The 144,179-nt window shown below is 46.8% G+C and overlaps 1 protein-coding gene and 26 non-coding genes across 30 annotated transcripts; all 27 read left to right on the top strand.

Moving 5' to 3' along the window:
- Positions 1-36,290: 36,290 nt before the first annotated feature.
- Positions 36,291-36,362, top strand: TRNAT-CGU. Its single transcript has one exon. It is a non-coding gene; the product is annotated as a tRNA-Thr (tRNA).
- Positions 36,363-37,945: 1,583 nt separating this feature from the next.
- Positions 37,946-38,017, top strand: TRNAT-CGU. Its single transcript has one exon. It is a non-coding gene; the product is annotated as a tRNA-Thr (tRNA).
- Positions 38,018-39,236: 1,219 nt separating this feature from the next.
- On the top strand, positions 39,237-39,308 carry TRNAT-CGU. The gene has a single exon. It is a non-coding gene; the product is annotated as a tRNA-Thr (tRNA).
- Positions 39,309-40,843: 1,535 nt separating this feature from the next.
- TRNAT-CGU lies at positions 40,844-40,915 on the top strand. The gene has a single exon. It is a non-coding gene; the product is annotated as a tRNA-Thr (tRNA).
- Positions 40,916-54,943: 14,028 nt separating this feature from the next.
- Positions 54,944-55,015, top strand: TRNAT-CGU. The gene has a single exon. It is a non-coding gene; the product is annotated as a tRNA-Thr (tRNA).
- Positions 55,016-55,291: 276 nt separating this feature from the next.
- Positions 55,292-55,371, top strand: TRNAT-CGU. Its single transcript has one exon. It is a non-coding gene; the product is annotated as a tRNA-Thr (tRNA).
- Positions 55,372-58,222: 2,851 nt separating this feature from the next.
- Positions 58,223-58,294, top strand: TRNAT-CGU. The gene has a single exon. It is a non-coding gene; the product is annotated as a tRNA-Thr (tRNA).
- A 987-nt stretch (positions 58,295-59,281) lies between these two features.
- On the top strand, positions 59,282-59,353 carry TRNAT-CGU. The gene has a single exon. It is a non-coding gene; the product is annotated as a tRNA-Thr (tRNA).
- Positions 59,354-59,697: 344 nt separating this feature from the next.
- Positions 59,698-59,769, top strand: TRNAT-UGU. Its single transcript has one exon. It is a non-coding gene; the product is annotated as a tRNA-Thr (tRNA).
- A 317-nt stretch (positions 59,770-60,086) lies between these two features.
- Positions 60,087-60,158, top strand: TRNAT-UGU. Its single transcript has one exon. It is a non-coding gene; the product is annotated as a tRNA-Thr (tRNA).
- A 2,223-nt stretch (positions 60,159-62,381) lies between these two features.
- On the top strand, positions 62,382-62,453 carry TRNAT-CGU. Its single transcript has one exon. It is a non-coding gene; the product is annotated as a tRNA-Thr (tRNA).
- Positions 62,454-62,740: 287 nt separating this feature from the next.
- TRNAT-UGU lies at positions 62,741-62,812 on the top strand. Its single transcript has one exon. It is a non-coding gene; the product is annotated as a tRNA-Thr (tRNA).
- Positions 62,813-64,708: 1,896 nt separating this feature from the next.
- On the top strand, positions 64,709-64,780 carry TRNAT-CGU. Its single transcript has one exon. It is a non-coding gene; the product is annotated as a tRNA-Thr (tRNA).
- A 287-nt stretch (positions 64,781-65,067) lies between these two features.
- On the top strand, positions 65,068-65,139 carry TRNAT-UGU. The gene has a single exon. It is a non-coding gene; the product is annotated as a tRNA-Thr (tRNA).
- A 1,276-nt stretch (positions 65,140-66,415) lies between these two features.
- TRNAT-CGU lies at positions 66,416-66,487 on the top strand. The gene has a single exon. It is a non-coding gene; the product is annotated as a tRNA-Thr (tRNA).
- An 865-nt stretch (positions 66,488-67,352) lies between these two features.
- Positions 67,353-67,424, top strand: TRNAT-CGU. Its single transcript has one exon. It is a non-coding gene; the product is annotated as a tRNA-Thr (tRNA).
- A 287-nt stretch (positions 67,425-67,711) lies between these two features.
- TRNAT-UGU lies at positions 67,712-67,783 on the top strand. The gene has a single exon. It is a non-coding gene; the product is annotated as a tRNA-Thr (tRNA).
- Positions 67,784-70,323: 2,540 nt separating this feature from the next.
- TRNAT-CGU lies at positions 70,324-70,395 on the top strand. The gene has a single exon. It is a non-coding gene; the product is annotated as a tRNA-Thr (tRNA).
- A 4,759-nt stretch (positions 70,396-75,154) lies between these two features.
- On the top strand, positions 75,155-75,226 carry TRNAT-CGU. Its single transcript has one exon. It is a non-coding gene; the product is annotated as a tRNA-Thr (tRNA).
- Positions 75,227-76,955: 1,729 nt separating this feature from the next.
- Positions 76,956-77,027, top strand: TRNAT-CGU. The gene has a single exon. It is a non-coding gene; the product is annotated as a tRNA-Thr (tRNA).
- Positions 77,028-77,302: 275 nt separating this feature from the next.
- On the top strand, positions 77,303-77,374 carry TRNAT-CGU. The gene has a single exon. It is a non-coding gene; the product is annotated as a tRNA-Thr (tRNA).
- A 510-nt stretch (positions 77,375-77,884) lies between these two features.
- On the top strand, positions 77,885-77,956 carry TRNAT-CGU. The gene has a single exon. It is a non-coding gene; the product is annotated as a tRNA-Thr (tRNA).
- A 5,037-nt stretch (positions 77,957-82,993) lies between these two features.
- TRNAT-CGU lies at positions 82,994-83,065 on the top strand. Its single transcript has one exon. It is a non-coding gene; the product is annotated as a tRNA-Thr (tRNA).
- A 197-nt stretch (positions 83,066-83,262) lies between these two features.
- TRNAT-UGU lies at positions 83,263-83,334 on the top strand. The gene has a single exon. It is a non-coding gene; the product is annotated as a tRNA-Thr (tRNA).
- Positions 83,335-83,608: 274 nt separating this feature from the next.
- On the top strand, positions 83,609-83,680 carry TRNAK-CUU. The gene has a single exon. It is a non-coding gene; the product is annotated as a tRNA-Lys (tRNA).
- A 687-nt stretch (positions 83,681-84,367) lies between these two features.
- On the top strand, positions 84,368-84,439 carry TRNAT-CGU. The gene has a single exon. It is a non-coding gene; the product is annotated as a tRNA-Thr (tRNA).
- Positions 84,440-99,657: 15,218 nt separating this feature from the next.
- LOC120924336 (probable N-acetyltransferase camello) lies at positions 99,658-127,263 on the top strand. 4 transcript variants are annotated; one of them, XM_040335229.1, is made up of 2 exons: positions 99,658-99,756; positions 125,718-127,263. In XM_040335229.1, exon 2 carries the CDS (start codon positions 125,748-125,750, stop codon positions 126,405-126,407), a length of 660 nt encoding a protein of 219 aa, XP_040191163.1. In that variant the 5' UTR covers positions 99,658-99,756; positions 125,718-125,747; the 3' UTR covers positions 126,408-127,263. The 4 variants fall into 4 exon arrangements, with proteins under 4 accessions (XP_040191163.1, XP_040191172.1, XP_040191188.1 ...); XM_040335238.1 differs by lacking the exon at positions 99,658-99,756 and adding an exon at positions 103,333-103,408; XM_040335254.1 differs by lacking the exon at positions 99,658-99,756 and adding an exon at positions 111,105-111,128.
- Positions 127,264-144,179: the final 16,916 nt, after the last annotated feature.

Genomic DNA, 144,179 nt, shown 5'->3' with positions numbered 1-144,179 from the left:
CACTGTGCCATCAATTCGCACCACTGTGCCATGCCATTAAAAGCAGTCACTGTGCCATGCCATCAAATGCAGTCACTGTGCCATCAATTTGCACCACTGTGCCATGCCATTAACCGCAGTCACTGTGCCATCCATTGTCACCACTGTGCCATGCCATTAAACGCAGCCACTGTGCCATACATTGTCACCACTGTGCCATTAAACGCAGTCACTGTGCCATCCATTGTCACCACTGTGCCATGCCATTAAACGCAGCCACTGTGCCATACATTGTCACAACTGTGCCATGCCATTAAACGCAGCCACTGTGCCATACATTGTCACCACTGTGCCATGCCATTAAACGCAGCCACTGTGCCATCCTTTGTCACCACTGTGCCATACATTGTCACCACTGTGCCATGCCATTAAACGCAGCCACTGTGCCATCCATTGTCACCACTGTGCCATACATTGTCACCACTGTGCCATGCCATTAAACGCAGCCACTGTGCCATCCATTGTCACCACTGTGCCATGCCATTAAACGCAGCCACTGTGCCATACATTGTCACCACTGTGCCATACATTGTCACCACTGTGCCCTTTAATGGTCGCCGCTGTGCCAATTGTCCCCACTGTGCCCTGTAAATTGCTTTTTTCCCCCTCCGCCCGGCACTTACCTTTACTGGTTTTAGGCATCCACGTCCCACGATGTCTTCTCCCGCCCTCGATGACTGACAAGCGTCTCAGCCAATCAGGTTACTGGTAGCCAGAACCGGCCAACCTGATTGGCTGAGGCGCCTGTCATCTTATTCAAGGGGCGTACAGTCTGTGCGCTCCGAGAATAAGCTTCCGGGACCCGAGGGCTGTATTGGGAAAGCCTATCAGAGCCGCTGGCTTTGATAGACATTTCCCTACAGCCAACCAGCTGACGTTATTCAGATGGCCGGATATTGAGCGCCGACCATCTGAATAACAGCGGCAGCGGCGAAAATAACATAGATTCGTGCAATGCATGAATCTATGTTATTTGACTCAGTGGCGGTGAGAGCCAGAGGGGGCGGCGCTCCAGCGCCCTCTATGGACGAACCGCCACTGCCGTTACTTTTTACCTTCACTTTTTAAAATTTAGCACATTTTTTTTCACGTTATTCAGTATATTTATAGTCACTCAATTCATTACAATCCATTCATATTTACACCTATCTGTGTAATTATTTTGTTTTTAAACAACTTGATTACTTTTAAATTATAATTATATATATATATACATACACTCTTACTCATTTGGGATTTTACTGCAGGTGCCTGTCCTTTTCCTCTTTGCCTCCGGGGGCGTATAATGTATGGCTCCTTGTAAGCCCACTCCATTGTCGGGTCCCCTGTCCCTTTGGGGAGCTGGGAATCATCTCAGAATTCTTCCTGGCTATGAGATCATTTATCACTTTCTTCAGTGGTAATTATCAGTGTTTCTATTTTACAAACTTACCTGATGTATGCTTTGAAATGTTTCAAGTTACATAAATCTTTTCATATATATTTACATTTAACCTTCCCCCTGAAGATGACCACATATGGTCGAAATGCGTCAGGGATTTTTCATGGTTACAACAATTTCTGTAATACTGTTTACGTTGGTGTCTTCACCTCACACCATTGAACATTATGTTTCATATAATAGCCAGCATTTTCTGTTTTAATCTGAATATGTCATTATCATTATATTAATACAAATTATTTATTTTATCTTTATATTGATCATCTATCGCTGTTCAAAGTCCCATGGGGGAAATTTCCCATGTTTCTAGGATTAATATTGGTACATTTTTTCAGAAACTACCAAAATTTTCAGTCAGTTACTTCATAAACATCTGATATATTTATCCTTTAGTATTCAGGATTAAGATCAGGGATCGGCTTCTACCACACCTGTCATTATACACATTCTCTTGTCGTCATAGATTGACATCACTGAGATTTTTTCTTTTTCTTTTTCCTCTCTACTTGTGATGTGTGAGGTGTGTTAAATGACACGGGTTGTTGTCAGTTACTACAACCACTTTGTATATATTAACTAGCTGAATACCCGGCGTTGCCCGGTCTTCCTATCTTAACCTTTTGGGGAGGAAAATCATAGTAATATAAATATACCCATCTTTTATATAAGGGTGTAGGTAAGGGTTAATTTAACTGTCATATATTTTTATTTGGCATATAAGTAATATGTGTACCAGGTATTATTGAAATATCTCCAGGCGTACAGAAGTTATGTGGGAACATACATTTCCCATTGATTTGCATGGGACTTTAAACAAAAACCCCGACCCTCACAAATGGGGGTAGTTAAGGGATAAATTAACTATCCTATAGTTTAAGTGGACATATAAGTAACATGTGACCAAGTGTTATGGAAATATGTACAGCCGTTTGGAAGTTATGAAGTAACATGTATTTCCCATAGAGTTGAATGGGACTTTAAAGGAAAACCCCGACCATGGCAAATGGGGGTGGGTAAGGGTTAAACCACCTATCCTATGTTTGTTGCTGACATATAAGTAACATGTGTGCCAAGTTTCATGTTAATATCTTTAGCCGTTTGGACGTGATGCTGGAACATACATACATACATACATACACACACAGACACGTTGAGTTTTATATATATATAGTGTACAGGACGCCATGGCTGGGTCCTGGAAGGACGTTATATTTCCCCTCTGTTTGGACTGTGGTGCCTTTAAGGGAACGGAAAGGGTTAATGCACCTGTCCAAGGAAGGAGTTTAAAGCAGACAGGAAGTGCAGGTGAGAGTGAAGGAGTGTAGGAGAGTCTGTGCATGGTGAATGGTGGACAAGGAAAGCTGTGGAAGCTATGAAAAGCTGTGAAAGGACTTGGCAGTGTGTTGCCTGAAAGCCTGCTACTGAAGGACTTACCTGCAAGGACTATTTAACTGCGATAGCAGTTCTGAGCTGTACAAGTCGGTGAGACTGTTATTTCCTTTGTTTTTGCTGCTGCTAAGCCATTTAAGTTTAATAAACCTTAGTTTTGATTTAAAAAGCCTGTGTCCTGCGATCAAGCTGGTCCCCCAAACATTACACTGGTGCTCGAATGCGGGCAGGACAGAATAACAGGCATAAGAAGAAAAAAAAAAAACAAAAAAAATTTTTTTTCTTTTTGCATTGGACTTTATATTGAACTGACATTTAAAGAGACAGTACATTGAATTTATGTCCTGGGTTAAAGCTGCACAAACATTGAAAGTTGAAGCAATGGAGGAGCTAATTAAACAGCTGACCTTGGCTAACATGCAAGCGCAGACTCGCAATGAGGAAGCTAATCAGCGCTTAGCAGCCCAGCTGGAGGCACAACAAACTTACCACAAAGAGGCGCTGGCTCTGCAGCAAGAAAATACTCGCCTGTTGGCGGCCCAGCAAGCGACGCAGCAAGGGGTTATGCAGGCTCAGGTGACGGCTTTAAAGGAAGCAGTGCAGCAGCTGTCTCAGGTTCGGGAACAAGCGGCTGTTGCCCCTGGCAACCAGGTGACTGTGAGGGCAAGCCATTTTCTACAGAAATTATCCCTGAGCGATGATGTAGAGGCATTTCTTGCTACATTTGAGAGGACAGCGGAGAGAGAAGGATGGTCTCAGGACCAGTGGGCCGGCCTCATTGCTCCTTTTCTCACTGGAGATCCTCAAAAAGCCTACTTTGACCTGCCACCAGATGATGCTAAAGACTATCAAAAGTTAAAGGCAGAAATTCTGGCTCGTCTGGGGGTGACTACGGCCGTTCGGGCCCAACGTGTACACCAATGGAAATATCGTCCAGATCGGCCACCCCGGTCTCAAATGCATGACCTGGTGCAACTAGTAAAAAAATGGCTGCAGCCTGAGGTGTTGTCTGGCCCCCAAATTGTGGAGCGGGTCGTGCTGGACCGATACCTGAGGTCCCTGCCAGATGACCTCCAACGGTGGGTCAGCCATGGAGACCCCAAAACAGCAAACCTCCTTGTTGAGATGGTGGAACGATATACAGTGGTGGAGGACCTGCTCGGACCTACCAAGCGCATAGGGCCTAGTCTGCCACGGCCTGTTCGACCAACTGCTGCCCTTCGAAAGGATGTTCCAAGGAGCCCTGGGACAAACACCCCGGAAGGCCAAGAGACACTCCCGGTACCTTCGCAGCGTTCTGTTCCTGTTCGGAGAGGAGGGGATGTACAATGTTGGCGATGTCATTCCTGGGGTCATACCCGGGCACACTGCCCACTGCAAGAGGAGCCCATGGAATGCGGGGTTCTTCGGAGGGGGTCCTTTTGTGCCCACAAAGTGTGCACCACACACCTCGACCTGGATGAGGAAAAGTTTGAGTGTGAAGTCCAAGTGAACCACCTCCCTGCCCGGGCTTTGTTGGACTCTGGAAGCATGGTAACCCTGGTTCATCCTAGAGTGATTGGGAAGATCGGTCCGGTAAGAAAAACTTTACGGGTGGTATGCATTCACGGGGACACTAGAGAGTACCCGCTCATCACGTTGTCTATCTCCTCAGCATGTGGCACTGTTACTCAAGAGGTGGGGGTGATAAAGAACTTGGTGCATGATGTTATAATAGGACGAGACTGTCCATTGTTTACAAAACTGTGGGAACAAGGAGAACAGTTCAGAGACTGGGGAGAAACTAGCCCCCCTGTTCCTGCTGCTGAGAGGGATAACCCTGAACTGCCAAACGTTAATGTGGACCCAGATGGGGAAAATGCTAATGATTGGGTTAATGGTGATGAAAGTAGTGTTGATACTATTGAGGATGTCAAGATATGTGGTCCACAGACCTACCAAAACACTAAGGGGGAGGAGCCTTTCCCACTTCAGGTAATGCTGGGGGAAGAGGATGAGGAAGTGGCCTCCACCCCTGCGCTGCCGGATTTGGGTGTTCCCCATGGGGCATTTGGGACTGCTCAGATGCAGGACCCCACTTTTGCCCATGCACGGGAACAAGTGGTAGTAGTAAATGGGGTTCCCCAAGAGCCAGGTGCGAATGAGAGGTGGCCACACTTTGCAATATATAATGAATTGCTGTATCGGGTTACCAAGGAGAGAGAAAATGTGGTAGAGCAATTGTTGGTACCCCAACAATATAGACGAAAGGTTCTGGACCTGGCCCATAACGATGTGTTAGGGGGACACCTGGGAGTTGAAAAAACGGAGGCACGGATCACCGACCGGTTTTACTGGCCAGGTCTGAAAGCAGAGGTAAAGAGATACTGTACCTCTTGTCCGACCTGTCAGTTGACCGCTCCGGTGACTCATTTTCGGAGCCCTTTGGTCCCTCTGCCCATAATTGAGGTCCCATTCGAGAGGATAGCCATGGATATAGTGGGTCCCTTGGTAAAGTCAGCTCGAGGTCACTCTTACATATTGGTGATTCTTGACTATGCCACCCGATATCCTGAGGCGCTACCCCTGCGGAATACCTCCTCAAAGGCCATTGCCCGGGAATTATTCCAGATGTTTACACGGACTGGTTTCCCCAAGGAAATACTCACAGACCAGGGTACCCCGTTTATGTCAAGGGTTATGGCCGATGTGTGTAAGCTGTTCCGGATTAAACAGCTACGCACATCGGTCTACCATCCCCAAACGGACGGGTTGGTGGAACGCTTTAATAAGACCCTTAAATCTATGCTCAAGAAAGTGGTACAAAGGGATGGGAAAGATTGGGACTGCCTGTTACCAGCTCTCCTGTTTGCTATCCGGGAAGTGCCCCAGGCCTCCACGGGTTTTTCGCCCTTTGAGTTGGTATATGGGCGGAGACCTCGCGGACTTCTTGACGTGGTTAAAGAGGAGTGGGAAAGTGAACCTGTTCAGCATAAGAGTGTCCTGGAATATGTCTCCCAAATGCAGGAAAGGATCCAAACCGTGATGCCGCTAGTCAAAGAGCATTTGCAAAAAGCCCAGGAGGCTCAACGACGGGTCTATAACAGGGCTGCTAAAATAAGGCACTTCCAAGTGGGGGATCGAGTAGCGGTGCTAATTCCCACTGTGGAAAGTAAGTTCTTAGCCAGGTGGCAAGGACCCTTTGAAGTTGTGGAAAAAGTGGGAGAGGTCAATTATAGAGTCCACCAGCCAGGCAAGAGGAAACCGTATCAGATATATCATGTCAACTTGTTAAAGCCCTGGACAGACAGGGAACCGGTGACCTCCCTGGCTAGTGCAAGGCTTGAGCCACAGGTTGGGGTGGAGAGTGTCCAAGTAGCAAATACCCTATCTAAATACCAAAGTCAGCAGGCAAAGGAGTTCTTGCAGAGAAATAAAGAGAAGTTTTCAGACTTGCCGGGGCTAACTAGTATCATAGAGCATGATATTATCACGGAACCTGGAGTCAAAGTTTTTGTCAGGCCCTACCGCATCCCAGAGGCTCAAAGGAAGGCCGTTTCAGAGGAAGTAAAGAAGATGCTGGACCTGGGGATCATTGAGGAATCGCAGAGTGAGTGGTCGAGCCCGATTGTGTTGGTACCAAAGCCCAACGGGACTCTGCGATTCTGCAATGATTTCCGGAAGCTTAATGAAGTTTCACGGTTTGATGCCTACCCCATGCCCCGGGTAGATGAACTTATTGAGAGACTAGGTCCAGCTAGGTATATCACAACATTAGACCTTACCAAGGGGTATTGGCAAATCCCATTAACTAAGGCTGCTAAAAAGAAAACTGCTTTTTCTACTCCAGAGGGGAGTTTTCAGTACAAAAGAATGCCTTTTGGACTGCAAACTGCTCCAGCCACGTTCCAGCGAGCAATGGATAGGATTTTACGACCTCATCGGGAGTATGCCTCAGTGTACTTGGACGACATAGTCATTTTTAGCAGAGACTGGGAGTCACACTTGCCCAAAGTCCAGGCAGTACTGGACTCTCTCTGGAAAGAGGGGTTTACAATAAACCCTGAAAAATGTGCTTTGGGAATGGAGGAGGTGAAATACCTGGGCTATATTGTGGGTAGAGGGGTGGTGAAACCTCAGGTCAGCAAGGTAGAGGCTATAAAGAGTTGGCCCCGCCCCCTCACAAAAAAGCAGGTACGTGCATTCCTGGGCATGGTGGGATACTACAGGAGGTTCGTACCTAACTTTGCCACATTGGCGGCTCCATTGACCGATCTGACTAAGGGTCGGAAATCGGTCATGGTGGAGTGGAATGCAGACGCTGAGAAGGCTTTTTTGGTGCTCAAGTCAGCACTGTGCCAACACCCTGTCTTGATAGCGCCCAATTTTTCAGAAGAGTTTGTTGTCCAAACTGATGCTTCCGATGTAGGATTGGGAGCTGTATTATCACAGGTTGTTCATGGTGAGGAGCACCCAGTAGTCTTCCTCAGTAGGAAGTTGACACCAGCGGAGAAAAACTACGCTATTATTGAAAGAGAGTGTCTGGCCATTAAGTGGGCTCTGGAGTCCCTCAGATATTACCTCTTGGGGAGGAAATTTAGGTTAGTTTCTGATCATGCCCCTTTAACGTGGCTGAGGCAAGGTAAAGGGACTAATGCCAGGATTACCAGGTGGTTCCTGGCGCTCCAAGAGTTTAAGTTTATAGTGGAGCATAGGCCCGGGAGACTGCATCAAAATGCAGATGCCCTCTCCCGAGTCCATTGTTTTAGCTCCACTGTTGCCTCCACCTCCTTGGCGTTGGGGCACAGGGGGGGGATATGTACAGGACGCCATGGCTGGGTCCTGGAAGGACGTTATATTTCCCCTCTGTTTGGACTGTGGTGCCTTTAAGGGAACGGAAAGGGTTAATGCACCTGTCCAAGGAAGGAGTTTAAAGCAGACAGGAAGTGCAGGTGAGAGTGAAGGAGTGTAGGAGAGTCTGTGCATGGTGAATGGTGGACAAGGAAAGCTGTGGAAGCTATGAAAAGCTGTGAAAGGACTTGGCAGTGTGTTGCCTGAAAGCCTGCTACTGAAGGACTTACCTGCAAGGACTATTTAACTGCGATAGCAGTTCTGAGCTGTACAAGTCGGTGAGACTGTTATTTCCTTTGTTTTTGCTGCTGCTAAGCCATTTAAGTTTAATAAACCTTAGTTTTGATTTAAAAAGCCTGTGTCCTGCGATCAAGCTGGTCCCCCAAACATTACAATAGATATACACAGGTTTTATTATTATATTATGTTTTTATGTTATGAATAATTCTTCTATATATTTTTCATATATATTTTTTTCTTTTTTCATACACATATTTATTATTCACATATACACTCCTTGAATGAATGAATGAATGAATGAAAGACTTATATAGCGCGACACATGCGAACTAAATCGCCTCTGGGCGCTTCTTGTTCCTGTCTCTCTTGACATCAGAAGAGCAGAGTTTTAATCTGTCTTCTGAAGGTCAGGTGGTTTTCCTCCAACCGAATGCTGGTTGGTAAAGCGTTCTATAGTCTAGGACCCTGGAATGCAAACCTTCTTTCTCCTTTGGACTTGTATCTTGATTTGGGTACCTTGATCAGATTTTGGTCGGTGGATCGCAGAACGCGATTGGAATTGTGGGGTTCTATCTTGTCGCAAAGATATTGCGGAGCCTTCCCATGGATGCACTTATGCGTCAGACAGAGTGCTTTAAAAGCAATCCTGTCCTTTACTGGTAACCAGTGAAGGGATCTCAACGAAGGTGAGATGATTCCCATGTTTTTTTCCCAGTCACAAGTCTGGCGGCCGTATTCTGAACGACTTGCAGACGGGAGATTTGGTACTTTGGGAGTCCGAGGTACAGGGCGTTAGCATAGTCCAGTCTGGAATTCACGATTGTTCCCACCACGACTGCTACGTCTTCTTTGGGGATAAATGGAATAAGTCTGCGTAGTAGGCACAACAGATAGTGCGCTCCGCTGACTACTGACCCTATTTGTGCGTCCATTGTCATGTAGGTGTCGAAGATGACCCCGAGACTTTTGACTTTGGAGCTAGGGGTGATGATTTGGCCCAGAATGGGCGGCGGTGTCCAGGTTGTTGCCAGTTGACACTTGCGGCTGGCATGAAACATGAGAAGTTCTGTTTTAGAACTGTTGAGTTTAAGATAACTCTTAGTCATCCAGTTTTCTATCAAAGAGAGACATTTCTCTAAACTGAGATGATGATCCTTTTTGTTGCAGATGCGAAAATACAATTGCGTATCGTCTGCATATGAGTGATAGAGTAGTTCTTGGCTACTGATAATATCAAAGAGAGGGCGAAGATAGATGTTGAAAAGCACCGGCGACAGGGGGGACCCTTGGGGGACTCCACATGGCACCGTGCGCTTTTCAGACGTGAAAGATCCCAGTTTCACTGTTTGTGATCTGTTTTCTAGAAAGGAGGAAAACCATGGTAGATCACCTTCTGCGACTCTGGCTACTTCAGCCAGTCGCGTCAGTAACAGTTTATGGTCTACCGTGTCAAAGGCTGCGCTTAGGTCCAGCAAAACCAGGAGACAAGATTCTCCTTCGTCTGCGGCCTCAAGAGCGTCGTCCCATATTTTAAGTAATGCTGTTTCCATCCCGTGTCCGAGACGGAAACCTGATTGAAATGGATCAAGTAGATTGTGGGTATTTATATACATATAGGCCCCCGGATTCACGTAGCACTTATGCCGGCGTATCCCGATATACGGCGCGTAAGTGTAAATGTGCGCCGTCGTATCTGTGCACCGTACCCACAGAACTAGATACGCCTGAAAATAGGCTTCTTCCGACCGACGTAGGTTTCCTACGCCGTCGTATGGTTGGCGCATATTTACGCTGGCCGCAAGGGGCGCTCCCATTGATTTACGATTCGAATATGCAAATGAGTGGGATACGCCGATTCACGAATGTACTTGCGCCCGGCGCATTAATATACGCGGTTTACGTAAGCTTACGTCCGGCGTATAGTTATTTCCCATCTATGAGGCGCAACTCATGCAAAGGTATGGACCAGGGAACGGCCGTCGTATTTTACGTCGTTTACGTAGTAGTACGTGAATAGGGCTGGGCGTAGGTTACGTTCACGTCGTAGGCAGTGAATCGAAGTATCTTAGGGAGTATTTCCGACGTGATTCTGAGCATGCGCACTGGTTTGCGTCCACGGGACGGCGCATGCGCCGTTCGTTCGGCCCATCATTTGCATGGGGTCACGCTTCATTTAAATGGATCACGCCCACTTCCACCTACTTTGAATTAGGCCGGCTCACGCCTACGAATTTATGTTACGCCGGCGCAACGTTGGGAGCATTTGCTTTGTGAATACTGTGCTCATCGCTCTGCGCTACGTCGGCGTAGCGTATATTCGATACGCTACTCCGGCATAACTATGCGCCGTTGTACGTGAATCCGGGCCATAGAATTTATTTGTTTATTTATAAATATACTAAATAGATTTCACTATATGTGGTTAGTTTTCTTTAAAGCGGGAGTTCACCCATTTATAAAAAAAAAAAATTTCTCCCCTTAGCTTCCTGCTCGTTCGGTCTAGGGGAATCGGCTATTTGTATTAAAATATGAGCAGTACTTACCCGTTTTCGAGCTGCATCTTCTTCCGTCGCTTCCGGGTATGGGTCTTCGGGAGCGGGCGTTCCTTCTTGATTGACAGCCTTCCGAGAGGCTTCCGACGGTCGCATCCATCGCGTCACTCGTAGCCGAAAGAAGCCGAACGTCGGTGCGGCTCTATACTGCGCCTGCGCACCGACGTTCGGCTTCTTTCGGAAAATCGTGACGCGATGGATGCGACCGTCGGAAGCCTCTCGGAAGACTGTCAATCAAGAAGGAACGCCCATTCCCGAAGCCCATACCCGGAAGCGACGGAGAGGATGCATCTCGTAAACGGGTAAGTACTGCACATATTTTAAAATAAATAGCCGATTCCCCTAGTAAAAACGAGCAGGAATCTAAGGGGAAAAAGTGCCCTCTAAGGGTGAACCCCCGCTTTAATATTGGGTAATCTTCCTGAATAATTCCGAGGTGTGCTGGATTCAATCAAGTGTCAAATTTTCTAATGCTGTGCGGAGAGGTCTCGATTGGTTCAGAGGCTTCTCATGCACGGAATTTATACACACTTTGATTCCTACACACCTCGGCTATGAGTAAGCATCGAATTATGATGTGAAACGCGTCAGCCATTTGTCCCTGTATGTCCACTTTTAACTTTTGACTGTCTTTGGATGATTTTTGGATTATTTCATATTTTTGGGATTTCGTCCTTTGCTATTTTTGAATAAAACTCGCCTAATCAGAGTGCGGCAGTCCAGGATGTTTCCATGGATTAACACTAGATGCCAGCAAATATCAATGAGTATAGCCTAATTTTTTCAGAAACTACCAACATTTTCATAGTTAGTTACTACATAAACATCTGATATATTTGACCTTTAGTATTCAGTATTAAGATCAGGGATCGGCTTCTACTACACCTGTCATTATACACATTCTCTTGTCGTCATAGATTGACATCAATAAGATTTTTTCTTTTTCCTCTTTACTTGTGATGTGTGAGATGTGTTAAATGACTCAGTAGTCTTCAAAGAACCTCCTCACTGGAACCAAACCATGGGTGCCGGCAATGCAATAATGATGCAAAAATACGAAGCTATGACTAAGCACTGAAGCTACATTGCAAAACGTTAGCTTTTGTTCCAATCTTTTTGCTGTGGCATGTTCATTTTGTGATCGATTTTAATACAGAACATTTTTGGAGTGCGGCTGTCCAAGTTTCCTTCGTGTTTTTGCATCACTCTTGTCATTTTAGATTGACATCAATTAGATTTTTTCCTTTTCCTCTCTACTTGATATGCAGTTTTGCCAACCTACCAGATTAAAATTTACTGGCATATCACCCAAAATTTACTGGCGCAGCCATGTTTTTACTGGCATTTCACAAAAGTTACTAAATGACATTTTTAGGTGCAAATTTCAGTATTTAGGCCACAAACAAGTACTCTAGGCAAATAGCAAGATATTAAAGTGGAGGTTCACTCTCAAAAAAAATTCTGACATCACATGGAGTCGAGCCATCCTACCGACAGAATGCCGGTGTTTTTTTTTTTTCTCAGCACATACCTCGTTATCACGATTTTCACCTCACGGCAATCCCGCTGGACTGGGCGTTCCCAAGCACTGCCTGTGATTGACAGGCTTCCGAACGGCGCATACTGCGCGTCACAGGTTGCCGACAGAACCCGAACGTTGGTGCGCAGGCGCCGTATAGAGCCGCACCGACGTTCGGGTTTTTCCGGCAACCTGTGACGCGCAGTATGCGCCGTTCGGAAGCCTGTCAATCACAGGCAGTGCTTGGGAACGCCCAGTCCCGCGGGATTGCCGTGAGGTGAAAATCGTGATAACAAGGTATGTGCTGAGAAAAAAAAAAAAACACTGGCATTCTGTCGGTAGGATGGCTCGACTCCATGTGATGTCCGAAATTTTTTTGAGGGTGAACCTCCACTTAAAGGTAAAAAAACGTATTTTTGTTATTTTCGATATAATAAGGGCAAATTATTTAGTCACATCACCCCCTGCCTCCATCCCTCTCTGCAGTGCCACAATCTCGCCCTGCCTCCAATCTCCCTCAGGCCCCCTTCCTCCAATCTCCAATCACCCCTTGCCTCCATCGTCCCCTGCCTCCATCCCCCTCTGCGGTGCCACCAACAACCCCTGTCTCCATCCCCCACCCTCTGCGGTGCCACCATCCCCCTCTGCGGTGCCACCAACACCCCCTGCCTCCAATCTCCCCCTGCGTCCATCCCCCTCTGAGGTGCCACTGCAGCCACCATCACCCCCTGCCTCCAATCACCCCCTGCCTCCAATCTTCATGCGCAGTTCCAAGCCGAATCGATCTCGGCTATTTTTACTGGCACATTCCCGCAACCACGGATATTTACGAACGAGGGGAAAAAGTGCCCGTTTTTACGAACTGTCCGTAAAAATACGGACAGTTGGCAACACTGTTGATATGTGATGTGTGAGATGCGTTAAACACATCTCACACACGTGTCGTGTTGTTGTAAGTTACTACAACAACTTTGGGGTAGATTCACAAAGCACTTACGCCGGCGTATCTCGAGATGCGCGGCGTAAGTGTAAATATGGCCGTCGTATCTATGCGCCGTATCCCCAAAACCAGATAAGTCTGAAAACCAGCTTTTTCCGACCGACGTAAAAAGATTACACCGGCACATCGTGGGGCGCAAAAATACGCTAGACGCACCATTGTTTTGCTAGGCAAATATGCAAATGAGGGAGATACGGCGATCCACAAAAGTATGTTTGACCGTGCAGGCTACGCGCTGTGCGCATCAGCTGTACGTCCGGTCTAAAGTTACCCCTCATAAAAGCAGCTTTAACTTTGCACCAGACGTGTGCAGGTCAGCTAAAGCAACACAGTTAGGGACAAGCTGAGCACACACACTTGCAGGACAACAATCTGTATGCCAACATGCCAGGGGCATCCATGGTCATAGCTATACTACTGGCTTTAGATGCTCGCAGAAGGAGGAGGGAACGGAGGAGGAGAAGGAGGGCACGGGAGAGGATATACCGACAGCGCATAGACATCTTTGGCATGGGGGATTCGGAGGTGTATCGCATCTTCAGATTCAGCCCTGCTGCCATCGTGGAATTAACCACAACCCTGAAAGATGACATCACCAGCAAGAAAAAACGCTCACATGCAGTGGAGCCACTGGTCAAGGTACTGGCAACACTCCATTTCCTTGCCAGTGGCTCTTTTCAGCGTACAAGTGGAGTCGTGGCTGGGATGTCCCAATCCTCCATGAGCAGATGTGTGCACCAGGTTGTCCCCGCAATCCTCAGACGCATGTCCCACCACTTCATCAAACCCACCCAAGAGGACCTGCGGATGAAGGCAATGCAGGATTTCTACAGAATTGCAGAATTCCCACACACCGTGGGGGCCATTGATTGCACACATGTGGCACTACGGCCGCCCCATGAGACAGAGCACATATACTGTAATCGGAAGCACTAGCATTCCATCAACGTACAGGTGATAGCCGATGCCCAATACCTCATATGGCACGTCCTTGCCAAACACCCAGGATCAAGCCATGGCAGCTACATATACCGTCAAAGCCCCATCCCAATGGAATTCAAGCAGAACATGTATGGGGACAGCTGGCTGGTTGGTGAGTGACATGGGTGTCAGGCATGACTATGCGCCCCCATGTTGCAGACATCACGAGGGGCACATGCACGACTAACATCCTCCTGTCTTTTCCCTTCCAGGTGATGCGGCATATGCACTTGGACCCCATCTCATGACTCCATTCCGGAATCCCCAAACCCCAGGAGAGGAAAACTACAATGCTGCACACATACGTACCCGTGGAGTGGTGGAACGCACCTTTGGCCTCCTGAAGTCCCGTTTCCGATGCCTGGATAAGTCTGGGGGTACCCTGTTGTATTCCCCAAACTTTGTGTGCCAGATCATCGGGGCATGTTTCATGCTGCACAACATCGCTGTGAGAAAGGGCCTGGAGATTGACATATGTGATGACCTGACCCCCAAACCACGCAATCTCCCCCTAACCGAGGGTACCCCGTCTTCTGAGGGAGCAGCAGTCAGGAGACGCCTCGCAGAAGGCATCTTTGCACGTTAAACACATACATTAATGATGGCACAATGAGAATGCATGCATTCACACCACTGTGGTCCCTAGCACACACACCCCACATCCTCATCAAATTGGATTAGACCAAAGTACACCGCATGGTACTAGGGAGCAGCAACGCTCCAATTATGTCACTGTACATTCATACACCATTCACACGGACCTTGGGATCACTTCCCCCTGGTCCTGGGGAACCCTACTCCACCACAAATGAGGGTGACACCCCTTTTCCGTCAGGAATGTCACCCCCACAATCATACATCATTCACAAACATAAAACAAATCATAATCACATTAAAAACGAAATAATAAACATAAAACACTGACTAAACAAAAAGACAAACACCTAACGCCGCTGGCGTGACCCCTGCCTGGGGCGGCCACGGCCACGGCCCCTCAGTGGAGATTCATGGGGGGGGAATCAGGGGAAGGAGGAGCATCCCCTGATCTCTGCCCACCTGACGGTCTGCCCTCCAAGGCCATGGCAATGCGCATGAGCGCCACATTGAGTGTTGCCGTGTTGGCCTGGACAGCCTGGGTCAGGGCACGCACATCCTCACCCACGCCTGCTGTGGCGGTATGCATATCATTTAAACAGTTAATGACTGCCAGGGTGTTACAACTCATGTCCTGCACGTTTTCTTTCATGGAGGCCAGGCTCTCCTCCATCCGGTCCAAAGTCAGGGTGACCTGACCCAGATGGCGGGTCTGAAGGGCCTGGTCCCTCCGCAGATTTGCCGGCAGAACATCGGCCACCCCTCTGGTCTTACATGTCGCCTTCCTGCCTCCAGATGAGGCTTGTGGCCTGAAAGTAGGGGAGACCCTTGGGGGGAGCCCTGTTGGGGGAGGAGTGGGAGGGGCTACCCCTGATGGAGGCCTGACTGCTGCCAGCCACAGAGGGAACGTCCTCCAAATGGAGAAGCACCTCATTGGCACTTAGCACCTCCTCCTCCTCAACCTCCTCCGCCACTCCCCTGCACAGAGGACTCCCGGCTTGCCTGGGTGTCTTCCTCAGACTGATGTCCGGTGGAGGCTGCGGACTGGCCAGATGGCCCAGCACCCTCCTGCACATCTGTGGATGACACAAAACATACACAGGTTGGAGGATCCACACACTTGTCACATATTCCCTTCCTCCCACCACACATGCTACTCACCAGATAGAAAAAAAAACACTTACCTGTCCTCACGGCCTCCTCAATGGAGTCAAAGCCAGGCAGCCCCTCCACTTGCTGCCTGTGGAAGCACTGGGCCACTGCACGCTCCTCAGCAGTCAGCCTAATAGTGCAAGGTGGTCCCCCTCCAGTGCCCCTGGCATGTGCTGTTAGCTTGGCCAGCTTCCCACGGACCACACGCCTCAGATCATTGATCTTTTTTTGGATCCTAGTGAGGCTCCGGGTCTCATCCCCCAAGGCATTTACATCATCAACGATGTCCTGCAGGATCTGCCTCCTCCTGGCCGGGGTGGTGTCCCGACTCTCAGGGCCATGCAAAAACCGCCCATGTAGGGTAATGGCCCTGGTAAGAATCTCCTTCTCCCGCAAATAGAAGAACAACTTCCTCTTCTTTGTTGTCATCTCTGCAACAAACACTCAGCACAAACAAACAAGAAATACAAAAAACAAAAACAAACAAGAAATACAAAAAACAAAAACAAACAAGAAATACAAAAACCAAAAACAAACAAGAAATACAAAAAACAAAAACAAACAAGAAATACAAAAAACACCAAGACCACTCTCCAATAAGACTCTCCAACAACACACCGACACAAACCAACACACAGCAACAGACAACAGAACAAAAGCACCTTGCTTCAGGAAGGGAAACAATTGGATGTACTTTTGCAATGGAAGGGCGTATGTCTGGGCCTATTTATGCACTGGGCGTATCTCACTAAGTACGCCGGGCCTAGTTCCTATCTCACTGATTACGGCGGGCCGAGTTCTGAGCATGCGCAGAGAGGCGCTGATCATTGTCAGCGTCATGCGCGCATGCGCAGTCCAGCCGGCCCTTCATTTGCATGGGGTCACAGCTTATTTCAATGGAACACGCCCACTTCCTTCCTTCCTACTTTCAATTACCCCGCCTTACGCCTTGTAATTTACGTTACGCCGGCGCATATTTGGACGCAAATACTATGTGGATACGGTACTTGCGTCTCTAAGTTGAGCCGGCGTAACAGAAATGAGATGCGCTACGGCGGTCTATATATGCGCCGATGTACGTGAATCTGCCCCTTTGTATATATTAATATACACAGGTTTTAATATTATATTATGTTTTTATGTTATGAATAATTCTTCTATATATTTTTCATATATATTTTTTTCTTTTTTCATACACATATTTATTATTCACATATACACTCCTTGGGGGGTCATATAAATTATGAGCAATATTAACCACTTGCTTACTGGGCACTTATACCCCCTTCCTGCCCAGGCGAAATTTCAGCTTTCGGCACTGTCACGCTTTGAATGACTATTGCGCGGTCGTGCGTCGTGGCTCCCAAACAAAATTGACGTCCTTTTTTTCCCCACAAATTGAGCTTTCTTTTGGTGGTGTTTGATCACCTGTGCGTTTTTATTTTTTGCGCTATGAACAAAAGCGACAATTTTGAAAAAAACACAATGGGCTAGATTCAGAAAGAGATACGACGGTGTATCTCCTGAGTCCGGCCGTCGTATCTATGCGCCTGATTCATAGAATCAGGTTCCGCATAGATATCCCTAAGATCCGACAGGTGTAAGTGACTTACACCGTCGGATCTTAGGCTGCAATTCCAGGCCGGCCGCTAGGTGGCGTTTCGTTTTTTTACGCAACGAATATGCAAATGAGGATTTCGGCAGGTAGGGGGCATGTAAAATTTTAATCAGGCGCGTCCCCGCGCCGAACAAACTGCGCATGCGCCGTCCGTAAACTTTCCCAGCGTGCATTGCTCCAAATGACGTCGCAAGGACGTCATTGGTTTCGACGTGAGTGTAACTTACGTCCAGCTCTTTTCTGAATCGACTTACGCAAACAACGTAAAATTTCAAAACTCGGTGCTGGAACGACGGCCATACTTAACATAGGATACCCCTCACATAGCAGGGGTAACTATACGCCGGAAAAAGCCGAACGCAAACGATGGAAAAAAATGCGCCGGGCGGTCGTTCGTTTCTGAATCGGCGTACAGTTACCCCTGCTATGTGAGGGGTATCCTATGTTAAGTATGGCCGTCGTTCCCGCGCCGAGTTTTGAAATTTTACGTCGTTTGCGTAAGTCGATTCAGAAAAGAGCTGGACGTAAGTTACACTCACGTCGAAACCAATGACGTCCTTGCGACGTCATTTGGAGCAATGCACGCTGGGAAAGTTTACGGACGGCGCATGCGCAGTTTGTTCGGCGCGGGGACGCGCCTGATTAAAATTTTACACGCCCCCTACCTGCCGAATTTGAATTTGGCCGGGAGATTCACGCTACGCCGCCGCAAATTTACAGGCAAGTGCTTTCTGAATAAAGCACTTGCCTCAAAAACATGTGGCGGCGTAACGTAAATCAGATCTAAAGATCCGCTGACCTATCTGATTCTAGCCCGACATTTTTTAGCTTTTGCTATAATAAATATCCCATTTAAAAATATATATATATATTTTTTCAGTTTAGTCCGATACGTATTCTTCTTCTACATATTTTTGGTTAAAAAAAAATCACAATAAGCGTATAGTGATTGGTTTGCGCAAACGTTATAACGCCTACAAAATAGGGGATAGAATTATTACTTTTTTTTTTACTAGTAATGGTGGCGATCTGCGATTTTTTATCATGACTACGATATTACGGCGGACACATCGGACACTTTTGACACATTTTTTGGACCATTCACATGTAGCGCCCCCTTGCTTTCAGCATGGGCACTACGCCTTAAGTTAGTGGGGAATGGGAGAGTTACCTTGCTCCCATTCGGTGTTTGCTTAAATTTGGGGCTTCTGTCGTTCCAGAAAGTCCCCTGGGTCAGTCTGTGGTCAGGAGGTGCAATGCCACCTCTGGCCTGCAGTTGGCGCCAGAGGGGTTCTGGCGGAGTGATTCTTCCCCAGCAGCCAATTGGAGGAGTTTTTCCCTCGCGGGGCATGCTGGGGGGGGGTATATCTGGGACAGGAGTCATGTGTTGGGCAGTCTTCGCGGGGTCCCCGTTCCAGGTGCCCACCTTCAGGGTACGCGCATCCATGGACCCCGCCAGCTCGGCCCACCTGGCCAAAGCTGAACTCTGTGTCGAACCTCATCCTGATGAGAGAAGGGACCCCAGTGCTCCACTGGGTTCCAAGACCTATTGACAGAATCCCAGTCTGGGATCGGGTGTCCGGACCACTGACAGGTATGCTTGCTGTCATCCGGGGACTCTTTATAGAAAAGTCTACTGGGAGGATTCTCTTTTCCTTATTCACCCAAGTCCTCTATTGAAATTGGCCCGTGGCAGGGGCCCTAGAGTCAGGTCCGTGAGAGAGGCCTGTTTTCCTCCCAGTGTTATCCAGAGTGGCGCTCCGGCTGCCAGGCCTGTCATAGGGGTCTGTCCGGGGGCACTTTACCCACTCCAAGCAGAGTGGCAATGTGTAGAGAAGTTGGTTCTATAACGAGCAGTGTTAATTGCTCCGTCCTATATCCAGGCCTGATACCGCATGGTTCTTTTTCTTCCTTCATCAACCTTGACCTTCCTGATTTGTGTTGATGTTGGCCGTGTTTGGCCTGGACAATAAAGCATTGAAAAACTCTTTATTGGATGTCTGGACCTCCACCCATTGCAGCTATTCTCACAGTTACACCCCTAGACACTGCCAGGCGAATTTGGTAGGCCGGTCCCAAATCAACCAGCGGCTCCTTCGGGGGTAGTGCTATACACATTTATACAGCGAACAGTGCTATAAATATGCACTGGTTACTGTATAAATGTGACTGGCAGGGGAGGGGTTAACACTCGGGCATCAAGGGGTTAAATGTGTACCCTGGGAGTGATTCTTACTGTGGGGGGAGGGGGACTGACTGGGGGAGGTGACCGATGCTGTGTCCCTATGTACAAGGGACACACCATTGGTCTCCTCTCCCTGACAGGACGTGGAGCTCTGTGTTTACACACAGAGCTCCATGTCCCTGGCTCTGTGACTGCCGATCGCGGGTGCCCGGCGGACATCGCGGCCGCCAGGCACGCGCATCGGCCCCCTCGTGACGCGGCGGTCCCCCATTGGCGCGCGGCCTGGAGGCCGTATATAGATGGCCTCCCGGCAGATGAGAGCCACATTGTGGCCGTATATAGTCGGCCGCAAGATGGGAAGTGGTTAAAAACATATTTATATACATATATAATTTATTTGTTTATTTATATATATACTAAATAGTAGAGTTCACTATATGTGGTTAGTTTTGTTTAACCACTAAAGGACCGCCGCACGATGATATACGTCAACAGAATGGCACGGCTGGGCACATGGACGTATATATACGTCCTCTTTGAGAGCCCAGCCGCGGGTCGCGAGCGTGCCGGTCCGAAGCTCCGTGACCGCGGCGCCGAAACACGCAGACCCGATCGCTGCAGGTATCCTGCGATTGGATCACAGGAGCTGAAGAACGGGGAGAGGTGAGTGTAAACAAACCTTCCCCGTTCTTCTCTGTGGCAGTGGCAGTGATCGTCTGTTCCCTGATATAGGGAACGACGATCACTGACATCACACGTACAGCCCCGCCCCCCTACAGTTAGAAACTCACATTAGGTCACACTTAACCCCTACAGCGCCCCCTAGTGGTTAACCCCTTCACTGCCACTGTCATTTTCACAGTAAACAATGCATTTTTATAGCACTTTTCGCTGTGAAAATTACAATGGTCCCAAAAATGTGTCAAAAGTGTCCGAAGTGTCCGCCATTATGTCGCAGTCACGAAAAATATTGCTGATCGCCGCCATTAGTAGTAAAATTATTAATAAAAATGCCATAAAACTATCCCCTATTTTGTAAACGCTATAAATTTTGCGCAAACCAATCAATAAACGCTCATTGCGATTTTTTTTTACCAAAAATAGGTAGAAGAATACGTATCGGCCTAAACTGAGAAAAAAAAAAGTTTTTTTATATATTTTTTGGGGATATTTATTATAGCAAAAAGGAAAAAATATTGCATTGTCGCTCTGTTTTTGTTTATAGCGCAAAAAATAAAAACCGCAGAGGTGATCAAATAACACCAAAAGAAAGCTCTATTTGTGTGAAAAAAAGGACGCCAATTTTGTTTGGGAGCCACGTTGCACGACCGCGCAATTGTCAGTTAAAACGACGCAGTGCCAAATCGCAAAAAGGGGCCTGGTCCTTCACCTGCATAATGGTCCGGGTCTTAAGTGGTTTATTTTGGGTAATCCTCCCAATTATGCACACCATCACCATGTGCACCATACATAGACACACAGTTGTGGTTTTATCTGTCACAGATTAGCACCGAGTTTATTATAACTCTACAATCTACATTAGTTTGGTTTATCAACAGGGCCGCCATCAGGGGGGTACAGGTAGTACACCTGTAAGGGGCCTGGAGGTCCCCAGGGGCCCGGATGGCAACCCCCTTTAGGGGTCCGGGGGTTCCCAGGGGTTCCCACAGGGCCCCAGATGGCAACCCCCCTTTTTTTATTTTTTTATAAAAAAATATATATTTTTTAAAATATATTTTTATTTTATTTTCTATTAAAGGGCCCAGAGGTCCCCAGGGCCCTGGATGGCAACCCCCCCCCCTTTTTTTTATAAATGTTTATTTAAATTTTTTTTATTTATTTATTTTTTATTAAAGGGCCCATAGGTTTCTTTTTTTTATTAAAGGGCCCAGAGGTCCCGGATGGCAACCCCCCTTTTTTTGTAATTTCTTTTTCTAAAAAAAAAAAAAAATTGTGTGTGTACATATATATATATGTATGTATTTTATTAAAGGGCCCAGAGGTCCCCAGGGCCCCAGATGGCAACCCTCCTTTTTAAAAATAAATACATTTAACCACTTCCATACCGGGCATTTTCACCCCCTTCCTGCCCAGACCAATTTTTAGTTTTCAGCGCTGTCGCACTTTGAATGACAATTGCGCGGTCGTGCGACGTGGCTCCCAAACAAAATTGGCATCCTTTTTTCCCAAAAATAGAGCTTTCTTTTGGTGGTATTTGATCACCTCTGCGGTTTTTATTGTTTGCGCTATAAACAAAAGAAGAGCGACAATTTAAAAAAAAAAAAAAAACACAATATCTTTTATTTTTTGATTTAATAAATATCATAATTTAAAAAAAAAAATAATAATTTTCCTCAGTTTAGACCGATCCGTATTCTACATGTTTTTGGTTAAAAAACACGCAATAAGCGTATTTGATCGGTTTGCGCAAAAGTTATAGCGTCTACAAAATAGGAAATAGAATTATGGCATTTTTCTTTTTCTTTTTTTTTTACTAGTAATGGCAGCGATCTGCGTTTTTTTTTTCTTTTATTGTGACCGTGACATTGCGGCGGACATATCGGACACTTTTGACACATTTTTGTGGCCATTCACATTTACACAGCGATTAGTGCTATAAAATGCACTGATTACTGTGTAAATGTGACTGGCAGGGAAGGAGTTAACACTAGGGGGCGCTAAAGGGGTTAAATATGTTCCCTAAAGTGTGTTCTAACTGTTAGGGGGAGGGGGACTCACAAGGGGAGGAGATCGATGTGTGTTCCTCTGTACTGGGAACACACATCAGTCTCCTCACCGCTGACAGGACGTGGATCTGTGTGTTTACACCCCATCATTACACACACACAGATCCACACTTCTGCCGTGATTGCGGGTAATCGCGGGTGCCCGGCGGACATCGCGGCCGTCGGGCACGCGCAGCGGGTCCCGAGGAATGCGGCACGCGCGGGCGCGCGCCCCCTAGCGGCCGGAAAAGTCAGGACGTCATATGACGAAGGACGAGAGGTCCCCACTGACGTCATTTTACTATGGCTCGGTGGGGAAGAGGTTAAATATATATTTTTTATATATATTTTTTATTCTTTTTATTAAAGTGCCCCGCCAGCGGTCCCCAGGGCCCCCGGATGGCTACCCCCCTTGTTTATATATATTTTATATATATATATATATATATTTTTTTTTCTTTATTTCTTATTTTCTTGTAAAGGCCCCCCCCCCCCCCGCTTCTCAATTCGTGGCAGCCTCACCGCTTCTCAATTTTAGGCGGCAGCAAACCCCCCCCCCCGGTTCTCTTCTCCAGGGGGCCCATGCCTGAAGCTGTGTAAGGGGCCCCATAGATCCTGATGGCGGCCCTGTTTATCAACATGATAATAACATTATAAAGCCCTTTATTTATTCACATATATTTGCTTTGCACATCTATCTTTATGCTTTATATATTCTTATACATATGCTCCAGGTTAAATCTTATTTTATTTTTTTCTTTCGTACACATGTGTTCCTTTGATTGTGCAGGTGCCCTTCTAATTCCGAGGTGTGCTGGATTCAATCAAGTGTCAAATTTTCTAATGCTGTGCGGAGAGGTCTCGATTGGTTCAGAGGCTTCTCATGCACGGAATTTATACACACTTTGATTCCTACACACCTCGGCTATGAGTAAGCATCGAATTATGATGTGAAATGCGTCAGCCATTTGTCCCTGTATGTCCACTTTTTACTTTTGACTGTCTTTGGATGATTTTTGGATTATTTCATATTTTTGGGATTTCGTCCTTTGCTATTTTTGAATAAAACTCACCTAATCGGAGTGCGGCAGTCCAGGATGTTTCCTTCTTTCCATGGATTAACACTAGATGGCAGCAAATGTCAAAATGTGAGAATAGCCTCAGTTAAATCTCATTAATAAAAGTATCAAAGTACCATCATCCATAGAAATACGAAAAATTACAATAATGCCGCGTACACACGATCGGTTCGTCTGATGAAAATGGTCCGATCGTTTTCATCAGACGAACCGATCGTGTGTGGGCCCCATCGTTTTTTTTATCCATCGGTGAAAAAAATAGGAACTTGTTTTAAAATTATCTGATGGTTAAAAAACCGATAGAAAAAAACGATCTTCTGTAGGCACGTCCATCGGTTAAAAATCCACGCATGCTCAGAATCAAGTTGACGCATGCTCGGGAAGCATTGAACTTAATTTTTCTCAGCACGTCGTCGTGTTTCACGTCACCGCGTTCTGACACGATCGTTTTTTTAACTGATGGTGTGTAGGCACGACTGATGAAAGTCAGCTTCATCGGATATCTGATGAAAAAATCCATCAGACCGTTTTCATCGGACGAATCGATCGTGTGTACAGGGCATTAGTGAGCAGAGGTTGGTAGTTGCTAGTACCACCTGTACCCTAAAATGGTCACTCAGAAAGAACAGGTTGATTGGACTTTCAAGGTACTGATAACAGAACACGTAAATAATATAAAAAATAATTTATTATACATCGAAAAATACAAACTAAAATCATTTGAGCCAAACCCCACAGTCAGAACAATGATTGTAAATCACGGATCCCCATCAGAGGTCTGTTGTAGTGGAGCAAGGCCAAAAACCTCAACCGGTTTCGCGGGAAGAACGCTCCTTCGGGAGGAATATCTATACAGATAATACAATACAATGAGCTAGCAAGAACATAACAAAGGTGGGAGGGACCTATGGAAATGGAGCTGGTAAAAAACAGAGATATCATAGCTATAATTTAAAATGGGAAAACATTGGAGAAAAAATATCGTCTTTTTTTTTGCCACATTCGTAACTTTGATAAATATGCTGAAAACAAAATCAATGCAATAGGTTTACACATTCAAATTTACCCCAATATAGATCATATAAGTGTAGCACCTTCTACTTAGGTAGGTGCTAGAGGTGAGATTTTTGGTGAGTACAGGTAAATTTAGACAGGCCTAGCTGGGAGCTAGGCCTGTTTGTTTTTCGATCTGTGTGGGCTGGGAGTGGCTCAGAGTAGGCTGGTGACTCTACTGGTTAGTGCCCAGTAGGTGGCTGAGGAGCAGATAAAAAGTTTGAGGCCTGGAGCAGCGGGGTTTTTGTCCTGGAGGAGGAGATCCCAGTCTGAGGGGTTGCTGCTCTTCTGTGCAGGTTAGCGGAAGCCTGTAGCAGAGAGTTCACTGTGGTCCCAGCCCAGTGGGGGCCGGGGGGCCTAGTGCAGAAAATTCATCAAGGTCCCAGCTCAGTGGGAGCTGGGAGGTCTGTTTTTCCTGGAAACAGTTTTGAGCCAAGCCAAGGGGTGCACTAAAGATCTGGTCTGGAGATTCACGGTACAATGTCTAACCTCTATTGCACAGGAGGTATCCAAGTATCTGGAGAGTGAGTAGAAGCCTAGAAGTAGGATCTTAGTCGCTGTCTGCTGTTTAACTCCTTGTGCGACTGTGTCAGTGCTGCTAAAGTGGAATTTCCCCTATTGGGAGTCCCAGAAGAGCTTGTGTTCTATTCTCTAACAAAAGGTGGACATCTCTGAAGAGAGTAGGCAAAATAGAGAGTATCCTCCAATTACTTTGTGCACAAAAATGTTGAAGTATCCAAAGAGCTTCTCTGCAGCCCAACCAGCAATAAAGCATATTTGGCTCTAGGTCAGTGGTTCTCAACCTGGGGGTCGGGACCCCCTCAGGGGTCAAATGATGATTTGCCAGGGGTCACCAAATCCTGGGCTGTTCCTGAAGCCCGCACTATTCTCCCAGGAAGGGAGATAAGAGGGGGGAGGAACAAAGAAAAAGGGAGAGAAAGTAAAAAAAGAGAGCAAGAAAGACAGTTAGAGGGAGGGATGGGGGAGAAAAAAAAACAAGGAATTTGGATAGAGAGAGATGAAAGGGAAAGAAAGGAGAACAAATAGAAAGAGTGTTACATCCTAAAATGTACCATAAGGTGTTTTAATACTGTAGGAGTGGAAGGGACTCAGGGAGAACTAAATGTCCGCGGGTTAGGGGCGCAAATTACTTGTCTTGCCTTGGGTGCTTTCAACCCACGCTATGAAAATAATTTTACTGTTAGGGGTCCCCACAACTTGGGAAATTTTATCAAGGGGTCACAGCACTGGAAGGTTGAGAACCACTGCTCTAGGTAAAGGGTAACCGAAAGCATCTCTGTGGACAACCATGGTTGTCTAAGAGTGGAGTGGGATGGAAGAGGCGATGTACCATTTCTTGTTTCAATGGCCCTTAAATATAGAAGTCTATAAGCAGGTGGGTGGGGCTCTGGTATCCCTTTACTTTTCTGCATGTGTTATGCCGAGTCGTCATATGGGGCTTTTCAGACTCTTTGGGATTTTCATTTCAAGACACTTTTTCTAGTCAGCTTTTAGTGGTCCATTACTGCACAGTGTCACTTTTCTATACTGAAAAAAATCCTTCCTGTCGAGGTGGTGGTGCACAACATTCTGGGTGGGGTTGAGAAGATTTGGGATCTTGAGAAGGAAAGGTGGTGGCGGGAGGCCTGGACAAAGGTATGGAGGAAGGTCAGGTCCCCGTAGGTGCTGTCTGTCAGTCTCTGGGTGTGCGGTTTTTCTTTCTGTGCTTTCACACCCCCTAGATTTTGATAAGATTGGATTTTTGATAAAAGGCTGCATGCATGTGATAAATGTCTAATCGTTTCTTAGCCTAGGTTTTGTGATGGTGCACTATAATTATAATAATATTATTATTATTATTATTATTATTATTATTATTATTATTATTATTTTTATTAATAATAATAATAATAATAATAATAATAACAACAATAATGATCATGATGATAATAATAATAATAATAATAATAATAATAATAATAATAATATGAATAATAATATGAATAGTAAAATTAGTTTTGTCTTTCATATTTAGTTTGATTTATGTTTTTCTGGCAAAAATTACATTTTCTGTTTAAAGCTGAAGAATTTTTGTTTATGCGTTTTTTTTTTATTTAATTTGAATATTTGAAAATATGTTTTTATTAATCACTTGGTGACCGCTGCACACCAATATACATGGGCACAATGGCAGCGGTGGGAAAATTGGTGTACACGTGCGTCCCCTTTAAGAAGCCAGGCCGTGGGCCCCCGAAAACTGGATGCTCACCGGCGGCCCGCAAACGTGTCACGGGAGAAGCCTATGTAAACAAGTAATTTCCCTGTTCTGCCTAGTGATAGGACAGAGATCTACTGCTCCCTGTGATCGGGAGCAGTGATCGCTGTTATGTCACTTGGAGCCCAGCCCCCCACATTTAGAATCACTCCCTAGGACACACTTAACCCCTAGATCGCCCCCTAGTGGTTAACCCCTTCACTGCCAGTGTCATTTACACAGTAATCAGTGCATTTTTATAGCACTGTCAGAACCATTGACGTATCTCGGCATACAGTAGTGCCTACATATACTGTCAGAGGGCCAGCTCTAGAGAGAATTACATCCGCGCAGCGTATCAGAGATACGCTACGCCGCCATACCTTACCTGGCGGAATTTCGAATCCTCAACGTTTTTGCACCGTAAGTTACGGCTGCGTATTTCTGGCCGCGGAATTCAAATCGGCGATTAGGGGGCGTGATTCATTTAAATGAATCGGGTCCCCACGCCGCATGAACTGAGCATGCGTCGTCCCGAAATTTCCCGCCGTGCATTGCGCTAAATGACGTCGCTAGGACGTCATTTTTTTAACTTAGGCCTCGTACACACGACAGAGATTCTCGGCAGAATTCGCCGAGAAACTCGGTCAAAACCCGGATTCTGCCGAGAATCTCTGTCGTCTGTACAGTTTTGGCTCGATGGAGCCGCCGAGGAACTCGACGAGAAAATAGAGAACATGTTCTCTATTTTCTCGTTGTCCTCGTTCTTCTATGGGAGAAGCCGGCCCGCCGAGCTCCTCGGCGGCTTCATCCCAAAACTCGACGAGGAACTCGACGTGCCAAGCACGTCGAGTTCCTCTGTCGTGTGTACGGGGCCTCAGACGTGAGTTACGTCCATCCCTATTCACGGACGACTTACGCAAAAAAAAATTCAAATTTCGACGTGGGAACGACGGCCATACTTAACATGGCAAGTCTATCTATATGCCGCAAAATACCAGCTTTAACTATACGCCGGAAAAAGCCGACTACAGACAACGTTAGAAAATGCGACGGCTGCGCATACGTTCGTGGATCGTCGTAAATCGCTAATTTGCATACCCGACGCAGAAAACGACGCAAACTTCACCCAGGGGGTGCTGAAGTATTGCACCTACGCTCCGAAGGCGTACGCCTGTCGGATCGAACCCAGAAGCCGTCGTATCTTGGTTTGAGGATTCAAACTAAAGATACGACGCGGGAAATTTGAAAGTACGCCGGCGTATCAGTAGATACGCCGGCGTACTTGCTCTCTGGATCTGGCCCAGAATGTTTATACTGAAATATAAAATATTATTGTATTTATGGAAATATATAAATCTGTGCTTTGTGAGAATTATAATTTCCTACACTATTAAAACAAGAAATCCAAAATTATTTTATCCATGCTATTTTGAAGACAAGTAACACAAATGAATATTTAAAATATATATATTTATTAACTAAAGATATAGTGCAAAATTTAAATTAGGCACAATTTGTGATAAAACAAATAATTGATATACTTCTACAATCAGAGATTCATGATGGTTAAATGTTCAGATAATAATGACATTATATGACAAGGTAAATTCACAGCTCTTATTTAAATCATCCTGGTATATTTAAACGTAGTAACTTGTAAAATAACCTTCCTGTGATTTCCACATACTCAGGGGCCCAGATCCAGGAAGAAGTTACAGGGGCGTATCTATTGATACGCCGCGTAACTTCTAGGATGCTCCGGCGTATCTTTGTTTTGTATCCACAAAACAAGATACGCCTGAAGCTGGGCTAGATCCGACTGACGTACGTCTTAGTACGCCGTCGGATCTAAGGTGCATATTTATGCTGGCCGCTAGGTGGCGCTTCCGTTGATTTCTGCGTCGAGTATGCAAATGAGCTAGATACGCCAATCCACAAACGTACATCCGCCCGGTGCATTTTTTTACGTCGTTTACGTAAGGCTTTTTTCGACGTAACGTTACCCCTGCTCTATGAGGCATACGCAAACTTAAGTATGGACGTCGGGCCAGCGTAGAATTTTCCGTCGTGTACATCGTTTGCGTAAAACGTTCGCAAATAGGGCTTTGCGTAAATTACGTTCACGTCGTCTAGGCATTGAGCGGGCGTAATTTTATTTGAAAAATCGACGTGATACTGAGCATGCTTGCGCATGCGCCGTACAAAAAAAGCGTCATTTACGTGGGGTCAAGCTTATTTTACATAAAACACGCCCCCTCTGTTCATCATTTGAATTCCGCGCCCTTACGCCGGGAGATTTACGCTACGCCGCCGTAACTTTAGAGGCAAGTGCTTTGTGGATACAGCACTTGCCTCTCAAAGTAGCGGCGGCGTAGCGTAACTACGATACGCTACGCCTGCCTAAAATTACGCCGCTGACTGTGGATCTGGCCCTAGGTGTTTGTTTACTTTGACACTATGTTATCTCTTCTCAAATCAAACAGTTCTCCTCTTCTACTTCTTATATGGTACGGATCAAAGAACACTGTACACAAGCTCTGCAATGCAGGCAAGCTTAATTTAAATTTAGAGATAATTTATTTTCACAGACATCACCCTAAAACCAATTGTGCAACTGTTGGCATTTAGCTTTTTAAAGACAAACATAATTTGTGTATGTCTCCTAATATTTGGAATATAATTATTTCATACTGTTCATGCAGTTAAAAATAGCCAAATCCCAAATTATCTTTGCCAAGTACAATTAAAGGGTTTTAGTTATGTGTATGTAAAAACATTCACTACCAAAAGGTAAATAAACAAAATTATTCATTACCAGTATTTAAAGCGGATCTCCACTCTAAAGTGGAGTCCCGCTGATCGGAACCCTCCCCCCCTCCGGTGTCACATTTGACACCTTTCAGGGGGGAGGGGGGTGCAGATACCTGTCTACAGACAGGTATCTGCACCCACTTCCGGCCCTACGATACGGGCAAAGGACGGGTTTTTTCCTTACCTTCCGTCCGTCCCCCGTTGTATGCTGGGAACACTCGGCTCCCAGCACACAGCGGGAGCCAATCGGCGGGCGCAGCGCGACTCGCGCATGCGCCGTAGGGAACCGAGCAGTGAAGCCGGAGCGCTTCACTTCCTGGTTCCCTCACCGTGGATGGAGGGGGGAGCAGCAGGGTGACGAGCGATCGGCTCGTCATCTGCTGCGATCACCGCTGGACTCCAGGACAGGTAAGTGTCCTTATATTAAAAGTCAGCAGCTGCAGTATTTGTAGCTGCTGGCTTTTAATATATTTTTTTAGTGGCACATCCGCTTTAAGAGTTCTTTCTGTTTGAGAAGTAAGGTCCCCCATGAGGGACCTCTTTCGCCCCCTACATCTTTGCGTTCCATCCTTCCTTCCAAAGATAAAGAGGATGGGCCAGATTCACGTAGCTCAGCGGATCTATAGATCTGCTCGATCTACGTGAATTAAGATCCGCTCCCGCAAGTTTAGGAGGCAAGTGGCTAATTCACAAACCACTTACCTCCAAACTTGCGACGGCGGATCCTAAATCCTCCAGCGGAATTCAAATTCCACGGCTAGGGGAGTGTCATATTTAAATCAGGCGCGTTCCCGCGCATATTTAAATGCGCAGGCGCCGTCCGCGAAATTTCCCGGCGTGCATTGCTCCCACTGACGTCGCTAGGACGTCAGTGGTTGAGACGCTTACGTAAACGACGTCCGTCCGTATTCGAGAACGACTTACGCAAACGACGTTAAAAAATTCAAATTCGACGCGGGAACGCCGGCTATACTTAACATTGGCTGCGCCTGATAAAAGAAAGGGTAAGTATACGACGGGTACGCCGCTACGGAAACGTCGTAAGAAGACTGCGTCGGGTCCGCGTACGTTCGTGAATTTGCGTATCTCGCTGATTTACATATTATTTCTTGTAAATCAGCGGGAACGCCCCCGGCGCCATTTTTACATTTTAAAATAGATCCGACAGTGTAACACAGTGTAACACTGTCGGATCTAGCCCTATCTATGCGTATGTGATTCTATGAATCAGGCGCATAGATAGGACCAGTGTAAGTCAGAGATACGATGGGGGATCTGTAGATAAAACACCGTCGTATCTCTTTGTGAATCTGGCCCATAGCCTACAGAGATAGAGTGAGAGCTCTCCTGTCAGCGACCCTCAAAGATCCATCCAAGCTCTCTCAAAGAAGGAGAGTGATAGGTGGAAGAGTGGAGGAGACTTCCTCTCTCACTAAGCGGCTACTCTCACTGAAGCAGCAGGTGGGGGATCACTGGGGGTGCCATGGCTGCCTGAGTCTTTTTTCCTGTTACAGGGCAGCATTGAGGTACACAAAAAAAAAATCAACTGTCAGGTGGCCGTGCCACCCCCAGTGAGCCCTCACCTCCATTAGGATGCCACATCACATGACAAAGGATTCCTAGAGCACTCCAGGTTCGCTATAATGACATCACAGCTGAAGCTGCTCCCTTTCAGACATAGGGGGCTCTCAACTATGCTTTGTATTGAGGTGTCTGATACAGGAGGGTTTGGTGTGCTAGGAGGAAAGCAGCAAAAAACTATAATTGTTACTTAAAGACAAAACTATAGTTATTAAAATAAAGAGAGAAAATAAATTAAAACAATTTGACGTGTTCCACCAGGAGGTTGCGGGCGGGGGGGGGGGGGGGGAGGATCGAGTCAAACTTCCACAATTCTTGCATAGGAGAGGAATGTGGAAGTGGGAATGGGAACCTGTCATAAAAAGGTACCCACTCCCAGGAAAAGAAAAACAATAATGATGGAGGAGGGGGGAGGAGGAGGATAAGCAGAACTTTTAAGTTTCACTTTAACTGCAGTAAATAATCAGGACTTCTGCTCTGCTAGACAGGGCTGTGCTGTGTTGCAAAGCTGTGTTAATCTCAGAACTGCATGGATAAAAATACAAATATTTTAGCTAGAAAAACAGCTAACACAATATACACTATGGGCCGGATTCATATACAACTTACGGCGGCGTATCTCTAGATACGCCGCCGTAATTTCAAATCTGCGCCGTCGTATCTTTACGCCGATTCTCAAAGGCAGATACGTTGAAAAAATAGGCTTCCTCCACCGATGTAACTAGCATACGCCTGCGTATAATTGTGTGCAATTTTACGCTGGCCGCTAGGTGGCGCTTCCGTTGATTTCCGCCTCAAATATGCAAATTAGCAAGATACGCCGATTCCGAAACGTACGTCCGCCCGGCGCATTTTTTTACGTAAAGGCTTTTTCCGGCGTAAAGTTACCCCTGCTCTATGAGGCGTAGCCAATGTTAAGTATGGACGTCGGGCCAGCGTCGAATTTTGCGTCGTTTGCGTAAGTCGTACGCGAATAGGGCTGTGCGTAAGTTACATTCACGTCTAAAGCATTGACTATTTGCGGCGTAATTTGGAGCATGCGCACTGGGATATCTTCACGGACAGCGCGTGCGCCGTTCGTTAAGAACGTCAATTACGTGGGGTCACGGCTAATTAGCATACAACACGCCCCCTACCAGCCTATTTTGAATTACGCGGGCTTACGCCAGCCAATATACGCTATGCCGCCGTAACTTTAGGCGCAAGTTCTTTCTGAATACAGGACTTGCCTCTCAAAGTTACGGCGGCGTAGCGTATATGAGATAGGCTACGCCCGCCTAAAGATAGGCAGATGTTTCTGAATCCGGGCCTATATGACTAAAAGTATTGGGACGCCTGCCTTTACACGCACATGAACCTTAACCACTTCCCGACCGGCCTATAGCAGAATGACTGCTGGGAGGTGGTTCAGTTTTACACACCGCTACACCGATCTCGGTAAAGAGCCTCTTAGGAAAGCTCTTTACCATGATCACGATGTAAACAGTTGATCGTATTTTCCTCACTCGCGTCTGAGAGACGCAAGTAGAGGAGAGCAGATCGGTGGCTCTCCTGACAGGGGGGGGTCTGCGCTGATTGTTTATCAGCGCAGCCACCGTGGATGCCCACACTGGACCATCAGGGAGTGTCCCCAACATGTGGATGGCCAGGTACGTCCCTCATGGCCACCAGGGATGCCACGCACATGCCCAATATATGTCAATCAGTGCCCACAAATGGGCACTGACTGGCACCATTCATACATAATTCCAGATCAGTGATGCCCAGCAATGCCACCCTTCAGTGTCATCAGTGCCATCCATCAGTGTCCATCAGTGCCCACCTATCAGTGTCCCTCAGTGCCCATCTGTGCCACCCATAAGTACCGACCAGTACCACCTGTGAGTTCCAATCAGTGCCAACTATCAGTGCCCAGTAGTGCCACCTATCAGTGCCCATCATCAGTGCCCATCAGTGCTATCTCATCAGTGCCACCTCATTGGTGCCACCTCATCAGTGCCACCTTATCAGTGCCCATCAGTGCAGCCATATCAGTGCCCGTCATTGAAGGAGATAATGTTCTTATTTACAAAATGTTATAACAGAAACAAAGAAAACATTTTGGGTTTTTTTATTTGTTGTGCAAAAAATAAAAACCTGAGCAGTGATCAAATCCCACCAAAAGAAAGCTCTATTTGCGGGAACAAAATGATAAAAAATCTGTTTGGGTACAGTGTAGCACGACCGCGCAATTGTCATTCAAAGTGTGAGAGCGCTGAAAGCTGAACATTGGCCTGGGCAGGAAGGGGGTGTAAGTGCCCGGTATTGAAGTGGTTAATGGCATCCCAGTCTTGGTCCGTAGGGTTCAATATTGAGTTGGCTCCGCCCTTTGCAGCTATAACAGCTTCACCTCTTCTGGGAAGGCCGTCCACAAGGTTTAGGAGGGTGTCTATGGGAATGTTTGACCGTTCTTCCAGAAGAGCATTTGTGAGGTCAGGCATTGATGTTGGGTGAGAAGGCCTGGCTCGCAGTCTCCACTCATCCCAAAGGTGTTCTATCGGGGGTTGAGGTCAGGACTCTGTGCGGGCCAGTCAAGTTCTTCCACCCCAAACACGCTCATCCATGTCTTTATGGACCTTACTTTGTGCTCTGGTGGGCAGTCATGTTGGAACAGGAAGGGGCCGTCCCCAAACTCCTCCCACAAAGTTGGGAGCATGAAATTGTCCAAAATGTCTTGGTATGAAGACGTCTTAACCAGTTAACGCCCGCCGCATGTACATATACGTCCACAGAATGGCACGTACAGGCATATGGGCGTACATGTACGTCCCCGCCTTTCCACGGGTTGGGGGTCCGATCGGGACCCCCCCCCCCCGGTACATGCGGCGGTGGGGTTCCCGCGGGGAGCGATCCGGGATGAGGGCGTGGCTATTCGTTTCTAGCCGCCACCTCGCGATCGCTCCCCCGGAGCTGAAGAACGGGGAGAGCTGTATGTAAACACGGCTTCCTCGTGCTTCACTGTGGCGGCTGCATCGATCGAGTGATCCCTTTTATAGGGAGACACGATCGATGACGTCAGTCCTACAGCCACACCCCCCTACAGTTGTAAACACACACTAGGTGAACCCTAACTCCTACAGCGCCCCCTGTGGTTAACTCCCAAACACAATAAACAATGCAATTTAAATGCATTTTTTGCTGTGAAAATGACAATGGTCCCAAAAATGTGTCAAAATTGTCCGAAGTGTCCGCCATAATGTCGCAGTCACGAAAAAAATCGCTGATCGCCGCCATTAGTAGTAAAAAAATTTTTTTTTATAAAAATGCAATAAAACTATCCCCTATTTTGTAAACGCTATACATTTTGCGCAAACCAACCGATAAACGCTTATTGCGTTTTTTTTTCCCAAAAATAGGTAGAAGAGTACGTATCGGCCTAAACTGAGGGAAAAAAAAATTTATATATGTTTTTGAGGGATATTTATTATAGCAAAAAGTAAAAAATATTGAATTTTTTTCAAAATTGTCGCTCTATTTTTGTTTATAGCGCAAAAAATAAAAACCGCAGAGGTGATCAAATACCACCGAAAGAAAGCTCTATTTGTGGGGAAAAAAGGACGCCAATTTTGTTTGGGAGTCATGTCGCACGACCGCGCAATTGTCTGTAAAAGCGACGCAGTGCCGAATCGCAAAACCTGGCCTGGGCATTTAGCAACAAAATGGTCCGGGGCTTAAGTGGTTAAAGGGTCACTAAAGGAATTTTTTTTTAGCTAAATAGCTTCCTTTACCTTACTGCAGTCCTGGTTTCATGTCCTCATTGTTCGTTTTTGCTTTGAAGTTGCTGTAAATCCTCTCTGTTCTGGACACTTCCTGGTTGTCTGTTTCCTGATCACCACAGTACTGGGAGATTTCTCACTGTGGTGACTAATCAAGGAGGTGTGATTACTGTGTGTAAAACGAAACTGGATTGGTGCTGAGGGGTTTTAGACAAAGTATCACTGCCCTCTATTGGCTCACTGCCCTCTATTGGCTCTCTAGCTCTGTACATCAGAGAACCAGCAAACAACAGCAAAAAGGAAACTAAACTGCAGGCACATTATATGATTGATTTTTATCTATTTTTAATCATTTTTAAAAGGAATCAGTTAACTATTATGTCTCTATACCCTGTAAACAGTCATTTCAGCTAAAAAAAATGTTTTCCTGTAGTGACCCCTTCACTGGAACTAAGGGGCCAAGCCCAACCCCTGAAAAACAACCCCATAACCCCCCTCCCCCCCACACCATGACCCTCCCTCCCCCCCCACACCATAATCCCCCCTCCACCAAATGATTTGGACCAGTTGCACAAAGCAAGGTCCATAAAGACATGGGTGAGCGAGTTTGGGGTGGAGGAACTTGACTGGCTTGCACAGAGTCCTGACCTCTGTAACAGGACAATAATACTGAGCAAGACTAGTCCCCAATGTACTGGAGAGAAAGAGCAAAGGCTGGGGCTTTACTACAAGAATTAGGCTACAGCAGTGTTAAGCCTCGTACACATGATCGGATTTTCAACGGACAAATCTGTGGAATTTTGTGCGAAGGGCGTTGGTCGTGAACTTGTTTTGCATACAGACGATAAAACTTTGTTGGCCAACATACAAGAAACTATGTGGTTTTTCAGCTCTTTAGCGCCACTGTTTGGGCAACTTCTGCTAATGTTGTCTTATGGTTAGCATTGGTTCGGAGCATGTGTGTTTGTACCTTGGACTTTTGTCCGATGGAGTTGTGTACACACGCTTGTAGCCATTAAGGTGGCAACAAAAGTGAGTACACCCCTAAGTGAAACTGTCCAGATTGGGCCCAATTAGCCATTTTCCCTCCCCGGTGTCATGTGACTCGTTAGCGTTACAAGGTCTCAGGTGTGAATGGGGAGCAGGTGTGTTACATTTGGTGTTATCGCTCTCACTCTCTCATACTGGTCACTGGAAGGACAACATGGCACCTCATGGCAAAGAACTCTCTGAGGATCTGGAAAAAAGACTTGTTGCTCAACATGAAGATGACCTAGGCCAGTGATGGTGAACCTTGGCACTCCAGATGTTTTAGAACTACATTTCCCGTGATGCTCATGCAATCTGCAGTGTAGTGGAGCATTATGGGAAATGTAGTTCCAAAACATCTGGGGTGCCGAGGTTCACCATCAATGACCGGCTATAAAGATCAAATATAACTTGTGTGCGTTCTTAGAGATTAAAAATAAACACTTTTGGCCTGTAGAGGGCGCAGTGGCCAAGTGGTAAGGCGTTGGTCTCGTAAACCAAAGATCATGGGTTCAATCCCCATCTGTGCCTCTTTCTTTAAACCGAATCTACTGAGTGCTATAAACAGTGGCGGTGCGTCCATAGAGGGTGCCTGAGCGCGGCCCCCCCCCCCCCTTGCTCTCGCACCGCCACTGACTTAGCCAGTGGCCAAGTGGTAAGGCGTTGGTCTCATAAACCAAAGATCATGGGTTCCATCTGTGCCTCATTCTGCAATTCCCAACTGAGTTGATTAGGTGAAGCTATGTTTATTGGCACCCCCATCAATTATATGAGTCCTGTCCTAATAGTCTATCTATAGACGGCTCTGTACTTCTAAATTGAAAAAATCTAGTGGTGATATTTGATGCTAATTTAACCCATGTACAAAATGTTGTCAGGAGAATCTTTTTTCCACGTAAAGCCAACTAACAAATAGGTGGCACAGTGGCCAAGTGGTAAGGTGTTGGTCTCGTAAAACCGAAGATCATGGGTTCAATCCCCATCTGTGCCTGTTTCTGCATTCTCCAACTCAATTAAGTAAACATTTGTGATCATTTAGCGTACAGCATAAACATCAGTTATGGTGAAGACGACCTGTATGGAAATAACTTCACAGATACAGGGTGTAACGGAATGGCCCGTGACACCCAGAGATCTTTGAAGGATGTGGGGTACTCCTGTGCCAGCTTCACTAATGGTTCTAGGGTCATCCTGTGCCCCTTTTGGGCATAGGGTGACTGAGAAATAATAATTATAAATTACATGAGATGGGACATTACTGATAATTCATATATTGCAGGAGATCTGGACATATTACAGGTGATTTCATGCTGACCCACACCAGGTCAATAGACTGTTGAGATGCTAACTAAGTCTGCTACTGTGGTGATCTGGATTGAAACTGAGAGTCAGCCTGGCTGGCTACTAGGGGATATTAAAGTATCTTGCTGTGATTACATTCTGTGTCCATTGTACTAATTAAGTCTGAAAGGTCAGGTGTCTCCTTTCAGGGGTAGGGAATTAGCATGTCAATTATGTTTAGTAAAGGAATGTGTTTTGTGCAACAGGTGAGGGAAACTTGACGCAGAGCCAGACCGTCTGGGTAATGAGTAGTAATTAACTCACCTGAATGTCATTATCTAAAAGAATGTGATTGAAGCCCCATTGTGTGATGTGTGGGTGGAGTGTAAAAATGGATGAAGAAGACTAGGACAGCCGCACTCCAAAAAAGCGTTCCTTTTTAATAAAATAGGTCACAAAACTAACATGTCACAGCAGAAATCAGAAAAACACAGCCGACGCGTTTCACACTGTCATACAGTGCTTAGTCATAGCTATCACTATTCATGCATTGAATCTTAGCCAGTGGCTAAGTGGCAAGGCGTTGGTCTCATAAACCAAAGATCATGGGTTCCATCTGTGCCTCATTCTGCAATTCCCGAGTTGATTAGGTGAAGCCATGTTTATTGGCACCCCCATCAATTATATGAGTCCAGTCCTAATAGTCTATCTATAGATGGCACTGTACTTCTAAATTGAAAAAATCTAGTGGTGATATTTGATGCTAATTTAACCCATGTACAAAATGTTGTCAGAACATCTTTTTTCCACGTAAAGCCAACTAACCAATAGGTGGTGCAGTGGCCAAGTGGTAAGGCGTTGGTCTCGTAAACCAAAGATCATGGGTTCAATCCCCATCTGTGCCTCGTTCTGTAATGTAATAAACATTTGTGATGATTTAGTGAACCGCATAAACATCACTTATGGTGAAGACGACCTGTATGGAAATAACTTCACAGATACAGGGACATCCTCTGTGTGATACTTGTGTGTCTATAACCCCTCCCCCCCACACAGATTTTCAGCCGAGCTGTCCTCGGGCCTTTCCGTGCATTTCCGAATGGCGCCGTTTGGCTCCCCACCTCAGGCCAAACGTGGTACTGCACACCGCTTTGGCCTGAATACTGCTCGTTTTGTGAGACCACACTCGCAAACTGAGTTAGGATTGTAGGAAGTACAGCACTCGTATTGTGAAAGGATCGTTAACCGCGTTACTCGCAATCCGAGGTTCCACTGTACTTCTAAGTTGAAAAAATCTAGGGGTGATATTTGATGCTAATTTAACCTTTGATCCACATGTACAAAATGTTGTCAGAACCTCTTTTTTCCCACTTAAGAAACATTACATTTTCACAGGGTGACATATTACCCCCCTTCTCCCCTACTCCTCTACTCCTCTTCTCCCCTACTCCTCTACTCCTCTTCTCCCCTACTCCTCTTCTCCCCTACTCCTCTACTTCTCTTCTCCCCTATTCCTCTTCTCCCCTACTCCCCTACTCCTCTTCTCCCCTACTCCTCTTCTCCCCTACTCCTCTTCTCCTCTACTCCTCTTCTCCTCTTCTCCCCTACTCCCCTACTCCTCTTCTGCTCTTCTCCCCTACTCCCCTACTCCCCTACTCCTCTTCTCCCCTACTCCTCTTCTCCCCTACTCACCTACTCCTCTTCTCCCCTACTCCTCTTCTCCATTACTCCCCTTCTCCCCTACTCCTCTTCTCCCCTACTCCTCTTCTCCCCTACTCCCCTTCTCCCCTACTCCCCTTCTCCTCTACTCCTCTTCTCCCCTACTCCCCTACTCCTCTTCTCCTCTACTCCCCTACTCCTCTTCTCCTCTACTCCTCTTCTCCTCTTCTCCCTTACTCCCCTACTCCTCTTCTTCCCTACTCCTCTTCTCCCCTACTCCTCTACTCCTCTTCTCCTCTACTCCTCTTCTCCCCTACTCCTCTACTCCTCTTCTCCCCTACTCCTCTACTCCTCTTCTCCCCTACTCCCCTACTCCTCTTCTCCCCTACTCCTCTACTCCTCTTCTCCCCTACTCCTCTTCTCCCCTACTCCCCTACACTTGATGGAAGGCAGACTCATGTAGGTGGTACAGTGGCCAAGTGGTAAGGCGTTGGTCTCGTAAACCAAATATCATGGGTTCAATCCCCATCTGTGCCTGGTTCTGTAATGTAATAAACATTTGTGATAATTTAATGAACCACATAAACATCACTTATGGTGAAGACGACCTGTAAGGAAATAACTTCACAGATACAGGAACATCCTCTGTGTGATACTTGTGTGTCTATAACCCCTCCCCCTACATTTCTTATCTCTTCCAGTAATAGAATATTACTAAATATCATGTGTGGAATCACACAATAGATGGAAAATTCCCATTGTATTGTCATATATACAAATACAACTTGTGACATACAACCACCTCACCTGTAGAGGGCGCAGTGGCCAAGTAGTAAGGCGTTGGTCTCGTAAACCAAAGGTCATGGGTTTGATCCCCATCTGTGCCTGTTTCTCTAATTCCAATGTACTGAGTATTATAAACATTTGTGATGAGTGAGTGGACCACATTACCAGGCCTTGTGTCTCTGATGACATGAATTTCCTCCAATTATGAGGAAATAAGTTCACACTGAACCACACAGATTTTGCGTCCTGAACAGAGAGAGAGGGGGTGTGTCTTAGAGACTTGTGTCTGTTAATCATGAAAATAACCTGTAATGTAACTTATCGTTTTTGCTAGGGTTGTCCAGATACCGATACCAGTATCGGTATCGGGACCGATACCGAGTATTTGCGGGAGTACTCGTACTCGCGCAAATACCCCCGATACCTAAATAGAATACTTTCCCCCCCTTTCCCCCCCGCCGCTGCCGCCGCATCGCACCGCCACATCAAGGGACATGGCTAGAGGGACATTGCTGCATATGTGAGGGACATGGCTGCATATGTGAGGGACATGGCTAGAGGGACATTGCTGCATATGTGAGGGACATGGCTGCATATGTGAGGGACATGGCTAGAGGGACATGGCTGCATATGTGAGGGACATGGCTAGAGGGACATTGCTGCATATGTGAGGGACATGGCTAGAGGGACATGGCTAGAGGGACATGGCTGCATATGTGAGGGACATGGCTAGAGGGACATGGCTGCATATGTGAGGGACATGGCTGCATATGTGAGGGACATGGCTAGAGGGACATGGCTGCATATGTGAGGGACATGGCTAGAGGGACATGGCTGCATATGTGAGGGACATGGCTGCATATGAGGGGGACATGGCTGCATTTGGGGACACATTTAAAAAAAGTATCGGTATTCGGTATCGGCGACTACTTGAAAAAAAGTATCGGTACTTGTACTCGGTCCTAAAAAAGTGGTATCGGGACAACCCTAGTTTTTGCTATTTCTTTTTATACGGCGGCGGCTGGTGGTAAACTTTTTTGGGGGGGGGGGGGCGGCAAACACACCCCCCCCAGATCGCGGCACCGCGGATTCCTCGGCTTCTTCTCCCAGCCATCACAATCCACCTCCTGTCCTGATTGACTGGTAGAAGAGGCCGGAAGAAAATAGCAAATATTCATTTGCTAGTGTCACAAGTGGGTGGGTTCTGCACCGCAAGCCTAACCTTTTTAAAGCCAATTAGAGCCTCGGAATCTAATCTTGTGTCTTGGAAAAAAAATCTATATGGTGGCGCAGTGGCTAAGTGGTAAGGTGTTGGTCTCGTAAACCAAAGATCATGGGTTCAATCCCCATCTGTGCCTCTTTCTTTAATCCCCAAATCAATTTAGTAAACATTTGTGATAATTTAGTGAACCCACTGCCCCCCGAAAAGCACTGCAAAAAAGTTAGTAAAGGGGGGGGGGTTACTGATATGAGGGGGTAACCTTTATATCAATGTCCCTTTACATTATTGTATTAACTCCCCCTTACATCAGTGACCCCCCCCCCCAGGCTGGCCTTGCAGCGCTGTCACTGACCTCCTTTTAGGTGCACCGTGCAGGGATCAGTCAGTTGGATCCAGCTTGGTGGCTTTGGTTTTCCAATAGTCTTCTTTCCACAGTCCACACACCTCTGACTTCTCCCATGATCCCCATCCCAGCGACACTTCCACTCTTGACTCCTCTCCAAACTCCCTCAGTCAGAGACTGCAAACTTCACATGATACAAGAGATGGTCAGAGACTGCGGACATGATACAAGAGATGGTCAGAGACTGCGGACATGATGCAAGAGATGGTCAGAGACTGCGGACATGATGCAAGAGATGGTCAGAGACTGCGGACATGATGCAAGAGATGGTCAGAGACTGCGGACATGATACAAGAGATCAATGCAGAGAGAACAGGCAAAAAGATATATATAAATGCACATTTTTTTACCTGAAAAATGTTTTTATTAATTATTATAATAAATACATTCACATGTTATTAATATTTACAGTATATTATTTTATTATAATACATAAGTTCACTTTTTTTTTTAAAAAGAAAGAAATCCATGAGAGAGGGGCTGCAATGGTGAGAAAGAGGGACTACAATGGCGAGAGAGAGAGAGAAAGGGGCTGCAATGGTGAGAGAGAGAGAAAGGGGCTGCAATGGTGGGAGAGAGAGAAAGCGGCTGCAATGGTGAGATATATTGGGGCTGCAGTGGTGAGAGAGTGGGGCTGCAGTGGTGAGACAGAGAGAAAGGGGCTGCAATAGTGAGAGAGAGAGAGAGAGAGAGAGAGAGAGAGAGGCTGCAATAGTGAGAGAGAGAGGTGCTGCAATAGTGAGAGCGAGAGAGGTGCTGCAATAGTGAGAGAGAGGAGCTGTAATAGAAAGAGAGAGGGACTGCAATGGTTGGAGGGAGAGAGGAGCTGCAATAGAGAGAGAGAGAGAGAGAGAGAGAGAGAGAGAGAGAGAGAGAGAGAGAGAGAGGGGGGGGGGCTGCAATGGTGGAAGAGAGAGGGGATGCAATAGTGAGAGAGAGGAGCTGCAATAGAGAGAGAGAGGGGCTACAATTGTGTGTGTGTGTGAGAGAGAGAGAGAGAGAGAGAGAGAGAGAGAGAGAGAGAGAGAGAGAGAAAGGGGCTGCAATGATGAGAGATAGAGGGGCTGCAGTGGTGAGAGAGAGAGGGGCTGCAGTGATGAGACATAGAGAAAGGGGTTGCAATAGTGAGAGAGAGAGAGAAAGAGAAGGGGGGGGCTGCAATGGTGAGAGAGAGAAGTGCTGCTATAGTGTGTGAGAGAGGGGGGGCTGCAATGGTGGGAGAGAGAGAGGGGCTGCAATAGTGGTTGAGAGGGGAGCTGAAATAGTAAGAGAGAGGGAGAGAGAGAGAGAGAGAGAGGGCTGCAATGGTGAGAGAAAGGGGCTGCAATAGTAAGAGAGAGAGAGAGGGGGGCTGCAGTGATGGGAGAGAGAGGGGGGCTGCAATGGTGGGAGGGAGAGAGGAGCTGCAATAGAGAGAGAGAGAGAGAGAGAGGGGGGGCTGCAATGGTGGAAGAGAGAGGGGATGCAATAGTGAGAGAGAGGAGCTGCAATAGAGAGAGAGAGGGACTGCAATTGTGTGTGTGTGAGAGAGAGAGAGAGAGAGAGAGAGAGAGAGAGAGAAAGGGGCTGCAATGATGAGAGATAGAGGGGCTGCAGTGGTGAGAGAGAGAGGGGCTGCAGTGATGAGACATAGAGAAAGGGGCTGCAATAGTGTGAGAGAGAGAGAGAGAGAGAGGGGGGGGCTGCAATGGTGAGAGAGAGAAGTGCTGCTATAGTGTGTGAGAGAGGGGGGGCTGCAATGGTGGGAGAGAGAGAGGGGCTGCAATAGTGGTTGAGAGGGGAGCTGAAACAGTAAGAGAGAGGGAGAGAGAGAGAGAGAGAGGGCTGCAATGGTGAGAGAAAGGGGCTGCAATAGTGAGAGAGAGAGAGAGAAGGGGGCTGCAGTGATGGGAGAGAGAGGGGGGCTGCAGTGATGGGAGAGAGAGGGGGGCTGCAATGGTGGGAGGGAGAGAGAGATGGGCTGCAATGGTGGGAGAGATGGGGGCTGCAATGGTGGGAGAGAGAGGGGGCTGAAATGGTGAGAGAGAGAGAGAGAGAGAGAGAGGGGGGGGGCTGCAATGGTAGGAGAGAGAGGGGGCTGCAATGGTGGGAGAGAGAGAAAGCGGCTGCAATGGTGAGATATATTGGGGCTGCAGTGGTGAGAGAGTGGGGCTGCAGTGGTGAGACAGAGAGAAAGGGGCTGCAATAGTGAGAGAGAGAGAGAGAGAGAGAGAGAGAGAGGGGCTGCAATAGTGAGAGAGAGAGGTGCTGCAATAGTGAGAGCGAGAGAGGTGCTGCAATAGTGAGAGAGAGGAGCTGCAATAGAAAGAGAGAGGGACTGCAATGGTTGGAGGGAGAGAGGAGCTGCAATAGAGAGAGAGAGAGAGAGGGGGGGGCTGCAATGGTGGAAGAGAGAGGGGATGCAATAGTGAGAGAGAGGAGCTGCAATAGAGAGAGAGAGGGGCTACAATTGTGTGTGTGTGTGTGAGAGAGAGAGAGAGAGAGAGAGAGAGAGAGAAAGGGGCTGCAATGATGAGAGATAGAGGGGCTGCAGTGGTGAGAGAGAGAGGGGCTGCAGTGATGAGACATAGAGAAAGGGGCTGCAATAGTGAGAGAGAGAGAGAGAGAGAGAGAGGGGGGGGGGCTGCAATGGTGAGAGAGAGAAGTGCTGCTATAGTGTGTGAGAGAGAGGGGGGGCTGCAATGGTGGGAGAGAGAGAGGGGCTGCAATAGTGGTTGAGAGGGGAGCTGAAATAGTAAGAGAGAGGGAGAGAGAGAGAGAGGGCTGCAATGGTGAGAGAAAGGGGCTGCAATAGTAAGAGAGAGAGAGAGGGGGGCTGCAGTGATGGGAGAGAGAGGGGGGCTGCAATGGTGGGAGGGAGAGAGGAGCTGCAATAGAGAGAGAGAGAGAGAGAGAGAGAGAGAGAGAGAGAGAGAGAGAGAGGGGGGTTGCAATGGTGGAAGAGAGAGGGGATGCAATAGTGAGAGAGAGGAGCTGCAATAGAGAGAGAGAGGGACTGCAATTGTGTGTGTGTGAGAGAGAGAGAGAGAGAGAGAGGAAGGGGCTGCAATGATGAGAGATAGAGGGGCTGCAGTGGTGAGAGAGAGAGGGGCTGCAGTGGTGAGAGAGAGAGGGGCTGCAGTGATGAGACATAGAGAAGGGGGCTGCAATAGTGTGAGAGAGAGAGAGAGAGGGGGGGGGGCTGCAATGGTGAGAGAGAGAAGTGCTGCTATAGTGTGTGAGAGAGAGGGGGGGCTGCAATGGTGGGAGAGAGAGAGGGGCTGCAATAGTGGTTGAGAGGGGAGCTGAAACAGTAAGAGAGAGGGAGAGAGAGAGAGAGAGAGGGCTGCAATGGTGAGAGAAAGGGGCTGCAATAGTGAGAGAGAGAGAGAGAAGGGGGCTGCAGTGATGGGAGAGAGAGGGGGGCTGCAATGGTGGGAGAGAGAGGGGGCTGAAATGGTGAGAGAGAGAGAGAGAGAGAGAGAGGGGGGGGCTGCAATGGTGGGAGAGAGAGGGGGCTGAAATGGTGAGAGAGAGAGAGAGAGAGAGGGGGGGGGGGCTGCAATGGTAGGAGAGAGAGAGGGCTGCAATGGTGGGAGAGAGAGAAAGCGGCTGCAATGGTGAGATATATTGGGGCTGCAGTGGTGAGAGAGTGGGGCTGCAGTGGTGAGACAGAGAGAAAGGGGCTGCAATAGTGAGAGAGAGAGAGAGAGAGAGAGAGGGGCTGCAATAGTGAGAGAGAGAGGTGCTGCAATAGTGAGAGAGAGAGAGGTGCTGCAATAGTGAGAGAGAGGAGCTGCAATAGAAAGAGAGAGGGACTGCAATGGTTGGAGGGAGAGAGGAGCTGCAATAGAGAGAGAGAGAGAGAGAGAGAGAGAGAGAGGGGGGGCTGCAATGGTGGAAGAGAGAGGGGATGCAATAGTGAGAGAGAGGAGCTGCAATAGAGAGAGAGAGGGGCTACAATTGTGTGAGAGAGAGAGAGAGAGAGAGAGAGAGAGAAAGGGGCTGCAATGATGAGAGATAGAGGGGCTGCAGTGGTGAGAGAGAGAGGGGCTGCAGTGATGAGACATAGAGAAAGGGGCTGCAATAGTGTGAGAGAGAGAGAGAGAGAGAGAGAGAGAGGGGGGGGCTGCAATGGTGAGAGAGAGAAGTGCTGCTATAGTGTGTGAGAGAGAGGGGGGGCTGCAATGGTGGGAGAGAGAGAGGGGCTGCAATAGTGGTTGAGAGGGGAGCTGAAATAGTAAGAGAGAGGGAGAGAGAGAGAGAGAGAGGGCTGCAATGGTGAGAGAAAGGGGCTGCAATAGTGAGAGAGAGAGAGAGAGGGGGGCTGCAGTGATGGGAGAGAGAGGGGGGCTGCAATGGTGGGAGGGAGAGAGAGATGGGCTGCAATGGTGGGAGAGATGGGGGCTGCAATGGTGGGAGAGAGAGGGGGCTGAAATGGTGAGAGAGAGAGAGAGGGGGGGCTGCAATGGTAGGAGAGAGAGGGGGCTGCAATGGTGAGAGAGAGAGAAAGCGGCTGCAATGGTGAGATATATTGGGGCTGCAGTGGTGAGAGAGTGGGGCTGCAATGGTGAGACAGAGAGAAAGGGGCTGCAATAGTGAGAGAGAGAGAGAGAGAGAGAGAGAGAGAGGGGCTGCAATAGTGAGAGAGAGAGAGGTGCTGCAATAGTGAGAGAGAGGAGCTGCAATAGAAAGAGAGAGGGACTGCAATGGTTGGAGGGAGAGAGGAGCTGCAATAGAGAGAGAGAGAGAGAGAGAGAGAGAGGGGGGGGGGGCTGCAATGGTGGAAGAGAGAGGGGATGCAATAGTGAGAGAGAGGAGCTGCAATAGAGAGAGAGAGGGGCTACAATTGTGTGTGTGAGAGAGAGAGAGAGAGAGAGAAAGGGGCTGCAATGATGAGAGATAGAGGGGCTGCAGTGGTGAGAGAGAGAAGGGCTGCAGTGATGAGACATAGAGAAGGGGGCTGCAATAGTGAGAGAGAGAGAGAGAGAGAGAGGGGGGGGCTGCAATGGTGGAAGAGAGAGGGGATGCAATAGTGAGAGAGAGGAGCTGCAATAGAGAGAGAGAGGGGCTACAATTGTGTGTGTGAGAGAGAGAGAGAGAGAGAGAGAAAGGGGCTGCAATGATGAGAGATAGAGGGGCTGCAGTGGTGAGAGAGAGAAGGGCTGCAGTGATGAGACATAGAGAAAGGGGCTGCAATAGTGAGAGAGAGAGAGAAAGAGAAGGGGGGGGGCTGCAATGGTGAGAGAGAGAAGTGCTGCTATAGTGTGTGAGAGAGAGGGGGGGCTGCAATGGTGGGAGAGAGAGAGGGGCTGCAATAGTGGTTGAGAGGGGAGCTGAAATAGTAAGAGAGAGGGAGAGAGAGAGAGAGAGAGAGAGAGGGCTGCAATGGTGAGAGAAAGGGGCTGCAATAGTAAGAGAGAGAGAGGGGGGCTGCAGTGATGGGAGAGAGAGGGGGGCTGCAATGGTGGGAGGGAGAGAGGAGCTGCAATAGAGAGAGAGAGAGAGAGAGAGAGAGAGAGAGAGAGAGAGAGAGAGAGAGAGAGAGAGAGAGAGAGAGGGGGGGGCTGCAATGGTGGAAGAGAGAGGGGATGCAATAGTGAGAGAGAGGAGCTGCAATAGAGAGAGAGAGGGACTGCAATTGTGTGTGTGTGAGAGAGAGAGAGAGAGAGAGAGAGAGAGAGAGAGAGAGAGAGAGAGAAAGGGGCTGCAATGATGAGAGATAGAGGGGCTGCAGTGGTGAGAGAGAGAGGGGCTGCAGTGATGAGACATAGAGAAAGGGGCTGCAATAGTGTGAGAGAGAGATAGAGAGAGGGGGGGGGTTGCAATGGTGAGAGAGAGAAGTGCTGCTATAGTGTGTGAGAGAGGGGGGGGCTGCAATGGTGAGAGAGAGAGAGGGGCTGCAATAGTGGTTGAGAGGGGAGCTGAAACAGTAAGAGAGAGGGAGAGAGAGAGAGAGAGAGAGAGAGGGCTGCAATGGTGAGAGAAAGGGGCTGCAATAGTGAGAGAGAGAGAGGGGGGCTGCAGTGATGGGAGAGAGAGGGGGGCTGCAATGGTGGGAGGGAGAGAGAGATGGGCTGCAATGGTGGGAGAGATGGGGGCTGCAATGGTGGGAGAGAGAGGGGGCTGAAATGGTGAGAGAGAGAGAGAGAGAGAGAGAGGGGGGGGGCTGCAATGGTAGGAGAGAGAAAGGGGCTGCAATAGTGAGAGAGAGAGAAAGCGGCTGCAATGGTGAGATATATTGGGGCTGCAGTGGTGAGAGAGTGGGGCTGCAGTGGTGAGACAGAGAGAAAGGGGCTGCAATAGTGAGAGAGAGAGAGAGAGAGAGAGAGAGAGAGAGAGAGAGGGGCTGCAATAGTGAGAGAGAGAGGTGCTGCAATAGTGAGAGAGAGAGAGGTGCTGCAATAGTGAGAGAGAGGAGCTGCAATAGAAAGAGAGAGGGACTGCAATGGTTGGAGGGAGAGAGGAGCTGCAATAGAGAGAGAGAGAGAGAGAGAGAGAGAGAGAGGGGGGGGCTGCAATGGTGGAAGAGAGAGGGGATGCAATAGTGAGAGAGAGGAGCTGCAATAGAGAGAGAGAGGGGCTACAATTGTGTGTGTGTGTGTGTGTGTGTGTGAGAGAGAGAGAGAGAGAGAGAGAGAGAGAGAGAGAGAGAAAGGGGCTGCAATGATGAGAGATAGAGGGGCTGCAGTGGTGAGAGAGAGAGGGGCTGCAGTGATGAGACATAGAGAAAGGGGCTGCAATAGTGAGAGAGAGAGAGAGAGAGAGAGGGGGGGGCTGCAATGGTGAGAGAGAGAAGTGCTGCTATAGTGTGTGAGAGAGGGGGGGCTGCAATGGTGGGAGAGAGAGAGGGGCTGCAATAGTGGTTGAGAGGGGAGCTGAAATAGTAAGAGAGAGAGAGAGAGAGAGGGCTGCAATGGTGAGAGAAAGGGGCTGCAATAGTGAGAGAGAGAGAGAGAGAGGGGGGCTGCAGTGATGGGAGAGAGAGGGGGCTGCAATGGTGGGAGGGAGAGAGAGATGGGCTGCAATGGTGGGAGAAATGGGGGCTGCAATGGTGGGAGAGAGAGGGGGCTGAAATGGTGAGAGAGAGAGAGAGAGAGAGAGAGAGGGGGGGGGCTGCAATGGTAGGAGAGAGAGAGGGCTGCAATGGTGGGAGGAAGAGAGGGGGCTGCAATGGTGGGAGGGAGAGAGAGATGGGCTGCAATGGTGGGAGAGATGGGGGCTGCAATGGTGGGAGAGAGAAGGGGCTGAAATGGTGAGAGAGAGAGAGAGAGAGAGAGAGAGAGAGAGAGAGAGAGAGTGAGAGGGGGCTGCAATGGTGGGAGGAAGAGAGGGGGCTGCAATGGTGGGAGGAAGAGAGGGGGCTGCAATGGTGGGAGGAAGAGAGGGGCTGCAATGGTGGGAGAGAGAGGGGGGCTGCAATGGTGGGAGAGAGAGAGGGGGCTGCAATGATGGGAGAGAGAGAGGGAGCTGCAATGGTGTGGGAGAGGGGGCATGCAATGGTGGGAGAGAGAGGGGGCTGCAATGATGGGGTGGGGGGAGAGAGACGGGGGCTGCAATGGTGGGGGGAGAGAGAGAGGGGGGCTGAAATGATGGGGGAGAGAGAGAGAGAGGGAGGGCTGCAATGGTGGGGGAGAGAGGTGGGCTGCAATGGTGGGGGAGAGAGAGGGGGCTGCAATGGTGGGGGAAAGAGACAGGGAGCTGCAATGGTGGGGAAGAGAGAGAGAGGGGGGACTGCAATGGTGGAAGGGAGAGAGGGGGGCTGGAATGGTGGGGGGGAGAGAGAGAGGGGGCTGCAATGGTGGGAGTGAGAAAAAGGGTGGCTGCAATGGTGGGGGAGAGAGGGGTGGCTGCAATGGTGGGGGGAGATAGAGAAGGGGAGCTGCAATGGTGGGGGAGAGAGGGGGGCTGCAATGGTGAAGGGGAGAGAGAGGGGGCTGCAATGGTGGGAGGGGGAGAGAGGGGGGGCTGCAATGGTGGGAGGGAGAGAGAGAGGGGGGGCTGCAATGGTGGGGGAGAGAGAGAGGGGGCTGCAATGGTGGGGGATAAGAGAGAGAGGGGGGCTGCAATGGTGGGGGAGAGAGAGGGGGAGCTGCAATGGTGGGGGAGAGAGGGGGGCTGCAATGGTGGAGGGGAGAGAGAGGGGGCTGCAATGGTGGAGGGGAGAGAGAGGGGGCTGCAATGGTGGGAGGGAGAGAGAGGGGGGCTGCAATGGTGGGTGAGAGAGAGAGAGGGGGGGCTGCAATGGTGGGAGGAGAGAGAGGGGGAGCTGCAATGGTGGGGGAGAGAGGGGGGCTGCAATGGTGGAAGGGAGAGAGAGGGGGCTGCAATGGTGGGAGGGAGAGAGAGAGAGAGGGGGGCTGCAATGGTGGGAGGGAGAGAGAGAGAGAGGGGGGCTGCAATGGTGGGGGGGATAGAGAGAGAGGGGGGCTGCAATGGTGGGAGGAAGAGAGAGAGAAAGGGGGGCTGCAATGGTGGGGGGGGAGAGAGAGGGGGGGCTTTATCCAGACTGGCCCACTTTGACAGGTCTCTCCCATGGCGGCCGGACAACTCCCGCACCCCCCCGGCCACCCAAGCCCCCTCTCCCCCTTCACTAGCCACTAGCCGTTCTACTTTATTAGAGTAGAACGGCTGGTACTGGTTCTCTTATAGGAAGTACCAGTGGGGAAGCTAGACATTATTTCACCCGGGGCAAAGAATCAGTTTGGTGCCCCCCCCCCCCCTTATGGGACAAGATTAGGCAGAAGTGAGAAACTCCCAGGCCATAGCTTTTGAGTCAGCTGTCTGCCCCCTCCCCCATGCTCCTCTGGTCCTACCCCTGCTTTTTTGTCCCCCCAGGTGAGCTCTGTGGGGAGGGAGCGGAGGTGAGCGCTGCGGAAAGGAAGAGACAGTGGAGCGGAGGGGGGCGGCGGTCCGCTGTCACTGAAGCCGGCCCACTGAGCCATCGGCCCACCGGGAAACTCCCTGTAGTCCCAATAGCCAGTCCATCCCTGGCTGCAATGGTGGGGGGAGAGAGAGAGGGGGGCTGCAATGGTGGGGGGGAGAGAGAGAGGGGGCTGCAATGGTGGGGGGAGAGAGAGAAAGAGAGAGGGGGGCTGCAATGGTGGGGGGAGAGGGAAGGGGGGCTGCAATGGTGGGGGGGGAGAGAGAGGGGGGCTGCAATGGTGGGAGGGAGAGAGAGAGGGGGGCTGCAATGGTGGGAGAGAGAGAGAAAGAGAGAGAGGGGGTGTCAATGGTGGGGGATAAGAGAGAGAGAGAGGGGGATGCAATGGTGGGGGAGAGAGAGGGGGCTGCAATGGTGGGGGAGAGAGAGAGGGGGGGCTGCAATGGTGGGGGGAGAGAGAGAGGGGGGCTGCAATGCTGGGGGGGAGAGAGAGGGGGGGCTGCAATGGTGGGGGAGAGAGAGGGGGGCTGCAATGGTGGGGGGAGAGAGGGGGGCTGCAATGGTAGGGGGAGAGAGAGAGAGGGGGGGCTGCAATGGTGGGGGAGAGAGAGGGGGCTGCAATGGTGGGGGGAGAGAGAGGGGCTGCAATGGTGGGAGGGAGAGAGAGAGAGAGAGAGGGGGGGCTGCAATGGTGGGGGGAGAGAGAGAGGGGGCTGCAATGGTGGGGGGAGAGAGAGGGGGGCTGCAATGGTGGGGGGAGAGAGAGAGGGGGGGCTGCAATGGTAGGGGGAAAGAGAGAGGGGGGCTGCAATGGTGGGGGAGAGAGAGGGGGGCTGCAATGGTGGGGTGGGGGAGAGAGAGGAGGCTGCAATGGTGGGGGGAGAGAGAGGGGGCTGCAATGGTGGGGGGAGAGAGAGACGGGGGGCTGCAATGGTGGGAGAGAGAGAGAAAGAGAGAGAGGGGGTGGCAATGGTGGGGGGAGAGAGAGAGAAAGAGAGAGAGAGAGGGGGGGGCTGCAATGGTGGGGGGAGAGAGAGGGGGCTGCAATGGTGGGGGAGAGAGAGGGGGGCTGCAATGGTGGGGGAGCGAGAGAGAAAGAGAGAGGGGGGGCTGCAATGGTGGGGGGAGAGAGAGGGGGCTGCAATGGTGGGGGAGAGAGAGGGGGGCTGCAATGGTGGGGGAGCGAGAGGGGGCTGCAATGGTGGGGAAAGAGAGGGGTCTGCAATGGTGGGGGGAGAGAGAGAGAGAGAGGGGGGCTGCAATGGTGGGAAAGAGAAAGAGATTAAAATGCTCTGCAGACCATTTACCGGCAAACAAAATAATTAGTTTGCTTTGAGAGAGAGAGAGATGCACCTTGCAATGATGAGAGTCTGAGAGAGATTATCCACTTCCCGCCCGGTCAATAGGAAATAGACGTCCGGGAAGTGGTTACCAAATCCTGACAGGACGTTCACGAACGTCCTGCAGGATAATGCCTAGCGCGCGCCCGCGGGGGGGGCGCAGCGCGGTGATCGGGGACGGCGTGTGTCCCTCGGACACAGCGCTTCCCTGATCACGGTAAACAGCCAATTTCATTGGCTGTTTACCACGTGATCGGCTGTGTCAAAGACACAGCCAATCACATGTCAAAACAAACTCGGCGGCGCGCTCCGTGCGCGCCGCCAGAGGCTTGCAGAGCGGGGATCGGGGAAGGCGCGTGTCCCATGGACACAGCGCTTCCCCGATCAGGGTAAACAGCCAATGAAATTGGCTGTTTACCACGTGACCGGCTGTGTCCAATCACAGACGGTCAGAAATGTAAACAAACAGGGCAGTTAGTACCTGATCTCTGATCTCTCCTCACACACTGATTTGTGAGGAGCGAGCAGGGATCAGTAAGTGAGATCAGTGTAGTTTGTTACTGTAATTTGTGCACAACACAGCCCCCCCTCCCCCCCACCAATAAAGAGGACCTGACACAGCCCACCTGTCAATCAGCCCACCTGTCAATCAGCCCACCTGTCAATCAGCCAATCTGTCAATCAGCCAATCTGTCAATCAGCGGTACCACCGCCATCAGTACCACCACCACCCGTACCACCATCGGTACCGCCGCCACCCATACTGCCACCACCCGTACCGCTGCCACCCTTACCACCATCTGTACCGCTGCCACCCGTACCGCCATCGGTACCGCCGCCACCTGTACCGCCGCCACCCGTACCACCACCACCTGTACCGCCACCACCACCCCTACCACCGCCATCGGTACCACCATCCGTACCACCGCCATCAGTACCACCACCACCCGTACCACCGCCATCGGTACCACCACACATTCCTGCCACTAATACCTCCATCGATACCGCCACACAGGCTACCAGTACCGCCATCTGTACCACCACCACCCGTACCAACACCACCACCCATACCACCGACATCGGTACCACCACCCATACCGCCATCGGTACCACCACCCGTGCCACCACCCATACCGCCAACGGTATCACCACCACCACCCAAACCGCCATCGGTACCACCAGTACCGCCATCGGTACCACCACCACCCGTACCGCCATCGGTACCACCAACACCCGTACCGCCATCGGTACCACCACCACCCGTACCACCATCGGTACCACCACCACCACCCATACCTGCCACTAATACCTTTATCGGTACCACCACACAGGCCACCAGCAGTACTATTACGCAGGCCCAACAATAAGTACTGCCATACTGCCATAATGTCCAAATGGCATTACACAACCGAGGAGGCATTTGCCATTATTTCAACCATGTCGGATAACAGCGAGGAGCTCCCATTATCCGATTCTGATTCGAAATACGAGCCAGTGGAGGATAGTGGCTTAGAGTCAGAGTATGAGTCCCCGGAAGAAACCGTCCCTCCCAAAAGAATGCGATCGGGACCAAGTTCAGGACCAAGTTCAGGACCAAGTTCAGGACCAAGATCAGGACCAAGATCAGGACCAAGATCAGGACCAAGATCCGCAGATCTGCCCAGCACCAGCAGCGCCATACCCCAGGAAGAGGAGCCCAGTACAAATAATGGAAAAACACGCCCAACTTGAAGAATCCTGCCCCAGTCCTACCTTCCCGATGCCCTGGCAAACCCCTTATGGTTGCCTGCCAACTCAGGATCCGCTATCATCCCCCCTTTCACCGCACAGCCAGGTGTGCAGCCCGACACTACGGATTTTTCTCAATTTGATTATTTTTGTTTATTTTTCCCAGAAGATTTTATGCAGAATATAGTGGATCAAACCAATATATATGCATCCCAATTTATTGCCGCCAACCCCAATTCTTCCTACGCCCGCATGTTCCAGTGGCGGCGTCTAACAATGGAAGAATTTAAAATGTTTTTGGGCCTTATGTTCAATATGGGGCTTACAAAGAAGAATGAAGGCCATTCATATTGGTCTACACGCCCCATCGAACACATGCCTATATTTTCCGCTGTCATGTCCAGGACAAGATACGACATGATAATGCGTTTTCTCCACTTTAATGACAATTCACAGTGCCCTCCCCGAGATCATCCCCACTACGATAAATTATACAAAATACGCCCCCTAATCAATGCCTTTTCCCAGAGATTTGCAGAAGTTTTCATCCCAGACCAAAACATTTGTGTGGACGAGTCCCTCATCCATTTCACTGGCCGACTGCACTTCAAGCAGTACATCCCAAACAAGAGAGCCAGGTATGGGTTAAAATTAAATAAATTATGCGATCGAGCCACTGGATATGTGTTCACATTCAGGATCTACGAAGGCAAAGACTCCCAGCTCCAGCCCCGTGATTGCCCCACATATATTGGAACCAGTGGGAAAATTGTCTGGGAGTTGGCATACCCCCTGTTCGGAAAAGGCTACCATTTATATGTTGATAATTATTAAACCAGCCTGCCCCTTTTTCGTCACCTTTACAGCAAGCAAACCCCGGCCTGCGGTTCCTTAAAAAAAAAACGGAAGGGATTCCCACATAATTTGTTGACCAAAAATTTGAAAACTGGAGAATCGTCATTCATGAGGAACGAGGAGGTGTTGGCCATGAAGTGGAGGGACAAGAAAGATGTCCACATCCTCTCTACCATCCACAATGACACCATGGTGGAGATCCAAAGACGACACGGCCCTATTACAAAGCCCGAATGTGTTCACGACTACAATTTGTACATGGGTGGGGTGGATTTAAATGACCAGATGCTACAGCCCTACTTATCAACAAGAAAGTCCTATTTTTGGCACAAAAAAGTTGCGTTTCACTTGTTTCACATGGCCCTTTATAATTCGTTTGTCTGCTACCAAAAAGCCAATCAGCCAACTCAAAACCCACAAATCTCCTACCTCAGATATATCAAGGATATCATTGAAGCTCTCATTTATCAACAAGATCCCGTCCCAGGAAGCATTCGCTCTGATTGTGTGAGTCGTCTTCACGAGCGACACTTTCCCTTTAGCATCCCCCCCACAGAATCTGGAAGAAAACCCCCAAAAAAATGCTGTGTATGCAGCAGAGCAGGAGTAAGAAGAGACACCACCTGTTACTGTCCTGATTGTCCCTCCCAACCTGGCCTGTGCCTGGGACAGTGCTTCAAAAAGTATCATACATCCATCCAATATTAGTTCCCCTTATTATTAACAGACTGCCATTTCCCCATTTGCCTGCCACATTGTAACTACCTTCCATGTTAATTAACTGACCCTGGCCTGTTTACCGACGATGTCTTTGCTGATTTAAACCACGTTTCTGACCTCCACGTGTACCAACCTCAGCCTGTTTACCGACGATGTCTTTGCTTGCCGATTTAAACCACGTTTCTGACTTCCACGTGTACCGACCTTGGCCTGTTAATCTACCACGTTTTTGATGGAATGCAGGTCCATATAGGTGGCACAGTGGCCAAGTGGTAAGGCGTTGGTCTCGTAACCCAAAGATCATGGGTTCAATCCCCATCTGTGCCTGGTTCTGTAATGTAATAAACATTTGTGATAATTTAGTGAACCACATAAACATCACTTATGGTGTAGACGACCTGTATGGAAATAACTTCACAGATACAGGGACATTCTCTGTGTGATACTTGTGTGTCTATAACCCCTCCCCCCTACATTTCTTATCTATTCCAGTAATAGAATATTATGTGTGGAATCACACAATAGATGGAAAATTCACATTCTATTGTCATATATACAAATACCAAATACAACTTGTGACATACAACCACCTCACCTATAGAGGGCGCAGTGGCCAAGTGGCCAAGTGGTAAGGCGTTGGTCTCGTAAACCAAAGATCATGGGTTCAATCCCCATCTGTGCCTCTTTCTTTAAACCCAACCTAATCTACTGAGTGCTATAAACAGTGGCGGTGCATCCATAAAGGGCGCCGGAGCACCGGCCCCTCTCGCTCTTGCACTGCCACTCATTACAATACATAGATTCATGCATTGCATGAATCTATGTATTGTTGCCGCTGCCACCTATTCAGATGGCCGGCCGGGTGGAATGAGCGCCGGCCAGCGGCTCTGATAGGCTTTCCGAATACAGCCAGGGCCATCTTTAATATGGTTTGGGCCCTGGCAAACATTTTTTTTGGGCCCCCCTCCAGCTTATTTTGGGCCTGGCTGGTTCACATGTATGTGTTTTGGGGCCCTCATTTGTGCAGGCACAGCAGCCCATTGATTTGAATGGGCTGCCGTGCCTTCGTTTCCTGCAGAAAAAAGGTGCATTCAACATTTTAAAAATACAGTTGCCTTGAAATCCATTCTGCTTTTGCACCATGCTACTTACCTGCAGTTCTTGCACACACAAACGCACTGTGTTTTTAAAAGCGTGACCTAAACGTCTAAAAATGCAGCAAGTTTGACAGTGCGGGAACTGCAGATAAGTCACAGCAGACAGCAGAATGGATAGACAGTGCTGTATTTCAGTGCTTGATGGGCATAGGCGTGCCGTGTGCGCAGCCTATTACATGAGACATGCGCTTTTCTTTGCAGGAAACGCAGGCGCATTCAAATGAATAGGCTGCTGTGCCTGCGCAAATGTGGGCCGCCAAAACACATACATGTGAACCAGCCAGGCCTAAAATAAGCCCATCAAGCAGTTAAATACAGACAGTAATGCCATGTGCTCTGAGGCCTTACTCAGCCTGGACTGCAGGTGTGGTCTGTGATTTAAAGAGTTCCTCTATTTTACACATGGCATGGCATGGGGTCCCATGGTGCTAAAGCAGAATGGACAGACAGTGCTGTGACCCCATGCCATGCCATGTGTAAAATAGAGGAACTTTTTAAAACACTGACCAGACCTGCAGTGAATCATCAAATATTATAAAGACTTTTGTGCACACTCTACAGAAAACTTCTATTTACAATATAGATTAGCAAACAGTGACAGACCTTGAGGAGCAGAACATGAAGAAGTCAGCCTCGGGAAGAGCAAACTGGGGATGTTATAAAATCACATTCTAATTCACTTTTATATACAAGCAGCACCCAGTGGCAGGAAGGGAGAAGTGCGCGTCTAAAGGGAAGCCAGGGGTGCTGTACATTTTAAAACACTGGGAAGGGAAGCAGTACTGTCACTGGCTGCGTGCCGCTGATGATTTTCAGCCTGATTTGTGGGCAGCACAGGGGCTTAACGGGTGGCAGGGCCGCCATCAGGAATTATAGTGCCCCTTACACAGCTTCAGTCATGGGCCCCTTGGAGCAGAGAACTGGGGGCGGGGTGCTGCCGCCGGCTGCCGCGAATTTAGAAGCGGGGGGCCCTTTACAAAAAAAAAAAGAAATAAAGAAAAATATATATAAAAAAAGGGGTGTAGCCATCTGGGGCCCTGGGGACCTCTGGGCCCTTTAATAAAAAAGAAAAAAAGAAATAAAAAAAATATATAAAATATATATATATTTTTTTTTAAAAAAGGGGATTGCCATCTGGGGCCCTGGGGACCTCTGGGCCCTTTAATATTTTTTTTTTATAAAAATAAATTACAAAAAAAGGGGGGGGGGTTGCCATCCGGGACTTCTGGGCCCTTTAATAAAAAATAAAAGAAAAAAATATATATATAAAAAAGAAACATTTATAAAAAAAAAAGGGGGGGGTTGCCACCCAGGACCCTGGGGACGACCTCTGGGCCCTTTAATAAAAAAATAAAATAAAAAGAAATAAACATTTATAAAAAAATTTAAAAGGGTGTTTGCCACATGGGGCCCTGGGGACTCTGAGCCCTTTAATAAAAAAAAATATATATATATATATATATATATAAAAAAAAAAAGAAAAAAAAATACTATAATTTTTTATTTTATTTTTTTTTATAAAAAAAGGGGGCCCTGGGGACCTCTGGGTTCTTTAATAATAATAATAATAACATATATATATATATATATATATATATATATATATATAAAATAAAAGAAATAAAGAAATTTATAAAAAAAAAAGGGGGGTTGTCATCCAGGGCCCTGGGGAACTACGGGCCCCTGGGGACCTCCAGACCTCTAAAAAAAAAATTGGCCCTTTAATAAAAAATTAAATAAAAATATATTAAAAAATATATTTTTTTCATTTAAAAAGAAATAAAAAAAGGGGGTTGCCACCTGGGGCCCCTGGGGAACTCCAAAAACAGTGACAGGGCCCTGGGCAGCTGACCCTGTTTGCCCTATGGTAAAGACGGCCCTGAGTACAGCCCTCAGGCTGTATTCGGCTTCCAGATACTTATCTAAGGGACGTACAGGGGGTGCGTTCTTTGGATAAGACTGACAGGCATCTCAGCCAATCAGGTTCACCAGATCTGGTAACCGGTAACCTGATTGGCTGAAGCATCATCGAGGGCAGCAGAGGACATCGAGGGATGTGGAAGGAGGGTGGCCGACCCCAGAAAGGTAAGTGCCGGGGGGGGCATTTTACAGGGCATGGCGGCGACAATGGGCACAGTGGCATCAATTGGCACAGTGGCACAGTAGCGACAATGGGGAGCAGGTGTGTTAAATTTGGTGTTATCGCTCTCACTCTCTCATACTGGTCACAGAAGTTCAACATGGCTCCTCATGGCTCTCTCTGAGGATCTGGAAAAAAGACTTGTTACTGAATATGAAGAAGACCTAGGCTATAATGACCAAATATAACTTGTGTGCTTTCTTAGAGCTTAAACATAAAACCACTTGTCCTGTAGAGGGCGCAGTGGCCAAGTGGTAAGGCGTTGGTCTCGTAAACCAAAGATCATGGGTTCGATCCCCATCTGTGCCTCATTATTTAAACCCAACCTATTCTACTGAGTGCTATAAACATTTGTGGTGAAAATGACCTGTGGAAGCTCAGCTTCTTTCTACATGAATTATGACACAACAGTGTAAAATTGGTCAGCAATAGGACAATTATACCGAGCAAGACTAGTCCCCAATGTTCTGGAGAGAAAGAGCATAGGCTGGGGCTTTACTACAAGAATTAGGCTACAGCAGTGTGAAGCCTCGTACACACGATCAGATTACCAACGGACAAATCTGTGGAATTTTGTGCGAAGGGCGTTGGTCGTGAACTTGTTTTGCATACAGACGGAAAAACTTTGTTGGCCAACATACAAGAAACTATGTGGTTTTTCAGCTCTTTAGCGTCACCCTTTGGGCAACTTATGCTAATGTTGTCTTATGGTTAGCATTGGTTTGGAGCATGTGTGTTTGTACTTTGGAGTTTTGTCCGATGGAGTTGTGTACACACGCTCGGACTTGTGTACACACGCTTGTTGTCATTAATGTGGCAACAAAAGTGAGTACACCCCTAAGTGAAATTGTCCAAATTGGGCCCAATTAGCCATTTTCTCTCACCGGTGTCATGTGGCTCTTTAGTGTTACAAGGTCTCAGGTGTGAATGGGGAGCAGGTGTGTTAAATTTGGTGTTATCGCTCTCACTCTCTCATACTGGTCACTGGAAGTTCAACATGGAACCTCATGGCAAAGATCTCTCTGAGGATCTGGAAAAAAAGACTTGTTGCTCAACATGAAGATGATCTAGGCCATGGGTCTTCAAACTATGGCCCTCCAGTTGTTCAGGAACTACAATTCCCATCATGCCTAGTCATTTCTGTGAATAGCAGTGTGTTACAATGCCTCATGGGATGTGTAGTTTTACAACAGCTGGATTGCCGTAGTTTGAGGATCCCTGATCTAGGCTATAATGACCAAATATAACTTGTGTGCTTTCTTAGAGCTTAAACATAAAACCACTTGTCCTGTAGAGGGCGCTGTGGCCAAGTGGTAAGGCGTTGGTCTCGTAAACCAAAGATCATGGGTTCAATCCCCATCTGTGCCTCATTCTTTAAACCCAACCTAATCTACTGAGTGCTATAAACAGTGGCGGTGCATCCATAGAGGGCGCCGGAGTGCTCCCCCCCTCTTGCTCTCGCACCGCCACTGATTACAATACATAGATTCATGCATTGCATCTTAGCCAGTGGCAAGGCTTTGGTCTCATAAATTAATAGATCATGGGTTCAATTCCCATCTGTGCATTATTCTCCTAATAGTCTATCTATAGATGGCACTGTACTTCTAAATAAAAAAAAAAATAGTGGTGATATTTGATGCAAATTTAACCCATGTACAAAATGTTGTCAGGACATCTTTTTTCCATGTAAAGCCATCTAACCAATAGGTGGCGCAGTGGCCAAGTGGTAAGGCGCTGGTCTTGTAAACCAAAGATCATGGGTTCGATCCCCATCTGTGCCTCTTTATTTAAACCCAACCTATTCTGCTGAGTGCTATAAACATTTGTGGTGAAGATGACCTGTGGAAGCTCAGCTTCTTTCTGCATGAATTATGAGACAACAGATGACACAACAGTGTAAAATTGGTCAGCAATAGGACAATTATACTGAGCAAGACTGGTCCCCAATGTACTGGAGAGAAAGAGGCTTTACTACAAGAATTAGGCGATCTGGAAAAATGTATTTTTGCTCCACATGAAGAAGACCTAGGCTATAAAGACCAAATATAACTTGTGTGCTTTCTTAGAGCTCAAACATAAAGATACTTGACTTGTAGAGGGCGCAGTGGCCAAGTGGTAAGGCGTTGGTCTTGTAAACCAAAGATCATGGGTTCGATCCCCATCTGTGCCTGGTTCTGTAATGTAATAAACATTTGTGATAATTTAGTGAACCACATAAACATCATTTATGGTGAAGACGACCTGTTAGGGCTCTTTCACACGTCCGTTCCGTTCGTCCGTTAACGGACCGCAATGCTTCCCTATGGGTTAACGTCCGTTAGCATCCGTCTGCGTTAAGTTTAATTTTTTTGGATGGAAGAAAACCCTATTTTTCTTCCGTCAAAAAAACGTAACGGACGAAAAACGGATGATCCGTTTACCATCCGATCCGCTAACGCCGTGTGCGGCATTTGGTATGAATCCTGAGGGGGAAGTCCCCGCCGGATTTTAAATAAAAATCCGGCATGGGTTCCCCCCTCGGGAGCATACCGGGCCCTTAGGTCTGGTATGGGTTGTAAGGAGACCCCCCCTACGCCGAAAAAACGGCGTAGGGGGTCCCCCTACAATCCATACCAGACCCGTATCCAAAGCACGCTACCCGGCCGGCCAGGAAAGGAGTGGGGACAAGCGAGCGCTCCCCCCGTCTGAGCCGTACCGGGCTGCATGCCCTCAACATGGGGGGGTTGGGTGCTCTGGGGCAGGGGGGCACACTGAGGTCAACCCACCCCAGAGCACCCTGTCCCCATGTTGATGAGGACAGGGCCCCTTCCCGACAACCCTGGCCGTTGGTTGTCGGGGTATGCGGGCAGGAGGCTTATCGGAATCTGGGAGCCCCCTTTAATAAGGGGGCCCCCAGATACCAGCCCCCCACCCTAAGTGAATGGATATGGGGTACATCGTACCCCTACCCATTCACCTGGAGGCAAAAAGTTAAAGTTAATAAACACGACACAAGGGTTTTTAAAATAATTTATTAGTCTGCTCCGGAGGCCCCCCCTGTCTTCTTTATTAGCTCTTTCACCAGGGGGGGGGCTTCTTCTTTGACGTCTTCGGGTGGGGGCCGCTCTTCTTCGTCGCCGTCTGGTTCTCTTCCACCGCCGGGGGGGTCGCTTTTATAAAAGCGCCCCCCCGGCGGGTTTCCTCCGACGTCTTCGGCGGGGGGTGGTGTGCTTCTTCTTCCGCTATCCGGGGGTCTTCTCCGCTCTCCGGGGGTCTTCTTCTATGTTTGCCGCTCTCCGCTGTTGACTCGGCGCACCCCGGTTCTTCCTCCCGCTGTCCGGTGCCTTCTGCTTCAGCGCTGAACGTCTTCTTCTTCCGTGCTGTGACGTCTTCTTCTTCTTCCGGGCTGTGACGTCTTCTTCTTCTCTTCTCCCGATGTTGACACATCGCCTCTTCTCGCTGCAATGACGGGTGCGCGGCTTGCATCTTACTTATATAGGCCTCACAGTCCCATCATGCTCCGGTACCTACCCACGTAGGTATCACATGGGTAGGTACGGAGCATGATGGGACTGTGAGGCCTATATAAGTAAGATGCAAGCCGCACCCGTCATTGCAGCGAGAAGAGGCGATGTGTCAACATCGGGAGAAGAAGAAGACGACGTCACAGCCCGGAAGAAGAAGACGTCACAGCACGGAAGAAGAAGAAGATGAAGACGTTCAGCGCTGAAGGAGAAGGCACCGGACAGCGGGAGGAAGAACCGGGGTGCGCCGAGTCAACAGCGGAGAGCGGCGAACATAGCAGAAGACCCCCGGAGAGTGGAGAAGACCCCCCGGATAGCGGAGAAGACCCCCCCGGATAGCGGAAGAAGAAGCCCCCCCTGAGAAGCACACCACCCCCCGCCGAAGACGTCGGAGGAAACCCGCCGGGGGGTGGGCGCTTTTATAAAAGCAACCGCCCCCCCTGGCGGTGGAAGAGAACCAGATGGCGGCGAAGAAGAGCGGCCCCCACCCGAAGACGTCAAAGAAGAAGCCCCCCCTGGTGAAAAGAGCTAAAGAAGACAGGGGGCGGCCTCCGGAGAGGCCGCCCCCTGTCAACAATAAAAAATTGTTTATAGAAAAAACAAGGGGGGGGGGGCCTGGGGAACAAAAATATATATAAAAAACAAAAAATATTTTTATAAAAAAAGGGGGGTTGTCCCTGGGCCCTTTAATAATAAAAAAAAATATATATAAAAAAATAAATGCAATTTTATAAAAAAAGGGGGGGGGGGTTGCCATCCGGGGGCCCTGGGGACCCCTGGGACCTTTAAAAAAATATATATATAAATATATATATCTGATCTTCTGTGTGTCCCCCCCTCCCCTTCTCCCTTACTCCCCTACACTTGATGGAAGGCAGACTCATATAGGTGGCACAGTGGCCAAGTGGTAAGGCGTTGGTCTCGTAAACCAAAGATCATGGGTTCAATCCCCATCTGTGCCTGTTTCTGTAATGTAATAAACATTTGTGATGATTTAATGAACCACATAAACATCATTTATGGTGAAGACGACCTGTATGGAAATAATTTCACAGATACAGGGGCATCCTCTGTGTGATACTTGTGTGTCTATAACCCCTCCCCCCCTACATTTCTTATCTATTCCAGTAATAGAATATTACTAAATATCACACATGGAATCACACAATAGATGGAATAATCACATAGAATTGTCATATATACAAATACCAAATACAACTTGTGACATACAACCCCCTCACCTGTAGAGGGCGCAGTGGCCAAGTGGTAAGGCGTTGGTCTTGTAAACCAAAGATCATGGGTTCGATCCCCATCTATGCCTGGCTCTCTAATCCCAATGTACTGAGTATTATAAACATTTGTGATTAGTGAGTGGACCACATTACCATGCCTTGTGTCTCTGATGACATGAATTTCCTCCAATTGTGAGGAAATAAGTTCACACTGAACTACAAAGATTTTGCGTCCTGAACACCTCTGGGTGTGTCTTAGAGACTTGTGACTGTTAATCATGAAAATAACCTGTAATGTAACTTATCGTTTTTGCGATTTCTTTTTATACGGCGGTGGCTGGTGCTAAACTTTGGGGGGGGAGGGCGGCAAACACACCCCCCCAGATCGCGGCACCGCGGATTCCTCGGCTTTTCCTCCCAGCCATCCCGATCCACCTCCTGTCCTGATTGGCTGGGAGAAGAAGCCGGAAGAAAATAGCAAATAATCATTCGCTAGTGTCACAAGTGGGTGGGTTCTGCGCCGCGAGCCTAACCTACCTAACCTACCCATTCACCTGGAGGCAAAAAGTTAAAGTTAATAAACACGACACAAGGGTTTTTAAAATAATTTATTAGTCTGCTCCGGAGGCCCCCCCTGTCTTCTTTATTAGCTCTTTCACCAGGGGGGGGGCTTCTTCTTTGACGTCTTCGGGTGGGGGCCGCTCTTCTTCGTCGCCGTCTGGTTCTCTTCCACCGCCGGGGGGGTCGCTTTTATAAAAGCGCCCCCCCGGCGGGTTTCCTCCGACGTCTTCGGCGGGGGGTGGTGTGCTTCTTCTTCCGCTATCCGGGGGTCTTCTCCGCTCTCCGGGGGTCTTCTTCTATGTTTGCCGCTCTCCGCTGTTGACTCGGCGCACCCCGGTTCTTCCTCCCGCTGTCCGGTGCCTTCTGCTTCAGCGCTGAACGTCTTCTTCTTCCGTGCTGTGACGTCTTCTTCTTCTTCCGGGCTGTGACGTCTTCTTCTTCTCTTCTCCCGATGTTGACACATCGCCTCTTCTCGCTGCAATGACGGGTGCGCGGCTTGCATCTTACTTATATAGGCCTCACAGTCCCATCATGCTCCGGTACCTACCCACGTAGGTATCACATGGGTAGGTACGGAGCATGATGGGACTGTGAGGCCTATATAAGTAAGATGCAAGCCGCACCCGTCATTGCAGCGAGAAGAGGCGATGTGTCAACATCGGGAGAAGAAGAAGACGACGTCACAGCCCGGAAGAAGAAGACGTCACAGCACGGAAGAAGAAGAAGATGAAGACGTTCAGCGCTGAAGGAGAAGGCACCGGACAGCGGGAGGAAGAACCGGGGTGCGCCGAGTCAACAGCGGAGAGCGGCGAACATAGCAGAAGACCCCCGGAGAGTGGAGAAGACCCCCCGGATAGTGGAGAAGACCCCCCCGGATAGCGGAAGAAGAAGCCCCCCCTGAGAAGCACACCACCCCCCGCCGAAGACGTCGGAGGAAACCCGCCGGGGGGGCGCTTTTATAAAAGCGACCCCCCCGGCGGTGGAAGAGAACCAGACGGCGACGAAGAAGAGCGGCCCCCACCCGAAGACGTCAAAGAAGAAGCCCCCCCCTGGTGAAAAGAGCTAAAGAAGACAGGGGGCGGCCTCCGGAGAGGCCGCCCCCTGTCAACAATAAAAAATTGTTTATAGAAAAAACAAGGGGGGGGGGGGCCTGGGGAACAAAAATATATATAAAAAACAAAAAATATTTTTATAAAAAAAGGGGGGTTGTCCCTGGGCCCTTTAATAATAAAAAAAAATATATATAAAAAAATAAATGCAATTTTATAAAAAAAGGGGGGGGGGTTGCCATCCGGGGGCCCTGGGGACCCCTGGGACCTTTAAAAAAAAATATATATAAATATATATATCTGATCTTCTGTGTGTCCCCCCCTCCCCTTCTCCCTTACTCCCCTACACTTGATGGAAGGCAGACTCATATAGGTGGCACAGTGGCCAAGTGGTAAGGCGTTGGTCTCGTAAACCAAAGATCATGGGTTCAATCCCCATCTGTGCCTGTTTCTGTAATGTAATAAACATTTGTGATGATTTAATGAACCACATAAACATCATTTATGGTGAAGACGACCTGTATGGAAATAATTTCACAGATACAGGGGCATCCTCTGTGTGATACTTGTGTGTCTATAACCCCTCCCCCCCTACATTTCTTATCTATTCCAGTAATAGAATATTACTAAATATCACACATGGAATCACACAATAGATGGAATAATCACATAGAATTGTCATATATACAAATACCAAATACAACTTGTGACATACAACCCCCTCACCTGTAGAGGGCGCAGTGGCCAAGTGGTAAGGCGTTGGTCTTGTAAACCAAAGATCATGGGTTCGATCCCCATCTATGCCTGGCTCTCTAATCCCAATGTACTGAGTATTATAAACATTTGTGATTAGTGAGTGGACCACGTTACCATGCCTTGTGTCTCTGATGACATGAATTTCCTCCAATTGTGAGGAAATAAGTTCACACTGAACTACAAAGATTTTGCGTCCTGAACACCTCTGGGTGTGTCTTAGAGACTTGTGACTGTTAATCATGAAAATAACCTGTAATGTAACTTATCGTTTTTGCGATTTCTTTTTATACGGCGGTGGCTGGTGCTAAACTTTGGGGGGGGAGGGCGGCAAACACACCCCCCCAGATCGCGGCACCGCGGATTCCTCGGCTTTTCCTCCCAGCCATCCCGATCCACCTCCTGTCCTGATTGGCTCGTTATTCTGGGAAATGGAATGGGTCGTGCTTGTTGGATTGTGGAGTGTCGGATAAGCTGTCATGGGGCGATGGAATGGAATATCGTAAACAGTGGTGACCGTTACACAGGGACATCCTCTGTGTGATACTTGTGTGTCTATAACCCCCCCCCCTACATTTCTTATCTCTTATCTGGAAAAAAAGACTTGTTACTCAACATGAAGATGACTTAGGCCAGTGATGGCGAACCTTGGCACCCCAGATGTTTTAGAACTACATTTCCCATGATGCTCATGCAATCTGCAGTGTAGTGGAGCATTATGGGAAATGTAGTTCCAAAACATCTGGGGTGCCAAGGTTCGCCATCAATGACCTAGGCTATAATGATCAAATATAACTTGTGTGCTTTCTTAGAGATTAAACATAAACATTTTTGGCCAGTAGAGGGCGCAGTGGCCAAGTGGTAAGGCATTGGTCTCGTAAACCAAAGATCATGGTTTCAATCCCCATCTGTGCCTTTTTCTTTAAACCCAACCGAATCTACTGAGTGCTATAAACAGTGGCGGTGCGTCCATAGAGGGCGCCTCAGCGCCGCCCCCCCCCTTGCTCTCGCACCGCCACTGACTACAATACATAGATTCATGCATTGAATCTTAGCCAGTGGCTAAGTGGCAAGGCGTTGGTCTCATAAACCAAAGATCATGGGTTCCATCTGTGCCTCATTCTGCAATTCCCAACTGAGTTGATTAAGTGAAGCCATGTTTATTGGCACCCCCATCAATTATGAGTCCTGTCCTAATAGTCTATCTATAGATGGCAATGTACTTCTAGATTGAAAAAATCTAGTGGTGATATTTGATGCTAATTTAACCCATGTACAAAATGTTGTCAGGACATCTTTTTTCCACATAAAGCCAACTAACCAATACGTGGCGCAGTGGCCAAGTGGTAAGGCGTTGGTCTCGTAAACCAAAGATCATGGGTTCAATCCCCATCTGTGCCTGGTTCTCTAATCCCAATGTACTGAGTATTATAAACATTTGTGATAAGTGAGTGAATGAATGAATGAATGAAAAAACTTATATAGCGCGGCACATGCGAACTGAATCGCTTCTGGGCGCTTGATGTTTCGTGTCTCATGACATCAAAAGAGCAGAGTTTTGATCTGTCTTCTGAAAGTCAGGTGGTTTTCCTCCAACCGAATGCTGGTTGGTAAAGCGTTCCATAGTCTCGGACCTTGAAAAGCAAACCTTCTTTCTCCTTTGGACTTGTATTTGGTTTTTGGCACCTTGACCAGATTTTGGTCAGTGGATCGCAGAACGCGATTAGAATTGTGAGGTTCTATCTTGTCGCAAAGATATTGCGGCGCCTTCCCATGGATGCACTTATGTGTCAGGCAGAGTGTGAGTGGACCACATTACTGTGCCTTGTGTCTCTGATGACATGAATTTCTTCCAATTGTGAGGAAATAAGTTCACACTGAGCCACAAAGCTTTTGCATCCTGAACACCTCTGGGTGTGTCTTAGAGACTTGTGACTGTTAATCATGAAAATAACTTGTAATGTAACTTATCGTTTTTGCTATTTCTTTTTATACGGCGGCGGCTGGTGCTAAACTTTGGGGGGGGGTGGGGTGGCAAACACACCCCCCCCAGATCGCGGCACCGCAGATTCCTCGGCTTCTCCTCCCAGCCATCCCGATCCACCTCCTGTCCTGATTGGCTGGGAGAAGAGGCCGGAAGAAAATAGCAAATATTAATTCGCTAGTGTCACAAGTGGGTGGGTTCTGCGCCGCGAGCCTAACCATTTTATAGCCAATTAGAGCCTCGGAATCTAATCATGTGGCTTGGGAAAAAATTCTATGTGGTGGTGCAGTGGCCAAGTGGTAAGGCGTTGGTTTCGTAAACCAAAGATCATGGGTTCAATCCCCATCTGTGCCTCGTTCTGTAATCCCCAACTCAATTTAGTAAACATTTGTGATCATTTAGTGAACAGCGTAAACATCACTTATGGTGAAGACGACCTGTAAGGAAATAACTTCACAGATACAGGGACATCCTCTGTGTGATACTTGTGTGTCTATAACCCCTCCCCCCCTACATTTCTTATCTCTTCCAGTCACAGAATATTACTAAATATCACACATGGAATCAAGCAATAGATGGAATAATCACATTGTCAGATGTGCAAATACAACTTGTGACATACAACCAACTCACCTGTAGAGGGCGCAGTGGCCAAGTGGTAAGGCGTTGGTCTTGTAACCCAAAGATCATGGGTTCAATCCCCATCTGTGCCTTGTTTTCTAATTCCTAAGTGAGTTGATTAAGTGAAGCCATGTTTATTGGAACCTTCATCAATTATATGAGGGCAGTCCTAAGGCTGGGTTCACACTACTACACTACTTTCTTCCGACTTTGCTCTGCTACATCGGTCCTACATCCATCCTACTTTCATGAACAGGATACTACTTTGGTCCGACTTCAATGATATTCAATGGGCTGAAGTAGGACCAAAAGTAGTACAGGGAGCATTTTCAAAGTCGGACCGACTTGTGTAGGACCAGTTAAGACAGCTCTCATAGGGAACCATTGATTTTCACACGTCATGCTACATGAGGCTCCCAATGTAGGACCGTTTGTTGGACAAGTGTGAACCCAGCCTAAAGGTCTAACTATAGATGGCAATGTACAGTGGAACCTCGGATTACGAGCATAATCTATTCCAGGAGAATTCTCGTAATCCAAAGCACTCACATATCAAAGTGAGTTTCCCCATTGAAGTCAATGGAAACAAAAAATAACTTGTAACGCATTGACTTCAATGGTATGCAATACTGCATGCGGAGGGGGCATCGGAAATGGCTGTAAAGGCCCGAGGATAGTTCGGCTGACCGCAGGCCTTTCCTTACATTTCCGAATGGCGCCGTTCAGCTCCCCACCTCAGGCCAAACGTGGTACTGCACACCGCTTTGGCCTGAATACTGCTCGTTTTGTGAGACCACACTCGCAGACTGAGTTAGGATTTTAGGAAGTACAGCGCTCGTATTGCGAAAGGATCGTTAACCGTGTTACTCGCAATCCGAGGTCATGGAGACCTCTGGGCCTCTAACAATAAAAAAAAGGGGGGGTAGCCATCCTGGGCTCTTTAATAAAAAAAATGTTTATAGAAAAAAAGGGGGGTTGCCATCCGGGACATAAGAAACAAAATATATTTTTATAAAAAAAGGGGGAGTTGTCCCTGGGGACCTCTGGGCCCTTTAATAAAAAAAAATAAAATTTTATAAAAAAAGGGGGGGTTGCCATCTGGGGGCCCTTGGGACCTCTGGGACCTTTAAAAAAATAAACATATATCTATATATATATATATAAAATAAAAATTTATAAAAAAAAAAATCATCCCTTTACGCCACAAAATTGCCTTGTAGAGGGTGCAGTGGCCAAGTGGTAAGGCATTGGTCTCGTAATCCAAAGATCATGGGTTAAATCCCCACCTGTGCCTCATTCTATAATCCCCAACTAAGTGGAGGAAACATTTGTGATAAATTAGTGAAACACATAGACGACATGTATCTCCTCCAATTATAAAGAAATTATTTCACAGATCAGTGTAGTATCCATCTGTGTGTCTATAATCCCCCCTACATTTCTTATCTCTCCCAGTCACAGAATATTACTAAATATCACCAATAGATGAAGTGTTCACATTGTATTGTCAGATGTACAAATACGACTTGTGACATACAACCAACTCACCAGTAGAGGGCGCAGTGGCCAAGTGGTAAGGTGTTGTTCTCGTAAACCAAAGATCATGGATTTAATCCCCATCTGTGCCTCGTTCTCTAATTCCCAAATGAGTTAATTAAGTGAAGTCATGTTTATTGGAATCTTCATCAATTATATGAGGCCAGTCCTAAAGGTCTATCTATAGATGGCAATGTACAGGGGAACCTCGGATTACGAGTATAATCTATTCCAGGAGAATTCTCCTAATCCAAAGCACTCACATATCGAAGCGAGTTTCCCCATTGAAGTCAATAGAAACGAAAATAACTTGTTCCCCATTGACTTCAATGGTATGCAATACTGCATGCGGAGGGGGCGCCGGAAAGCATCGGAAATGGCCGGAAAGGCCAGAGAATAGTTCGGCTGACCTTGGAAAGACTCGCTTTCGGAGATTTGCTGAGGTCAGCCGAGCCGTCCTTGGGAATTTCCGAATGGCGCCGTTCGGCTCCCCGCCTCAGGCCAAACGTGGTACTGCACACCGCTTTGGCCTGAATACTGCTCGTTTTGTGAGACCACACTTGTAAACTGAGTTAGGATTTTAGGAAGTACAGCGCTCGTATTGCGAAAGGATCGTTAACCGCGTTACTCGCAATCCGAGGTTCCACTATACTTCTAAGGGGTGATATTTGATGCTAATTTAACCTTTCTTTGATCCACATGTACAAAATGTTGTCAGCACATCTTTTTTCCACTTAAGAAACATTACATTATGACAGGGTGACATATTACTCCCCTACTCCTCTTCTCCCCTACTCCTCTTCTCCCCTACTCCTCTTCTCCTCTTCTCCCCTACTCCTCTTCTCCCCTACTCCTCTTCTCCCCTACTCCTCTTCTCCCCTACTCCTCTACTCCTCTTCTCCCCTACTCCTCTACTCCTCTTCTCCCCTACTCCTCTACTCCCTTACTTCTCTTCTCCCTTACTCCTCTTCTCCCCTACTCACTTACCTCTATATTCCATGGCAGGCACAGCCTTCTCCTGCTATGCTCCTCAAATTCTGATCTTCTGTGTGTCTCCCCCTCCCCTACTCTTGATAGAAGGCTGACTCATACGGGTGGCACAGTGGCCAAGTGGTAAGGCGTTGGTCTCGTAAACCAAAGATCATGGGTTCAATCCCCATCTGTGCCTGGTTCCGTAAAGTAGTAAACATTTGTAGACATGTGTGTTCCTGTTTGTAAAACTAATGGATTTTCATATGAATTTGTTAGTATTTGGATCAATTCAAATATCCAAAAAGCTGAAAGAACGAAGATACAAAAATTACGGAAGTACGAATAAGCAAAATAACTAACAAGAGAAAATGCGAACGTATGATTGGACAATCTTCCTAAAATACAAAACACCAAAAAAGCGAAAGAACGAAAATGACATCTATAACGAACGATTTGCAATCCTTGGTCAGTTCGTATTTTCATTTGTGTGTTTTGTAAATCCGTTTCTTTGTCTGTTGGTAAAGTTGTGAATACTTGTATCGTTATTTCGAATGGGCACTGGGCAGTGTAGTTAGTGAGTGATGTATCTTACTTAATATCTTAGCCAATCAGCTTACCTCTTTTGTGCTGAGTCACATTGTACAGTGTAATGGCTCGTACACACGATCGGACTTCAAACAAACTTTTCCATGGATTTTTGTCTGAAGGGAGTTGGCCAGACTTTTGAAACCGAAAAAGTTTGTCCGATGGAGCGTACACACGGTCGGATTTTTTGGAAAACGATCATTTTGACGTCTGTTGGCAAAAAGTCCGACTGTGTGTACGGGGTTTAAGAGAAAGTCTATCTTAATATGGGTTAGCCGCGTGTTGCGATGTATTTACGAAAGTACAAAATTGCGAATCCATTAAACGAAAATTATTATATAACAAAATTACGATTTTGGAATCAACGGAAATAAATTAGACAGAATTACGAACCATTCCGTATAAACGAAAATAAAACTGTTACGAAAATACGAACGGGTCCGAATAGGAAAACTTGAGACTTACGAAATTACGAATCTTTACGAATCTATGTAACAAAACAAAACGAAACAAAGAAATACAAATTTTTTTGTTGTACACATGTCTAAACATTTGTGATAATTTAGTGAACCACATAAACATCACCATGGGCGTCCGCTGAACTTTTTTCAGGGGGGGGGGCATCATTTTAAACTAGGATATATTTATATGGGCTGCTGGGCATAATGGACTGGTATGCCTGAGAGTGAGAGACCTAGTAACTTCCAGTTCCATACAAAGTGAAGTCGGAAGATTATATAACATAAACTGTTACACACACACATATATTTTTCCAGCAATAGCTCAGCTCAGCTGTCCAAGTTTACAAGCAGCAAATTGCAATATATAATATTCTCCTCCTAACTGGCACAGTGGTGGGGCATAGCCTGTGCCACACCACTGTGCCAGGTAGGAGGAGATTATATATTGCAATTTGCTGCTTGTAAACTTGGACAGCTGAGCTGAGCTATTGCTGGAAAAATATATGTGTGTATGTGTATGGCATCAGTTGTAAGATTTTTTTAATATACAGCATGGCGGCGGGGGGGGGGTAAATGTCCTGCACTGACATTAATACATGAGTTACTATGACCACTGACCAGTGCACCCTCCTGGCATTTTAAGGGTATATATACAAAGAAAAATGTAAAGGTTTTTGTTGCCAATCCCCTTAAAGCGCTAGTTGTTTGGCTGTCTCTGGTGGCTTTCCAGCCAAGAAACTAGTATTTTCAGAAGGGAAGTCAGTAAAACCAGGCTGGCTTTGCAGTGCAGTAATGCAACACACATTTTGGCGCACTTTGTACGTATTAAAGTGGAGGTTCCCCTAAAAATAAACTTTTAACATTGCATTTATGAGATTAATGACAATTAGAATCGGCTGTTTTTTAAAAAAAAAATACGTCCGTACATACCGTTTCCGTTTCCATACATCGCGTTACGAGATGCCGAAAGAAGCTGAACGTCGGTGCGGCTCTATACGGCGCCTGCGCACCGACGTTCGGCTTCTTTCGGCATCTCGTGACGCGATGTATGCGTCGGTCGGATGCCTGTCAATCAATTAGGAACGCCCAGCCCCGACCATCATACCCGGAAGCGGCGGTGAGAACACATATAGGAAACGGTATGTACGGACGTATTTTTTTAAAAAAAACTGTCGATTCTAATTGTCATTAATCTCATAAATGCAATGTTAAAAGTTTATTTTTAGGGGAACCTCCACTTTAATGTTTGCACTGACATTTTTTTTATGGCTCCCCAATGCACTAAAGGAACACACCTGACCTGCTGCATGGTAATACACTTGGTTGGTAATTAATTATACACTTTGATTTGTACTATATGCAATTGTGATTGTTGTTATTAGAGTAGTAAGCCTCACTGAGCCATTTTACAAGTGTGTGCACATGTGTTGTGTTAAACTTGCCTAAACAGCGGCGCTGGATCCTCTTGGTACAGCTCTCTATTCTCCTCCTATCAGGCTCACGATGATCCCCGACCCCTCCCAGCGTGAGTGACGTCACGCCGCCAGGACGAGCACTGGGCTAGACTGTAAAGTTAGGGGGAGTGAGCGGCTCTGCAATCATCTTCATCTATTGGCTGGCCGGAAAACAAGGGGAGGGACCGGAGCGGAACACAGACTGGCTGACTTGATATGCCGCGGCGCTGACATACATGAGAAAGAGACACACACAGTGACAATCGGCGGCCGCAGCTAAATGTGTGACAGTGACGCTAACATACATGAAAGAGAGAGACACACACAGTGACAATCGGCGGCGCAGGTGCGGGAGGCGGCCGCGGCTAAATGACAGTGTGACAGACAGTGTCTTACTACTGATTCCAGGGGGGGGGCGAACGCCCTAGCTTGCCCTATGGAGCGGACGCCCATGAACATCACTTATGGTGAAGACGACCTGTATGGAAATAACTTCACAGATACAGGGACATCCTCTGTGTGATACTTGTGTGTCTATAACCCCTCCCCCCCCTACATTTCTTATCTCTTCCAGCAATAGAATATTACTAAATATCATGTGTGGGAAAATTCACATTGTATTGTCATAGATACAAATACCAAATACAACTTGTGACATAAAACCACCTCACCTATAGAAGGCGCAGTGGCCAAGTGGTAAGGAGTTTGTCTCGTGAACCAAAGAACATGGGTTCAATCCCCATCTGTGCCTCTTTCTGTAATCCCAACTCAATTTAGTAAACATTTGTGATAATTTAGTGAACCACATAAACATCACTTATGGTGAAGACAACCTGTTAGGATTTTAGGAAGTACAGCGCTCGTTTTGCGAAAGGATCGCTAACCGCGTTACTCGCAATCCGAGGTTCCACTGTACTTCTAAATTGAAAAAATCTAGGGGTGATATTTGATGCTAACTTAACATTTGATCCACATGTACAAAATGTTGTCAGAACATCTTTTTTCCACATTACATTTTCACAGGGTGACATATTACTCCTCTTCTCCCCTACTCCCCTACTCCTCTTCTCCCCTACTCCTCTTCTCCCCTACTCCTCTACTCCTCTTCTCCCCTACTCCTCTTCTCCTCTTCTCCCCTACTCCTCTTCTCCCCTACTCCTCTTCTCCCCTACTCCTCTACTCCCCTACTCCTCTACTCCTCTTCTCCCCTACTCCCCTACTCCTCATCTCCCCTACTCCCCTACTCCTCTTCTCCCCTACTCCTCTACTCCTCTTCTCCCCTACTCCCTGTAACGGTCACCACCGTTTACGATATTCCCATTCCATCAACCACAACAGCTTATCGGACACTCCACAATCTAGCAGACAAAACCAATTTCTTTTCCCAGAATAACGAGACAAGCTCCGAGTCAAAATGTATGAACGAACTTTAATGGTACACTCTCAGCTTTTTATGCAGTTACAGTAAATCACAGGGACAAAGGCACACTCCACCCACACATCACACAATGGGGGGGGGGGGGCTTAAATCACATTCTTTTAGACGATGACATCCAGTTGAGCTAATTATCCACCAGACATTCCGTCTCCGACAATAAGTGATTCACCTGCATAACACACATTTCTATGTCAGACGTTTTGGCACCGATCTGACATAATTACTACAGTTAACAAGTACATTCCACACACAAAACAGTATTAGCATACATAATGAAAGGTCTTTAGGAGCCAGGCTGAATTAACACCTAAAAGCTAGCCATCTGACCTTTAAAGACTTAACTAGTACAATGGAATGTCTTGGAGCAGACGCAAGTAACATCTCAAAAGCATGTGTCCCCCTATTGAATGAAAACACTCCATTTGGAGTCAGACTTTAATAACTTGTAATGTTCCAAGATATCCTGCAAAACATGAATTATCATTTATAGTCACCCTATGCCCAAAAGGGGCATAGGGTGACCCTAGACCCAAGTGTCATTAGTGACGCTGGCACAAGAGTACCCCCCATCCCTCAAAAGTCTCTGGGCGTCACGGGTCATTCCGTTACACTCCCCTACTCCTCTTCTCCCCTACTCCTCTTCTCCTCTTCTCCCCTACTCCTCTTCTCCCCTACTCCTCTTCTCCCCTACTCCCCTACTCCCCTTCTCCCCTACTCCCCTTCTCCCCTACTCCTATTCTTCCATACTCCCTTACTCCTCTTCTCCCCTACTCCCTTACTCCTCTTCTCCCCTACTCCCCTACTCCTCTTCTCCCCTTCTCCCCTACTCATCTTCTCCCCTACTCCCCTACTCCTCATCTCCCCTTCTCCCCTACTCATCTTCTCCCCTACTCCCCTACCTGTATATTCCATGGCAGGCACAGCCTTCTCCTGCTATGCTCCTCAAATTCTGATTTTCTGTGTGTCCCCCCCCTCCCCTACTCCCCTACACTTGATGGAATGCAGACTCATATAGGTGGCACAGTGGCCAAGTGGTAAGGCGTTGGTCTCGTAACCCAAAGATCATGGGTTCAAACCCCATCTGTGCCTGGTTCTGTAATGTAATAAACATTTGTGATAATTAAGTGAACCACATAAACATCACTTATGGTGAAGACGACCTGTAAGGAAATAACTTTACAGATACAGGGACATCCTCTGTGTGATACCTTTGTGTCTATAACCCCTCCCCCCTACATTTCTTATCTCTTCCAGTCACAGAATATTACTAAATCCAAAGCACTCACATATCAAAGCGAGTTTCCCCATTGAAGTCAATGGAAACGAAAATAACTTGTTCCCGATTGACTTCAATCGTATGCAATACTGCATGCGGAGGGGGCGCCGGAAAGCATCGGAAATGGCCGGAAAGGCCCGAGGATAGTTTGGCTGACCTCGGAAATACTCGGATTCCGAGATTTGCTGAAGTCAGCCGAGCTGTCCTCGGGCCTTTCCGTGCATTTCCGAATGGCGCCGTTCGGCTCCCCACCTCAGTACCACGGTACTGCACACCGCTGTGGCCTGAACACTGCTCGTTTTGTGAGACCACACTCTCAAACTGAGTTAGGATTTTAGGAAGTACAGCGCTCGTATTGCGAAAGGATCGTTAACCGCGTTACTCGCAATCCGAGGTTCCACTAAACTTCTAAGTTGAAAAAATCTAGGGGTGATATTTGATGCTAATTTAACCTTTGATCCACATGTACAAAATGTTGTCAGAACATCTTTTTTCCACTTAAGAAACATTACATTTTCACAGGGTGACATATTACTCCTCTACTTCCCTACTCCCCTACTCCTCTTCTCCCCTACTCCTCTTCTCCCCTACTCCCCTACTCCTCTTCTCCCCTACTCCTCTACTCCTCTTCTCCCCTACTCCTCTTCTCCCCTACTCCCCTACTCCTCTTCTCCCCTACTCCTCTACTCCTCTTCTCCCCTACTCCCCTACTCCTCTTCTCCCCTTCTCCCCTACTCCCATACTCCTCTACTCCTCTTCTCCACTACTCCTCTACTCCTCTTCTCCCCTACTCCCCTACTCCTTTTCTCCCCTACTCCTCTACTCCTCTTCTCCCCTACTCCTCTACTCCTCTTCTCCCCTACTCCTCTTCTCCCCTACTCCTCTTCTCCCCTACTCCCCTACTCCTCTTCTCCCCTACTCCTCTTCTCCCCTACTCCTCTACTCCCCTACTCCTCTTCTCCCCTACTCCTCTTCTCCCCTACTCCCCTACTCCTCTTCTCCCCTACTCCCCTACCCCATACTCCTCTACTCCTCTTCTCCCCTACTCCTCTACTCCTCTTCTCCCCTACTCCCCTTCTCCCCTACTCCTCTTCTCCCCTACTCCCCTTCTCCCCTACTCCTCTACTCCTCTACTCCCCTACTCCTCTACTCCTCTTCTCCCCTACTCCTCTACTCCTCTTCTCCCCTACTCCTCTTCTCCCCTACACACCTACTCCTCTTCTCCCCTACTCCATTACTCCCCTACATATGATGGAAGGCAGACTCAAATAAGTGGAACAGTGGCCAAGTGGTAAGGTGTTGGTCTCGTAAACCAAAGATCATGGGTTCAATCCCCATCTGTGCCTCGTTCTCTAATTCCCAAATGAGTTGATTAAGTGAACTTGTGTTTATTGGAACCTTCTCCCTTACTCCTCTTCTCCCCTACCTGTATATTCCATGGCAGGCACAGCCTTCTCCTGCTATGCTCCTCAATTCTGATCTTCTGTGTGTCCCCCCCTCCCCTACTCCCTTACTCTTGATGGAAGGCAGCCTCATACATGTGGCGCAGTGGCCAAGTGGTAAGGCGTTGGTCTCGTAAACCAAAGATCATGGGTTCAATCCCCATCTGTGCCTGGTTCTGAAATGTAATAAACATTTGTGATAATTTAGTGAACCACATAAACATCAATTATGGTGAAGACGACCTGTAAGGAAATAACTTCACGGATACAGGGACATCCTCTGTGTGATACTTGTGTGTCTTTAACCCCTCCCCCCCTACATTTCTTATCTATTCCAGTAGCAGAATATTACTAAATATCACACAATAGATGGAATAATCACATTGTATTGTCATATATACAAATACCAAATACAACTTGTGACATACAACCCCCTCACCTGTAGAGGGTGCAGTGGCCAAGTGGTAAGGCGTTGGTCTCGTAAACCAAAGATCATGGGTTCAATCCCCATCTGTTCCTGGTTCTCTAATCCCGATGTGCTGAGTATTATAAACATTTGTGATAAGTGAGTGGACCACATTACTGTGCCTTGTGTCTCTGATGACATGAATTTCCTCCAATTGTGAGGAAATAAGTTCACACTGAAACACAAAGCTTTTGCGTCCTGAACACCTCTGGATGTGTCTTAGAGACTTGTGGCTGTTAATCATGAAAATAACTTGTAATGTAACTTATCGTTTTTGCTATTTCTTTTCATACGGCGGCAGTTGGGGCTAAACTTTGGGGGGGGGGGGGGGGCGGCAAACACACCCCCCCAGATCGCGGCACCACGGATTCCTCGGCTTCTCCTCCCAGCCATCCCGATCCACCTCCTGTCCTGATTGGCTGGGAGAAGAAGCCGGAAGAAAATAGCAAATATTAATTCGCTAGTGTCACAAGTGGGTGGGTTCTGCGCTGCAAGCCTAACCTTTTTAAAGCCAATTAGAGCCTCGGAATCTAAACATGTGACTTGGGAAAAATCTATATCGTGGCGCAGTGGCCAAGTGGTAAGGCGTTGGTCTCGTAAACCAAAGATCATGGGTTCAATCCCCATCTGTGCCTCTTTCTGTAATGTAATAAACATTTGTAATAATTTAGTGAACCACATAAACATCACTTATGGTGTAGACGACCTGTATGGAAATAACTTCACAGATACAGGGGCATCCTCTGTGTGTCTATAACCCCTCCCCCCCTACATTTCTTATCTCTTCCAGTCACAGAATATTACTAAATATCATGTGTGGAATCACACAATAGATGCAAGATTCACATTGTCAGATGTGCAAATACAACTTGTGACATACAACCACCTCACCTATAGAGGGTGCAGTGGCCAAGTGGCAAGGCGTTGGTCTCGTAATCCAAAGATCATGGGTTCAATCCCCATCTGTGCCTCGCTTTCTAACTCCCAAACAAGTTGATTGAGTGAAGTCATGTTTATTGGAACCTTCATCAATTATATGAGGCCGGTCCTAATAGTCTATCTATAGATGGCAATGTACAGGGGAACCTTGGATTACGAGTATAATCTATTCCAGGAGAATTCTCGTAATCCAAAGCACTCACATATCAAAGCGAGTTTCCCCATTGAAGTCAATGGAAATGAAAATAACTTGTTCCGCATTGACTTCAATGGTATGCAATACTGCATGCGGAGGGCGCGCCTGAAAGCATCGGAAATGGCTGGAAAGGCCCGAGGATGGTTCGGCTGACCTCGGAAAGACTCGCCTTCCGAGATTTGCTGAGGTTAGCCGAGCTGTCCTCAGGCCTTTCTGTGCATTTCCGAATGGCGCCGTTCGGCATCCCCACCTCAGGCCAAACGTGGTACTGCACACCGCTGTGGCCTGAATACTGCTCGTTTTGTGAGACCACACTCGCAAACTGAGTTAGGATTTTAGGAAGTACAGCGCTCGTATTGCGAAAGGATCGTTAACCGCGTTACTCGCAATCCGAGGTTCCACTGTACTTCTAAGCTGAAAAAATCTAGGGGTGATATTTGATGCTAATTTAACCTTTCATCCACATGTACAAAATGTTGTCAGCACATCTTTTTTCCACTTAAGAAACATTACATTTTCACAGGGTGACATATTACTCCCCTACTACCCTACTCCTCTTCTCCCCTACTCCTCTACTCCCCTACTCCTCTTCTCCCCTACTCCTCTACTCCTCTACTCATCTTCTCCCCTACTCCTCTACTCCTCTTCTCCCCTACTCCCCTACTCCTCTTCTCCCCTACTCCTCTTCTCCCCTACTCCTCTACTCCCCTACTCCCCTACTCCTCTTCTCCCCTACTCCCCTTCTCCCCTACTCCCATACTCCTCTTCTCCCCTACTCCCCTACTCCTGTTCTCCCCTACTCCTCTTCTCCCCTACTCCCCTACTCCTCTTCTCCCCTACTCCTCTACTCCCCTACTCCTCTTCTCCCCTAATCCCCTACTCCTCTTCTCCCCTACTCCCCTACTCCTCTTCTCCCCTACTCCCCTACCCCATACTCCTCTACTCCTCTTCTCTCCTACTCCTCTACTCCTCTTCTCCCCTACTCCCCTTCTCCCCTACTCCTCTATTCCTCTACTCCTCTTTTCCCCTACTCCTCTACTCCTCTTCTCCCCTACTCCTCTACTCCTCTTCTCCCCTACTCCTCTACTCCTCTACTCCTCTTCTCCCCTACTCCTCTTCTCCCCTACACACCTACTCCTCTTCTCCCCTACTCCCTGTAACGGCTACCCAAGTTGAGTGAGGGTCTCAACCGTTGGAGACGTCCTTTTCCCTGGCAAGCTGCGATATGCAGGTACCGCCGGTATATCCCATCGAATGCCCTTCCAAGAAACGAGACGGGCTACGTTTGAAGGGTCAAGCAGACAGACTTTATTTGCCACATTTTTCCTCCTTATATCTGGTTACAACTGTACAGAAACAAATGACACTCCCCCCCTCATCACACACTAAGGCTAATTACTAAACATTCTTTAATTAATAACAACAAAACCTTCACCCACTCCGTCTCCTAGGCAGACGTTTCGTCTCCGCATACAGAGACAGTGTTATCACACATAAACAGTTTTTAGCATGCATAATTATAGTTCTGAGAGCAGACCTGGGATTAACACCTGTCCATTACAACACCTTTATACAAGGACAATGGACTGTCTCCCAGGCCCTGACGCAATTAGCATGTCACTAGACTGAGTCATAGAATATTGACTGGTTGGGCTCACAATTAACCAACATCTTGTAGTCTCTCAAGATCCTGCAATTATTATCAATGTCCAGGCAGAATAGTCCATAATCCGTTACACTGCCCCCCTTTTGTGGAACACTCCGGCAGACCTGGATTGATCCTTTTCGGATCAACTTGGGGATGTCCGGTCTGCTGTTAGGGTAAAAGTTCAGTTTGCCTGGACAGTCCGTCGGCCTTCCCATTGGCTTACCAGGTCGGTAGCTGATGGTGACGGTGAATAATAGAATTCAATTCTGGAACAGTCACTTGCTTTGCTCTCTCAATGGCTCCCAAAACCTGTTGCTGATGCTCTTGGGACAGATACGGCACCACCTGGATGCAAATCCCATTTAATCTTTTGACAATTTCCGCCTGTTTGTGCATTTCAATGTTCAAGCCACGGGACATCTCATAATACGTGACATAGTGTCGTTGCATCTCTGATTTCTCACTGGCCAACTTGTCACATTCCCATTTTAGACTGTGATATTGTGCCGGATCTACAGTACATGTCGGGGAAGGTAGTCTTACCCGGTTCTCAGCAGCAAGTGGGTTGATTCCAGCAACGCAGGTGGTCACGGCACAAGCAGCAGCAGGTGTAGGTAAATAAGCCGAAGTCAGAGGGCCAATGTCGTTGCCCAGCACCACCTCGGCAGGTAGGTTGTCCATGATACCAACTGTGGTCTTTCCTGACCCGGCTCCCCAGTCTAAGTGCACCCGGGTGGTGGGTACGCGAAATACAGCACCCCCTGCGACCCGGACGGCAACTGTGCGAGTGGACACGTTCTCTGGCTTTACCAGATGTTTTTGAATCAGAGTGATAGTAGTCCCGGAATCTCTTAGGCCTTGTGCTACTTGTCCATTCACTCGTACCTCCTGACGGTGATGCTGACGGTTATCCGGAGAGGCCGCTTGTATTGGGTCTGCCTCATACCAAATTCCCAGACATTCCTCAGGGCCCCCTTCGGTCTCCAGGCAGTGGTCCGCAGAGGGACGTGATGGAGTGACCTCTGTGTTGGGTGTTGTGCGTCTCCAATTGTTATTTGTAGCTCTCAAAGGGCAATAACGAGCAATATGTCCCATGTCGCTGCAGTGATGGCACGTCACCCTAGGCGAATCCCGGGGTTAGTTGCTAGGCCCCTGAGGACGTGGTGGGACTGGAGCCCGAAACTCTGGGCATGGGGTGACGGTTGGAGTACGCGGTTCTACCTTCTGAGCCAGCCGTGTAGTACCCTGGCTTACTTTCCTTGTCTCCGCGTACTCATCTGCTAGCCGAGCCGCCTCGTTTAAGTTAGCGGGCCGGCGATCTCGTACCCAGTCTTGTATGTCTGCGGCCAGGTCTTGAAAGAAATGTTCCATTAGGAACAGCTGCAATACTTCCTCCCCGGTGTTGGCCTTGCACCCTTGGACCCAAAGGGATGCCACCCTTTGTAACTGGTTGGCCCATTCCATGTGGGAGTCCACAGCCATCTTCTTGGACTCCCGGAAGCGCCGGCGGTAGGCTTCTGGCGTTACGGCGTATCGGGTTAGCAGCGCCTTTTTAACTTGCTGGTATTGTAAAATATCCTCTGGAGCAAGAGCCCGAAAGGCTTCATTGGCTTTGCCCGACAATTTCCCCGACAAAATAGTGACCCATTGGTCTGGTGGTACCTGGTGTAGTGAGCACTGCCTCTCAAAGTCCGCCAAATATCCATCGATTTCCTCCTCACTTTCTACAAAAGCTTTAAATGCAGTGAACAGTATTTTCTTTCCTGTAGCAGCAGGTGGGGGGGTAGGAACTGCAGGTGTAATGGGCTGTCTCGCTCTTACCAGTTCCAGTTCTTGTCCCCTCTTCGTTTGTATCTCTTCCCTTGCTTCCCGAAACAGCTGGTTGATTAGTTCCACGGACGTTTCTGGATACAAGGATAATCTCCGCTGTACAATCCCAGTAATTACATCTTCTTTGCTGACAGGTGCAAGGGGCTCCGTTCCTTCCATGGATCCATCCATTTTGTCCAGCTCCCGTAGTTCAGCTATCAGCTCCCTCTGTGGTCTGTTGCTGGCGCTCCTACCACGACTCTCCAATAGATCTTTTAGTGTGGATCTTTTCAGCCTGGCGTACTGCGACTCCATTCAGCACTTGCTCTTTGGATAAAAGGACCATCCCACCACTGCCAACCAATGTAACGGCTACCCAAGTTGAGTGAGGGTCTCAGCCGTTGGAGACGTCCTTTTCCCTGGCAAGCTGCGATATGCAGGTACCGCCGGTATATCCCATCGAACGCCCTTCCAAGAAACGAGACGGGCTACGTTTGAAGGGTCAAGCAGACAGACTTTATTTGCCACATTTTTCCTCCTTATATCTGGTTACAACTGTACAGAAACAAATGACACTCCCCCCCTCATCACACACTAAGGCTAATTACTAAACATTCTTTAATTAATAACAACAAAACCTTCACCCACTCCGTCTCCTAGGCAGACGTTTCGTCTCCGCATACAGAGACAGTGTTATCACACATAAACAGTTTTTAGCATGCATAATTATAGTTCTGAGAGCAGACCTGGGATTAACACCTGTCCATTACAACACCTTTATACAAGGACAATGGACTGTCTCCCAGGCCCTGACGCAATTAGCATGTCACTAGACTGAGTCATAGAATATTGACTGGTTGGGCTCACAATTAACCAACATCTTGTAGTCTCTCAAGATCCTGCAATTATTATCAATGTCCAGGCAGAATAGTCCATAATCCGTTACACTCCCCTACTCCTCTTCTCCCCTACACACCTACTCCTCTTCTCCCCTACTCCCCTACTCCTCTTCTGCCCTTCTCCCCTACTCCTCTTCTCCCTTACTCCCCTACATATGATGGAAGGCAGACTCATATAAGTGGCGCAGTGGCCAAGTGGTAAGGCGTTGGTCTCGTAAACCAAAGATCGTGGGTTCAATCCCCATCTGTGCCTCGTTCTCTAATTCCCAAATGAGTTGATTAAGTGAACTTGTGTTTATTGGAACCTTTCCCCTCTACTCTTCTTCTCACCTACTCACCTGCCTGTATATTCCATGGCAGGCACAGCCTTCTCCTGCTATGCTCCTCAAATTCTGATCTTTTGTGTGTCCCCCCTCCCCTACTCTTGATGGAAGGCAGTCTCATATATGTGGCGCAGTGGCCAAGTGGTAAGGCGTTGTTCTTGTGAACCAAAGATCATGGGTTCAATCCCCATCTGTGCCTGGTTCTGTAATGTAATAAACATTTGTGATAATTTAGTGAACCACATAAACATCACTTATGGTGAAGACGACCTGTAAGGAAATAACTTCACAGATACAGGGACATCCTCTGTGTGATACTTGTGTGTCTATAACCCCTCCCCCCTCCATTTCTTATCTATTCCAGTAGCAGAATATTACTAAATATCACACACTAGATGGAATAATCACATTGACTTGTCATATATACAAATATCAAATACAACTTGTGACATACAACCACCTCACCTATAGAGGGCGCAGTGGCCAAGTGGCAAGGCGTTGGTCTCTTAAACCAAAGATCATGGGTTCAATCCCCATCTGTGCCTCATTCTTTAAACCCAACCTAATCTACTGAGTGCTATAAACAGTGGCGGTGCGTCCATAGAGGACTCCGGAGCACCGGCCCCTCTTGCTCTCGCAATGCCACTGATTACAATACATAGATTCATGAATCTATGTATTGTTGCCGCTGCCGCCGACTATTCAGATAGCCGTTCGGATGGTGAGCGCCGGCCAGCGGCTCTGATAGGCTTTCCGAGTACAGCCCTCAGGCTGTATTCAGCTTTCAGATACTTATCTAAGGGACGTACGGGGGTGCGTTCTTTGGATAAGACTGACAGGCGTCTCAGCCAATCAGGTTCACCGGATCTGGTTACCGGTAACCTGATTGGCTGAAGCGTCATCGAGGGCAGGAGAAGACATCGAGGGACGTGGAAGGAGGATGGCCGACCCCAGAAAGTAAGGGGGAGAGGCATTTTACAGGGCACAGTGGCAGTGGCATCAATTGGCACAGTGGCGACAATGGGGAGCAGGTGTGTTAAATTTGGTGTTATCGCTCTCACTCTCTCATACTGGTCACTGGAAGGACAACATGGCACCTCATGGCAAAGAACTCTCTGAGGATCTGGGAAAAATAATTTTTGCTCAACATGAAGATGACCTAGGCTATAATGACCAAATATAACTTGTGTGCTTTCTTAGTGCTTAAACATAAAACCACTTGTCTTGTAGAGGGCGCTGTGGCCAAGTGGTAAGGCGTTGGTCTCGTAAACCAAAGATCATGGGTTCAATCCCCATCTGTGCCTCCCTATTTAATCCCAAGCTAATCTACAGAGTGCTATAAACATGTGTTGCTGAAGATGACCTGTGGAAGCTCTTCTTCTTTCTACATGAATTATGAGACAACAGATGACACAACAGTGTAAAACCTGATAGAACACCTTAGGGATGAATTAGAACGGAGACTGCAAGCCAGGTCTTCTCGTCCAACATCAGTGCCTGACCTCACAAATGCACTTCTGGAAGAATGATCAAACATTCCCATAGACACCCTCCTAAACCTTGTGGACGGCCTTCCCAGAAGAGGTGAAGCTGTTATAGCTGCTAAGGGCGGGGCCAAGTCAATGTTGAACCCCACGGACTAAGACTGGGATGTCGTTAAGGTGACCAGATTTTTTTAATGAAATCCGGGGACATATTTTTTTTTTTTTTACTAGTAATTGCGGCAATCAGCAACTCTGCCCATCACCGCCACCCGCCTCACAGCCTCTCAAGTCTTACCCTCCAGGCCATTGGTACTACTTGGTGGGGAGCGGAGGAAGATCACTCCTCTGGGGAAGGCAACAAGATAAGCAGGCAGATGGCCGGGACTTGAAACAAGGCAGAAGAACATGCGAGCGGAGCTGAAGAAATATTCCCTCCGCTCCGACCAGCACATGATCATCAGAAAGGGGCACAGATATTGGAATACAATACACCCCCTAAGCTAGTAGGAGCGGCGGAGCGGGGGTTTGTAATTCAGATTATTTTTTTATTTTTTTAGTCTACACTGACTGTCTTTGAAATTGCCCCAGCCCCTGTTCAAATCCAATCTGGGGACAAAACCAGGGACAGAATTGGTCTGGGGGACAGTATCCGCAATCCGGGGACTGTCCCCTGAAACCGGGCATGTCTGGTCACCCTAAATAAAGTTCATGTGTGGGTAAAGGCAGGAGTCCCAATACTTTTGACAATATAGTTAGTAGACTATATGAAATAGATTATGTACTTTTTCGCCACTAGATGGGGCTATTGCATGATGTGTATATATAGTGCTTAGTCTCTGTTTTGTCACTTAGCCCTGGTTCACATGCATGCTACTTTGAAATCGCGCGGGACAGCGCGATATCAGGTGCTACTTTGATAGACATCTGTTAGGCTTCATGCACAGATGTCTATTGAAGTCGCACCTGAAATTGCACCCTCTTTTGGAGATCGGTGCGCGCCGCAAAATCGGTGTCGCGCTGATTGGAACAGTGCCAGGCTTGCCTGGAAAGCCTGTATATAGATAAATATTATGTATATATCTCCGGTATCATGGCGGGAGCCCGTCTCCGGCGGTCGCCATGGGAACCTGACTGCATATAAACAGAAAGGGTGGTGCCGTCCACTAGCCTAGACCTTTGAGAAAGGCCATTGGGCACTACGTGGGCAATACGTGAGGTTGGGCGGTGCCGCTGGGTGGAGCTGTGCAAGACGAAGACAGTACTGAAATATTACCGGTGTCTGACTCCTGAATCGTGAGTGGTATTTTTACTCTTAATAAATACATTGTATGGGTCATTTTTTTCCTTTTGCCTCTTACCTATATGACACTACGCTGAGAGCTGTGGACTGGATTTGATCTGTCAGTGGAAGCAGTGTCACTTATACACTGCAAAGGTTCATAATTACCTTTTTTTAGGTAGTGGGGTCCGCCCAACCAGGTGTGGTGAAGCAGGGATGTGCAGTCAGTGGAGGCAGGTGAGGCAGAGCCTCACCTGTCATGAACATAAAAAAAAAAAAAGAAAAGATCGACTTTGAGGGTCTTAGCTTGGCGATCTGGTGTCACCGATTTTGAGGGGGGGGGGGGTAGCTGAAGTCCACTGGTCAAAATTTGGGGCTCCTTGGACCTATGGTCCAGGAGATACGGGACTACTTGTGCAGCCTGTCAGAAGCTACATACAGAGCGGCCAGTATAAATACAAGCTGACACACTCTGTTTGCAGCAGACTGAGAGGATGAGATCACAGTGCCTCTCCTCACTTCTTGTCAGAGGCAGTGAGCTCAGTGGACAGCTTGGAGTCTTGGACCAATGGTAAAGCAACAGTGGTCCAAGCTGCCCAATAAAAATTCTGCAGTGGAGGCACGCCTCCCACTGTAGTGTCATAAAAGGGGGGCGTGTGTCTGAAAGACATATGCTCCCTTCCAGCCCCGCCCTCTTAACTAGAAGGAAAAAACATGTTTATGTGTATAAGATTTACCCACAATTCCAGGGAGAATGAGAATCTGGTCCTGTTTTATTCAAGCTAAATCGAATATTTATATGTCATAACATAATCATTTATGATTTATCTATTTACTGTGAAATTACTGGTTGAAATGCGGGCTGCCATACCATCAGCAGCCGCATGAAAAGCATTGCATACCGGTGACGTCATCCTTCCTCGCCATCCTACCATGCGAGCCACACGCCTCGCTTTGAGTTCCTCCACCGCAGCCGGCTTCCCACACCAGCAGTGTCTACAGCGCTGTCCTACTATGGAGCATAAGGACTGGATCGTCTACCGATGATACCCCCCCCCCTCCTGCTGGGACCATAACTTGGTGCGCCTTTTTTCAACTTCAACTTTCAACTATGGCCCGCGGGCCGCATCCAGCCCTCCACTGCTAAATGTCCCGAACCCGTCCGTGCACAGGATACATTCACATGCACCCGACCCCGCGGACATTTTAACCCTGGTTGGCTTTTTTGGGATGTCAACCGATTCAGCTAAGTAACCGCTCGGCTGTTATCCCCTCCCCCGCTTCTGCAGTTTGCCCTGGCTCTCTCGTCCCACCGACTGGCCGGAGACCCGAACAAAGCCGCAATTGGGTCTCAGATCTAGCAACCAGGAAGCAATGTCGTGACATCACTTCCGGTTTACAAAAGGCTTAAAGTGGTTGTAAACCCTAAGGTCCCGTACACACGACCGGATCTGTCCGCTGAAACTGGTCCGACGGACCAGTTTCAGCAGACATGTTCGGTCGTGTGTAGGCCCGACCGGACAATTGCAGATACCTGTATAAAACAGGTATCTGCACCCACTTCCAGGTATAGACTCCTGTGGGAGTCCTGCCCCTTTGCGTCGACCCCCCCCCCGTTGTGTTCTGGGAAACGCTCGACTCCCAGAACACAGCGGGGACCAGTGAGGACGGCGCAGCGTGACTCGCGCATGCGCAGTAGGGAACCGGGCAGTGAAGCCAGAGCGCTGCCGAAGTCGGGCGCGACCTGGACAGGTAAGTATTTGTAGCTGCTGGCTTTTAAAAAATAAATTCCGGTGAACCTCTGCTTTAAAGTGTAAAGGAGGGATTTGGGGTCTTATAGACCAGATCTCTCCATAAAGAGGACCTGTCACCTCCTATTACTGTCACATGGGATGTTTACATTCCTTCTGACAGCAATAAAAGTGATCAGAAATGTTTGTTTTTAAAGGGACAGTGTATAATTAAAAAAATGAAATTATTTAAGAAAAAAATAAATTGAAAGCGCCCTATCCCTCTTAGGGCCAGTTCACACCAGACGCAGTTCCGTACAGTTTTGTGTGCATTTTTTCTGCACTAAAAATGCATGCACAGTGTTTTCCGTGTATTCCAATGGCTCTAGTTCACACCATGCAGTCAGTTTCCGGCAGGGGCGGATATGTGACACGCGCACGCTTTTTTTGGGCTGGCCCGTGACCTACATACACTGACCTACCTACACTGGCGGTAGTGACCTGACCTATGTACACTGGCGGTAGTGACCTGACCTATGTACACTGGCGGTAGTGACCTGACCTATGTACACTGGCGGTAGTGACCTGACCTATGTACACTGATGGTAGTGACCTGACCTATGTATACTGGCGGTAGTGACCTGACCTATGTACACTGGCGGTAGTGACCTGACCTATGTACACTGGCGGTAGTGACCTGACCTATGGACACTGACGGTAGTGACCTGACCTATGTACACTGGCGGTAGTGACCTGACCTATGTACACTGGCGGTAGTGACCTGACCTATGTACACTGGCGGTAGTGACCTGACCTATATACACTGACGGTAGTGACCTGACCTATGTACACTGATGGTAGTGACCTGACCTATGCCTTCCCGAGCCACGAGGGAGCACGTGCGCGCCGCTGCGTCACCTGGAACCACGATCACTGGGAACCGCGGTTGACCAGTAACTGAGCAGGACTGTGGATCGGTGTGTGTAAACAAACAGATCCACGTCCTGTCAGGGAGACCGATCTGTGTCTCTTGTACATAGCGACACCGATCGGTCACCTCCCCCAGTCAGTCCCCTCCCCCTACAGTTAGAATCACTCCCTAGGAAACACATTTAACCCCTTCCTCACCTAGTGTTAACCCCTTCCCTGCCAGTCACATTTACACAGTAATCAGTGAAGTTTTATAGCACTAATCGCTGTATAAACGTGAATGGTCCCAAAAATGTTTAAAAGTGTCCGATGTGTCCGCTGTAATATCGCAGTCACGATAAAAATCGCTGATCGCTGCCATTACTAGTAAAACATTTTTTTTAAAAATGACATAAATCTATCCACTATTTTGTAGCCGCTATAACTTTTGCGCAAACCAATCAATAAATGCTTATTGAGATTTTTTTAATCAAAAATATGTAGAAGCAGGGCCGGCCCTACCATGGGACCCGATACAACCCTGGTCCCAGGCGGCACTTTTAGGGGGGGCGTCGAATTGCCGCCCGCCACCCAGCCCGTTCCGCCCACTCCGCTGTAGATCCCACGCCAAGCGCCGTGCGTGCGGGCAGAACAGGGAACAGTCAGCGGGTGGGTCGGCAGCTGCTGGCCAATCAGGTGATGGACTTGCTGGCCAATTAGGTGAACGGGCTTGCTGGCCAATCAGCGGGCTGGGAAGCAGGGAGATGACATCATCTCTGCCCGCCCTGCATCACTGCACTTTACAGCCTTGGGCAGCAGAGAAATGCCTGCCTTTACTCACAGCACTTTACTCACATCACTTTACTCACAGCAAGTGGCAATCCCCTACGTGTGGCAAGTGACGTGGCAAGTGACAATCTGCAACAGGTGGCGTTGTGACAATCAGAAATGTGTGGCAGGTGACATAGCAAGTGACAATCCGCAATGTGTGGCAGGTGACGTGGCAAGTGACAATCTGCATCTGCTGACAGGTGACGTGGCAAGTGAAAATCTGCAATGTGTGGCCGGTGAAGTGGCAAGTGACAATTCGCAATGTGTGGCAGGTGACGTTGTGGCAAGTGACAATCTGCAATGTGTGGCAGGTGACGTGGCAAGTGACAATCCGCAATGTGTGGCAGGTGGCGTTGTGGCAAGTGACAATCCGCAATGTGTGACATTGTGGCAAGTGACAATCCGCAATGTGTGGCAGGTGGCAAGAGACAATCCGCAATGTGTGGCAGGTGGCAAGTGACAATCTGCAATGTGTGGCAGGTGACGTGGCAAGGGACAATCCGCAATGTGTGGCAGGTGGCAAGTGACAATCCGCAATGTGTGGCAGGTGGCAGGTGGGTTGTGGCAAGTGACAATCTGCAATGTGTGGCAGGTGACGTGGCAAGGGACAATCCGCAATGTGTGACATTGTGGCAAGTGACAATCCACAATGTGTGGCAGGTGGCGTTGTGGCAAGTGACAATCCGCAATGTGTGACATTGTGGCAAGTGACAATCCGCAATGTGTGACATCGTGGTAAGTGACAATCCGCAATGTGTGACATCGTGGCAAGTGACAATCCGCAATGTGTGGCAGGTGGCAAGAGACAATCCGCAATGTGTGGCAGAGGACGTTGTGGCAAGTGACAATCTGCAACGTGTGGCAAGTGACAATTTGAAATGTGTGGCAGGTGACCAGGCAAGTGACAATTCACAACGTGTGGCAGGTGGCATCGTGACAAGTGACAATCTGCAACCTGTGGCAGGTGGCAAGTGACAATCCGCAATGTGTGGCAGAGGACGTTGTGGCAAGTGACAATCCGCTAAGTGTGGCAGGTGACGATGTGGCAAGTGACAATTTGAAATGTGTGGCAGGTGACGTGGCAAGTGACAATTCACAACGTGTGGCAGGTGACAATCCACAGGTGACGTGGCAAGTGACAATTCACAAAGTGTGGCAGGTGACAATCCACAGGTGGCGTGGCAAGTGACAATCCGCATCTGCTGACAGGTGACAATTCGCAATGTGTGACATCGAGGTAAGTGACAATCCGCAACATGTGCCAAGTGACAATCTGCATCTGGTGGCAGGTGACGTGGCAAGTGACACATTCGGGGCTCCCACTTATTCTGCATTATGGTGAGTTGAACTATTTTATATAACAATGTAATAATAGAAATAATGCGCTTCAAGAATTTTTTTTGCGATTCGACACTGCATTTTACTGACAATTGTGCAGTTGTGTGATGTTGTACCTAAACAAAATTTACGTCCTTTTTTCCCCACAAATAAAACTTTATTTTGGTGGTATTTGATCACTTCTGTGTTTTTTATTTTTTTGTGCTATAAACAAAAATGGCAACAATTTTGAAAAAATATATATATATTTTTTTACTTTTGGCTATAATAAACATCCAAAAAAATTTAAATAAACATTTGTTCATCAGTTTAGGTTGATACGTATCCTTCTACATATGTTTGGTAAAAAAAATGCAATAAGTGTATATTGATTAGTTTGCGTAAAAGTCATAGCGTCTACAAAGTAGAGGATAGATTTATGGCATTTTTATTATTATTATTTTTTTACTAGTAATGGCAGTGATCTGTGATTTTTAGTGAGACTGCGACATTGCGGTGGACAGATCGGACACTTTTGACACTTTTTTGGGACCAGTGACATTTATACAGCTGTAAAAATGCACAGATTGCTGTGTAAATGTCACTGGCAGGAAAGGGGTTAAATGTGTTCCCTTGGAGGTGTTTCTAACTGGGAGGGATGGGACCGACTGGAGAAGAAAAGAGATCTCTGGTCCTTATCACTAGGAACATCAGATCTGTCTTTCCTCCCCTGTCAGAATGGGGATCTGTCTGTTTACATTGACAGATCCCCATTCTGGCTCTCTGGAGCGATCGCTGGTGGCCAGCTGACATTGCGGCCACTGGCCAGGCACAGGTCCTTTAATTCTCCTATATACATGTATAGTGCCATGACAGGTCCTCTTTATACTCCTACATACATGTATAGTGCCATGACAGGTCCTCTTTATACTCCTATATACATGTATAGAGCCATGAAAGGTCCGCTGTATACTCCTACATACATGAATAGAGCCATGACAGGTCCTCTTTATACTCCTATACACATGGATAGAGACATGACAGGTCCTCTTTATACTCCTATATACATGTATAGAGCCATGACAGGTCCTCTTTATACTCCTACATACATGTATAGAGCCATGACAGGTCCTCTTTATACTCCTATATACATGGATAGAGCCATGACAGGTCCTCTTTATACTCCTACATACATGTATAGAGCCATGACAGGTCCTCTTTATACTCCTACATACATGTATAGTGCCATGACAGGTCCTCTTTATACTCCTATATACATGTATAGAGCCATGACAGGTCCTCTTTATACTCCTACATACATGTATAAAGCCATGACAGGTCCTCTTTATACTCCTACATACATGTATAGTGCCATGACAGGTCCTCTTTATACTCCTATATACATGTATAGAGCCATGACACGTCCTTTTATACTCCTATATACATGTATAGAGCCATGACAGGTCCTCTTTATACTCCTACATACATGTATAGTGCCATGACAGGTCCTCTTTATATTCCTATATACATGTATAGAGCCATGACAGGTCCTCTTTATACTCCTATATACATGTATAGAGCCATGACAGGTCCTCTTTATACTCCTATATACATGTATAGAGCCATGACAGGTCCTCTTTATACTCCTACATACATGTATAGAGCCATGACAGGTCCTCTTTATACTCCTACATACATGTATAGTGCCATGACAGGTCCTCTTTATACTCCTACATACATGTATAGTGCCATGACAGGTCCTCTTTATACTCCTACATACATGTATAAAGCCATGACAGGTCCTCTTTATACTCCTACATACATGTATAGTGCCATGACAGGTCCTCTTTATACTCCTATATACATGTATAGAGCCATTACAGGTCCTCTTTATATTCCTATATACATGTATAGAGCCATTACAGGTCCTCTTTATACTCCTATATACATGTATAGAGCCATGACAGGTCCTCTTTATACTCCTATACATGTATAGAGCCATGACAGGTCCTCTTTATATTCCTATATACATGTATAGTGCCATGACAGGTCCTCTTTATACTCATATATACATGTATAGAGCCATGACAGGTCCTCTTTATACTCCTATACATGTATAGAGCCATGACAGGTCCTCTTTATACTCCTACATACATGTATGGTGCCATGACAGGTCCTCTTTATACTCCTACATACATGTATAGTGCCATGACAGGTCCTCTTTATACTCCTACATACATGTATAGAGCCATGACAGGTCCTCTTTATATTCCTATATACATGTATAGAGCCATGACAGGTCCTCTTTATACTTATATATACATGTATAGAGCCATGACAGGTCCTCTTTATACTTATATATACATGTATAGAGCCATGACAGGTCCTCTTTATACTCATATATACATGTATAGAGCCATGACAGGTCCTCTTTATATTCCTATATACATGTATAGAGCCATGACAGGTCCTCTTTATACTCCTATATACATGTATAGAGCCATGACAGGTCCTCTTTATACTCCTACATACATGTATAGAGCCATGACAGGTCCTCTTTATACTCCTACATACATGTATAGAGCCATGACAGGTCCTTTTATACTCCTATATACATGTATAGAGACATGACAGGTCCTCTTTATACTCCTACATACATGTATAGAGCCATGACAGGTCCTCTTTATACTCCTATATACATGTATAGAGCCATGACAGGTCCTCTTTATACTCCTATATACATGTATAGAGCCATGACAGGTCCTCTTTATACTCCTACATACATGTATAGAGCCATGACAGGTCCTCTTTATACTCCTATATACATGTATAGAGCCATGACAGGTCCTCTTTATACTCCTATATTCATGTATAGTGCCATGACAGGTCCTCTTTATACTCCTATATACATGTATAGAGCCATGACAGGTCCTCTTTATATTCCTATATACATGTATAGTGCCATGACAGGTCCTCTTTATACTCCTACATACATGTATAGAGCCATGACAGGTCCCCTTTATATTCCTATATACATGTATAGAGCCATGACAGGTCCTCTTTATATTCCTATACATGTATAGAGCCATGACAGGTCCTCTTTATGCTCCTATATACATGTATAGAGCCATGACAGGTCCTCTTTATATTCCTATATACATGTATAGAGCCATGACAGGTCCTCTTTATATTCCTATACATGTATAGAGACATGACAGGTCCTCTTTATACTCCTATATACATGTATAGAGCCATGACAGGTCCTCTTTATATTCCTATATACATGTATAGTGCCATGACAGGTCCTCTTTATACTCCTACATACATGTATAGTGCCATGACAGGTCCTCTTTATACTCCTATATACATGTATAGAGCCATGAAAGGTCCGCTGTATACTCCTACATACATGTATAGAGCCATGACAGGTCCTCTTTATACTCCTACATACATGAATAGAGCCATGACAGGTCCTCTTTATACTCCTATACACATGGATAGAGACATGACAGGTCCTCTTTATACTCCTATATACATGGATAGAGCCATGACAGGTCCTCTTTATACTCCTACATACATGTATAGAGCCATGACAGGTCCTCTTTATACTCATATATACATGTATAGAGCCATGACAGGTCCTCTTTATACTCCTACATACATGTATAGAGCCATGACAGGTCCTTTTATACTCCTATATACATGTATAGAGACATGACAGGTCCTCTTTATACTCCTACATACATGTATAGAGCCATGACAGGTCCTCTTTATACTCATATATACATGTATAGAGCCATGACAGGTCCTCTTTATACTCCTATATACATGTATAGAGCCATGACAGGTCCTCTTTATACTCCTACATACATGTATAGAGCCATGACAGGTCCTCTTTATACTCCTATATACATGTATAGAGCCATGACAGGTCCTCTTTATACTCCTATATTCATGTATAGTGCCATGACAGGTCCTCTTTATACTCCTATATACATGTATAGAGCCATGACAGGTCCTCTTTATATTCCTATATACATGTATAGTGCCATGACAGGTCCTCTTTATACTCCTACATACATGTATAGAGCCATGACAGGTCCCCTTTATATTCCTATATACATGTATAGAGCCATGACAGGTCCTCTTTATATTCCTATACATGTATAGAGCCATGACAGGTCCTCTTTATGCTCCTATATACATGTATAGAGCCATGACAGGTCCTCTTTATATTCCTATATACATGTATAGAGCCATGACAGGTCCTCTTTATATTCCTATACATGTATAGAGACATGACAGGTCCTCTTTATACTCCTATATACATGTATAGAGCCATGACAGGTCCTCTTTATATTCCTATATACATGTATAGTGCCATGACAGGTCCTCTTTATACTCCTACATACATGAATAGAGCCATGACAGGTCCTCTTTATACTCCTATACACATGGATAGAGACATGACAGGTCCTCTTTATACTCCTATATACATGGATAGAGCCATGACAGGTCCTCTTTATACTCCTACATACATGTATAGAGCCATGACAGGTCCTCTTTATACTCATATATACATGTATAGTGCCATGAAAGGTCCGCTGTATACTCCTATATACATGTATTGAGCCATGACAGGTCCTCTTTATGCTCCTATACATGTATAGAGCCATGAAAGGTCCGCTGTATACTCCTACATACATCTATAGAGCCATGACACGTCCTTTTACACTCCTATACACATGGATAGAGCCATGACAGGTCCTCTTTATACTCCTATATACATGAATAGAGCCATGACAGGTCCTCTTTATACTCCTATACACATGGATAGAGACATGACAGGTCCTCTTTATACTCCTATATACATGGATAGAGCCATGACAGGTCCTCTTTATACTCCTATATACATGTATAGAGCCATGACAGGTCCTCTTTATACTCCTATATACATGGATAGAGCCATGACAGGTCCTCTTTATACTCCTACATACATGTATAGAGCCATGACAGGTCCTCTTTATACTCCTACATACATGTATAGTGCCATGACAGGTCCTCTTTATACTCCTATATACATGTATAGAGCCATGACAGGTCCTCTTTATACTCCTACATACATGTATAAAGCCATGACAGGTCCTCTTTATACTCCTACATACATGTATAGTGCCATGACAGGTCCTCTTTATACTCCTATATACATGTATAGAGCCATGACACGTCCTTTTATACTCCTATATACATGTATAGAGCCATGACAGGTCCTCTTTATACTCCTACATACATGTATAGTGCCATGACAGGTCCTCTTTATATTCCTATATACATGTATAGAGCCATGACAGGTCCTCTTTATACTCCTATATACATGTATAGAGCCATGACAGGTCCTCTTTATACTCCTATATACATGTATAGAGCCATGACAGGTCCTCTATATACTCCTATATACATGTATAGAGCCATGACAGGTCCTCTTTATACTCCTACATACATGTATAGAGCCATGACAGGTCCTCTTTATACTCCTACATACATGTATAGTGCCATGACAGGTCCTCTTTATACTCCTACATACATGTATAGTGCCATGACAGGTCCTCTTTATACTCCTACATACATGTATAAAGCCATGACAGGTCCTCTTTATACTCCTATATACATGTATAGAGCCATTACAGGTCCTCTTTATATTCCTATATACATGTATAGAGCCATTACAGGTCCTCTTTATACTCCTATATACATGTATAGAGCCATGACAGGTCCTCTTTATACTCCTATACATGTATAGAGCCATGACAGGTCCTCTTTATATTCCTATATACATGTATAGTGCCATGACAGGTCCTCTTTATACTCATATATACATGTATAGAGCCATGACAGGTCCTCTTTATACTCCTATACATGTATAGAGCCATGACAGGTCCTCTTTATACTCCTACATACATGTATAGAGCCATGACAGGTCCTCTTTATACTCCTATATACATGTATAGAGCCATGACAGGTCCTCTTTATACTTATATATACATGTATAGAGCCATGACAGGTCCTCTTTATACTTATATATACATGTATAGAGCCATGACAGGTCCTCTTTATACTCATATATACATGTATAGAGCCATGACAGGTCCTCTTTATATTCCTATATACATGTATAGAGCCATGACAGGTCCTCTTTATACTCCTATATACATGTATAGAGCCATGACAGGTCCTCTTTATACTCCTACATACATGTATAGTGCCATGACAGGTCCTCTTTATACTCCTACATACATGTATAGAGCCATGACAGGTCCTCTTTATACTCCTATATACATGTATAGAGCCGTGACAGGTCCTCTTTATACTCCTATATACATGTATAGAGCCATGACAGGTCCTCTTTATACTCCTATATACATGTATAGAGCCATGACAGGTCCTCTTTATACTCCTATATACATGTATAGAGCCATGACAGGTCCTCTTTATACTCCTACATACATGTATAGAGCCATGACAGGTCCTCTTTATACTCCTATATACATGTATAGAGCCATGACAGGTCCTCTTTATACTCCTATATTCATGTATAGTGCCATGACAGGTCCTCATTATACTCCTATATACATGTATAGAGCCATGACAGGTCCTCTTTATACTCCTATATACATGTATAGAGCCATGACAGGTCCTCTTTATACTCCTACATACATGTATAGAGCCATGACAGGTCCCCTTTATATTCCTATATACATGTATAGAGCCATGACAGGTCCTCTTTATATTCCTATACATGTATAGAGCCATGACAGGTCCTCTTTATGCTCCTATATACATGTATAGAGCCATGACAGGTCCTCTTTATATTCCTATATACATGTATAGAGCCATGACAGGTCCTCTTTATATTCCTATACATGTATAGAGACATGACAGGTCCTCTTTATACTCCTATATACATGTATAGAGCCATGACAGGTCCTCTTTATATTCCTATATACATGTATAGAGCCATGACAGGTCCTCTTTATACTCCTATATACATGTATAGAGCCATGACAGGTCCTCTTTATATTCCTATATACATGTATAGAGCCTTAGGGGGTTAGATCCGACAGGCGGATCTAAGGATCTAAGATGCAATTCTTCGGCGTCCGCTGGGTGGCGTTCACGTCATTTTCCGCGTCGGGTATGCAAATTGGCTATTTCCGACGATCCACGAACGTACGAGCGGCCGGCGCATTCTTTTACATCGTCTCTAGTCGGCTTTTTCCGGCGTATAGTTAAAGCTGGTATTTCGTGGCGTATAGTTAGACTTGCCATGTTAAGTATGGCCGTCGTTCCCGCGTTTATTTAGAATTTTTAATTTTTTTTGCGTAAGTCGTCTGTGAATCGGGATGGACGTAATTCACGTCTATGTTAAAAAAAAATGACGTCATTTAGCGCAATGCACGGCGGGAAATTTAGGGACGGCGCATGCGCAGTTCATTCGGCGCGGGGACGCTCTTCATTTAAATGAAACACGCCCCTTAATCGCCGATTTAAATTACGCGCCGTTACGCCGCCAGAGGTAGACTACGCCGCCGTAACTTAGGCGCAAAATCTTTATGGATTCGAACTAAAGCCGGGTAAGTTACGGCGGCGTAGCGTATCTCTGATACGCTGCGTGGGTGTGGATCTGCCCCTATATTTGGGTACAGCGTTGCATGACCGCGCAATTGTCATTCAATTGCTGAAAAAATTGGTCTGGGCGGGCATTTCTCTTTGGAAATTGGAAAATTATTCGAATTCAAAAACATTTCAAATTTGAAAACCATTCAAATTTCGTCCAAATACATTTTTTTCGTTATTTCGGATTCGTTTAAATTTGGTATTCTTCTAATTGGGAAATTGGGATTTATATGCGAATTCACAAATAACGAAAATGTGTCCGAATTTTAATTCAGAACGAAACAAACCGCACATGTGTAATACAGGCATTAAAATAAATTACCATGAATTCTACTAAATACTATCAACTAGCGTCCAGATCTCAGAATTTTGGAACAGATTCACAAAAGAGATACGACGGCGTATCGCCCATCGTAACTATGCGGCTGATTCATAGAATCAGTTACGCATAGATAGCCCTAAGATCCGACAGGTGTAAGTGACTTACACTGTCGGATCCTAAGGCTGCAATTCTAGGCCGGCCGCTAGGTGGCGAGGCCATTGCGGTCGGCGTAGAATATGCAAATGAATACTTACGGCGATCCCCGAATGTCCGCGCTGCCCGTCGATCTAACTTTACGTTGTTTCCGTCGAATTACGCAACGTAAAATTAAGGCTGAGCCCTAGTTGTTCTAAGCCATGTTAATTATGGCCGTCGTTCCCGCGTCGAAATTTAAAAAACAACGTCGTTTGCGTAAGCCGTCCGTGAATGGCGCTGGACGCCATTTACGTGAACGTCTAAACAAATGACGTCCGTGCGACGTCATTTAGCGCAATGCACGTCGGGTAATTTACCCGACGGAGCATGCGCAGTACGTTCGGTGCGGGAACGCGCCTAATTTAAATGGTGCCCGCCCCATTTGAATTGGGCGGGCTTGCGCTGAGCGCATTTACGTTACACCGCCGCAAGTTTACAGGTAAGAGTTCTGAGAATCAGGCACTTACGCTGTAAACCTGCGGCGGTGTAACGTAAATCACATACGTTACGCTGCCCAGGAGCAGCGTAATTCTATGTGAATCTGGCCCATAATGTGCTGTAGTGGGATTTCCATCCGTCTCCCTGATATATAACAGTGTGAGATGGAGGTTCTCTTCATAGCACCGTGTGATAAATAAGATCAGAGTTCTGTAGAAAGCTTTCCCTTCCCTATGTGTGCCCGGCACTGATCTCCCCTCTGCCCCCCTCCCATCCCAGGCACTGTCTGTATACAGCTTTATATGGCACAGCTGGTGTGTAGGGGAAGGGAGAGCGGAGAATGTCACACGGCGGAGGGTTGTGGGTAGAAGACGCACAGGATTCTGGGAGACACAGGCTCAGTATGATCTAGGAGGAGAAGAGACTGCAGACGCTGAGAGAGGTACAATGTGTTTATTATTTCCTGTGTTATGTATTATTATATGATTATTACATCCTGTGTATCGTATATTCCCAACTCCGGAGACTGAGTCTGTTACATTGTATAAATATTATTATTATATCCTGTATTATATATTATTATATGATTATTACATCCTGTGTATTGTATATTCCGACACCGGAGACTGAATCTGTTACATTGTATAATTATTATTATTATTATTATTATTTTTATTATATCCTGTATTAGATATTATATGATTATTACATCCTGTGTAACGTATATTCCCAACTCCGGAGACTGAATCTGTTACATTGTATAATTATTATTATTATTATTATTATTATTTTTATTATATCCTGTATTAGATATTATATGATTATTACATCCTGTGTAACGTATATTCCCAACTCCGGAGACTGAATCTGTTACATTGTATAATTATTATTATTATTATTATTATTATTATTATTATTATATCCTTTATTATATATTATATGATTATTACATCCTGTGAATCTTATATTCCAACACCGGAGACAGAATCTGTTACATTGTAGTATTATTATTATTATTATTATTTCCTGTATTATAAATTATTAGATTATTACATCCTGTGTATCGTATATTCCCAACACCGGAGACAGAATCTGTTACATTGTATTCTTATTATTATATCCTGTACTATATATTATTATATTATCACTACATCCTGTGTATCGTATATTCCAAACACCGGAGAGTGAATGTATTATGCCTCGTACACACGACCGGACTTTCAGAGAAAAATAGTCAGTCCGGCTGTGTTTAGCCTCCATTGGACTTTTTTTCTCGGAAGTCTGACGGACCTTAGATAGAGAACCTGCTCTCTTTCTTTCCGACGGACTCACGGCGGACTTATGCACGGTCTAAAGTCCGGTTGTGTGTACGAGGCATAACATTGTATTCTTCTTCTTCTTATTATTATTATTATCCTGTACTATCTATATATATAAAACTCAACGTGTGTGTGTGTGTGTATGTATGTATGTATGTATGTTCCAGCATCACGTCCAAACGGCTAAAGATATTAACATGAAACTTGGCACACATGTTACTTATATGTCAGCAACAAACATAGTATAGGTGGTTTAACCCTTACCCACCCCCATTTGCCATGGTCGGGGTTTTCCTTTAAAGTCCCATTCAACTCTATGGGAAATACATGTTACTTCATAACTTCCAAACGGCTGTACATATTTCGATAACACTTGGTCACATGTTACTTATATGTCCACTTAAACTATAGGATAGTTAATTTATCCCTTAACTACCCCCATTTGTGAGGGTCGGGATTTTTGTTTAAAGTCCCATGCAAATCAATGGGAAATGTATGTTCCCACATAACTTCTGTATGCCTGGAGATATTTCAATAATACCTGCTACACATATTACTTATATGCCAAATAAAAATATATGACAGTTACATTAACCCTTACCTACACCCTTATATAAAAGATGGGTATATTTATATTACTATGATTTTCCTCCCCAAATGGTTAAGATAGGAAGACCGGGCAACGCCGGGTATTCAGCTAGTATATATTATATGATTACTACATCCTGTGTATCGTACATTCCAAACACTGGAGACTGGATCTGTTACATTGTATAATTATTATTATATCCCATATTATTTAATATATGATTACGGCACCTGTGTTTTGTATATTCCAAACGCAAGAGACCGTAATCTGTCACATTGTATAATTATTATTATATTGTGTACTATATATTACAATATCCTGTGTCTGTAACTGTTATACTATATAGTACAGGATATAATAATAATTATACAACGTAACAGTTGCAGTCTCCGGTGTTTGGAATGTACAAGACATGAGACAGTGTCATAATATATACAGGATATATAATAATAATAATAATAATAATAATAATAATAATAATAATAAATATATATAATTTTTACTTTATTTTTAAAATCAGAATTTCTTTTCAAAATGTTTCTATTAATTTTTAATAATAATTTATTAATAATTTATTAATAATTTTACAACGTAACAATTGCAGTCTCTAGTGTTTGGAATGTACAAGACATGAGACAGTGTCATAATATATACAGGATATAATAATAATAAAAATAATAATAATAATAATAATAATTATAAATATATATAATTTTTACTTTATTTTTTAAAATCAGAATTTGTTTTCAAAAAACATTGTCATATTATATACAGGATATAATAATAATAATAATAATAATAATTATATATATATATATATATATATATATATATATATATATATATATATATATATATATATATATATTTTTATTATTATTATTTATTAAATCAGAATTTATTAAACCACTAGGGGTCTGCGCTATAGCCCAATGACAGCCACAGCGCGGACCCCAATTGCCTGGAGGTCGTCAATAAACGTCCTCCGCGGCGCGCGCTGTGATCATCCAAGTCGCTGAGACTCGGGTGATCACAGATCAGAGTAAGGAGCTGATCCCGGCCCCTTACCACGTGATCAGCTGTCAGCCAATGACAGTTGATCACGTGATGAAAACAAAGCCCGGCAATAATTTTTTTTTTCTCCTCACGCTGACAGCGTGAGCCGATCACAGGCTTAGGTGCAAGGGACATCAGTCCGAAGAGGGAGGAGGCACATCTGCCTCATTCTGCCAATCTATACCCCCTGCCAGTGTCACCTGCCAGTGTCCACAGTGCCACCTATCAATGCCCACGAGTGAAACCTATCAATGCCCACCATTGGTGCCAATCAGTGCCTCATCAGTGCCACCTAGCAGTGCTGCCTATCATTGTAATCTACCAGTGCCGATCAGTGCCCATTATTGCCACCCATCAGTACCCATCAGTGCCACCTTTCAATGCCACCTATTAGTGCCACTTTTCAGTGCCACCTATCAATGCCCTTGCCAGTGTCACCTCTCAGTGTCACCTCTCAGTGCCCACCAGTGCCACCTATCAGTGCCCACCAGTGCCGCCTATCAGTGTCCACCAGTGCCGCCCATCGGTGCCAATCAGTGCAGCCTCATCAGCGTACATCAATGAAGGAGAAAAATTACCTGTTAGCAAAATTTTATAACAAAATATAAAAAAATATAAAAACCGCAGAGGTGATCAAATACCACCAAAAGAAAGCTCTATTTGTGGGGAATTGCGTCAGCGCTGAAAGCTGAAAATTGGTCTGGGCAGGAGGGGGGTTTAAGTGCCCGGCAAGCAAGTGGTTAAAAAAATGTTTTGTTTATTTTTAATAATAATTTATTAATAATTATAAAACGTGACAGATTGCTGTCCGGTGTTTGGAACATTTGTAATCATATATTAGATAATAATAATAATTATACAATGTAACAGTTCTGGGTGTTTGGTGTGTACCATATACAGGATGCAGCTCAATATTATAATCATTTTACAATGTAACAGGTTCAGTCTCTGGTGTTTTATAATGTACATTATTATTATTATTATACAGGATGTATATGGCGCCAACAGTTTGCACAGCGCTTTACAACATCGGGGAAGACCGTACAGTTCCAATACAGGAGGAATCAGAGGGCCCGGCTCGGTAGAGCTTACAATCTAAGAGGGAGGGATACTCAGGATGCAGTAATCATGTAATATATAGTACCTGAAAAAATAAACATTATAATATTACAACATCTTGTGTTTCTTATGTTGCAAACACTGTAATTGTTACATTGTATAAATATTATTACATCCTGTACTATATGTTATATCATTAGTCTCGGCTCACACTGGGGAGGCTTTAAAGTCGCGTGACTCTGAAGCCGTCGTCGTACAGCGCGACTTCAGTGCGTCTTGCAAACGACTTCTGTAATAGAAGTCAATGCACATCGCTCCGAAGTCGCCCCCAAAAGTTACAGGAACCTTTTTTTTAATTAAACTACATGGAATGCGACTTGTCAGGCGGATAAGTCGCCTGAGTGTGACCCGACTCTTACTGCATCCTGTCTAGTATATTCCAAACAACTGGAGACTTTAACCCCTTGCTTACTGGGCACATATACCCCCCCCACAGGGCCCCCCGGGGAGGTGAAATTTCAGCTTCCGGCACTGCGTCGCTTTAACTGACAATTGCGCGGTCGTGCGATGTGGCTCCCAAACAAAATTGACGTCCTTTTTTCCCCACAAATAGAGCTGTCTTTTGGTGGTATTTGATCACCTCTGCGGTTTTTATTTTTTGCGCTATAAACAAAAAAAGAGCGACAATTTTGAAAAAAAAAACAATATTTTTTACTTTTTGCTGTAATAATATCCCATTTTTTTTTAAAAAAAAAAGCTAATTTTTTTTCTCAGTTTAGGCCGATACGTATTCTTCTACATATTTTCGGTATAAAAAAAATAATCGCAATAAGCGACTGGTTTGCGCAAAAGTTATACTGTAGTGCCTACAAAATAGGAGACAGAACTATGATTTTTTTTTTTACTAGTAATGGCGGAGATCTGCGATTTTTTTTATTGGGACTGCGATATTATGGCGGACACATCGGACACTTTTGACACATTTTTGGGACTATTCACATTTATACAGCGATCAGTGCTATAAAAATGCACTGGTTACTGTATAAATGTGACTGGCAGGGAAGGGGGTTAACACTAGGGGGCGAGGAAGGGGTTAAATGTGTTCCCTGCATAGGGTTTCTAACTGTGGGGGGAGGGGACCGATCTGTGTCCCTATGTACAAGGGACACACCATCCGGTCTCCTCTCCCTGACAGGACGTGGATCTGTGTGTTTACACCCCATCATTACACACAGATCCACGTCCTTGTCTGTGTAACGGGCGATCGCGGCTGCCTGGCGGACATTGCGGCCACCAGGCACGCGCATCGGCACTGCAGCGATGCGGCAGGCGCGCGCCCCCCAGTGGCCGGAGGAGCCGAGGACGTCTAAAGACGTCCTCCCGGCAATTGAGAGCCATCTTGTGGCCGTCTTTTGGCAATAGGGAGGATACCAAGTGGTTAATTGTTATAATAATAATTAGCATTAGTATTATATCCTGTAGTATGTATTATATTATCGCTACATCCTGTATCTTGTATACTGTATTCCAAACACCGGAGACAAAAACTGTTACATTGTATTATTATTATTATATTCTGCTGCAGTCTGTATATTGTATAAAGTAAACACCAGAGACTTAACTGTTACATTGTATAATTCAGGTTTTTTTTTGTTTGTCATCTGTGCCCCATTGGGGAGATTTCCCTTCACTTCCGGTGTTTCGTCAGATGAGGCGACCTGTCAGAATGTGTAACGGAAGTGACGTTCCGTCTCCGCCATCTTGCTACACCCCGCACTCCTCCATAGTAAGGATACACTGAGAAGGGTGAAAGCGGACATCTTGTTACACCCACCGGAGTTTTGCATTTGGCACTTATATTTACCAGTAAAGTGAGTTTATATAGTGAAATCCAGTACTTAGAAATGACGTTGAATTTTAACCACTTAAGACCCCGACCAAAATGCAGGTAAAGGACCCGGACAGTGCGTCGCTTTAACTGACAATTGCGCGGTCGTGCGACGTGGCTCCCAAACAAAATTGGCGTCCCTTTTTCCCCACAAATAGAGCTTTCTTTTGGTGGTTTTTGATCACCGCTGCGGTTTTTATTTTTTGCGCAATAAAAAAAAATAGAGCGACAGTTTTGAAAAAAATGCAATATTTTTTACTTTTTTCTATAATAAATATATATAAAAAAAAACAATTTTTCCTCAGTTTAGGCCGATACGTATTCTTCTACCTATTTTTGGTAAAAAAATCGCAATAAGCGTTTATCGATTGGTTTGCGCAAAATTTATAGTGTTTACAAAATAGGGGATAGTTTTATTGCATTTTTATTAATATTTTTTTTTTACTACTAATGGCGGCGATCAGCGATTTTTTTTTCTTGACTGCGACATTATGGCGGACACATCTGACAATTTTGACACATTTTTGGGACCATTGTCATTTTCACAGCAGAAAATGCTATAAAAATGCACTGATTGGGAGTTAACCACTAGGGGTCGCTGAAGGGGTTAAGTGTGACCTCATATGTGTTTCTAACTCAAGGGGCAGGGCTGGACGTGTGACGTCATTGATCGTGTTTCCCTATATCAGGGAACACACGATCAATTACAGCGCACAGCTCTCCTCGTTCTTCAGCTCCGGGGACCGATATCGGGACTCCATCGGCGATCAGGTGCGCGGGTCCCGCTGCCGAGGTCACGGAGCTTCGGATCGGGTCTCGGGCGCGCTCCCGCGACCCACGGCTGGGCACTTAAAGAGGACGTACCTGTACGTGCTTGTGCCCAGCCGTGCCATTCTGCCGACGTATATCTGCAGGAGGTGGTCCTTACGTGGTTAAAAGCAGCGGCAAGCCGGCTCATCTCACAGGTTTGCTGATCTGACAGAACACCGCTGCTTTTAAAATTCAACATCTAACCAGTCAGACGAACTTCTAAGCACTGTATATGCAAAACTCCGGTGGGTGTAACAAGATGTCTGCTTTCCCCCCTTCTCAGTCTACTGTATCCTTACTATGGAGGAGCGCGGGGTGTAGCAAGATGGCGGAGACGGAACGTCACTTCCGTTACACATTCTGACGGATTGCCGAATCTGACAAAACACCGACCCCATAGCTAAAGCAGGAAGTAGGAGGAAATCCCTTCAAAGAGAAGGAATCTCTGGTTGTCAACAAAGCTAGTGTCCCCATTGAAAAAACGTTCTTCTATTAATGTGGTTGTAAACCCATGACAACCACTTTAAATCTCCGCCGAAAAAAAATATAATAAAAGTCAGCAGCTACAAATACTGCAGCTGCTGACTCTTAATATTAGGACACTTACCTGTCCTGGAGTCCAGCGCCGTCCGCAGCAGAGGATGAGCGATCGCTCGTCACTCTGCTGCCCCCACCGCCATCCTCGGTGAGAGAACCAGGAAGTGAAGCGCTGCGGCTTCACTGCCCGGTTCCCTACGGCGCATGCGCGAGTCGTGCTACGCCATGCTCACTGGTCCACGCTGTGTTCTGGGAGCAACGGAGGGACAGGGGGGACGGGACGGGAGGTGACGTCCTGCCCGCAGTCTACCCGCAGACTGTGTGGCTGGAAGTGGGTGCAAATACCTGTCTGCACCCCCCTCCCCCCTGAAAGGTGTCAAATGTGACACCGGAGGGGGGGAGGGTTCCGATGAGCGGAAGTTCCACTTTAGGGTGGAGCTCCGCTTTAACCACTTGCGGACCGCCGCACGACGATATACGTCGACAAAACGGCACGGCTGGGCACAAGGGCGTACATGTATGTCCCCTTTAAGAGCCTAGCCATGGGTCGCACAGCACACCGCCGGCGGCGTGCTTGCGACCCAGTCCTCTTCTCAGTGACTGTCCCTGCGGTAACAGCGGACCCGATCGCCGCCGGTGTTCCGCGATTGGGTCACAGAGAGGAAGAACGGGGAGAGGTAAGTGTAAACAAGCCGCTCTCCCCGTGCTTCCTAGTGTGGCTGTCACTGATCGTCTGTTCCCTGTCATAGGGAACGACGATCAGTGACGTCACACGCACAGCTACGCCCCCCTACAGTAAGAACACTCCCTTAGGACACACTTAACCACTTAAGACCTGGACCAAAATGCAGCTAAAGGACCTTGCCCCTTTATGCGATTCGGGACTGTGTCGTTTTAACTGACAAATGCGCGGTCGTGCGACGTGGCTCCCAAACAAAATTGTCATCCTTTTTTTCCCACAGATAGAGCTTTCTTTTGGTGGTATTTGATCCCCTCTGCGGTTTTTATTTTTTGCACTATAAACAAAAATAGAGCGACAATTTTGAAAAAAATTCAATATTTTTTACTTTTTGCTATAATAAATATCCCACAAAAATATATATAATTTTTTTTTCCTCAGTTTAGGCCGATACGTATTCTTCTACCTATTTTTGGTAAAAAAAATCGCAATAAGCGTTTATCGGTTGGTTTGCGCAAAATTTATAGCGTTTACAAAATAGGGGATAGTTTTATTGCATTTTTATTAGTTTTTTATTTTTTTACTACTAATGGCGGCGATCAGCGATTTTTTTTTCGTGACTGCGACATTATGGCGGACACTTCAGACAATTTTGACACATTTTTGGGACCATTGTCATTTTCACAGCAAAAAATGCATTTAAAATGCATTGTTTACTGTGAAAATGACAATTGCAGTTTGGGAGTTAACCACAGGTGGCGCTGAAGGGGTTAAGTGTGACCTCATCTGTGTTTCTAACTGTAGGGGGGTGTGGCTGTAGGTGTGACGTCATCGAATGTGTTTCCCTATAAAAGGGATCACTCGATGCAGCCGCCACAGTGAAGAACGGGGAAGCGGTGTTTACATACGTCTCTCCCCGTTCTTCAGCTCCGGGGAGCGATCGCGGGACTAAATCGGCGATCGGGTCCGCAGGTCCCGTGGTCCCGGTCACGGAGCTTCGGACCGGGTCGCGGGCGCGCGCCCGCGACCCACAGCTGGGTACTAGTACAGGACGTACCTTTACGTGCTTGTGCCCAGCCGTGCCATTCTGCCGACGTATATGTGCAGGAGGCGGTCCTTAAGTGGTTAACCCCTACAGCGCCCCCTCCTGGTTAACCCCTTCACTGGCAGTGTAATTTTTACAGTAATCAGTGCATTTTTATAGCGCTGTCCGCCATAATGTCGCAGTCACGATAAAAAAAATCGCTGATCGCCGCCATTACTTGTAAAAAATGTTTTTTTATAAAAATGCCATAAAACGATCCCCTATTTTGTAAACGCTATAACTTTTGCGCAAACCAATCAACAAACGCTTATTGCGATTTTTTTTTTACCAAAAATAGGTAGAAGAATACGTATCGGCCTAAACTGAGGAAACTTTTTTTATATATTTTTGGGGGATATTTATTATAGCAAAAAGTAAAAAATATTTTACATTTTTTTTCAAAATTGTCGCTCTATTTTTGTTCATAGCGCAAAAAATAAAAACCGCAGAGATGATCAAATACCACCAAAAAAAAGCTCTGTTTGTGGGGAAAAAAAGGATGTCGATTTTGTTTGGGAGCCACGTCGCACGACCGCGCAATTGTCAGTTAAAGCGATGCAGTGCCGAATCGCAAAAAGTGGCCTGGTCTTTGGCCAGGGCTGAAGTGGTTAAAAAAAATCGAAGAACTGCGGCGGCTGGTCGGCATGTAGTTAAAGTGGTTAGAAATCTTTTCATATACCCAATGAAGTGACTGGACTCAGATGATACACAGAGATGAAACAAATCCTCCTACATACGGTGTACCTGTTTATCTGCAGTCTTCTCTTCTACATCTGTTCAAAGTCCAGCATTTATACATCTTGGGCCAGATTCACAGAGAGATACGACGGTGTATCTCCTGATACGCCGTCGTATCTCTGACTTACACTGGTCGTATCTATGCGACTGATTCATAGAATCAGTTACGCATAGATATGCCTAAGATCCGTAACTGTGTTACACCGTCGGATCTTATTATTTTAAATTTGAAAATGGCGCGGGGGGCGTTCCCGCTGATTTACGCTGAATAATATGTAAATCAGCGAGATACGCGAATTCACGAACGTACGCGGACCCGACGCAGTTTGTTACGACGTTTCCGTAGCGGTTTTCCAGGCGTATACTTACCCCTGCTTCTATGAGGCGCAGCCAATGTTAAGTATAGCCGTCGTTCCCGCGTCGATTTAGAATATTTTTACGTCGTTTGCGTACGCCGATTCAGAAACCTGCACGTCGCAAGTTACGCTCACGTCGAAACCACTGACGTCCTAGTGACGTTAGTGGGAGCAATGCACGCCGGGAAATTTCGCGGACGGCGCATGCTCATTTAAATCGGCACGGGAACGCGCCTGATTTAAATAGTACACTCCCCCTAGCCGCGGAATTTGAATTCCACCGGGGGTTTTGCGATAAGTCGCCGCAAGTTTGGAGGTAAGTGGTTTGTGAATTACCCACTTGCCTCGCAAACTTGCGGCAGCGTATCTTAAATCAGATAGATCACGCGGATCTAAAGATCCGCTGATCTACCTGAATCTGGTTCCTTGTCTGAGCTCTCAGAACGCAGGGGACAGGGAACTGCAATTTATACACTGCAGACCTCAGTGAGAGCTGATTGGAGGGAAGGGACAGCCCTCCTCCCCTTCACGCAGCTCACAGGAACAAAGCTGAGGCTATCAATCACAGGTTGTATGCTGGAGTTCCCTCCCCTGTCACCATTTTTCTCTTGGTGTCAGGAAAACGTGTCAGAAGCGACTCAAGCTGATAGGAGAGGAAAGAGGCGACACACAGAAATGACACTTAGTGCTCTGGACTGAGACAATAACACACTATAGATCAGGGGTAGGCAACCTGGGGCCCTCCAGCTGTTGTGGAACTACATTTCCCATGAGGCATTGCAAGGCAGGCAGTGACAATTACTTCCAGAGGCATGATGGGACTTGTAGTTCTGCAACAGTTGGAGGGCCCCAGGTTGCCTTCCCTTGCTATAGAGCATGGGTGCTGAACCTGTGGCCCTCCAGCTGTTGCAAAACTACAATTCCCATCATGCTTGTAACTGTCAGCGGCTTGCAATGCCTCATGGGACTTTTAGTTCCGCAACAGCTGGAGGGCCACAGGTTGAGCACCCATGCTATAGAGGGATATGGTTTTGTAGCGCTTAAAAAAAAAAAAAGTCCCTGACCCTTTCCAAAAAACGCAGAGGCCAAAAAAAAAATGCATTGATGTGAGAATGTTCCCTAGGAACCCATGTTTGCCACTTCCGGGCCGCCGCACGCCGATACACATCGGCTGTTTGGAGAGGGATACAGTGGCGGCCCGTCCATAGGGATGCCCGGGCGCCGCCCCCTCCTGTAGTAACGGGAAAAAAAAGGGGCCCTTTAAGAATTTTTATTTGGCTTAAAATGTAATTTTTACATTTTAACTGCAGTGATGGCGGCAGTCTATAGAGGGCGCTGCAGCGCCACCCCCTCTCGCAAATAACATACATTCATGCATTGTATTGCAAGAATGTATGTTATTGTTGGTTGCCAGCCGCCGCTGGTCTATTCAGATAACCGGACATAGGGCGCCGGTTACCTGAATAACGGCAGCTGGTTGGCTGAGCGGAAGTGCCTATCAGAGCCAACGGCTTTCCGAGTACAGGCCATCAGCTCCCGGATGTCTTATCCTCGGAACGTAGGGGGGCTGCGTCCCTTGTATAAGACTGACGGCCGTTTCAGCCAATCAGGTTCCCGGATTCTGGTTATCAGGAACCTGATTGGCTGAAGCGTCACCAAGGCGGGAGAAGACATCGAGGGAGGACATGGAAGCAGAAAGGTAAGTGCATTTTACAGGGATTCCACTATGACCTCACTGCCGTTATTTCCCAGTTACAGGAACAATCTCCAGTAAGGAGATGGCATATCTGACAGTCACAGAGTATTTAGAGTCTGTATCTCACGCTGCACCCCCCCCTCCCCTTTAGGCGGTCTGCTTCGGGTGTCTCTTCTGCACATGCAGTAACTCATGGCATGGCAGCTACTGTGTGGGACTCTGTAACAGGAAGATGGGTGTGTTTCACAGCAACAGGTTGTTCTAAAATATGTCAAAAACAGGCATTCAGGCGGGGAAGAAGTTACACAACTTTTTTTTTTGGCCTATAGCTTTGGGAGAGAGAGAGAGAGCATGGTCTGTGGGGGAAGGTGAGAACTCCATCAGATTACAGGATAATGTATCCTCACTGACTTAGGTTCCAATATAACTAATGTGAGTGCTGCTGGATCCCCTCCACCTCTGTATATAGTGTGCTGTGTTCTCTGTATGTATTGTATGTACTGTGTGTTCTGTGTGTTCTGTGTATGTTCTGTGTATGTACTGCGTGTTCTCTGTATGTATTGTATGCATGGTGTGTTCTGTGTGTGTACGGTGCGTTCTGTGTATGCACGGTGTGTTCTGTGTGTGTACGGTGCGTTCTGTGTATGCACGGTGTGTTCTGTGTGTGTACGGTGCGTTCTGTGTATGCATGGTGTGTTCTGTGTGTGTACGGTGCGTTCTGTGTATGTACGGTGTATTCTGTGTGTGTACGGTGCGTTCTGTGGGTGTACGGTGTGTTCTGTGTGTGTACGGTGCGTTCTGTGTATGTACGGTGTGTTCTGTGTATGTACGGTGTGTTCTGTGTGTGTACGGTGCGTTCTGTGTATGTACGGTGTGTTCTGTGTGTGTACGGTGCGTTCTGTGTGTGTACGGTGCGTTCTGTGTATGTACGGAGTGTTCTGTGTGTGTACGGTGCGTTCTGTGTATGCACGGTGTGTTCTGTGTGTGTATGGTGCGTTCTGTGTATGCACGGTGTGTTCTGTGTGTGTATGGTGCGTTCTGTGTGTGTACGGTGTGTTCTGTGTGTGTACGGTGTGTTCTGTGTGTGTACGGTGCGTTCTGTGTGTGTACGGTGCGTTCTGTGTGTGTACGGTGTGTTCTGTGTGTGTACGGTGTGTTCTGTGTGTGTACGGTGCGTTCTGTGTGTGTACGGTGCGTTCTGTGTGTGTACGGTGCGTTCTGTGTATGTACGGTGTGTTCTGTGTGTGTACGGTGCGTTCTGTGTGTGTACGGTGCGTTCTGTGTGTGTACGGTGCGTTCTGTGTATGTACGGTGTGTTCTGTGTGTGTACGGTGCGTTCTGTGTGTGTACGGTGCGTTCTGTGTATGTACGGAGTGTTCTGTGTGTGTACGGTGCGTTCTGTGTATGCACGGTGTGTTCTGTGTGTGTATGGTGCGTTCTGTGTATGCACGGTGTGTTCTGTGTGTGTATGGTGCGTTCTGTGTGTGTACGGTGTGTTCTGTGTGTGTACGGTGTGTTCTGTGTGTGTACGGTGCGTTCTGTGTGTGTACGGTGCGTTCTGTGTGTGTACGGTGTGTTCTGTGTGTGTACGGTGTGTTCTGTGTGTGTACGGTGTGTTCTGTGTGTGTACGGTGTGTTCTGTGTGTGTACGGTGCGTTCTGTGTGTGTACGGTGCGTTCTGTGTGTGTACGGTTGTGTGTACGGTGCGTTCTGTGTGTGTACGGTGCGTTCTGTGTGTGTACGGTGTGTTCTGTGTGTGTACGGATGTCTTATCCTCGGAACGTAGGGGGGCTGCGTCCCTTGTATAAGACTGACGGCCGTTTCAGCCAATCAGGTTCCCGGATTCTGGTTATCAGGAACCTGATTGGCTGAAGCGTCACCAAGGCGGGAGAAGACATCGAGGGAGGACATGGAAGCAGAAAGGTAAGTGCATTTTACAGGGATTCCACTATGACCTCACTGCCGTTATTTCCCAGTTACAGGAACAATCCCCAGTAAGGAGATGGCATATCTGACAGTCACAGAGTATTTAGAGTCTGTATCTCACGCTGCACCCCCCCCTCCCCTTTAGGCGGTCTGCTTCGGGTGTCTCTTCTGCACATGCAGTAACTCATGCCATGGCAGCTACTGTGTGGGACTCTGTAATAAGAAGATGGGTGTGTTTCACAGCAACAGGTTGTTCTAAAATATGTCAAAAACAGGCATTCAGGCGGGGAAGAAGTTACACAACTTTTTTTTTTTGCCTATAGCTTTGGGAGAGAGAGAGAGCATGGTCTGTGGGGGAAGGTGAGAACTCCATCAGATTACAGGATAATGCATCCTCACTGACTTAGGTTCCAATATAACTAATGTGAGTGCTGCTGGATCCCCTCCACCTCTATATATAGTGTGCTGTGTTCTCTGTATGTACTGTGTGTTCTCTGTATGTATTGTATGTACTGTGTGTTCTGTGTGTTCTGTGTATGTTCTGTGTATGTACTGCGTGTTCTCTGTATGTATTGTATGCATGGTGTGTTCTGTGTGTGTACGGTGCGTTCTGTGTATGCACGGTGTGTTCTGTGTGTGTACGGTGCGTTCTGTGTATGCATGGTGTGTTCTGTGTGTGTACGGTGCGTTCTGTGTATGTACGGTGTATTCTGTGTGTGTACGGTGCGTTCTGTGGGTGTACGGTGTGTTCTGTGTGTGTACGGTGCGTTCTGTGTATGTACGGTGTGTTCTGTGTATGTACGGTGTGTTCTGTGTGTGTACGGTGCGTTCTGTGTATGTACGGTGTGTTCTGTGTGTGTACGGTGCGTTCTGTGTGTGTACGGTGTGTTCTGTGTATGTACGGTGTGTTCTGTGTGTGTACGGTGCGTTCTGTGTATGCACGGTGTGTTCTGTGTGTGTATGGTGCGTTCTGTGTGTGTACGGTGTGTTCTGTGTGTGTACGGTGTGTTCTGTGTGTGTACGGTGCGTTCTGTGTGTGTACGGTGCGTTCTGTGTATGCACGGTGTGTTCTGTGTATGTACGGTGCGTTCTGTGTGTGTACGGTGCGTTCTGTGTGTGTACGGTGCGTTCTGTGTGTGTACGGTGCGTTCTGTGTGTGTACGGTGTGTTCTGTGTGTGTACGGATGTCTTATCCTCGGAACGTAGGGGGGCTGCGTCCCTTGTATAAGACTGACGGCCGTTTCAGCCAATCAGGTTCCCGGATTCTGGTTATCAGGAACCTGATTGGCTGAAGCGTCACCAAGGCGGGAGAAGACATCGAGGGAGGACATGGAAGCAGAAAGGTAAGTGCATTTTACAGGGATTCCACTATGACCTCACTGCCGTTATTTCCCAGTTACAGGAACAATCCCCAGTAAGGAGATGGCATATCTGACAGTCACAGAGTATTTAGAGTCTGTATCTCACGCTGCACCCCCCCTCCCCTTTAGGCGGTCTGCTTCGGGTGTCTCTTCTGCACATGCAGTAACTCATGGCATGGCAGCTACTGTGTGGGACTCTGTAATAAGAAGATGGGTGTGTTTCACAGCAACAGGTTGTTCTAAAATATGTCAAAAACAGGCATTCAGGCGGGGAAGAAGTTACACAACTTTTTTTTTTGGCCTATAGCTTTGAGGGGGGGGGGGGAGAGGAGAGAGAGAGAGAGAGATCGATCTGTGGGGGAAGGTGAGAACTCCATCAGATTACAGGATAATGCATCCTCACTGACTCAGGTTCCAATATAACTAATGTGAGTGCTGCTGGATCCCCTCCACCTCTGTATATAGTGTGCTGTGTTCTCTGTATGTACTGTGTGTTCTCTGTATGTATTGTATGTACTGTGTGTTCTCTGTATGTATTGTATGTACTGTGTGTTCTGTGTATGTTCTGTGTATGTACTGCATGTTCTCTGTATGTATTGTATGCATGGTGTGTTCTGTGTGTGTACGGTGCGTTCTGTGTATGTACGGTGTGTTCTGTGTACGGTGCGTTCTGTGTATGTACGGTGTGTTCTGTGTACGGTGCGTTCTGTGTGTGTACGGTGTGTTCTGTGTGTATGTACGGTGCGTTCTGTGTGTGTACGGTGTGTTCTGTGTGTGTACGGTGTGTTCTGTGTGTGTACGGTGCATGCACGGTGTGTTCTGTGTATGCACGGTGTGTTCTGTGTGTTCTGTGCCTGCACGGTGTGTTCTGTGTGTGTACGGTGCGTTCTGTGTATGCACGGTGTGTTCTGTGTGTGTACGGTGCGTTCTGTGTGTGTACGGTGTGTTCTGTGTGTGTACGGTGCGTTCTGTGTATGTACGGTGTGTTCTGTGTATGTACGGTGTGTTCTGTGTGTGTACGGTGCGTTCTGTGTATGCACGGTGTGTTCTGTGTATGCACGGTGTGTTCTGTGTCTGCACGGTGTGTTCTGTGTGTGTACGGTGCGTTCTGTGTATGCACGGTGTGTTCTGTGTGTTTTGTGTATGCACGGTGTGTTCTGTGTGTTCTGTGTGTTCTGTGTCTGCACGGTGTGTTCTGTGTGTTCTGTGTCTGCACGGTGTGTTCTGTGTGTGTACGGTGCGTTCTGTGTATGCACGGTGTGTTCTGTGTGTTCTGTGTATGTACGGTGTGTTCTGTGTGTGTGTGTGTACGGTGCGTTCTGTGTGTGTACGGTGTTTTCTGTGTGTGTACGGTGCGTTATGTGTATGTACGGTGTGTTCTGTGTGTGTACGGTGCGTTCTGTGTATGCACGGTGCGTTCTGTGTATGCACGGTGTGTTCTGTGTGTTCTGTGTCTGCACGGTGTGTTCTGTGTGTGTACGGTGTGTTCTGTGTGTTCTGTGTCTGCACGGTGTGTTCTGTGTATGCACGGTGTGTTCTGTGTATGCACAGTGTGTTCTGTGTGTTCTGTGGGTATTGGGAGCTGTGACAGCAGAGGATGGGCAGGTAAGGAGCTGGAGGGGTTTGCACCCCCCCAATTTGTTTTTATCACCAGCCACCACTGGAGGGATATCTCTGTCATGGCAGCAGCTAGCTACCATAACCCTGGTATCCTCTTCTTCAGCGGGCGGTCCAGGTTTCCCATAATGGTGGTCTATGCGATTCACCGCAAGATCACTTTTATTAGCGGCGGGAGAGGGGCCCCCCTCCCATCGCTCTTCCTGGACTCTGCGGTGGATTCACCGCAAGATCACTTTTATCAGCGGCGGGAGAGGGGCCCCCCCTCCCCTGCCCTCCGCCGCTTACCGTAGATACCGTAAATATGTAGAAGAATACGTATCGGCCTAAACCGAGGACATTTTTTTATTTTTTTTTAAATGGGATATTATTATAACAAAAAGTAAAAAATATTGGCCCATATTCTGTGTAAAAATCCGTGGGCTGCACTTAAGGCACTTACACTCCGCTGTCCCAACTTACAGGAGCAAGTGCTGTATTCCCCAAACACTTGCTCCGTAAGTTGGGACAGCGGAGTGTAAATGGCCCGGCGTAGCCTGGCGGATCTCCAAGGGGGCGGCTTGTATTCAAATTAAGCGCGCCCCCGCATACGCAAATGAGTCCTTCACGTAAATGCCATCTAGCGGCGGCCGGCGTCATTACATTTAAGATCCGCCAGTGTAAGTGACTTACAGATGGCGGATCTTAAGTGTATCTATGCGAAAATGATTCTAAGAATCAGTCGCATAGATACACTGGCCAAAAAAGGGAGATACAATGGAGTATCCTGAGATACTCCATCGTAACTTCTATGAGAATATGGCCCATTGTGGTTTTTTTTTCAAAATTTTCTGTCTTTTTATGTTTAAAGCTCAAAAAATAAAAATCGCAGAGATGATCAAATACCACCAAAAGGAAGCTCTATTTGTGGGAAAAAAATGATAAAAATATAATTTGGGTACAGTGTTGTATGACCGCGCAATTGTCATTCAAAATGCGTCAGCGCTGAAAATTGGTCTGGGCACGAAGGGGGTTTAAGTGCCCAGTAATGAAGTGGTTAAAGGGGAGTTCCAGTCTTTTTTATGTTTATTAAAAGCCAGCGGCTACAAAAAGTGTAGCTGCTGACTTTTAATAAATGGACACTTACCTGCTCCACTGTCCAGCAACGCGGCCGCCCAGAGCGTTGCTCCTCTCCCCCCCTCTCCGCCGGCGCCTCCATTCAGACTGTGGGCACCCGGCCGTGACAGCTTTCAGCTTCACGGCCGGGCACTCGCTGCGCATGCACGAGCTGCGCTGCGCTCTAGGAGTGGACAGGCGATCTCCTACAGGAAGGGGCCGCCTAAGGCGATATGACGAGTAACCTAAGCGGTCCCTGGGCGAAAGGAAGAAGTGGGACAGGAAGTTCCACTCCTAATGAAGCCCCCACTCTAGGGTTGCCACCTGTACGGGATTCCCTGGGTACGGGTCTTGAATCATGTGCCCGGGTTTTGTACTGCCTGTAACCCGGGCACATGATTTAGCCCAGAACAGGGGCAGACCATCCAGACAGGGGGGACCATCAGCACACCTTTAACTGTGAAACAGCAGCAGCGGCATTGTAAAGTATACACTGGTGTAGATTCACGTAGCTGCGCTTTAAGTTACGGCGGCGCAGCGTAGTGTATTTACGCTACGCCTCCGCAACTTACAGGAGCAAGTGCAGTATTCACAAAGCACTTGCTCCGTAAGTTGCGGCGGCGTAGCGTAAATGGGGCCGGCGTAAGCGCGCGTAATTCAAATGTGGAAGGGGGGCGTGTTTTATGTAAATGTATGATGACCTGCGCCGTCCGTGTACATATCCCAGTGTGCATTGCTTCCAAGTACGGCGCAACAACGTTTTGGTTTCGACGTGAACGTAAATAACGTCCAGCCCCATTCGCGAACGACTTACGCAAACAACGTCAAAAATTCAAATTTCAAAGCGGGAACGACGTCCATACTTAACATTGGCTGCGCCTCCTAATAGCGGGAGCAACCTTACGCAGAAAAAGCCTTTACGCAAACGACGTAAAAAACTACCTCCGGGCGCACGTACGTTTGTGAATCGGCGTATCTAGGTAACTTGCATATTCTACGCCGAAAACAACGGAGGCGCCCCTAGCGGCCAACATAATATTGCACACAATTCTACGCCGCCGCAATCAAGTTACGTCGGTGGAGGAAGCCTATTTTTTAAGCGTATCTGCCTTTGAGAATCGGCGTAACGATACGCCGGCGCAGATTTAAAATTACGGCGGCGTATCTGGTGATACGCCGCCGTAATAGCTATGTGAATCTACCCCACTGTGCCTGCGGTGTGTGTTCGGGATCCAAAGCTCCTTTCTGTCCCCTCCCCCCTCCTCCCTCCAGTCTCGTGCTGTGCGGGGTCCTTGTTATCTCAGACTCATCCACCCCGTGTGTGTTGAGAGACCTGGGAGGCGGAGCTCACTGTAGCTCCTGTCCGCTGGTCAGAGGAAGGGAGGAGGTGAGTTGAAGTTTCTTAGGGTGGATAGAAGTTGCAAACTTTCAAGGAGATTTTTTCTTCAGGAGAAGAATCTTGGAGGAGACAGTGAGTGTGGGGGGAGGGGAGGGGGGGTGAGGACTGCAGCCCGATCACATGTGACAGATCACTTCTAAGCATGAACAGTCTGTGCAAACATCCTCCAATCCAATTGTTCAGACGAGATATGTGGGGTAATTTATAGCCATTCATGTAACCTGTGTGTATGTGGTGAGTTCACACCTCTGATTGTACCGACTCAGAGCCTGGAGAACACTGGGTTACATGAATGGTCATTGATCTACCTTCACATTATCTGGAGTGCTGGGGGTGGAGTACATAGATCGGCACTTACATCTAGTAGTACTGTTGTATGATTTATTGTTGTAAATGTCTTTAGTGGATGAGTTTTTATTTATTTTTTATTATTATTATTATTATTATTATTATTATTATTATTATTATTATTATTATTATATACATCGCTATCTGACCACTTCTCAGCCCCCAACTCCCCCCAGCTTACATCACCCCCCCCCAGACCACTTCATACAGACACCACACTCCTCTCCTGTACTAACTGCACCCATCATACCTTCCACACTCCTCTCCTGTACTAACTGCACCCATCATACCTTCCACACTCCTCTCCTGTACTAACTGCACCCATCATACCCTCCGCACTCCTCTCCTGTACTAACTGCACCCATCATACCTTCCACACTCCTCTCCTGTACTAACTGCACCCATCATACCTTCCACACTCCTCTCCTGTACTAACTGCACCCATCATACCCTCCGCACTCCTCTCCTGTACTAACTGCACCCATCATACCTTTCCAAACTCCTCTCCTGTACTAACTGCACCCATCATACCTTCCACACTCCTCTCCTGTACTAACTGCACCCATCATACCCTCCGCACTCCTCTCCTGTACTAACTGCACCCATCATACCTTTCCAAACTCCTCTCCTGTACTAACTGCACCCATCATACCTTCCAAACTCCTCTCCTGTACTAACTGCACCCATCATACCTTCCAAACTCCTCTCCTGTACTAACTGCACCCATCATACCTTCCAAACTCCTCTCCTGTACTAACTGCACCCATCAAACCTTCCAAACTCCTCTCCTGTACTAACTGCTCCCATCATACCTTCCAAACTCCTCTCCTGTACATACTGTCCCCATCATACCCTTCGCACTCCTCTCCTGTACTAACTTCTCCCATCATACCTTCCAAACACCTCTCCTGTACTAACTGCACCCATCATACCTTCCAAACTCCTCTCCTGTACTAACTTCTCCCATCATACCTTCCAAACTCCTCTCCTGTACATACTACCTCATTATACCCTCCACACTCCTCTCCTGTACTAACTGCACCCATCATACACTCCACACTCCTCTCCTGTACTAACTGCACCCATCATACCTTCCAAACTCCTCTCCTGTACTAACTGCACCCATCATACCTTCCAAACTCCTCTCCTGTACTAACTGCACCCATCATACACTCCACACTCCTCTCCTGTATGTACTGCCCACTATCATACCCTCCGCACTCCTCTCCTGTACATACTGCCCCCCTCACTCCCCCCCTAAAAAAATGACATGCCAAATGTGGCATGTAAGGTTTAAGCGGAAGTTCCATTTTTTGGTGGAACTCCGCTTTAAGTGGTTAAAAAATTTCCTGCAAAAGCATGAAAAAAACATAGGTGGAGCCTAATAATACACAGAAAATAGGCCACAAGCAACTTGGTGGTGGAATAAATTTTTTTGTTTTATTTAACCGCTTGCCGACCGCCGCACGTCGGCAGAATGGCACGGCTGCGCATATTGGCGTACAGGTACCTCCCCTTTAATATGCACAGTCGTGGGTCGTGTGCACGCCGCCGGCAGAGCGTTCGCGACCCGGTCAGGTACTCTGAGACCGCGCTCATGGGACCCGCGGACCCGATCGCCGCCGATGTTCCGCGATCGGGTCACAGAGCTGAAGAATGGGATGATGTCAGTGTAAACAAACCTTTTCCCGTTCTTCCTAGTCAGACTGTCACTGATCACCTGTTCCCTGTCATAGGGAACGACGATCAGTGACCTGACACGCCAAGCCACGCCCCCCACACAGTAAGAATCACTCCCTAGGACACACTTAACCCCCTTGAGCTCCCCCTAGTGGTTAACCCCTTCACTGCCAGTGTCATTTTCACAGTGATTGGTGCATTTTTATAGCACTGATCGCTGTATAAATGACAATGGTCCCAAAATAGTGTCAAAAGTGTCCGAAGTGTCCACCATAATGTCGCAGTCATGATAAAAAAATCGCTGATCGCCGTCATTACTAGTAAAAAAAAAATATTAATAAAAATGCCATAAACCTATGCTCCTATTTTGTAGACGCTATAAATTTTGCGCAAACCAATCAATATACGCTTATTGTGATTTTTTTCCCAAAAATATGTAGAAGAATACGTATCGGCCTAAACTGAGGAAAAAAATGTTTTTTTATATATTTTTGGGGGATATTTATTATCGCAAAAAGGAAAAAATATTGCTTTTTTTTTTTCAAAACTGACGCTCTATTTTTGTTTATAGCGCAAAAAATAAAAACCGCAGAGGTGATCAAATACCACCAAAAGAAACCTCTATTTGTGGGGAAAAAAGGACGCCAATTTTGTTTGGGAGTCACGTCGCACGACCGCGCCATTGTCAGTTAAAGCGACGCAGTGCCGAATCGCAAAAAAAGGGGCCCGGTCCTTTAGCAACAAAATGGTCCGGGGGTGAAGTGATTTTCTTTATTAAAGGATAATTTTCTGAACAGAGAAACTATTGGTGGAATAATTGGATACATTACGGCAATGCAGTAACAATACATGATTCCGTAAACAGACAATTAAAAAGGTTTATAGACGCCGTACTAGATAATGTCACCACTAATCCATAAAATGGCAATAAATGAAACAGTTTATCTTCAGCGTTCTCCCCGCAGATATATTGTAGCACTTTTGTTGTTGTTTTTGTTTTCTGGGTTGAAGATGACCCTTCACCCGAAGGAGTGATGCCACCTTAGATAACAAGAAATTGTGTGCAAGTTAGAAAATAATTTACTAAGCTATTGCTAGACTCTCCAGACTTCAGGAAAATGTATTTTATTTTCGCGTCATTCATTTTTTTTTTCTCGGATCATTCGATGGATACTCATCATTTCGGATAATTCGTAACTTCGGATAAATTCGTATTTGTTAAGTTGACTAACAGCCAAATAGAAAAAGAAAATTCCTATAACAAGAATTTAATTGTTTCCAACTATTATTATAGTTTTTAATAATAATATTTATTATTATTATTATTTTGTATTATTATTATTATTATTATTATTATTTATTATTTTGTTACGTTCAATTTTTTTAGATGCAGCATTCCTATACCAATAATTAAATTGTTTCCAACTATTATTATAGTTTTTAATAATAATATTTATTATTATTATTTTTTTTATTATTATTATTATTATTATTATTATTATTATTATTATTATTATTATTACTAATAATTATTATGATTAGTTTTTATTATTATTAATTATTATTATTATTTTTTTTTTTTTATTATTATTATTATTATTATTATTATTATTATTATTATTATTTATTATTATTTTGTTACGTTCCATTCATTTAGATGCAGCATTCCTATACCAACAATTTAATTGTTTCCAACTATTATTATAGTTTTTAATAATAATATTTATTATTATTATTATTATTTTTTATTATCATTATTATTATTATTATTATTATTATTATTATTATTATTATTATTATTATTATTATTATTTATTATTATTTTGTTACTTTCCATTCGTTTAGATGCAGCATTCCTATACCAATAATTTAATTGTTTCCAACTATTATTATAGTTTTAATAATAATATGTATTATTATTATTATTATTATTATTATTATTATTATTATTATTATTATCATTAATAATATAATTTTTATTATTATTATTATTATTATTGTTATTGTTATTGTTATTATTAATATTTATTATTATTATTTTTGTATTATTATTATTATTATTTTGTTACGTTCCATTCGTTTAGAGGGATATGCAATTAGCGGACCTCCAGCTTTTGCAAAACTACAAGTCCCATCATGCCTCTGCCTCTGGGTGTCATGCTTGTGGCTGTCAGCTACGCCTCATGGGAATTGTAGTTCTGCAACAGCTGGAGGTCCACTAATTGCATATCCTTTAGATGCAGCATTCGTTATTTCGGGTAATTTGTAACATCGGATACATTTGTATTCGTTACGTTCACTAATGCCGTGTACGCACGATCGGTGTTTCCGATGAAAAAAGACCGATGGACTTTTTTCATGGGAGAAACCGATCGTGTGTGGGCCCCATCGGTCTTTTTTCCATCGGTGTAAAAAAAAAAAAAATAGAACATGTTTTAAATTTTACCGATGTAAAAAAAAAAACCTATAGGAAATTCTGATCGTCTGTGTGGAATTCCATTGGAGAAAAAAACCCATGCATGCTCAGAATCAAGTCGACGCATGCTCGGAAGCATTGAACTTAATTTTTCGCGGCTCGTCGTCGTGTTTTACGTCGCCGCGTTTTGGACGGTCGCAATTTAGTCTGATGGTGTGTAGGCAAGACTGATGAAAGTCAGCTTCATCGGAATTCCGATGGAAAATTCCATCAGGTTTTATCCCATCAGAAATCCGATCGTGTGTACACAGCTTTACAGCCAAATTTGAATGGAAATTCCATTACCTACACAGTGGAGCCTCGGATTGCGAGTAACGCGGTTAAAAAGCGTTTCACAATCCGAGCGCTGTGTATTTTGAAAAATCCTAACTCGGTTTGCGAGTGTTGTCTCGCAACACGAGTAGGATTCAGGCCAAAGCGGTGTGCAGTACCACGTTTGGCCTGAGGTAGGGGGGGTGCCAGAGCCCTGAGCAGAGCTGAACGGCGCTGATCGTAGCCGATCTGCGCCATTCGAAAATGCTCGTAAAGACTCGGAAATACTCCGTTCCCGAGCCTTTCCGAGGTCAGCCAAGCTGCCCTCTGGCCACATGCGGTATTGCATGCCATTGAAGTCAATGCAGAACAAATTATTTTCGTTTCTATTGACTTCAATGGGGAAACTTGTTTTGATATGCGAGTACTTTGGATTACAAGCATTCTCCTGGAACGGATTATACTCGTAATCCGAGGTTCCACTGTAATTTAATAGTTTATAACTATTGTAGTTTTTATTTATTATTATTATTATTATTATTATTATTATTAATAAGAAATAATAATAAAATTATAATAATGGTTATTAAACTTAATATTTTAATTATAATAGAAATTATCCGAATATTTTTCGTTCTTTTCGAATTTTCTTTCCTTAAGATTCTTAGGGGCAGATCCTCAGAGCGAGTACGCCGGCGTATCTACTGATGCGTACTTTCAAATTACCCGCGTCGTATCTTTAGTTTGAATCCTCAAACCAAGATACGATGGCATCTGGGTTAGATCCGACAGGCGTACGCCTTCGGATCGTAGATGCAATACTTCGGCGTCCGCTGGGTGGACTTTGCGTCATTTTCCGTGTCGGGTATGCAAATTAGCTATTTCCGACGATCCACGAACGTACGTGCGGCCGTTGAATTCTCTTACATCATCTCTAGTCGGCTTTTTCCGGCGTATAGTTAAAGCTGCTATTTTGCGGCGTATAGTTAGACTTGCCATGTTAAGTATGGCCGTCGTTCCCGCGTCGAAATTTGAATTTTTTTTTTTTGCGTAAGTCGTCCATTGAATCGGGATGGACGTAATTCACGTCTAAGTTAAAAAAAATGACGTTGTTGCAACGTCATTTAGCGCAATGCACGGCGGGAAATTTAGAAACGGAGCATGCGCAGTTCATTCGGCGGGGGGACGCGCTTCATTTAAATGAAACACGCCCCCTAATCGCCGATTTGAATTCCGCCGCCAGAGATACACTACGCCGCCATAACTTACGGCGCAAAATCTTCCTGGATTCGAACTAAAGCCAGGTAAGATACGCCGGCGTAGCGTATCTCTGATACACTGCGCGGGTGCAGATCTCTGTAGATCTGCCCCTTAGAATTTTATCATTTTGGATTTTCGTTCTTTTAGAAAATTTTCGTTTTCGAAAAAAAGTTTTTTTCCAAAATTACGAATGTGCCAAATTCTTTTCCGAAAAACAAATTCAGCACAAAATTATAATAAAAATAAAATAATGGTTAATAAACTTAATATCTTAATTATAATAGAAATTATCCGAATGATTTAGTTTTTTCCGATTTTTGTTCTTCTTTGAGAATTTGCAGATTTTCTTTCTTTCGGATTTTAGAAATTTTGGATTTTCAAAAACATTCGTCAAACTTTCGTTAATTAAGATGTTTCCAAATTAACGGATATGCCAAATTTTTCAGAAAAAAGCAAACAAATTCATAATAATAATAAAACTATAAAAATGGTTAATAAACATAGTATTTTATTTATAATAGAAATTATCCAAATTATCGTTTATTTTTTTATTTTTGTTCTTATTTTTGGATTTTCTTTCTTTCGAATTTTTTGTTCTTCTTTTACAATTTTCGGATTTTCTTTCTTTTAAAAATCCAAAAATTAGTTTGGAATCTATTTTCTTTCTTCGGAAATAAAAAAAATCCGAAAATTCTAAAATTTGAATTTCGGTTTTTCACCCTTTCAAATTTTCATTCTTTTAGAACATTTTTGTTTTCCAAAAAATTCATTAAATGGACTTTCGTTAATTCAGATGTTTTCGAATTAACGAATATGCCAAATTTTTTACGAAAAAACTAATTTGGAACGAAACAAATTGCACATGTCTACCTGTTACCTGACTATCCAGAAGACCAGGAAAAATATTCTCATACTGTACGTGTTCCAGACTATTTAATTTTTTTAAATGTATTTATTTATTGAAATTTTGGAAGGATTTAATCCTAATTAAATGATCTTGTATGACATGCAAACAGGTGTGTTTTATATTTACATTTTTTAATTAATTCATTTATTTATTTTTTAATTCAAGAAAGAACAATAATTTGATATCAAAGATATTTAGCAGTATGTAAGTATGAAGGTAGATGGTTTCTATAGTAGAATATTTTTGTAATTATTATCTTATGTCTCTGCAGGATCGGCTGGGTTGGCGCGTTGAGGGGGCCATGGCCGAATTCACCATCCGAGTGTATAAGAACAAAGACTACAATGCGGTCCGGATGTTGTTTGCCGAGGGGATGCTGGAGCACATTCCGGCCACTTGCGCCCACTTGTTGAAGCTCCCCCGCTCCCAGTTCATCCTCTTCATCTCCTTCATCAGCCTCCTTTTAGTCTCCAAGTCCTACTTGCTCTCTCTCATCAGCCTGGCTGTTGTGTTCATGGGCGGCCGCCGCCTGCTGACCAAAGAGTTTCACCAGTACGTCAACCAGTGCCAACGAGAAGACTTGCTGGACATCGAGGAGTCTTACATGGCCAGCAACAACTCCTGCTTCTGGGTGGCGGAGTCCGACGGCCGAGTTGTTGGGATGGTCGGCGCCCAGTCCGCCCCTCGTTCTAGCGAAGTCATGCTGCTCAAACGTCTGTCGGTGGCCAAAGACCAGAGGCACAAGGGCATCGCCAAAGCCCTGTGCGTAAAGGTCATTGACTTTGCTCGCCAACGGGGGTACCAAAGAGTGACACTGGAGACCTCTATGATACAACTTGCGGCTCACAAATTATACGAAACCATGGGATTCCAGAAGACCGACGACAAGGTCCTCCCGTCACTGTTTGGAAGATTTGCCAACTTCTCCATCCTGACTTTTGAATATCCAATCAAAGAATAATACGCCGAGGTGAAGACGGATAGAGGACTGCCTTCTCTCGGAGGATTTATTTAGCACTATTAAGGTTATTTTTACAAAAAAAGAAGGAATGAGCATGAGATTAAATTCTAAAAATGTATTTTGGAACCATGTGAAGTTTTCTAAAACTTTTATCACTGTAGCCAATAAATGATTGCTGCTTGTTTTGTGTTACTGTGAAACATGTCTGTAGGCCAGGATTTAGGGGTATCTAAAACGATATGAGTTGTGGATAGAGTGTGGAAGTGATAGAACCTTGGGAGCACAGACCTAACTAGAACTTATAGGGCCCCAATGCGAGAAGCCATGAAAGGTCCCCTTTTCCCTCAGTCCTGGGGCCCTTTCCTCTGAGCCCGGGCCCTTTCCTCTGAGCCCAGGGGCCTTTCCTCTGAGCCCGGGGCCCTTTCCTCTAAGCCCGGGGCCCTTTCCTCTGAGTCCGGTCCCGTTCCTCTGGGCCCTTTCCTTTGAGCCTGTGGGCCCTTTCCTCTGGGCATGTGGGCCCTTTCCTCTGAGCCTGTGGGCCCTTTCCTCTGAGCCTGTGGGCCCTTTCCTCTGAGCCTGTGGGCCCTTTCCTCTGAGCCCGGGGCTCTCTCTCTCTGTTACTGTGAAACACGTCTGTAGGCCAAGATTTAGGTGTATCTAAAACTATATGAGTTGTGGATAGAGTGTGGAATGTTGGGAGCAAAGGCGTCACTAGAACCTTTAGCCCTGATGCAAGAAGCCATGAAAGGGCCCCATTTTACATTAGTCCTGGGGCCCTGTCCTCTGAGCCAGCATGTCTGTAGGCCAGAATTTAGGTGTATCTAAAACTATATGAGTTGTGGATAGAGTGTGGAAGTGATAGAACCGTGGTAGCAGAGGCGTAACTAGAACTTTTAGGGCCCCGATGCAAGAAACCACGAAAGGTCCCCCTTTGCATCAGTCCTCGGGCCCTTCCCTCTGAGCCCGGGGGCCCTTCCCTCTGAGCCCGGGGGCCCTTCCCTCTCAGCCTGGGGCACTTTCCTCTTAGCCAGGGGCCCTTCCCTCTTAGCCAGGGACCCTTTCCTCTGATCCTGGGGCCCTTCCCTCATAGCCCGGGGGCCCTTCCCTCTGAGCCCAGGGCCCTTCCCTCTGAGCTCGGGGCCCTTCCCTCTGAGCCCGGGACCCTTCCCTCTGAGCCCGGGGCACATCCTTCTTAGCCTGAGGCCCTTCTTTCTTAGCCAGGGGCTCTTCCTCTTAGCCAGGGACCCTTTCCTTTAGGCCAGTGTTTCTCAACTCCAGTCCTCAAGGCGCCCCAACAGGTCATGTTTTCAGGCTTTCCATTATTTTGCACATGTGATTTGATCAGTTTCACTGCCTTTTTAATTACCACAGCCGTTTCATCTGAGGGAAACCCTGAAAACATGACCTGTTGGGGCGCCTTGAGGACTGGAGTTGAGAAACACTGCTTTAAACTCTGGCCCTTCCCTCTGAGCCTGGGGCCCTTCCCTCTTACCATGGGGCCCTTCCCTCTTACCACGGGGCCCTTCCCTCTGAGCCTGGGACTCTTTCCTCTGAGCCTGGGGCCCTTTCCTCTGAGCCTGGGGCACTTTCCTTTTAGCCGGGGGCCCTTCCCTCTTAGCCAGGGACCCTTTCCTTTAAGCTCTGGCCCTTTCCTCTGAGCCTGGGGCCCTTCCCTCTTAGCCCGGGGGCCCTTCCCTCTGAGCCTGGGGCCCTTCCCTCTGAGCCTGGGGCACTTCCTTCTTAGCCTGGGGCCCTTCCTCTTAGCCAGGGACCCTTACCTTTAAGCTCTGGCCCTTTCCTTTAAGCCTGGGACCCTTCCCTCTTACCACAGGGCCCTTCTCTCTGAGCCTAGGACTCTTTCCTCTGAGCCTGGGACCCTTTCCTCTGAGCCTGGGGCCCTTTCCTCTGAGCCTGGGGCCCTTTCCTCTGAGCTCAGGGCCATTTACTCCAGTTGCGGTGCCCTTTATTAAAGTCCGGCAGCAGGACCCTTCCACATATTCTGCAGAAAGCCACCTTCCTACCTTCTTGGGGGCCCCACACGGTGGATGAACTCCAGGGCCAGGTCGCAAGTGCGACCTTTGCCACCCTGTTAGTTCTGCCACTGCTCAGGAAGGCTAACCCTCTCTATATCCATCCTGGTGATCATTGTCACAGGGCCAAAAAGTAATAGGGTATCCAAAATAAACAAGATATGAGTGGTTACCTTCTTTTTCTTCACTTTGGGGAAATTTTGCATTTACTTCCTATTGGGTCTCTAGTGAAAGTGAAAAGAATCTCCAAAATAGGAAATAAATAATTGAATATGCCAGTGACTATGACAATTCCCCACTCTATCCACAAAGAATAGATTTTGGCTTTAGATACACTCTAAAACTGAAATGTAATCTGTCTATCGGGCTAGATGGGGCTGGACCTCCTCCATGATGGGGAGGGGTTCCCGGTGAAGGGGAGGAGCTCCTGGTTAAGGGGAGGAGTTCCTAACATGTGTGAGCCTCACCTGCCCTATATACTTCAATCGGGGGTGCACAGCATGGGGATCCCCGACCTCGCTGTGTATGCTGGCTCTATACACCCGATCCATTTCTGTCATTTTGTGGATCTTTTTCTGTTTCCATTCTCATGCCGCGTACACGCGATCATTTTTCGTCATGAAAAAAAAAACAATGTTTTTCAGCCTCTAGAAAAAACGAAGTTTTTCCAACTTCATCATTAAAACGACGTTGCCAACACACCATCATTTTAAAAAAAATGCTCTAGCAAAGCGCGGCGACGTACAACGCGTGCGACGGCACTATAAAGGGGAGGTTCCATGCGGATGACGCCACCTATTGGGCTGCTTTAGCTGATTCCGTGTTAGTAAAAGACGATTTGCGCCTTTCTGTCTGTTACAGCGTGATGAATGTGCTTACTCCATTACGAACGCTAGTTTTACCAGAACGAGCGTTCTGAGCATGCGCGTGTTTTTAACATCCGGGTCGATTTAACAGACAATTGCGCGGTTGTGCGACGTGGCTCCCAAACAAAATTGGCGTCCTTTTTTTCCCCACAAATAGACCTTTTTTTTGGTGGTATTTGATCACCTCTGCGTTTTTAATTTTTTGCGCTATAAACAAAAATAGAGCGACAATTTTGAAAAAAATTCAATATTTTTTCCTTTTTGCTATAATAAATATCCCCCAAAAATATATAAAAAAACTTTTTTTTTCCTCAGTTTAGGCCGATACGTATTCTTCTACATATTTTTGGTAAAAAAATCACAATAAGCGTTTATCGATTGGTTTCTGCAAAAGTTATAGTGTTTACAAAATAGGGGATAGTTTTATTGCATTTTTATTAATATTTTTTTTTTTTTACTTCTAATGGCGGCGATCAGCGTTTTTTTCCATGACCGCGACATTATGGCAGACGCATCGGACAATTTTGACACATTTTTGGGACCGTTGTCATTTTCACAGCAAAAAATGATATAAAAATGCACTGATTACTGTAAAAATGACTATTGCAGTTTGGGAGTTAAAGCGGTAGTTCACCCACAATCCCATGATTTTACCATCGAGACAGGCATTGTAGCGCGAGCTACAGTATGCCTGTCCCGATTTTTTTAACCCCGTACTCACCTTGTAGTCGTCCATCGTAGATTTCGGCTCCCGTGGGGAATGGGCGTGCCTATGGAGAGGGAGGATGATTGACGGCCGGCCCTGGCACGTCACTCTCCCCGAAGACAGCCGGAGTAGGTCTCGGCTCTTCACGGCGCCTGCGCACAGGCTATGCGCACGCGTCGTGAAGACCAAGCCTATTTCGGCTATTTCCGGAGAAGCGTGACGCGCCAGAGCCGGCCGTCAATCCATTCCCCGGTATCTTCGATGGACGACTACAAGGTGAGTACGGGGGTAAAAAATTCGGGACAGGCATACTGTAGCTCGCGCTACAATGCCTGATTTTAAGGTAAAATAATTTTTTTTTTTTTTTCCCGTCGATAGGGTGAACCCCCGCTTTAACCACTAGGGGGCGCTGAAGGCGTTAAGTGTGACCTCATGTGTGTTTCTAACTGTAGGGGGGGCGGGGCTGGACGTGTCATGTCATTGATCGTGTTTCCCTACATCAGGGAACACACGATCAATGACGGCGCCACAGTGAAGAACGGGGAAGCTGTGTTTACACTCACCTCTCCCCGTTCTTCAGCTCCGGGGACTCCAGCGGCGATCGGGTCCCGCGGCCGCGGAGCTTCGGACCGGGTCGCTGGCGCGTGCCCGCGACCCACGGCTGGGCACTTAAAAAGGACGTACAGGTACGTGCTTGTGCCCGGCCGTGCCATTCTGCCAACGTATATGTGCAGGAGGCGGTCCTTAAGTGGTTAAATGACATTTTTTTTAAAACAACGTTTTTTTCATGCTGAAAAATGATGGTGTGTACGCGGCATCAATCCCGGGTTTCATTCTTATTGTCCTTTCTAATCACTCCATGCACTGGTGAGATTTATCTCCTCCTCTATATGTCATTATTTTATATGTCACTTTTATTTAAATGTAATAAATGCTTTGCCATTCATTCCATGAAGATGTCGGTGTGCTGGTATCTGTGGGATTGTTCTTCTCTTGTACAGACAGACGGGGGTCTCATTTGGAGTGAGTGATATGATGAAAACCTGGACCCTACAGAAAGGGGTTGTGTTCTTTCCTTGGCTGCCCAGACCTGAGATTTATCCGTATGCATGAAGGGCAATTGTTTCATTTTTTTGCATTTCTAGAAATTGATATAAATCCCCCAATAAGTATATATTTCCTGAAAGAGGAGACCCTGGAGAATAGATGTGTGCACTACCGGAAAATTCATTAATTTTTGCTTTTTCTTGTTTGTTTGTTTCTTTTCGTTTTTCGGATCATTTGTTATGCAAGTCGAAAAAAAGTTAAGAAAATCTGAACATTCTAATGGCGCGTACACACCATCATTTTTCGACGTTTTTTTCAACTTCATCATTAACTACTTAAAGGAGTTGTAAAGGATTTTTTTTTTTTGCTGAAATGACTGTTTACAGGGTATAGAGGCATAATAGTTAACAACGGGGCGCTTCCGTTGTTTTCGGCGTAGAATATGCAAATGACCTAGATACGCCGATTCACAAACGTACGTACGCCCGGCGCAATTTATTTACGTCATTTACGTTAGGCTTTTTAGACGTAAGGTTGCTCCTGCTATTAGGTGGCGCAGCCAATGTTAAGTATGGACGTCGTTCCATTTCGCGGCCAATATTCGCTATTCCGAATATTCGCATTTTTTCAATTTTATTTTTAAAACAGATCACATCCTATCGACGTCTAAAAGCATTGCTGGTATGATTAGAGACCCTGGGCCGAGTAGCTAAGCTGAGGCGATCCTTTTATGTTGCCGAATATTCGCGAATACTTTCTCCGCCCTTCTTTTGCATCAGAGCCAATCAGAGTTGTCAAAATCTCGCAATCAATTTCGCATTCGCATTAGCGAAATTTCGATAAAATATCACCAATATTGGATTTCCGAATATTCGCAAATACTTTCTCCGCCCTTCTTTTGCATCAGAGCCAATCAGAGTTCTCCTACCACAGTTATCAAAAATTCGCAATCATTTTCGCATTCGCATTAGCGAAATTTCGCAAATTTTTTTTTTTTATATAAAATATCACGAATATTCGATTTTAGCGAATATTTCACAAATATTCTTCTATATATTCGTGATATATCGCGAAATCGAATATGGCGTATTCCGCTCAACACTAAACAGAAACAAAGAAAAATTCATTTTTTTTTCAGAATTTTCTGTCTTTTTTCTTTTATAGCGCAAAAAATAAAAAACCCAACGGTGATTAAATACCACCAAAAGAAAGCTCTATTTGTGTGAAAAAAAGGACAACAATTTCCTTTGGCTACAATGTTGTATGACTGAGTAATTGTCATTCAAATTGTGAGAGCACCAAAAGCTGAAAATTGGTCTGGTTATTAAGGGGGTTTAAGTGCCCAGTGGTCAAGTGGTTAATAATAAAACATTATTAGGTAGATTCAGGTAGAGTTAGGCCGACTTATCAGTAGATAAGTCGACCTAACTCTACGCCGACTTATGTTTGAGCGTATGCTGAAACAGAGATACGCTTAAACATATCTAAGATACGACGGCTTGCGCCATCCTATCTTAGATTGCAATATTTTGGATGGCCGCTAGGTGGCGCTTCCATTGCGGTCGGCGTAGAATATGTAAATGAGGAGATACGCCGATTCACGAACGTACGCCCGGCCGACGCAGTACTTTTACGCCGTTTACGTAAGAGATAGGCCGCGTAAAGTTAGAGCTAGGCACTAGTTGGAATAGTAATGTCAAGTATGGCCGCCGTTCCCGCGTCGAAATTCGAATTTTTTAAGTCGTTTGCGTAAGTCGTCCGTGAATCGGGATTTACGTCCACGTCAAAATCAATAGGCCCGTGCGGCGTACTTAGCCGCAATGCACGCTGGGAAATGCGCAGTGACAAAAAAACGTCAAAAACGTAAGGTCCAGCCTCATTACCATTAAACACGCCCCCCTCCCACACATTTGAATTCGGCACCCTTACGCCCGCCTGCTTTAGGCTACGCCGCCGTATATTAGCAGGCAAGTACATTGAGAATCATTACTTGCCTAGCTAACTTACGGCGGCGTAGCCTAAACACGCTAAGCTACGCCGCCGTAACTTTATTCCAATGTACCTGAATCTAGCTATATGATTACATTTTTTATTCAGCTCTTAAATGCTTTAATTATTCTTGCTCTGTGTGACTTGGGGGGGGGGGGGGGGGGGTGTCCCTTTTCTGCATACGTTGCGCTGCAACGGCGTCCGTCTTTCCCCAGAAGTTGGGAGACATCCAGGACATTGCATGGAGCAACAGACAGGGGGCTGGGGGTGTGAATGTACACAGCCCATGTACAGTCCATGTACAGTATACATCATGAAGGACACACGGCTCAGGTTATAGATTTACTTGCAGGATTCCCATTCTCTGGAATCAATAGATTACTGTACATCCCTCCCCGGCCCCGCCACCATAACACAGATAAGCGGGCAGGGCTTGTACCGATAGAGCAGGGAGCAGAGTTCAGAGAGGCACACGGGACGCCGATGAGGAAGACTCGGCACTGTCTATAGAGAGAAGAGGAGGAACCAGCAGGTCAGTCCCGGGGATTGTATTGTCTGTCCGTTCTCCTCCACAACATTTATACCCAGGGCGCTGTCTTAATAGCATCATGGGCCCCTGGGCAAAGTAATTCTCTGGGGCCCCTACAATGATGACAGTGCAGGTAAACAGACATTAAGTAGGTAGGAGGCAGACTGCCCCCCCTGTGTGTCTATCACTCTCAGTGCCATCATGGGGCAGTGTGGGCTCAAGGACAAGCTGCTTTGGGGAAAGTGCAGGGGCCCCCCATGCAGTGCCCAGGTGTGCCCTCTCACTAAGACAGCCCTGTTTTATACTGATTCATTCTAGTCATAGTACTCCGCCAGAGACGGGATTCACTGAATGCACAATGTGGGGGGGGGCTCACAATGCAGAATGTGGGGGGGTGGGGGGCCAGTGCCGGCCCAAGACATTGTGCTGCCTGGTACCAAGAATGAAATGCTGCCCCCCCCCAAAAAAATTACGCCCACCAAAATGCCCCTGCATCCATTATTTTATATCATGATAACTAAAGTGGACCTGTCATGGCTCTATACATGTATAGGAGTATAAAGAGGACCTGTCATGGCTCTATACATGTATATAGGAGTATAAAGAGGACCTGTCATGGCTCTATACATGTGTATAGGAGTATAAAGAGGACCTGTCATGGCTCTATACATGTATAGGAGTATAAAGAGGACCTGTCATGGCTCTATACATGTATATAGGAGTATAAAGAGGACCTGTCATGGCTCTATACATGTATATAGGAGTATAATGAGGACCTGTCATGGCTCTATACATGTATATAGGAGTATAAAGAGGACCTGTCATGGCTCTATACATGTATATAGGAGTATAAAGAGGACCTGTCATGGCTCTATACATGTATAAAGGAGTATAAAGAGGACCTGTCATGGCTCTATACATGTATATAGGAGTATAAAGAGGACCTGTCATGGCTCTATACATGTATATAGGAGTATAATGAGGACCTGTCATGGCTCTATACATGTATGTAGGAGTATAAAGAGGACCTGTTATGGCTCTATACATGTATATAGGAGTATAAAAAGGACCTGTTATGGCTCTATACATGTATGTAGGAGTATAAAGAGGACCTGTTATGGCTCTATACATGTATATAGGAGTATAAAGAGGACCTGTCATGGCACTATACATGTATATAGGAGTATAAAGAGGACCTGTCATGGCTCTATACATGTATATAGGAGTATAAAGAGGACCTGTCATGGCTCTATACATGTATATAGGAGTATAAAAAGGACCTGTTATGGCACTATACATGTATATAGGAGTATAAAGAGGACCTGTCATGGCACTATACATGTATATAGGAGTATAAAGAGGACCTGTCATGGCTCTATACATGTATATAGGAGTATAAAGAGGACCTGTCATGGCTCTATACATGTATATAGGAGTATAAAAAGGACCTGTTATGGCACTATACATGTATATAGGAGTATAAAGAGGACCTGTCATGGCTCTATACATGTATATAGGAGTATAAAAAGGACCTGTTATGGCTCTATTCATGCAATTAACCCCACAGTGGAGTGGAGAGCGGAGCTGGTGGAATGGGATGGCGGGCGGGCTGCAATTTGCCGCCACCCTGAAAGTGCCGCCTGGTACAATGGTACCATCGGGTCCCATGGTAGGGCCGGCCCTGGGGGGGCTCACAATGCACAATGTGGTGGGGCTCACAATGCAGAATGTCGGGGGGGTTCACAATGCAGAATGTCGGGGGGTTCCCAATGCAGAACGTTGGGGGGTTCACAATGCAGAACGTTGGGGGGTTCACAATGCAGAATGTCGGGGGGTTCACAATGCAGAATGTTGGGGGGGCTCACAATGCAGAATGTTGGGGGGTCACAATGCAGAATGTCAGGGGGTTCACAATGCAGAATGTTGGGGGGTTCCCAATGCAGAATGTCGGGGGGGTTCCCAATGCAAAATGTTGGGGGGTTCCCAATGCAGAATGTCAGGGGGGTTCACAATGCAGAATGTCGGGGGTTCACAATGCAGAATGTCGGGGGGGCTCACTATGCAGAATGTCGGGGGGGTTCACAATGCAGAATGTCGGGGGGTTCACAATGCAGAATGTCAGGGGGGTTCACAATGCAAAATGTCGGGGGGTTCACAATGCAGAATGTCGGGGGTTCACAATGCAGAAGGTCGGGGGGTTCACAATGCAGAAGGTCGGGGGGAGTTCCCAATGCAGAATGTCAGGGGGGTTCCCAATGCAGAATGTCGGGGGGCTCACAATGCAGAATGTCGGGGGGTTCCTAATGCAGAATGTCGGGGAGTTCACAATGCAGAATGTCGGGGGGGTTCACAATGCAGAATGTCGGGGGGTTAACAATGCAGAATGTTGGGGGGTCACAATGCAGAATTTCAGGGGGTTCACAATGCAGAATGTCGGGGGGTTCACAATGCAGAATGTCGGGGGGTTCACAATGCAGAATGTCGGGGGGGGGGGTTTACAATGCAGAATGTCGGGGGGTTCACAATGCAGAATGTCGGGGGGTTCACAATGCAGAATGTCGGGGGGTTCACAATGCAGAATGTCGGGGGGTTCACAATGCAGAATGTCGGGGGGTTCACAATGCAGAATGTCGGGGGGGGGGTTCCCAATGCAGAATGTCGGGGGGGTTTACAATGCAGAATGTCGGGGGGTTCACAATGCAGAATGTCGGGGGGTTCACAATGCAGAATGTCGGGGGGGGGTTTACAATGCAGAATGTCGGGGGGTTCACAATGCAGAATGTTGGGGGGGGTTCCCAATGCAGAATGTCGGGGGGGTTTACAATGCAGAATGTCGGGGGGTTCACAATGCAGAATTTTGGGGGGGGTTCACAATGCAGAATGTCGGGGGGGGGGTTCCCAATGCAGAATGTCGGGGGGGGTTTACAATGCAGAATGTCGGGGGGTTCACAATGCAGAATGTCGGGGGGGGTTCACAATGCAGAATGTCGAGGGGTTCCCAATGCAGAATGTCGTGGGTGTTCCCAATGCAGAATGTCGGGGGGGGGTTTACAATGCAGAATGTCGGGGGGTTCACAATGTAGAATGTCGGGGGGGTTCACAATGCAGAATGTCGGGGGGGGTTCACAATGCAGAATGTCGGGGGGGGTTCACAATGCAGAATGTCGGGGGGGTTCACAATGCAGAATGTCGGGGGGTTCACAATGCAGAATGTTGGGGGGGGTTCCCAATGCAGAATGTCGGGGGGGGGGGGGGTTTACAATGCAGAATGTCGGGGGGTTCACAATGCAGAATGTCGGGGGGTTCACAATGCAGAATGTCGGGGGGTGACCGGAGTCCACTCCTGGAGCAGCTTACACGACGTCTTCTCTCTCTCCTCCTCCTCCTGGCACTGGCCTTCCAATTGAATCGCCTGCCGCCTGATGGCCAATCGGGAAACAGGTTTCATACCTGCCTGGGAGGAGGATCAGTGTTGCAATTTTCATTCGCTGTTGCAACACACCAGGGTGGGCTGTAGATGCAATGCTCTGCGTCCCGAGTCCACCCTATTTTGAATCCTATTAGTGCCTCTGGCCCAGGTGTGTTGCAACAATAAATTAAAATTAAGATCCTCCTCACGGCCAATCAGGAAGCAGGTATGAAACCTGTTACCCAATTGGCCAAAACACCTGGCGATCCTATTGGAAGGCTAGCGCTGGGAGGAGGAGAGAGGAGATGCCGCGGAAGCTGCTCCAGGAGAGGACACCAGTCACTGTCACTGGATCCGGTGTGCATGGAGCAGTCTCCTGTCTGCCCCACCCCCTCTGCGTGTGTCGGCTCTTCTCCCATAGGCGGTGTGATGAGAGGCTTCTGGATTGGCCGGAGCTGCTGCCAATCATCCCGTGCACTCTCAGGATTGCTCTCCGAGTGCCACCCTCCAAGTAACCAAAGATGCCACATATGCCCCTCCCCCTGTAATGTGCTTCTGCTCCCAGCGCGCCTGAGCTACATGGATCTATTGGACAAGTACTGATCTATGGGGACACCTGCTGTGGGGGGCTCTGATGGGGGACACCTGCTGTGGGGGGCTCTGATGGGGGACACCTGCTGTGGGGGGGGCTCTGATGGGGGACACCTGCTGTGGGAGGGCTCTGATGGGGGACACCTGCTGTGGGGGGCTCTGATGGGGGACACCTGCTGTGGTGGGGCTCTGATGGGGGACACCTGCTGTGGGGGGGCTCTGATGGGGGACACCTGCTGTGGTGGGGCTCTGATGGGGGACACCTGCTGTGGGGGGGCTCTGATGGGGGACACCTGCTGTGGGGGGCTCTGATGGGGGACACCTGCTGTGGGGGGCTCTGATGGGGGACACCTGCTGTGGGGGGGCTCTGATGGGGGACACCTGCTGTGGGGGGGCTCTGATGGGGGACACCTGCTGTGGGGGGCTCTGATGGGGGACACCTGCTGTGGGGGGCTCTGATGGGAGACACCTGCTGGGGGGCTCTGATGGGAGACACCTGCTGGGGGGGGGGACTCTGATGGGGGACACCTGCTGAGGGGCTCTGATGGGAGACACCTGCTGGGAGGGACTCTGATGGGGGACACCTGCTGTGGGAGGACTCTGATGGGAGACACCTGCTGGGGGGCTCTGATGGGAGACACCTGCGGGGGGGGGGACTCTGATGGGGGACACCTGCTGAGGGGCTCTGATGGGAGACACCTGCTGGGAGGGACTCTGATGGGGGACACCTGCTGTGGGAGGACTCTGATGGGAGACACCTGCTGGGGGGCTCTGATGGGAGACACCTGCTGGGGGGGGGACTCTGATGGGGGACACTAATGAAGACTTCTTAGGGGAGCATCTCTGTGCTTGAGTCGTAGCCATAGAAACATTTGAAAAGGGGAGGAGTTAGTAAGATGATCACGCCCATGTGGGGGCGCCAGAAATATTTCTGAACCCAAGCGTCTGTGACCCGAGGATCAGCCCTGTAAGAAACAATTTTCAATCCTTCACCTTTGACTTTTCACTACAGTTGGAAATGATTATCGATGTGTCCCAATTAATGACAAACGTAACGAAATTCTACCAATGAAATTCTGTGGGAAAAAAAAGAAAAAGAAATCCTGTGTATATCTGGCTTAAACATTGTATTTGTGTGCGGCTGATACTTTGTTTCTTGTTTTCCTTTGATATCTCAGCTCTGTGTAAACTTTGCTCCTGTGGTGGGCGGACGGTTTACATTCTTTGGCATGAAGACCGATATAATTATTACAGTTAATTATTAATTAGTTATCTGTAATGTTTACCTTGACCTCAGAGATCAACCAGACAGCTACAATCTCTGACCGGCAACACAACAGAGAAGATTTCATAACACAAAGAGGGGTGGAGTTGGGTTCCATGTAGCAGCCAATAAGATTTGAATATCATCAACACGCTTAACCACTTGAAGACCGGGCCTTTTCAAAAAAAAAATATTTACAAGTTTAAATCTGTATTTTTTGCTAGAAAATTGCTTATAACCCCCCAAACATTATATATATGTTTTAGCAGAGACCCTAGAGAATAAAATGGCGATCGTTTTAATTTTATAGGTCACGCGATATTTGTGCAGTGGTTTTTCAAATGCAATAAAAAAAACTAAGAAAAACACTTTCATGAATAAAAAAACCCCACAATAGATACCCAATGGGGGTAATCCACAAAAGGGATACGTCGGTGTATCTACTGATACGCCGTCGTATCCCTGTTTCTATCTTTGGAACTGATCCACAGAATCAGTTTCCAAGAGATAGACAGAAGGGGCCAGATTCACGTAGCGCAGCGGATCTATAGATCCGCTCGATCTACGTGAATTAATATCCGCTTCCGCAAGTTTAGGAGGCAAGTGGCTAATTCACAAACCACTTACCTCCAAACTTGCGACGGCGGATCCTAAATCCCCCGGCGGAATTCAAATTCCGTGGCTAGGGGAGTGTACTATTTAAATCAGGCGCGTTCCCGCGCCGATTTAAATGCGCATGCGCCGTCCGGGGAATTTCCTGGCGTGCATTGCTCCCACTGACGTCACTAGGACGTCAGTGGTTTCGACGTGAGCGGGACTTGCGACGCGCGTGTTCGTGAATCGGCGTACGCAAACGACGTTGGAAAATTCAAATTCGACGCGGGAACGCCAGCTATACTTAACATTGGCTGCGCCTGCTAAAAACAGGGGTAAGTATACGACGGGAAAACCGCTACGGAAACGTCGTAAGAACACTGCGACGGGTCCGCGTACGTTCGTGAATTTGCGTATCTCGCTGATTTACATATTATTTATCGTAAATCAGTGGGAACGCCCCCGGCGCCATTTTTAAATTGAAAAAAAGATCCGACAGTGTAACACAGTGTAACAATGTCGGATCTTAGCCCTATCTATGCGTATCTGATTCTATGAATCAGGCGCATAGATAGGACCAGTGTAAGTCAGAGATACGATGGTGTATCTGTAGATATCAGGAGATACACCGTCGTATCTCTTTGTGAATCTGGCCCAAGATCCGACATGTGTAATTGAATTACACTGTCGGATCTTAAGGATGCAATTCTAGGCCGGCCGCTAGGTGGCGAGGCCATTGCGGCCGGCCTAGAATATGCAAATGAACACTTACGGCGATCCACGAACGCTCCGACGGGCCCGTCGCTCTAATGCTACGTCGTTTACGTCGAGTTACGCCGTGTAAAAATAGGGCTGAGTCCTATTTGACTAAGCCCTATTAAGTATGGCCGTCGTTCCCGCGTCGGAAATTCAAACTCTACGTCGTTTGCGTAAGACGTCCGTGAATGGCGCTGGACGCCATTTACGTTACCGTCTAAGCAAATGACGTTGGAGCGACGTCAGTTAGCGCAATGCACGTCGGGTAAGTTACCCCACGGAGCATGCGCAGTACGTCCGGCGCGGGAGCGCGCCTAATTTAAATGGGACTCGCCCCATTAGATTCGGCACGCCTTGCGCCGGACGGATTTGAGTTACACCGCTGCAAATTTCCAGGTAAGTGTGTTGTGGATCGATACCTAACTTAGGAAATTTGCGGCAGTGTAACTTAAATCACTTAAGTTACGTTGCGCTGCGGGGCTGTGGATTTGGCCCAATATACCCAATTTTTATTTTAAATATGAAGGATTATGTTACGCCAAGTAAATAGATACCTAGCATGTCATGCTTTAAAATTGCGCATGCTGGTGGAATGGTAACAAACTGTGCTACTTAAAAATCTCCATAGCCGACGATTTAATTTTTTTTTTACAGGTTACCAGTTTAGAGTTACAGAGGAGGTCTAGCACTAGAATTCTTGCTCTCACTCCGAAATTCGCGGCAATTCTTCACATGTGTGGTGTGAAAACCGTTTACATTTGCATGTGTGACTTCTCTTCTTCTTCTTCTTATAGAGCCCCTTCCTTCTACCCAGGTCTTCTTCTTATGGAGCCTCGTCCTTCTACCCAGGCAATAGGGGGCTGCATTCATGACAATGGTAAAGCTGCATTCATGGCAATAGTGAGTCTGCATTCATGGCAGTGGTGAGTCTGCATTCATGGCAATGGTGAGGCTGCATTCATGGCAATGGTGAGGCTGCATTCATGGCAATGGGAGTGCTGCATTCATGGCTATGGGGGAGCTGCATTCATGGCCATGGTGAGGCTGCATTCGGGCAATGGTGAGGTTGCATTCATGGCAATGGTGAGGCTGCATTCAGGCAATGGTGAGGTTGCATTCATGGCAATGGTGAGGCTGCATTCGGGCAATGGTGACACTGGGCCAGATTCAGGTAGATCCGTGCAATATTTGCGTGGGCAAAGGGCAACGAGTTTTGCTCTGCGCCCACGCAAATATTTTGAAATGCCCGCGATTCACGGAGCAGTAGCTCCGTAAATTGCGCGGGCGATATGCTAAATAGCCGGGCGTAAGGCTGCCTAATGTAAATGATCCCGCCGGGGGCGGGAATCATTTAAATTAGGCGCGCTCCCGCGCCGAGTGAACAGCGCATGCTCCGTCGGGAAACTTTCCCGACGTGCATTGCGGCAAATGACGTCGCAAGGACGTCATTTGCTTCTAAGTGAACGTGAATGGCGTCCAGCGCCATTCACGAATCACTTACGTAAACAACGTGAAATTTAAATTTCACGAGCGGGAAGGGCGGCTATACTTTAGCATTGGATGCCCCTGCTACAGCAGGAGCAACCTTGCGCTAAAGTCGCCGTACGGAAACTCCGTACCTTGCGTGCGCAGGGCCCGCGCAACTTTTGTGAATCGGTGGTAGTATGCAATTTGCATACTATACGCCGATCACAATGGCCGCGCCCCCTAGCGGCCAACGCAAGAATGCAGCCAAAGATATGAAGGCATAAGGAGGCTTATGTCTGTCACATCCTAGGCTGCAGTCGGTGTAACGAGGTTCCTGAATCAGGAGCACTCGTTACACCGGAGCAAGTAAGCACTTGCGCCGCGCAACCTATGGTTGCGCGGGCGCAAGTGCTTCTTGAATCTGGGCCACTGTTTTTACAGCACTGGTGAGGCTGCATTTCATGGAAATGGTGAGACTGCATTCGGGCAATTGTGAAGCTGCATTCATAGCAATGGTGAGTCTGCATTTATGGAAATGGTGAGGCTGCATTCATGGCAATGGTGAGGCTGCAATCATGGCAATGGTGAGTCTGCAATCATGGCAATGGTGAGCCTGCATTCATGGCAACGATGGGGCTGCTTTAATGGCAATGGTGGCGCTGCATTAATGGCAATGGTAAGGCTGCATTTCATGGCAATCTTGTTGGGCAGTGTAATAGTGCTCGGACGAATACACTTAGAACACATTTTAATGGTTCAAAGAATGTCAGTCAAAATATTCGGCCCTCAAGCATTTATCAAATCTGGCCCTCTTTGAATACATTTTGGACACCCCTGTCCTAAATGGTGCATGTTTAGGAAATATCCCTTGTACCCACAGGTAAGCCTTATTATAAGCATACCTGTAGATACAATGGCCCGGATTCACAAAGCACTTACGCCGACGTATCTCGAGATACGCCGCGTAAGTGTAACTATGCGCCGTCGTATCTGTGCGCCGTGCCCACAAAACTAGATACGCCTAAAAATAGGCTTCTTCAGACCGACGTAACTTGCCTACGCCGGCGTATCGTGGGCGCATAGTTACGCCGGACGCATTTGCCGCTCCCATAGATTTTCTATGCACATATGCAAATGAGGGAGATACGCCGATTCACAAAAGTAGTTGCGCCCGGCGCATCATATAAGTGGTTTGCGTAAGACTTACGTCCGGCGTAAAGTTATTCCGCATATAGGAGGCGCAACTCATGCAAAGGCATGGACCAGGGAACACAAGCCGTCGTATCAGGATGACCGGTCTTGTCTCCGCCCCCTCCTGTAGTTTTCTTCAGGCAGACCTGTAGTGGGTGGAGCCTACTGGGTCCCTCCCACAGCTCTGCTCTCTCTTCTTGTGCAGGATGGCCGGTCTTGTCTCCGCCCCCTCCTGTAGTTTTCTTCAGGCAGACCTGTAGTGGGTGGAGCCTACTGGGTCCCTCCCACAGCTCTGCTCTCTCTTCTTGTGCAGGATGACCGGTCTTGTCTCCGCCCCCTCCTGTAGTTTTCTTCAGGCAGACCTGTAGTGGGTGGAGCCTACTGGGTCCGTCCCACAGCTCTATCTTCTTGTGCAGGATGACCGGTCTTGTCTCCGCCCCCTCCTGTAGTTTTCTGTAGGCAGCTTGTAGTGGGTGGAGCCTACTGGGTCCCTCCCACAGCTCTGCTCTCTCTTCTTGTGCAGGATGACTGGTCTTGTCTCTGCCCCCTCCTGTAGTTTTCTGTAGGCAGCTTGTAGTGGGTGGAGCCTACTGGGTCCCTCCCACAGCTCTGCTCTCTCTTCTTGTGCAGGATGACCGATCTTGTCTCCGCCCCCTCCTGTAGTTTTCTGTAGGCAGCTTGTAGTGGGTGGGGCCTACTAGGTACCTCCCACAGCTCTGCTCTCTCTTCTTGTGCAGGATGACCGGTCTTGTCTCCGCCCCCTCATGTAGTTCCCATAGACACCCTCCTAAACCTTGTGGACGGCCTTCCCAGAAGAGTTGAAGCTGTTATCGCTGCAAAGGGCGGAGCCAACTCAATATTGAACCCTCCGGACTAAGACTGGGATGCCATTAAAGTCAATGGCCCGGATTCAGAAACGAGATACGACGGCGTATCTCCAGATACGCCGTCGTATCTCTGAGTGCGGGCCGTCGTATCTATGCGCCTGATTCAGAGAATCAGTTACGCATATCGTATCTTAGGCTGCATATTTACGCTGGCTGCTAGGTGGCGCTTCCGTATAGTTACGCAAGGAATATGCTAATTAGGTATTTATGCCGATTGAGAAACGTACGTCCGGCCGGCGCATTTTTTTACGTCTTTTACGTTCGGCTTTTTTCGGTGTATAGTTACCCCTGCTATATGAGGCGTAGCTAATGTTAAGTAAGAACGTCATTCCCGCGCCGAGTTTTTAAAATTTTACGCTGTTTGCGTAAGTCGTTCGCGAATAGGGCTGTATGTAAGTTACGTTCACGTCTAAAGCAATGACGATTTGCGGCGTAATTTCAAGCAT

This window comes from Rana temporaria, chromosome 1, assembly GCF_905171775.1.
Source record: "Rana temporaria chromosome 1, aRanTem1.1, whole genome shotgun sequence".
In the NCBI taxonomy this organism is placed as follows: domain Eukaryota; kingdom Metazoa; phylum Chordata; class Amphibia; order Anura; family Ranidae; genus Rana; species Rana temporaria.
This window is presented reverse-complemented; position numbering and strand designations above follow the sequence as displayed.

Excerpts from the sequence above, each read along its gene's own strand:
- LOC120924336 (XM_040335229.1), top strand. The coding sequence starts at position 125,748 with ATGGCCGAATTCACCATCCGAGTGTATAAGAACAAAGACTACAATGCG.